The sequence below is a fragment of the Colossoma macropomum genome, unplaced genomic scaffold, assembly GCF_904425465.1.
Source record: "Colossoma macropomum unplaced genomic scaffold, Colossoma_macropomum, whole genome shotgun sequence".
Classification (NCBI taxonomy): domain Eukaryota; kingdom Metazoa; phylum Chordata; class Actinopteri; order Characiformes; family Serrasalmidae; genus Colossoma; species Colossoma macropomum.
Genome location: NW_023494799.1, coordinates 35504176 through 35648354, shown reverse-complemented (window position 1 = coordinate 35648354; position 144179 = coordinate 35504176). Strand labels below are relative to the sequence as shown.

At 39.7% G+C, this 144179-nt stretch overlaps 6 protein-coding genes and 1 long non-coding RNA gene across 16 annotated transcripts in view; 1 reads left to right on the top strand and 6 right to left on the bottom strand.

Moving 5' to 3' along the window:
- The window catches only part of usp47 (ubiquitin specific peptidase 47), a 33770-nt gene extending 1069 nt beyond the window's left edge, over positions 1–32701 (bottom strand). The window contains exons 1-30 of one of the 8 annotated variants that reach the window (XM_036585988.1): positions 32429–32701; positions 22261–22320; positions 20978–21172; positions 16189–16302; positions 15774–15927; positions 14719–14815; positions 14440–14585; positions 14190–14269; positions 12822–12971; positions 12298–12393; positions 12052–12204; positions 11711–11869; positions 9594–9725; positions 9360–9436; positions 8965–9020; positions 8711–8823; positions 8527–8631; positions 8067–8274; positions 7004–7119; positions 6338–6457; positions 5394–6165; positions 4654–4677; positions 4199–4374; positions 4004–4084; positions 3737–3852; positions 1941–2059; positions 1379–1509; positions 1216–1263; positions 845–975; positions 1–79 (exon numbers count right to left, since the gene is read on the bottom strand). The exon at positions 1–79 is cut by the window's left edge and continues 1069 nt beyond it. In XM_036585988.1, the coding sequence (XP_036441881.1) occupies positions 1–79; positions 845–975; positions 1216–1263; positions 1379–1509; positions 1941–2059; positions 3737–3852; positions 4004–4084; positions 4199–4374; positions 4654–4677; positions 5394–6165; positions 6338–6457; positions 7004–7119; positions 8067–8274; positions 8527–8631; positions 8711–8823; positions 8965–9020; positions 9360–9436; positions 9594–9725; positions 11711–11869; positions 12052–12204; positions 12298–12393; positions 12822–12971; positions 14190–14269; positions 14440–14585; positions 14719–14815; positions 15774–15927; positions 16189–16302; positions 20978–21172; positions 22261–22320; positions 32429–32473 (4053 nt within the window). In that variant the 5' untranslated portion in view covers positions 32474–32701. Of the gene's footprint in view, positions 80–844; positions 976–1215; positions 1264–1378; positions 1510–1940; positions 2060–3736; positions 3853–4003; positions 4085–4198; positions 4375–4653; positions 4678–5393; positions 6166–6337; positions 6458–7003; positions 7120–8066; positions 8275–8526; positions 8632–8710; positions 8824–8964; positions 9021–9359; positions 9437–9593; positions 9726–11710; positions 11870–12051; positions 12205–12297; positions 12394–12821; positions 12972–14189; positions 14270–14439; positions 14586–14718; positions 14816–15773; positions 15928–16188; positions 16303–20977; positions 21173–22260; positions 22321–30880; positions 31118–31244; positions 31521–31884; positions 31949–32019; positions 32195–32428 lie in introns of those variants that run through there. The other 7 variants (XM_036585989.1, XM_036585994.1, XM_036585991.1 and 4 more) reach the window with 7 other exon arrangements.
- On the top strand, positions 32429–39209 carry LOC118818686. The gene is made up of 5 exons (XR_005008105.1): positions 32429–32574; positions 34382–34479; positions 34612–34695; positions 37145–37410; positions 37649–39209. It is a non-coding gene; the product is annotated as an uncharacterized LOC118818686 (long non-coding RNA).
- Positions 34026–37276, bottom strand: clec3a (C-type lectin domain family 3, member A). 2 transcript variants are annotated; one of them, XM_036585996.1, is made up of 3 exons: positions 37133–37276; positions 36292–36384; positions 34026–34733 (listed from the first exon to the last, which is right to left on the bottom strand). In XM_036585996.1, the coding sequence occupies exons 1-3, from the start codon at positions 37239–37241 to the stop codon at positions 34336–34338; spliced, it is 600 nt and encodes a 199-aa protein (XP_036441889.1). In that variant the 5' UTR covers positions 37242–37276; the 3' UTR covers positions 34026–34335. The 2 variants fall into 2 exon arrangements, with proteins under 2 accessions (XP_036441889.1, XP_036441890.1); XM_036585997.1 differs by having other exon boundaries at positions 36292–36378.
- Positions 39210–46566: 7357 nt separating the features above from the next.
- On the bottom strand, positions 46567–100905 carry vat1l (vesicle amine transport 1-like). Its single transcript, XM_036587196.1, has 9 exons — positions 100622–100905; positions 99619–99748; positions 97296–97511; positions 95590–95732; positions 86599–86702; positions 85879–85934; positions 85534–85728; positions 52300–52383; positions 46567–48351 (listed from the first exon to the last, which is right to left on the bottom strand). Exons 1-9 carry the CDS (start codon positions 100834–100836, stop codon positions 48253–48255), a joined length of 1242 nt encoding a protein of 413 aa, XP_036443089.1. The 5' UTR covers positions 100837–100905; the 3' UTR covers positions 46567–48252.
- Positions 100906–105936: 5031 nt separating this feature from the next.
- bola3 (bolA family member 3) lies at positions 105937–108430 on the bottom strand. Its single transcript, XM_036587312.1, has 4 exons — positions 108284–108430; positions 107722–107854; positions 107519–107607; positions 105937–106514 (listed from the first exon to the last, which is right to left on the bottom strand). Exons 1-4 carry the CDS (start codon positions 108311–108313, stop codon positions 106449–106451), a joined length of 318 nt encoding a protein of 105 aa, XP_036443205.1. The 5' UTR covers positions 108314–108430; the 3' UTR covers positions 105937–106448.
- A 2652-nt stretch (positions 108431–111082) lies between these two features.
- On the bottom strand, positions 111083–118802 carry bco1 (beta-carotene oxygenase 1). The gene is made up of 11 exons (XM_036587106.1): positions 118621–118802; positions 116981–117109; positions 116126–116255; positions 115889–116036; positions 114655–114802; positions 114318–114538; positions 113247–113504; positions 113053–113155; positions 112872–112963; positions 111668–111779; positions 111083–111570 (listed from the first exon to the last, which is right to left on the bottom strand). The coding sequence occupies exons 1-11, from the start codon at positions 118682–118684 to the stop codon at positions 111416–111418; spliced, it is 1560 nt and encodes a 519-aa protein (XP_036442999.1). The 5' UTR covers positions 118685–118802; the 3' UTR covers positions 111083–111415.
- Positions 118803–126153: 7351 nt separating this feature from the next.
- Positions 126154–142434, bottom strand: bco1l (beta-carotene oxygenase 1, like). Of its 2 annotated transcripts, XM_036585904.1 has the most exons (11): positions 142203–142431; positions 139537–139665; positions 136245–136374; positions 135997–136144; positions 135739–135886; positions 133198–133415; positions 132262–132522; positions 130520–130625; positions 130346–130440; positions 129352–129463; positions 126154–128810 (listed from the first exon to the last, which is right to left on the bottom strand). In XM_036585904.1, exons 1-11 carry the CDS (start codon positions 142285–142287, stop codon positions 128656–128658), a joined length of 1587 nt encoding a protein of 528 aa, XP_036441797.1. In that variant the 5' UTR covers positions 142288–142431; the 3' UTR covers positions 126154–128655. The 2 variants fall into 2 exon arrangements, with proteins under 2 accessions (XP_036441797.1, XP_036441798.1); XM_036585905.1 differs by lacking the exon at positions 136245–136374 and having other exon boundaries at positions 135997–136172; positions 142203–142434.
- Positions 142435–144179: the final 1745 nt, after the last annotated feature.

The following is a 144179-nucleotide window of genomic DNA, read 5'->3' as shown; positions in this document are numbered from 1 at the left end:
CAGCAGTCGGCTGCTCTCTTTCTTCATCAGTTCATTGCGCTCCTCTTCAGAGAGCTCCATGGGCTCCTCAGTGCTGTCCCTGCAGAAAGTGAGACAGAGCCTATGAGGACAGCATATTCACAGACATGCATTAAAACACCACCTATAACGGATGAGCCTTAAAAGGATGGACTCTGCAATGGGTGTGGCAAAGAGTGCACTCAATAATTATTGTTTTGATATTAATAATGAATGTTTGAAGTATTTTCAATAAAGTGATTATGCTGTTCTGTTCATCAGCCTGACATTAGCAGGAAAAGCTTTAACTTAGAAAAAGTGCTACTTTAGGACACTAGGTGGTGATGTGTTTTCTATTTGCTAAAAGAGGGAGAATTTATCATCTATATTCTGTATATAGCAGGCAAATTTTATTTTACACCAAAATAAATGGTTCAAAATATATTATCAGTATTGAACAACATGGAAAACATATGAAGGGTTTAATTTCAAAATGCCTTACAGAGCATTTTCTTTTCCACGATATACATTGTTGGGTGTGGGCTTATACATATACAAAAAAACATTAATGCTAATTTTAGAGAAATAAAAATGTGTTTTCCATTATGTACCAGCTCTTGTTCTTGTTATATCCAAATTTGCTACAAGTTTATTTACAGCACTTGGGACTGAAAATCTTTATATATAATCATGATGCAATTTTTGACCATAACTCAATCCTACTATGCTGTGTTCTGTATGCAAAGATAAATATTCCTCTAGAGGTACCAAGAAACCACCCAAAATAAGGCCTGCATATAATACCAACCAATGATACTACTTCAGTTTTAACTGGAAAGCGCATTACCTGTAGAAGACCACTGCACCATCATCACAGATGTAGAGAGGCCAGACATTGAGCGTGGAAACTTTAGGATTCCAGTCCAAATCCTGATGGATCTCCAACACTGATATGTCACACGGAAATGTTCCTCTTCCCTAAAGGAGAAGACGGGAGATACAGTATTAGCTAACTAACTTAAAATCAGACCGAGGGAGCATTAGAACAGGATTCTCAACACTGTTTCTGTAGGGTCGCAGTGCAGCACAGTTCAGTGCCAGCTCTACTTTGCCAAGACTAATATTCAAGATTATAAGTCGCACAGTCAGTTAGTGCAGGATGCAACTACGCCCTACTGTAGGACTCCCACACAGAGTTAAGCAAACAAGCTGACATACCTTGGCAAACTCCAAGTTTTCAAGAGGAATCCCACTCATTTCACTGAGCTGCAAGGGAAGAAACAATACTTTAACCTTACAATGAAATACATTTTTAGTCAATCACAGTATTCAAACTAAAATGACTGGCAATACTTTTAACAGCCCAAAAGCTTTGCATCACCTTTTCCTTAAGCTCCTCTACACTGCTGCTCTCCAGTACCACCTCCCGAAAAGGCTCCAGCTTCATTTGGGCTGGACACCAGCGCCGCGTGAGCACAGCCAGCTGGGACATGGACTTCATCCTCTCCGGTTCTGCACAACAGACATAGGAGTTACAACTGTGCCGAACACATCACAAAGAGAGGCACATTTTCAGACTAACCCACAGGAAATGAATTAGAAGTCACAAACTGTGCAGTGTTCATCTTACTCTCATCTAAATATTTTAACACTGACTCAGACTTTGACCACCACAAAGCCAACTTTCTGTCTGGGGAGCAGGGGAGGGTCAAAGCAATATACAAATACACAAGATAGGCAAGTTTTAAATTAAGCTTTCAATATATGAAAACAAAATACACAGTTATGTATTACTAAAATAAATATATTTATGGTGGGCCAAATCAAACGTCCTCACAAGCTAACTTTGACCCGCAGGCCACACTTCGGGCATTTCATTTATCATAATGTTCCATGTTTAGAGTCTGCTTTTTATGTAGGGATCAAAGCTGACCATCCTTTACCTTCAAGAACTTCAAGGAAGACCTCCCAGTTACTGGAGATGTTGATGTCCTCTTCATAGACGTGATAGTCAAGAAACACTGTGCCTGGGTTTTTCCAGGTCTTCTTCCTGAGTCGAAACCTGCAAAAGCACACACAGGGATACGATTTGCATTCCGTGTGGGTTCCGCTCCACTTCTACAGTCCAGCAGTGAGTCAGGCTATTGAAAAGGTCAGATGCTGCTATGAGTCACTGGATTGCGGAAAATGAATGTGCACAACCCAGTCACAGGTACATACCCCTGGCAGTCTGTTATAAAATTCACTATACAATAAGGATGCATCGATACTTTTTCCTGTTCCAGACTTAGTATAAATACTCAGTACTCATCGATACAGAGTCTGATACCAAACTGAGTAATCTACTTAGAATGAAGTAGTTGTTATTGTAAAGAAGTGCAATGTACCTTAAGAATTAAATCATTAAAATTTATCTGATTTTAAATGTATATTAGCTAGCGATGCTACATTACTTACTTGGACTGAGTAGCGCTGCAGTGGAGAAGAGTGAGCTTGGTAAGAAAAGTGCTTTTGTACAACTTTAAGTAAAGTACGACACAGTTTTGCTCCTCGCCTGTCTCTTTTAACATCTCTCTCTGTAGCACAGTGACAGCAAGAATGCCTTCCAAAACTAGTGCCGCTGAGGAGCTCACGTGTGGAGTCTTACTGAGGGTCCCATTTCGTAGGGAAGATTTCAACCACTACCCCTGGTAAGTCCGTTCCAAGGGGCAAGTTGACACTCGAAAACAAGGGGTAAAAAATAAGAAATGGGGTCTAAGTCTTCTCAGAGTGTTCTGATTGGCTGGTTGAGCCATAGTCGAACGTCCTCTAAAGCCAGACATTCAATGTGTGATTTTACAATCCTTGTTCTTTGGTGTCTCACATTGTACTTTGGAAGGGACAACTGTGTACAGACAAAGCCTATGACTTGTTCTCACAGTATGAAAACGCTCTGACGTTCAAGTCAAAGTTTATTTATATAGCGCTTTTTACAACACGTGTTGCCACAAAGCAGCTTTACAGAAAAATCTGGGTCCAAGCCCCCATGAGTGTCGCCAATGGCGACAGTGGCATGGAAAAACTCCCTAAGAGCAAGAGGAAGAAACCTTGAGAGGAACCAAGACTCAAAAGGGGAACCCATCCTCCTCTGGTCCACACCGGACAGCAAACAGCATCAGTATAAAATATTTACATTTATACTGGGGCAGCAGTCGTGATTGAGTGTTTATAAACTCACTCGGTGTACTCCTGGTAGAAATCTGCCAAGGTGGAATGTCTAAAGCCACTAATGGCTGTGTCTGACTGTCACACTTGTTTGTGTGAGCAGAGCCTCCTTTACCACATGGCGTGGCAGTGCGCACTCTGTTTACAACACACAGTATCAGCAGCTATTTGAATGTTTGTATCGGTGCATTTTTATGAGTACGAGTATAAACAAATGGGCACGGTATCAGACTGAGACCCAAGATCCCAATATATCGGTATCGATGCATCCCTACTTTACAATTTTCACCCGTGCAGTCATTTACACACTACACATTTTAGCATTTAACCCCCTTAAACTGCAAGGGCCTGTACGCGAGCCCATATTTCAAGTCTTCAAATTATTTAACTTGCATGTTACTTTTACAATAGTGGTCAAAAATTTGAAAGTAGATGCGGAATAATAAATCTCCAGCGTAATGATAATACGGCTAAAGTTTAAGTGATTAAGCAGTACATATTTATGTGTCATATCTACTTGCATTCAGGTGCTCACCTGTCTATGCTGAGGTCCAGCTTGCACTGGTCTCTGAGCTGGGGCAGTAACTCCTCCTTAGACTGCCTCACAGTCATGCCCTTAGCAAACACAGTGTCCAACAGGAACTTACAGGGCTTGGGGAGAAAACAGACAACATCTTTATCAGCTATGAACCAAAATCTCCTCCTTTCATGTGCAACTCTCCAGCCACTATCATCTCAACAGCAAAAATACACTTTACAACTTGTACCAAAATCTGCACAAAGAGACTGATGGTTTGCTCACCTCAGGATCATTGACTAGCAGCTGGTACACCTTCACCCTATACTCCCCTTTCTTCAGTGCTCTTCCTAACCGAATAGTGATCTGTTGCAAACAGCAGAACAGCAAAAGCCTTAGAAAATGACAAAAATCTAAAAAAACAGAAGGGTATGTTTGCTTTATTATCACATGCTACCAAATGAGCAGCAAAAACAAGACCTTGTTGTCATCTGAAAAAGAGGAAAGTGTCTCGTTTAGTCGCACGCTCTCAAACTCCTGGTTGTTGGCGTAGACCCGGAAAACCTTGAACTGGGTAGAAGTGACCCCAACAAACGGCTCCAGGTTCTGTTTGAATGCAGCCAGTGTGATCCTCTTATCAACATGGACAAGTAAACCTGAAAAAGCAACAGCCAAATCATTTATATTTGATAGTGACAAGGCAGGTTAACTGAGGAAGCACAATTAACAGTTTAAAATTCGCTGGCAAAAAGGATTTTCATAGAATTTCCTTCAGGATTACCTTGTTGACAAAGTCAACTAATAAACACCAGCTATGGAATACAGCAGAGATGCACAGTCAGATGCAGACAAAATCAGAATCGGCAGATTTATTATTTATATTTTGGCCAATATAAATTTGACTTAAATAGCAGAAGCCAGGTAAGTGCACTTACTGTATTTGAATGCTGCTGCACCACCTACACCAAAATGTCACAGAATAATTACAGATGACTTGTGCCAACTGCCTCTTACTTTCAATGTATCACTCTATTTGATTCATATTATTTAAACAGGCAATTGATTTTTCATGTATCAATTTAAAACGTAAGTATGGCCCATTTAAGAGGACATAATGTTATTTATATTGAGACTGGCTAGTACAAAGTACAGGAGAGGTGCTTCAGGAGAGGAGTGTTTCATGTGTTCCTTTCAGTCATATGTGAACTTAGGCTAATGAAAAAAATATAATAATAATAATAATAATAATAATAATAAAATAAACAGTCAACAGGCCAATATAGCTGAAAAGAAATCAGAAACAGCCTTAAAACTCATGATTGGTGCATACCTAATTAAAAAATAAAAAAAAAAGTCACTATTGCGTTTACCTAAAAACAAAAACGCTCTATAACATCCATAGGATACGTGGGGTTATTCCAACAGATTCTAATACAGTCACTGAGGTGTTGGACAATATAACTTTTCACTGCACCGTAAAAAAAAATAATCCGGTGTCACAGAATGGACTGCATATGATGGGAGTACTGCGACAAGAGCAAAGTGAGATGAAACTGCAGACGGCATAACAGTTCAATTAGTCATTTTACCAAAAAGCAGTCAATAGAATAATCAAAAATAGAAGTAATTGCTAGTTGTAGTACTAATTTCCTTTTTAAAGTGTATCAACACTTACTTTTCTGGTTATCCCCCATAGCATCGTCCTGTGAGTAGGGCTCCGCTCTGAAGTACAGGTACTGCGCTTCTCCTTTGCTCTTGCCATTCTCGTCATACTCGCTGTCTGTACCTGAATCCTCCTCCGCCGTATCCCATGTCTCCTTCTTGCCCTCGTGGGCTTTGGAGCGACGGCTGCTGGTGATGCTGTGCGAGTCAAGGCCGTTGGCCAGCGGAAGTGGGCCACTGTCAGCATTGCACAGAGTGTCGCTGCTGTGGCTGGAGCTCAGGATGTCCGAGTCCACCGAGCTGGTGCTGCGGTCATTGTTCACGTCCGAGTCAGAACGCTCCTCTGAGGGAAACTGATTTTCTGGGTCAGATGCAGTTCCTCCAGTGCTGCCTCCGCTGGCCACTTGGGCTGAAGGCTCCGCTGCCGGGGATTCGATGTGCTCAAAGTCGCTGTGGTCTGAACTTTTCTGGCTGTCGCTGGTGCTGGAGGCCTGCTGCTGCTGCTGTTGCTGCTGCTGTTGAAGTGATAGATTTTTGAGCTTCTCTGTGCTCTCTTCCAGAATGGCCTCCACAGACTGGCCACTACCTTTAGCCCCCTCAAACGAGTCCTCAGAGTCACCACTCACTTTGGGGCAACTAGTTCTATGGGCCAGAGAGCCTGGTGACTGCTCTGGGAGCGACACAAACAGTCTGATCGTGTTCCCGTGGCGATCCAGAAGCTTCCACAAGAGGGAATCGGTGAAAGTGACTTGGTGATCTGGTGAGTCTGAGCTCTCCACAAAAACCTGAGGGAAGACAAAAACATAAGGGAGTAACAATTACAGGGAGTAAACCTTTGGCCTGCTACTGAAGCAACAGTTGGGAGGTTAAAAAAAAGAAATAAAGAGAGGAAAAAGAAGAACAGAGCATGCAGAAATGCACTAAATCCACTTGGTGCGTTGCATTAGAAAAGTATACCTTGTTACTCCTGAAAAAACCCTCTGCTTTCAGTGTCTTGTTGGGCACGTAGAGAAGCCGAAGGTCATTATAGCAGCGCTCCAGGACAACACGCATGGTTTCTGCAGATAGCCCGGTGGCCTAAACACAAAGAAACAACCATAGGAAGAAAAAAAAAATTAAACAAATACAGTCAAATGCACTAGGACTAGGCTGTAAAAGAGCCGATATAGGACTAGGTCTAAGCGTAGCTATGGTGTGGTCTAGGAGGACTAGGGTCCTCTCACTTGGAAACTAGGTCCCTCCTGATTTCAATGAAAATATTACAAAATTATTTCATACATTTCATTTGTTTAGACAGGATTATCAGTAAAATCAGCCATTCACCCCAGACATCTACACCAAGTATTGGAAAGGGGAGGACTAGGTCACTTGGCCTATCCACTATGGTATTCTTTCAGTTGTTATAATAACTAGGCAGTTAAATATGAGGTCAGCAATGTGTTTAATTTTTTTTTTTGGTTATAGTAGATACAATGAAGCAGGTTGTTGATACCTTCACTACAGTGATGTCTCAGGAACATCCTAATGCTCCCTAAATTAACCTCTGGTGATTAGACTGTGCTGCAAGACGATGTTATCAATGCACTGTGTGTGTTCAGACAGTGAGAAAGAGAGAGAGCGTACCTGTGCAATGAGTTGCTTAAACTCTGTAATAGTCTGGTTTAGGTACGCCCTGACACTGACAGGAGCTGCGATGGTCTCGCTTTTCAAATCCACGACATGGACCTTCACCATCACCTCTGCAAATACATATATACACATACTCCTAAAAATCCATTTGTACATAGCAGGAGAGAGGGAGAGCTAACTATATGCATCAGCACATATGCAGAACATGGCTTTGCTAACTGATTAGAGAAGGAAAGCAAATACTTCGATATTTTGAGGCAAAAGGATTAAATTCATATTAAACATAACATGAAAAATAAGTAAACACTGTGGTAAGAACACCACACTGCCATCAAGTGGACACAAGGAGCTAAATTAAAGGGGAACTCCAACGATTTTTCACAATTTCGGCATAATTAAATTGACTTGCGCAAACAAACGCTCCGTTCTAGAGAAACTTAAAATCAGTCAAAAATGTTCCAGCAATTGCGATGGGAACCAGTTATCTGAACTGTTTAATGCCTTTGAAAGCTCCCTCACAGAAAGCTTTTACATGAAATGGCAGCGGATACGTTCCGTGATATCTGAGACATTGTTTTACGATAGTTTGAGAGAAGATATTGGCATAAAACATATTTTTGTAAATCCATTAATGGCAGCAAGTTCTATGTAGGGTGTGTTGTGAAGCAAAAAAAGTCCCTAAAGATGTTTCTTTTTCCCTACAACTGGCTCCTATTACCAGAACTGTAAAGAAAGTTTCTCTTAAATGGAGCATTTCATAGCAAACCACTCTAAATTACTTCATTTATAGCTCAATTAATTGATTACACAGAAATTCAGAAAAATCAGTGGAATTCCCCTTCAATAAAGTTTATACAGTAATCTCATTAATAAAGTAATCCAAAATGGTGTGGAGGATGATAAAAATACTACTGAAACTTGTGCTGCCAACTGTAACACAATTTTATTTTCACTTGGTCTACAAAAACAACCACATAGACAAATTAGGCCCAAATCCTGTAAAAGAACAGGGTGCAAGTGTTTTAGTGGTTGGTGGTTTTGGCTGTTGTGCAGGTACCTCCAGGTTTGTAGGGCTGGAAAGTTTGGTCAGGTCTGCGGGTCTCCAGCAACAAGTCAAACATGTAGGAAGATTTGACCCCGCCAAGGAGCAGCCCCATGGGCATGTCCTCCTCCCCCTCGTACGAACGCTCCAGATACTCATGGAACTCATCATACTTCACCAGCCGACAGCAGTTTAGAGGAACTGTTCCTTCAAGATCCATCAACTAGCAACCAAGATGGGGGACAGTTATTAAAAAGTGGCAAACAAACACAAACATGACCTATTCAGAGAGATACTGTACAGTGTGTTGAGTATCTCTTGAGAATTTTGATACCATTTGGGGCAAATGTTTCCATCAATCTTCAACCAGTTGCAACCGTCACAATTAATTTAGCCTCACAGACTAAATTAGCCAACGAGGCTGCAATAAGCAGTCTACATATGCCCCCCTATATTAAGCGTTGGTTCGGTTTACCTTGTATGCTATTTCTGTAGCCTCTCTGAGTGTTTTGTCCTTGTGAACCTCCAGCTTGTTTTCCATCATCATCATCTTGAAAGGATGCATGCAGAAAAGCTTGATCTGAGAGAGAAAGAAAGTTAGACCTGGATAATCTCAGAGGAATTGTGGATGAGGTCAGTGAATAAGTTTAGGAGGACACCTTGCACGTGTTGCGCTCAATCTCTCTCTGCCTCTTCTCCTGCTCCTCGGACTCTTTCTCTCTCTGGACGAGGCGTTTTATGTGCTCTGGGAAGTCTTCCACATCGAGGTACTCTGCACAAGAGAAAATAATGAACGAAGATGTAATACAGATATACGTTTGTTTGTTTACAGGAATATAAATTCTAATGTGTTTGTAAATACAAGAAACACAAAAAAAATGGATCTCAAAACAGCAGCAAACTGTTCTCTTACTTGCATTCCTTGAGGAATCTTTCAATCTGTATATTAGCATATATGCATTCGTGGAGCTGTTGAAACACAACACATTATTAGCCACAGATAAATACAGGGGGTATTCCAGACTAAATGTTATTAGTGATGTAAAAATGCTCTTTATTAGACGTCTCTGGCAGCTAAAAGACCACAAGTGCAGAAAAGATGGGTCACCATCAATGGGGCTTTGTTTGCAGTCACATAAAGAGCCTGTTGTCTTCGTCTTAGAGAGACGTCATTTAGTTGGTTATTGAATAAAGTACATGGTGATTATGTTGCCAACTTAATACAAGTCCCTATGCACACACTGCCCTTTGAAGGCAAAAGCCAAAGGCAGACGTGTGAAGGAGCAAGGAGATGAAGGTTCTGCTAACCTGGCAAAGGCACTGGAGTAATAGCCTCTGCTCCCTGAGGACCCGCCGTATGTCTTTCTGATGTCATCCTGTGTGATCTATCGAACGTAACATCATCAAAGGCTTTAGTCTGATTAACGGAGCTACATTTATGTCAGCATTCAAGAACCTTCTGGGCTAAGCTGTTCACTTTCACCATTAAAAGAATTTATTCAGAATGAAAAAAAATATGAAATCGGAGTCTTTCAATCTGACCTTGCTGACATGCTGGTCGTTGAAACTGTACCACTGGCCGTCGCTGAAGGACTTGATGCAGGCATAGTAATGTCCACCTGCAGCGCTCCCAGAATGAACCATTACCGAGAAGAGTTCAAAGGTCAGTGAGCTCTGCGGAAAAGGAAGGCAGCAAAGAGTCTTAAATCAGCCTTGACATTTTAAACTGGAATATTATATACACAACATTTAATATTAATATACAACATTCAATATTCATATATAATGTTAAATATATATATAAAAGGGCTACACAATACGAACATGAATTGTGATGTTTGATAAAGCTGTTAGATATATCAGAATTGATTAATCATTATAATAAATATACAGATTTACAAAAGCACCACTTACTACTGTGAAAAATAAAAACAGAGAAATGCTAATGGCTACTCACATCAAAACTGCAGGCATATTTTTGTGCACAATATTTTAGACACCAAATGATTTATATGTATGATTTGTTCAAATGACAAATTAATGAAAGCACATGTATAACTGATGTCTTGCACACCAAACAAGATTTTTCAGATGGTGAAAATGAGACATTAAATTCTTTTATTTGCCCTCTGATTTCTGCAAATCTTCACCAGCGACATGAACTCTCTAAGCACAGTCGTCTCTGGCGTTGGCATAGTGACAACTAGGTGTTTTCACACCTGCAAGTCTCGACCAAGCTCTGAACCAAGGTTCATGTTTTTGTTACACTGCATACATCGGATTTGGTTAGTTTTGGTTTCACAGGGCGATTTTGAGAGCAAACTTGCTAAAGAACTTGTCAAGACAAACCTACGTCCTGTCATCTCCTACTTGGGCTGCGCTCCCCTATACTTGACATTGACTGGTTTGTAGAAGAGCGTGCATCTGTTCGGTGGAGAGCCTTTTCCATTTGAATGGAGAAAAATAAACGAACAGATTAATTTTGTTGCCACTATACTACCTTTACATACTGCTGCTGCAGTTTCTTTATCTTCAGTTAGCATTGCTTGCCCATCCTGTCAAATCCTCTCTCTCTCATCCTTTTAGAAAATAAGCTATAAGTTTAAGCATTTTTATAAGTTTTTTTCCAAGCTGAGTTTTGATTTTTGTCGCACCAAATTACAGTTAACTATTTCATCTCCTCTCCCTGTGTGCTACCGCAGCTGATTTTTACTTCTCTTCTGGTTATTTTTCTTCTCCTATTGTTTAACAGGTGACGATAGCCTGCCTTAATTCTTATAAGTTCCACAAGTCTCAACCACCCAAAAAAGTATTTTTACACTGCAAACGAAACAAACCATGCTTCATTTTGATCCTGACCAATACCAACTTTTTTTGGTCGGTCCAAATTCTGGTCCTTTGGTCCGGACCATGGTCCGAGGCACCTTTCACACCTGCTATTTTGGTTCAGACAAAACTGAAAAGACGAACGGACGAAACAAAGTGGGTGTGAAAGCACCCTAAGAGCATGTATTGCCAGTATACTAGCAATTAGACGTTTTCCTCAAATGCCAAAATAATTAGCTTCTCCACAAGCAGCTCAAACAAGGCTACAAACATTGAGTTATATGTGGAAGCACTCAATGTTTAAGCTTTGGAATGAAGCAATGAACTACTTTTCCTCCACTTTCACTTTTACAAAATGGAAAGTAGTCTGATCAATGTCACAGTCAGAACTTCAAGACTCTGCCTTCAAGATTCTACCTGTTTGTTTTGTGCTTCGTCACATGTGGCACTGCATCTCCAAAAGCAGCTCAGATGGAGTTACAAAGATTTGAGCAGTGAGCGAAAGAGTTCCTTAAGTTTTAGATCCTGAATGAGGCAGAGAAACTTTGCTTTCTTCTTTTGCATTTCCAAAGTGGAAAGCACTGTGCATAACGCCACAGTATACTGGCTTTGTCATTTTAATTCGCCAAGTATGTTACACCTACAAGGAACGTCTTGTTTTAGTGTGAGAAAATGTATTTATTTTCCCGGAGCACAACTGGAGAGGAATGATTACAGAACGCTTTGAGCGAGGAGTGGAAATGTCAGCCGCTGCACTCACATACTCTTTTCCCATCAAGCTTGGACAAATACATTACAGCTCATGCACGTACTAGAGGTAACTGTGGAAATACCTTTGGCTTCAGGACCCTCTCAGTGGCGCTTGTGCTGTCCAGGCAGATGCCTTCATCCACACCATCATCTGTGGAGAAGTCGTTGCTCATCTGGTCGCTGTGGCAACTGCCCTCGTTCTCCGCCCCACTGTCAGTACAGCTCTCTGTCTGAGGAGACTTCTGCGGTACGCGTGTGGTAAATCAAAAGGCAGATAAAAGAGACGCTCATCAGTCACAAGCATACATTATTGATGTCCTTATTCGAGAGCTAACTGAGATGAGTAATCAAGTGCGCAGTTAAGTAGAACCCTTAAACATCTCTGTCCACAGCAATCAGGGAGATACTAAGGCTTGTTTTCTACCTCATCCTCTAGGTCAATGAAGGGGCTCATGTCAAGCTCCTCAGGGAAGGTCATGCGGTCATTGAGCTTGATGCGGTGCATAGTGGTGTAGTCAAAGTCAAAACGTTTCAGCTGCAGGGTCAACAGATAAGGAAAGTGCAGGAATCTCAGGCCCTGTAGCACAACACAGAAAGAGCAAAATAAGAACAAGAGAAGGGTAAAAAGAAAGACTGACAGAACAGCCTGCAGTGGCCTGCAGTGGCTCACCTTGCGGGCATCACATTTCTTCTTGCAGCGCTCACAGAAGTACTGATTGGGTCCATCCAGTGTCTCAGGCTGGATGAAAGCCTGCAATGCCTCCTCCTGTTGGATATACCAGAAAAAAACAAGAGAGATTATAACAGTCTGCCAATTCATATGGAAACACATATGATTTGCCTAGTAAGAGTGCAAAAATGCACTGTTGCATTGTAAAGGCAGCAACTCTACTGCATTGATTTTGGAATGAAAAACATTCTCAGGCTATTTTAGACCCATAAATCCAAACGGAAGCTTGGTGTAACGTTTATAGGGGTGCGTCTTCCTCCAGTCACACTTCATTAAGTTTCTTTAAAAATAATTCAGAATCATACCAAAGTAATCAAAACAAAATTTTGGTAAATTTGAGATTTCATGATGCATTTAATCATTGTCTAAAGATTCATTATGAGATCAGAGATTTATACCCCTATTGCACAGTGACTGCTTTTGCCAAACAACTGAAAAGCTGAACATAAAAAGGCGAGACGCACCACACTCCCAAAAGCCTGGCTTGCTCCAAATGGCCTGATGACCAGAGGGATGTCCAGGTAAGTGTCGATCCTCCAGCTCTCATAGCCGCACTCCAGACAGCGCACGTAGTCCTTCAGCTTGCCCTGGTACAGCTGGTTTATAAGGTCAGCCTGATGAGACACGACATACAAACATTCAGTACCAAAACAAACAACAGATGCTGAGCTTGGATTAAGAAATCCTGAATGAAATTCACCATTATTTTTTTTTTAGCATGAAGCACTTAAGTTGAGTGTCAAAATTGTTTTTATAAATACGTAGGCAAAAGACTTTGATTACATATTTATAAAAACAACCACAATTCCTCAACATTAAGCCAGAAAACACTTGCTCACTCTAATGTTAGCCTAAACAACAACAATGGTAAACCATTCAAGGCCTCTTCAGTGAGCTCTATCTGCAAATGTAATAACGAGTCAAATGAGTCAAAAGCCTGCACGTCGCTGCTGTCAGAACAAAACCTTGTACTCGTTTTTCAGTTTTTGACACAATTCGAAAATGCCTGTTGCCCTTTTACATTGTGTGTAAATTTCATGATGAATGGACCAACAGAAATGACCCAAAATGACTTAGGGGGTGGGGGGAAACTCTGGTTCCATTGACTTACATTAAAAGTAAAGTATGTTTTTTCCTTCTCCTGTAAATTTACCATTTTGGAGATACAAGGTTTTCTTCCGACAACTGCGAAACGTAGGAAAACAGAGACAACCTAAAAAGCATTCAATTTAAGAAAAACATATTCAAGACACTAAATTGGACACTAAATATCCAAGGTCCATATATTCGAAAAAAAATATGGGCAATATGGCAAATTACCATATCATTATATCTCAAGATATTTTACAACACACAATACGTTCCACAATATTCTGACACAGATACAAGGCACTATAGTTGGGCCACATTGAAAAACAGCCAACAAAAACTATTTTTTTCCTAAGTAATTCACATGCTGCAGGACTATGTATGCTTTCTTTGTAACAAAACATGCAATGGGTCAATGTTCCTTAAGCATGGACATGCTCATTATCATCAATCAAAATAACAATTTATCACTATACACACACAAAATATCATATTGTTCACATCTGCTCAACATCAGACTACACCTTAGGAGTCCTGCAATTGAGGTAGCCTTTCAAAACATCTCTGACCCAGTAAACCCCCACTTGAGGCCAGACCCTGCGTGTGTGTACACACGCACCACTATCAGACACCGCTAACCCTGGGACTTTCCTAGCCACACTGGGCCCTTTGTTCTGGCCTTTGGGGGAGGGTTCCCACCGGTTGTGGATTAGTGTTATATCAGAAGAAGGGGTGGGCTGTACCTGTTCCGTCTGTTTCCACTTCTGCTCCAAGGCGTCGAACATGACCCGGCACAGTTCCTGGACATCATGCTGCTGCCATGCTGCAGAATGAACACACACACACACACACACACACAGTCAAAGTCGAATAATTTTCACAGTAATCCGGAGCAGGAAACAAAAGGCAACATTCTGATGTTGTCAGCAGTAACGTGGCTTGGGTTTCTCTCAGAGACGTGAGCCCAGAACATTAGAGCAGAGAGGAGCTCACCTTCACTGCTGTCCCAGCCAAAGCTGCGCGTCACATCTGTGGTCTCAATGGCACGCTTCTTGCTGGTCTGCAACAGCACAAAGAGTCTCTGCAGCTGGTAAGGAATACTCGTGACTGGGTCTTCCTCTGACTCCTCAAACTCCCAACTGAAGGGAAAAAAGATTTTGTAATTAAGTCTCTCTCTCATTCTCGCCCTCTTCACTTTGTAACCAAGTATCTCCCTCACTCTCTTTGTTCGCCTTATTAAAGGGCAGTAATGAACACACAGTATTCTCTTACTTGTAGAGTGCGTTTCTGAACTCTGGCGTCATGAACAGGGTCTGAAGTAAACTGTTCAGGTAACAGGTCATGGCCTGGTTGACCAAACCCACATATCCTACAGAGTACAGACAAAGAGGAGGGGGAGCACAAGTCAGAAATTCTCTATTCATCCCCCAAAAGTACATTCTTTGTAGCAATCAGTGCAAAATCACATGCTTCACATAACAGTGGCAGAAATCCCATTCAACCAAATTTTACATAGTGAGTTTCCAGTTCAAAACGCATTTAAAAACACAGGATGAACTATGTTCCTCTAGTTAGGCAGGTTGGAAATTACAACAAATTTACCATTACACAAAAAAGAGCTCCTGACCAAGTTTCAGCTCTACAAAACCTAACAAAAGCAGCCCTGGTTAACTTGCTTTAGGACAGTTGTTAACAACCCAGGTTTAGATACTGAAGCCATGACTAATTTCTGATAAACAGCTGATTGTGAAAGAAAGAAGTAGAGCTGCTTATTCTTTGAAGAAGAAAAAGGACTAACACTATGCAAATAGGTAGAAATGTATTAAAGCCCAACAGTAAAAGTAAAATGGTCACCACTGCCATCATGTAGTAATATGTGCTTCACTACTTGATATCCAAGTAGCATGAAGTTTCCATATGAGTGATGCCACAATCGTTAAATAAATAAAAAAGCTGATGCAAAAAACATGATACAAAAAGCATCAGAGGCATCCGAGAGCTCTGAACGTGACCAAAATCCCAAACCTGCTCCTGAACAAATTAGGAGGGCAGCGTAAGTTGCTATGAAGTCTAGTAAGAAGTGCTGTGAAAATCCAGGCTTAAATGAACTTATCTTAAAAAGTCAGCAGGCTAAACAAGAAATTCTGCTTCGTGAGACAGGCTCCTGATTTATATCGACAGTTTAACCTTTCCACACACACACACAAAATATTTTTATTTAAATTAATAATGCACCATAAACTGCCATGTTTGCAACAGCTGCTACGAAAAAAAGGTATGTGTGGTCAGACCATAGATAGGCCAATTAAAAGGCCTGGAGAAGTTACCTGTCTCTGACTTGTTGAGTATGGAGGAGTAGGAGTAGCTAGGGCTGCTGTAATCACTGCTACAGCCCACTGTGCCATCCCGGGGCAAGGGCCCAATGAAGCGGTCTTGAGAGCTGTCATCCAGCCCACTGCTGTCTGCCGTGCCTGACTCATCCTGTATACACATACACATAAACAGCAATTAGTAACAAATACTATGACCACTGACCAGTCTTATCGTGTAATAGCTTTAAACCACTCTCAGGAAACTTGTTGACCATGTAAACAAGCCCTTCTCTTCTCATAAAAAGTCACTCTTTTGCCACTTGGGAAACAGCTGTTAGACCAGGTAACCCAGATGCATGCTTATCCCATACTGGTGACTGTGACCCTCCAAGTACTAAGCAAACCTTTCTCTGATGATCTGCCTACTTACAGAAGCTATCTGAGGCTGCTCTCCGTCCTTGTCTGAGAGTTGCAGGAAGTTCCGCTTCCCTGGCTCAAACCCAGACTCTACCAGAGACATCTCACTGGCCTGGTCCAGAGGAGCCTGTGGAAAAGGAAGGAGGAAGGGAAAGACAAAGTGAGACGGAAGAGAAGGACGTGGGCCAGACATGCTTTACAGACAATACAAAGACGTAAGAACATATGAGTAAGACTCTTCCTTTGAACCCTTCGCAATATATAAACTTTGCCTTTTTTTGTTTCTTTACCATGATTTGTTAATGCATCTCTTTAGAACCCTTTGATCTTTTTTTGGCTTTTGGCAAACAGCAGGACACACAGGTAACAATCTATCTGTTCGAGCAGATGCACACACAGTTTCCAGTATCTGAACTTGACCAAATAAAGAGCGTGATGTATCATTTTATGCACTTCATTCATGCTATACAAGCCCTGACAATTAACTGTTACATAAGTAACTTGCTCAAAATCCATAAATAATAACAATAATAATAATTATAATAATATTAAAGTAATAATACCCATAATAATTATTATTATTATAATAATAATAATAATACACTATATGACCAATAGTATGTGGATAATCACAATCCTCCTAATTCAGCGGTGTTGCACTCAACCAATAAAAGGGCCATATTAAAAAAAATCTCAGCAAATTTGTGGCCCAGCTGTGTTTTTATTTTATTTTCACTTAACATTTTGCCATGATCCGAACGGGACAATGTTTATTCAAATATGCCAAAACTGCAACAGCAAAACAGACATTAAACACTTATTCAAAAATAATTCCAAATAAAAATAAATTGTTTTAGGTAGTTTATTTAAAACTGCCTATTTGCTTAAACTAGACACCAGGCATACTTTCTGTGTGTGAAATCGCTGGCCTATAGATTGTTGTTGATGTAAGGGGGTCCCCATGCAGTGCATTCTGGAGACTGTAGGTCATCTTAGGGTGAAATGGACTAATGAGAATAGAAAATTAAAATAATTTTGCAGGCCAAATAGGACTGTGTCACGGGCCTGACTTGTCCCGTGGGCTTTGTGTTTGACACATGGGTCCTAATTACTGAGTTCAGGTATTTCAGGCACAATTATTGCTACCAGGTGTGCAGAATCACAGTCTCCACAGTTAAACTCCATATTACTTACTGAAATGTATTTCTGGCTGGTTAATGTTTACAATACACTGTTCCCTTTGGTGTCATTTAAAAGAAGGAACCATCAGAAAACAAAACAATCCATGTCAGGTTTGTAAAGCACCCCTGCACCTGCACTCAGGAAACATGGGTTCATTAACTTTATTTGAGCTAATCTGAATATCACATGATACCATAATATTATAATATATTTGAAAGTGTCATGATATTGAATTTTACCTAATTTAACAGAACTAATTTAACGTTCAGACAATTTGGCTGTTCTGAGAGGAAAAGACACCTACATTATTCAAACATTATGTATTACAAGTACCCCTGACCAGTAAGTCAGAATGCAGGTTAAATGAAATGACTGCAAGTGAAATTTGACCCGTCTGTGGGCGTCTGCACCAGGTTTAACACTCAGACCTCAGAACAGATCTATCATTTTGCTCTCTACATCATATGCTAAACAATTACACAAACTCAAAGCCTATGTTTTGTTTTGACTCCGTCATATTCTCACATGCAAACATGTCTGTCGGTTTCATTTGTAAAGAAAGGTTTAATGCCTCACCAAACATAACACATCACATCACAGAGATTAGACTGACACTGTTCACGTTTAATTACATTTGGCTATATATAAACTACTAAAACCAGTCAGTTACCAATCACAAAAAAATATTTTGGCAGCGCCTTCTTTTACTGCCCTGTAAGTTCCAGATGTTATCCAGATAAGTGTGAGGTGTAAACTCCAAAGTACAAAGTAATTATTTTGAGTAACATGAGTTCCAAGACAGCCTTATTAAATTACACTGAAATCCCCAACAGCTTCTAGATATTAATTAGCTAAGAATGTGGTTCAAACTCCACAGTGCTGTGTAATTATTCTGGGCAAAGCAGCGGCTAATTATGTGGCCTTAAAAAATTACTCATGAACAAAGTACAAAGACTTTCACGGAACACGTATCTGTTTATTACCTACAATCAAAACTGAATCTGGGTTGTAAAAGAAAGCAATGATTCATACTTTGGTTTTATTGAGTCCTTACCGTTTACTTTACAGTAAACTATTTATGTATTTGTGCCGTCATTTTAGGTCATATAACTTACTGAAAATTTAGAGATGTTACAACTTCACTTTCCTACTTAAACATGTGAAATTAGTGAACTTTTGCATAAGTATGTTTGTATTTACCACTTTCATCCAAAAAAAGTCATTTATGAACTAAACAACAAGACTCTATTAGTAATTTAAATGTAGCTTAGTTAGCAATTTGGACTGTCTTCATAATTATCATCCTTCTACTTAAAGTAACTACACAGCACTTAAGAGCTCGTACTACAGGCTCACTCTGAATATCAAGAACCTGTTTACTGTATTTAGTTAAATGTCTTGGAACTTATAATCATGATGTCCAAAATAAGAGAAGCAGCAGCAACGTGTTTTTTGCTGCACCCAGACCCAGCTTGTGAATTTGCCTCTTCCAGTGTTTGAATGTAGAAACATCTCCCACAAAGTCTGCACAGCGAACTCTGATACATTACCGCTTGGCTAACTGCTAGCAAATCAGCTAGTATGCATGCAGATACATTAGTCTCATATCTCACTAAGATGTTTGCGATCTAGACTGTTCAGTGCTGTAATTTTTCTTTTTTTTCTTTTTCTAGCACTTACTACTTTCTGGCAATCTGTACGTATTCAGAGAAAATCTAAATTATGCACCTGTTAGCTCAGTTCCAGCAGATCACTAATTTTAATTGAGAATATTCAAGGTTTAATACTCTGATGTCCCATTGTGCATTCATGGATCTCTGTGTGGGGATTAGCCTACTGCATTTCTGCCAGAAAAATTTACACAACAAACCCCGTAAGGTGGGGGGGTGCGGGTAAACTACTCTGGAAAACACACACACATTTATTTACAAAAATACAAATAACTAACATATATATCAGGCATAACATTATGACCACCTCCTTGTTTCTACGCTCATTGTCCATTTTATCAGCTCCACTTACTATATAGGTGCACTTTGTAGTTCTACAGTTACAGACTGTAGTCCATCTGTTTCTCTGCATACTTTGTTAGCCCCCTTTTACCCTGTTCTTCAGTGGTCAGGACCCCCATGGACCACCACAGAGCAGGTACTGTTTGGGTGGTGGATCATTCTCAGCACTGCACTAACACTGACGTGGTGGTGGTGTGTTAATGTGTGTTGCGCTGGTCTGTGTGGATCAGACACAGCAGTGCTGCTGGAGTTTTTAAACACCTCAGTGTCACTGCTGGACTGAGAATAGTCCACCAACCAAAAATATCCAGCCAACAGCGTCCTGTGACCACTGATGAAGGACTAGAGGATGACCAACACAAACTGCGCAGCAGCAGATGAGCTGTCGTCTCTGACTTTACATCTCCAAGGTGGACTGACAGGGTAGGAGTGTCTAATAGAGTGGACAGTGAGTGGACACAGTGTTTAAAAACTCCAGCAGCACTGCTGTGTCTGAACATACCACCACCACCACCACATCAGTGTTATTGCAGTGCTGAGAATGATCCACCACCCAAATAGTACCTGCTCTGTGAGGGTCAAAGTGCACCTATATAGTAAGTGTAGCTGATAAAATGGACAGTGAGCGTAGAAACAAGGAGGTGGTCATAATGTTATGCCTGATCGGTGTACATATATATATATATATACACTGAGACTGATATATATATATATACACATATCTCTCTCTCTCTCTCTCAATCTCCTGTCTGATATACGATGGCTTTGGTTTTATTTTAAGAGGTTCAGAAAGACACATGCATTCATTTGCTGCAACTTATTTAGGAAGGCCACTCTCATTTAAGAGGGCCACTGGTGCAGTGGCATAGCCTGGATCAAACTCTGGGCTTAATCCAGTGACCTACTCAGAGAGCTAACTCCAGCTCCAGCACCTGTGCTCTGGGTCAGCTGCAGGATTAGCACATAGCCAGGGTCACATAACACAGTCTCGCCTCACAGCCCAAAACAAAACTCTATTCACTCTAACAATATCTATAAAAGAAATATAGCACTGTTACTACCGGAGGCATAATATTTTAAAATATATATGCGTGTTCAATACACTCACGAACAATAAGTCATTAGTGTACAATCAATTAAATTAACCAATTAGTTTTAATGCCTAATAAGGTGGACGGTGGAGTGACTCAGGCTGTCCCTTCAGGTGAGCTAATGCTTAAGCTAACACTTGTGAAAAAATATAAACGATGGCATGTGGAGGAGTGCATCAGTATTTATCTTTACATAAACTGTTTTTTAATCACTAATGCAAGCCCTGTACAGTTCTGTTTAATCTGACTAATTCATCAAGCTGTGGGCAGCTAAATTACAAAAATTTAACTAAGCTAGTTAAACTGATCTTATCACTGACATGTTATTACCTGTTATTAGATTCGACACTGTGAATATAGACCTCCATATAGTTTTATCCAAAACTCATCTCTTTATATGGACTAATTTCCTGTCGGCGCCCTTCACGCTGCCGGTTCGATGGAAGAAATATCACTTAGAGATGTGTGTGAATGGATGGGTCAATTATACTCTAAGAGGAAAAGAGGTGGTGCTCACCACATCCGACAGGTTGCCCCATGCCAGTTCAAAGGTGCCATTCACATAGCCAGCCTTGTGAGCGACATCTTCATAGAGCTTGGAGAGGGAGGTGGAAGCCGGGAGGTTGAGGGTCAATCTCTCATTGACTGTCTTGGCGTTGGTGGTGTCCTGGACTATACACAGCACTCTGGGCTCCTCAGCAGCACTCTCTATCTGCAGCACAAAGTACGACACTTTCACTTTAGTTGTCAACGCATAATGATTAAGGAAAAGGTCACGCCACTCCACATGCTGCTAAACAGGCTGCTGACATTAGTCATTTTAAGTTAAGGTGGCAGCAGGGGGGTGGAGTTCAGGCGACAGCCAACCTTCGAGAAATTCCTTGGGTCCAAGCCATAACATGACAGGGAGGCACACACGACACGAGGCAGGGGAAAATGGAGCAGTGATGGTTACGCAACTCAGTATTGATATGACCTACTGTAGCCCTGGTTACATTAAGCTCTTACAAGACACAGCTTACATGTTAAGCCTGGGAGCACGTTAGTATACCAAGAAATATGGCCAGAAGCTCAATTCTTAACCTTGTAAACACTACGAGGTTTCCCATAAAGTTGTAAAAGGCCACACTGATCTCAGGGATAGACACAACAAACCCAGGGGTTGGCCTGAAACATGCACAAGACAGCGTACCATTTAGCAAACTGGTAAAATGTCTCATCATGCCACAACCATTTGGAACTACTGATTATGTAACATGGAAAACACAGCCTAACCATGTAAAAGGTTTGATCACTGACAACGCAATAGAGCATAATGTCTGCTTGGTGATGACAGTGTGGAAATCGTAAGCTCTGTTTACAAAGCCAGAGCCATTTTCTTTTCACACAATGTCTCTGTTCCCTCAGACTGCTCTCCACTGCCAATCTGCTCTTGTTACCACAAGCGCCTCGGCCTCCAAGTATGACGCAAATAAAATATTTCTTGGTCATTTGGGGGACCGGCATCATGTTTATGGACAAGTACGAGAAAACAAGTCGCAGCAGAAATAATTTTGCTGGCATTTTGAGCCTTGTTCTCATGAACCTGCAGTACATTCACAGGCATTGGCTTGTTTTAAAAGGTTGAATACTCTCATCAAGAAGTGGAGAGCACAGGTTCTTGTCCTCACCCCAACCTTTACGCTCACTCATTAGTTTACAGTTAGTAACTACTTGTTTAATTAATGTGCTGGTGCAAATTCAGACACCATGCTGTTAACACACACAGAAACAACTCCAACACTCTCATGCCAGAGCTACCTGCGAGAACTTCTTCTTCATTTCCTCAAAAATACTCTGCCTGCAACTCCAAAATATACCCTGATGACAAAGCACAAAAGATAAAAACACTGAAAACATCTGGTCCAGAAGAGGACTACTGCACGAGGAACAAAATCACTTAAGCCAGTAGACAACTAAAGCTCTAATGGGAATCATATCACCCACACTGACCATTTGCACTTTAATGGTATTCTACATATTGCCAGCACACACTGAGGAAACCACTGTGATATTTTGCTTAGAGAAAAACACTAGAATGAAGCCCTAAAAGACCCACAGATGTCAACACATACAGGAGTATTATCAGATTAAGCGGTATTTTTATCACAGATAATATCTCTAGATGCTGACATGAAGCATGCTATGCTGGGCTCTGCCACCGTTGAACCTGGCACACAGAAAAGTCTCTAGGAAGAGGACGTGTGAAAGCAGAACCCAGTCACTGACACTGTGGCCTTCTATTTTCATATCAAAGTCCAAGAACTTAGAGCGGCAGGGATTAATCAAGCTGTATGCCACCGTCACTCATTTCACAGGTTGGATGTAGGTCGTCAACGCTTGTGCGCACAAGGTCTTGTGAGAGAAATCAAAAGCGAATGGTGGAACACTGGCTACATAAAAAGCAGCACCGAACACTTGGCATGCTGCTGAAGGCTGACAGACTGAGCCATAGGGCCCTCATATCCTGCTTAGCATTTCCAAAGCCTTTGAACATAATCAGAGTAATGAAATCAAAAGGCCCCCTCAACCAACAACTGTGCCCACATAGCATGTGGTGTGGAACAGTACCACACCAAAGACTAGAGCCCAATCCCATTTCACCCCCTGTCCCTACCACTTAGCCCTTACGCCTTCATTCTGCGCACCAAGGGTTGTAGAATATTAACCAACAAAAGCAATTGTTCAGCTAGAGTTATTAGTTTTAAAAAAAAAGTTAATTGAGTTTGACTTTATTTACAATAAACAACAGTTCCTGTTTGGTGTGTTTATCATTAAAGTTGAATATTTTTAAATGCATCCATGACAGTGCAAGAGGCAGATGGTTCTGCTAGACAACCCTACTAAAAATAATGCATGCAGCTTAAAATAGTGGTGTTCTGGACTCCATTCTGAGAGGACACTGGCAAAACTACAAACCACATTGTAAAAAGCGGCGCGTCAGAGTTGAATAAAACTAGTTCGATTGCTTGTTACCACATGAAGTAACTGGATGACTTGAAGTCAGTGGATCTGACGAGAAAAATAAAAAAGCAAGAATCCACATGGGATTGCACATAACTATTTCATCCACATTCTCCAAGAGAAAGTGTGATGCATGGCGGTGTGAGGAAATACTAGAACGCATACAAGGAACACGTTTTTATGTTTCAGTGCATTCATACAGAAATCAGATGATGTATGTGCTCATAAACGTGTACAAATCAAGTATTTTACAATAACATGGCTCCAGCTTTTAGGGCTGTAACTAACCAGAATTAGTCCCAGCACTTTCACAACCTTCAAGAAAGGTGAAAACAAAACAAAAAAAAAAATGCAAGTCTCATGAATACTCATTTACACATAACCCTACATAGTCTGGTTCTGTTGAACTACCAGCTTAGTTGATAGCTAAAAGGCTAATCTGGTCATATTCGAATAGGACTATCAGGTAATTACACACACAATATAATGTGCACATAATGTACACAACAACCAACACAATATAACCATGCAGGAAATGAAATCCAGAACAAAGTATATTTTTTTTAATCCAGTATTGTGGCATCGTAAAACTGTGCTGAAGAGTAAACTAAACACTGTGACATAAGTTTTACTCCAGCACGTGCCTAGTTGGCTTACACTTCCTACCAGATACGATCTAAAATAACAATAGCAGTGCTGTGCTGAAGAGTACTTAAGTAATCCATTAAGATTAAACAATAGGAAATGCCAAAATCAGAGAAAGACGTTGTATTAAGATATTAGAAGCGTGCAGAGCTGGGCACCATGGGGAAAAATGTAATATCACAACAACGCAAGACGTTTTTACGATACACAATATATCATTTTTTCCGACACCTGATAAAACAGAGAATACAAATAATCCCACGTTTAAAAAAATACTATATTGCTTTACATTACATACAATAGTAAAATTTCAAAAATTCAGTGGTATATTTAACATTTCACAGACTGCATTATATCCAACTAAACAGGACTAATTACGTTCTCTTTGTAGTGAGACATGCAGTTAGAAAGTGTTTTTAAATACTGCTAATATCTGCAACATGCTGAGAAAAGCATAGTGTTGTACTGCGACGTAATTTATCACGAAAACAATAAAACAATAAACATGGTCATATTGCTCAGCCTCAGATGCAAAGGTTTCTTTACGGTTCTGAATGCTGGAAAACCCACATTTGACAAACTGTGGCATAAAGGACGGGTAACAGCAAAGCAATGTGGAGCGAGAACACAACAGATGGTGTATGTGAATTGTGGCCTTTAGTAGCGGCAACAGCTCCCAAAATGTAAGATGGGTTGAATGGTGCTCCACAATTTTGAAAGATTCTGGCTTCTTACTTTACTTTCTTTGCGAGTAAAAGTTTGAAAAGGTCAAAATGCTTCCAGATTCATTCTCCCACTGCTTAAAAGTGACATGTTGAATAGGAAATTTCCACGGTGAGCTCTTTCACCAAGCTGCCAAATTTTTCGTTCAATCCAGACATACTGATAATGACCACAATAATAAAACCATTCATGAAACAATCTGCAGGGTCAGTACTGCCGTTCCTAAAATGCAACCCAAACAATAAAGCCTACAGCCTTTCACTCAGACACACATACGCTCAACAATTAAGTTCCAGGGAAGCTTGTGAGCACTTACGCTAATCTGAAATATAAAGTGCTCCCACCCTGCTGACTCATTCTACAGCACAAGCCCTCTGTCAAACTGCTTAAGCACTGGTAGCAAGTGGTCCTTTCAGTCAAGCAGCAGACGGCTATCTCTCTCTCCCTCCGTCACTTACACACCATGTCACAGGGCTCCCACATCCTGCTTCTGGTCTGAAATACACTCCATTTCAAATCACTTTCAGGCTTCAAAATAAACACAGAGATGCACACTAGATGGGTACACACGTTCATCTGTAGGACCTACAAAGGATATGCATTATTTTGCCAAAGCCGGGTTTGACAGGAGGACGGGGACATCAGACTTGCGAGCGGGTGCTGAGTAGAAACAATGAGTTGAAGAGCATCATTAAAAAACACAGTGTGGCAAAAATCTAATGTACAGTTTTCCTCTTATCCTAAACGTAGTCAAACACTCAAGACTCGTCTAGTATGCAAAGCTTTGCACTGGTGCTCCGCGACTAATGTAGCTACAAAGAATTGAAACTTAGTCACTAGTTTCAGCATCATGCAAACTGCATGGGTAAATATTCACACTAGTGCTAGGCGATATGAGCTCAAATCAATATCACGATTAATTGAATGTTTTACCTCGATTCCGATTAATGGATGATTATTTTGTTTTTTTGGGGGGGGGGTTTTGCCCTCATAGTTGACTGACAAGGTCTGTACTATAAATATGCTCTGCTTATCTTAATGTAAATCGTCTCAACAGCCAGATCGGAATTCCCTCGGCTTTTACGTCAATCCAACTCGACATTCGTCATAATTTTGCGCTGCTGAGACCAAATAAAAATTTGTGCTGATATTTCTGTACAAAAATTAGAAGAGACTCATCCCAAACCCTCCGTGTTTGAAGAGATTTTGAAAGAAATGGCCAAACGAGGCTGCAGCGTCAGAACTGTTAAAAGTCTGAAAGCAAAGTTTAAAGAATCCGAGGACACGAACCAAAGAAGTGACCGAGCCCTTTTTACGGCGAGCTGAACACATTCTGGGTGATGAGCCCAGCTGTCAGTCAGTGAAGCTTCATGATGGCTCCTGTGATGCTGGTGAAGATGAAGCTGATCCTCCGGGAGCGACTGGCGCTCGTTCGCGGTCAGGATTGTTTTCCTCTGGATGAGCCGCGTGAAGCAACGTGACACGTTGTTCTTTTGGGCATGCAGGTCAGTTTAGGAGCTGATCTGTTCAGACTGATGTTGCATACAGATCACATTTAAAAGATAATCTGAACAGCCAAACAAAAAAGTCAGACTTGGTGAGAAAATCAGATTTGGGCCACTTTTACCTGCTGTGTGAACACAGCCTAGCTTCCATGTCGCCGAGTGGACGTGGCGGAGTCACGTGACGATATGCGTGGTAGTACGTTTTTAAGGGGACAGTACATGAACACACAGAGTGGAGAAAGGATTAACAGAATTTTTAAAAATCTAAATAACTGACACGGGCAAAATTACGCCAGTTAATCACCCAGCCCTAATTCACAAACACCTCAAAACATATCGAGTTCTTAAGTCAGGGGTGTCCAAAGTCTGACCCCAGGGTCAAATGTGGCCCATGGGCAGATTTTAACTGGCCCACGGCTTCTGTTTGAGTGTGTGTAGAAGTGGCCCATCGGCCAATACGTTACAGTTTTCCTTTCACCTGGTGGTGGCAGCAGCACAGTAAAAACACAATGTGATGCACCGCAATGTGGTGACACATTTAGCTCAAGTTTAAGAGCCTTTCTTCTCTGACTAGATCTGCAGCGTAATTTTCTGAATGACGTTTAGCCAAGACTACAGCCACAAAGCGCAAACTTAACACTGAAACCTGGCGATTTTGGCAAGATGGTAATTTGAATACTTTTTCCATTGAGAGCCAAAGAATTTAATATCAACAGACATGAAACAAAGCATGGACATTATACAATAAATATTTTGGGGGGAGGAGGGCAGAGAAACTAAAGCGACTACAGGCTAACCGGGTCTAACAGCAACAACTTCGTATCAGAGCAAATTCAGTAGTTTAGTAAATATTAACCCTTTAATGCCAAAGAATAATGTGGCTATTTATGCTGCTTAATCTGCTCTTCTCATTAATAACGTGATTTCTAAACAATGTTGCTGCATTTGTTTGACATATAAAGAACATTATCTAACAAAAACTAGATTTTTGTTTAGATTGTCACAAATTATATTTTTGAAAAAGTAAACACTTAAATAGGAATATACTTAATAAATTAGTGACTTTTTGTTATTCTTAAACAGTTAAATAATGTTACAAACCCTTTTGAATCCAAATGGAACTGAATAAGCAAACCAACAAAGCACTGTTGTCAGAAGAAAACCTTGTATCTCCAAAATGGTAACTTTACAGGAGAAGGACTTTTACTGTAAGTCAATGGAACCAGATTTTTTTCCCCAAGTTTTTTTTGCCTGTTTCTTTTGGTCCATTCATCATGAAATTTACAGACAATGTAAAGGGCAACAGGTATTTTCAAATGTCAAAAAATGAAAAAAGGAAATATAAGGTTGTCTTCCGACAGCAGTGAAAAGAAACCTTGTGCATGTTTTATACAGTGATAGGAAACACAGAAAGGTCCAATTCCACACGCTGATGTGTTTTACTCTGACCAGCGTGAAACCATGGCTGTAACTCCTCTGGCAGCACATTTATGCGTGTTTAAGAGGCCTCTGTCATCATCATCAACACACTCAGTTCAATTAACTTTTCTATATGGTTACATTTTCCATATTTTGAAAATGTAATGTTTTGAATCATTAGTGAATTGTATTTCGGCCTGCAGGTATTTTGACACTGTACGATCTGACCCTCTTTGAAAAAGGTTTGGACACTCTTGTCTTAAGTAATCTCAAACAGAACTGTTTATGCACTTTCTGAACGTGTATAACAAGGTTTAAAAACCTTTTTCAAGCCAGAATGCACTTATTAAGGTGGTGTTTGTTGAGACTCACCAAATATTTTATAAAGTTAAATATGACAAACTTGCCAGACCCCTCAAGCTTTTAGTCAAACTCTACTCAATTTTACTATACCACTACACTATAATGTTACTATATCAACAAGAGCAAAAGTACATCCTGATAAAAACTTCAACATGCAAAGGTCTATTATTAGTGCTGCATTTCATTCAGTTCGTACCTTCACAATAAATACTGACCACATTACAACATTAATATTTACTTGGACATTATAAGTCTTATTTATATTTGTTTTAATCCATGTTGACAGCTTGTTTAGGTGACCGCTAGGGCTGTCAAAATGAAATCTGACATTTGAATATTCATTCAATTAAACAAAAAGGCACATTTGAATGCAGAAATTCAATTTCAGATTTGTAGATTGTAACTTACTCACATTATAACAAACAATGAAAACAAACAAAGGAGAATGTGACATTGCTGAACATAAATAAACAAAACAACTAATTACTTTGGCTAAATTGTAGCTGTATAGGGTTTTTACACACTTGCAAACATCTGACATGATTTTAGGGGTGATACATTTACTTTACAGGCAGACTTGAAAATCTGGTGTCTACTGAAGTTATTTATCTTAGTTATTTTCCTAAAATAATTAGATGGTCTTTAAAAAAAAATCCAAATAGACTTAAATATTTGACAAACAAACAAGGGGAAACTTTGAATTTGATTTCTGATCCCATCTGACAGCCCTAGTAAGCACTGTGCTCTGATCACCACTGGTGCTTCACCTGGAAATAACCAGTTAAATAGAGTGGAGTATTTGGTACAAGTTTCTAGCTGTATGTAGTTTGCAGCAAGCAGAAAAAACAGACTTGAGGATTTAATTGTGGGGACCTCACATCCCCTCCATCATTTTTCACTTAACACTAGATAGCTGAACTTTGTTCACCTTGTTTTTGCTGCACGCAGCAAGTAAAATGGCTTTAACTTCTGATATCCATCATTTAGCTGCGCTCTCATTGGAAAAAATGCATGTTATCCAGCTTCCCTACGATCCTTCCTTCCAACACTGCAACCCACAGTTTGAAAACCACAGCTAGGTAACACTTATCTATGGAAATGGACGAAAGCACATCACATAGCTAACCACAGTAGTAGCAGCAATGCTGAAGTCTGAACGTTGTCCGTACTTTTACTCATTTTAATAAACATACAACCAGTACGTCGCATAGCATCAGAAACCACTATATAATCTACATTAGCTTTGTTGTTACAGCACAAAACTACAGCAGTTTACACACCAAAGGAGTAGCAGATCAAATATTTGGCAAGCTAGGTTTACAGCTACCTCTGCCTTGACTGACGGACACCATTTGAGGTACGAAGAAAAACTTTAAATCTATATCCAAGCTGTAGGCTAGTCAGATCAGATCGTCACTGAACAGACTGGATTACTGAGTCTGTCCAGGGCAGATTAAAACTCAAGTATGTGTAGAGAAAACCTATTCCCAGGATCAGAAGCATGCCGTCTGTGTCCCAAGTGTGCACTAATCAACCTAAATATGAAATGCTGTAAGTGCTTTTAGATGTTTTGGTCCAAGCGTCTCCGCTGTAACGAGACAATGTGTCTGAAAGCGCTGCATGCTGACCAAGAATACCAACAGCGCACAGAGTTCTGTTAAACAGAAACAAGCTTTAAAGCCTATTTTCTCTGAACCCACATTTACTCTGCACAGGCCAGCTAGCCTTGCCCTTTCATCTGGGTAAACAGTCTTGAGAAAAAAAGGCCTCCCTAATACAAAAGGATGCTGACACCAGCAGAGGTTACCCAAACACAAAGGATGCAAAGCCACAAAAGAACACAAAAGCTTAATTCATATGCTAATAAGTGAGACCACTGTTTACTGTAAGATCTGTAACAATACTGTATTGAATATATCGCACTACGGAATCGCAAAAGACTACTTACTGTGTTGGCATCTTGAAAAATGAAAAAGTTATAACAAAACTGTGGGACAAAGAGGCGGTACACTTTACTCTATCTAGGCCGATTCGATTCATTTTCAGTTTAAACAGTAAAAGTAAGCATGGAACGCAACCGGAAGAAATAAAACAATTATTGGGATAAAAAAAGGTTCAAAACTGAAATTCACACAGACTTAAAGCAGATTTTTCAAATATCTTCAGTGTTATTCCCTCATTTGTCATCTAGTCCAAAACACTCAACCCATAATGTGCAGAAGTGACTGCATTCATATTCACACAGTTCAGAAAACTTCAGTTTTGGGCACCTTTACTTCAGTGCACACAGCTACAAATCATAAAGATGCAATATCATTAGGTAAATTATAAAGCATACACAACCATCAATTTAATGAAGGAATTTAAAAACACATACAGTGACTGAGAATTTACATTTGAACATTTCCGGTTACTGTTTTCTAGAGCAGGCTTTACCTGTGAACTCACTTTTTTTAAACACCACACAAGAAAGAAGAGAAATAGATAATAGTTTCACCTTTCTTGTGACAGCAGAGCATTATTTAGCTTACTATTGTAAAAATGCTTTAATTCAAAGCCAATAATGGATTATCTTGGCATGTTTACATGAAATAAAACATGCTAACAAAATGTAAGCTTACCATTGTGTTCACCAACTTAAGGAATCTTACATGGTCTTAAAACCTTAAAAACGTGATGTTGAAATCAGCAAAATAAATAAATAAACAAACATTTTCAGGCCAGAATCCACATATTAAGGTGGTGTTTGTTTCAAAACTCACCATAAGATAACCTTGTCAAGCCCTTCAGTCTTCAAGCTTTTAGCCAAACTCTACTCAATTTTACTATACTCTTGATCAACAAGAGCAACAGTACATCCTGATAAAAACTGTCAACATGCAAAGGCCTATTATTATATACACTACTATTATATACTTTGTAAGGTTGTAGAACAGAAAAATAATGGAAACACTTGTTCTGCATTTCATTCAGCTTGTACCTTCACAATAAAATACTAACCACATTACAACATTAACATTTACTTGGACATTATATGTAACGTTAATTCTGCTATTGGCTTGTATAATTCAGAATATCTTGGCACGTTTACATGAAATAAAACATGCTAACAACACGTAAGCTTACCATTGTGTTCACCAACTTAAGGAACCCAACGACATCTTAAAAATCGCGACGTTGTAATCAGCATATTTGCAAAAAGATATGAACAGTCCGGGGGTACAGAAGTTTGCCAAATAAACTACATCATTTTGTTACTTCAGCTCCATAACGTTGGCTACGCATCAGGAGGAAAAACATTCACAGCTAATCCTTCTTAAGCACTCTTAACTCGCCGCATCACAAAGTTTATCACTTCCACGACATTCAATAGAAGCATTCGCTCCCTTCAGCTACCTAACGACAATATGCGGCATTCAAGCATAATAACCATGTTTACTACAGGACTGACGTTTTCGCAGTTGATGTTTTCATGGTATAAACAGTTAAGCTACGCAGCAAATCAAATAATTAGCGAGCTGTGTTTACTGCTAGCCAGCAGCTCGGTAGTGGGTTAGGTTAGCTAAGCTAACTCGCAACTAACGTTAGCGCGGCATTACGAACCAAACTAACAAGCTTCTCTCGGATTCACGTTCAATATGCAGCCAGTATATCACACTGATAACGTCCAGCTATATCATATTTATTTTTCCCTTCGTGTCTTTCCCAGAAATAAAAGTAGCTACAATTTCCTCGACGCGAACGAAGCTGGCTAACGTTAGCTTACCAGATCATTTCTAGTGCAGGGCACTGGGTAGCTAACAAGCTAACAGGAGAGAACTCCCCTCGGTCCGAGCTGAGATGTTGATGGCGAGGCAATTAATTACGAAGTTTTTAAGAAAGTTAAGGAACGTCACTTAACTGCATAACGTATCGTTAAGCTCCCCATAAGTCAAACCCAAGTCTTCACATTGCTTGTTAACCCAGCTAGCCTCAACCTGCCTCGCTGTAATAACAGCGACTTGTTGTTAACTAGGAAGTCAGTTAGCATCCCAGGGCTAACTTAGCCGCTAACGTTGCTGGATCGCGAGCTAGCAGGCTAAGCACTGTGGGTGACGGGAGTCGTTGTCAGCAGGAAACAACATACATATTATTTGTGTTTCCTGCACTGTTTAGCTCGCAGACAGCCGCGCCAACACCACACGCTGGCGTTCGGCGATAAACCAGGCTTCACTAAAGAAGGATGCGGGGACTGTCAGTGTGGAAAACCCAGAGTCTCTCTCGCTCTCTCTCTCACTCCCTCTGTGAGTGATTCTCTCTCTCTCTCTCACCTCTTTGGGTACAAGCTGGTTCTCTTCGCTGGGCACCATTTCCATTTGGGCGACAGTTAAGCGGACATCTACCCGGGCTCCGATGTCAACAGCAGCTCTTTGCGGCGGTGTGGAGGAACATTATTCGCGTGTCAGCCGAAATCCAGGTAGACGTCGAAGCCAAAACCGCGCGGCTAAAAACTTGTTATCAAAGTAATCGCAGATACTTTCTCTCTGTTGTACCGCGGCCACAAACAGCAATCAATGGGGGTAAAAATGGCCGTCTCTCAGTTTCGCGAGATTTCAGCGGAATCTCTGCGTCACTTCCTAAACACTCAGCCTAATTATGTTGTTATGATGATGATGATGATGATGATTTGGTATAATGTGGGGTAATTAAATAAAATGAATCAATAAGACGCCCTAGTGTCTTTCTCCGTGTTTATTGTATCAAAAAAAAGAGACAATATTCACCTCCATACATTGGTTCTCTGTATTTCTTGTGAATGTCGAAAAAACGTCCAGATAATAAAAGTTAAACACGGACTGAACTCACTATTTTAAAGCAGACGTTGAAGGGGACGTCCACTGATTTTTCAAAATGTCTGTATAATTAAATCTTTAAGATGTAAACAAAGTAACCCAAAGGGGTTCGGTGAGAAATTATTAATTGTGGAGAAATTTTCAGACATACTTTTATTTGCAATGGTGGTGATGGTAACCAGACGTCAGAAGCGTTTAATGCCTTTAAAAACTACATCACAGAAAGTTATTACATGGAATGGTTTCAAATACGCTGCCTGATGCCTGAGACAGTATTTATGATTGTTGTTAGAATAACGTTTTGTCCTAAAATGCATTTTTTTAAAAGTCCTTTCATAACAGAGAGGTACATGCAGGTGTTGTGAGGCAAAACAGTCCCCACATAATTTTATTTATTTATATATTTTTAGGATTTAGCACTATTTTACCATCTTCAACATTGCAAATAAGAACAGAAGACATATACACCAGGCATAACATTATGACCACCTCCTTGTTTCTACGCTCATTGTCCATTTTATCAGCTCCACTTACTATATAGGTGCACTTTGTAGTTCTACAGTTACAGACTGTAGTCCATCTGTTTCTCTGCATACTTTGTTAGCCCCCTTTTACCCTGTTCTTCAGTGGTCAGGACCCCCATGGACCCTCACAGAGCAGGTACTATTTGGGTGGTGGATCATTCTCAGCACTGCACTAACACTGACGTGGTGGTGGTGTGTTAGTGTGTGCTGCGCTGGTCTGAGTGGATCAGACACAGCAGTGCTGCTGGAGTTTTTAAACACCTAAGTGTCACTGCTGGACTGAGAATAGTCCACCAACCAAAAATATCCAGCCAACAGCGTCCTGTGGGCAGCGTCCTGTAACCACTGATGAAGGACTAGAGGACGACCAACACAAACTGTGCAGCAGCAGATGAGCTATCGTCTCTGACTTTACATCTACAAGGTGGACTGACAGGGTAGGAGTGTCTAACAGAGTGGACAGTGAGTGGACACAGTGAGAAACAGATGGACTACAGTCTGTAACTGTAGAACTACAACGTGCACCTATATAGTAAGTGGAGCTGATAAAATCATAATGTTATGCCTGATCAGTGTATAGGCCCACTGGTTACCAGGAATAGCTGAAATTGCTATATTTGCATTGTGGACATCTCCACCACTGGAAAGAAATCCAAAGGTAGGTTTCACTCTGCACAATTTCACATTAAACCACTCTGAATGACTTTCTACAAACAGGTTATGCAGAAATATTGAAAAAATATTTTCATTCATGCTCGTTTATCTTATATCAGGACTGGCATAGCAACTTTAGTCACCATTAACAACCATTGTCAGCGTTCAGGTTACCAACAATCATATGTAGTGCATACTTAATGCATACTAAGGAATGAGATATTCACAGATGTATTTGTTTTGTGTGCGGCAGACCTCATCATGCCATTTGCCCTGCGCTGAGAGAGAGAGAACAACGCAGCTTTCTCGTTTGCCTCCTGTTGGTTCCTTCTTGGCACGATCCCAGTTGAAGTAAGTGATGGGCATGCTGTTGACATCGACGTATTGGCCTTCTTTCACTATGTCGGTCACACCTATCCAGAATTCTTTGGATTCTGGGGAGGTGTATTTGGCATATTCTCTTATATCGTTGTTCTCCTTCAGGTTTCGTGGCGTGGCCAAGGTCCCACCCTGGGCGATGCAGTCCTCGTTGGCCTCATGATAGTGCTTGGGCTCTTCCACAGCCAGGTAGCATTTCTTGTGGACTTTGATGCCACGAAGACAAACTGAAAACACACAGTTTGAGTTCCACACAGACACAAAGGCATTTTAATTTCAGTTTCATTTACTTCTTAAGTACTTTAGTGTCAGAGCAATAATAGCTGTATGAGAAACTCATTGACCTTGGTAGGTCAGAGTCCTACTTCCTGAACAATTTGAGCCATGACTGCTCTGTACTGCTCTGTACAGCATTAGGTGAAAAGTTACCCCCTTATGTAGTCGATCAGCCAAGATGCCTGAGGTTTGTTTGTATAGTTTCACGCTGGAGCTATGAGGCTAATGTAGCAAATAACAGTAGTTAGTGGTGGGTGGGGGTTGGGGGAGGTATCCTACACTTTTCTTGTATTTTATTTTTCCACTAAGGTCAACTTATAACATGTGTGGTTTTATGTTATAAGTGGACCCCAGGTTGTACTTTTTACGTGACCATTTTCCAACGTCTCCTCATCGTAGAATTAAGCAGGCTGTTTTTGTTACTGTGTACGGAGCCCTGCTGGTGACATCCCATATAAATAAAAATGATGTGTGGCCACGCTTGGAAACGCGACCCTAACGCGTGGCCACAACTTAGTAAGGCATGGGAACGAGATAATCAAGTTGTGGCGAGGACTTAGTAAGGCATGGGAACAAGATCAATAAGATTAGATAAGATTGCCTTATTAAGCTGTGGTCAAAGGTTTAATTATCTCATTTCCACACCTTGCTAAGCTGTGGCCACACATTAGGATCTCATTCCCACGCCTTACTAAGTCATGGCCACGACTTAATTATCTCGTTCCCACGCCTTACTAGGTTGTGGCCAAGCATTATTTTTATTTATACGGGGTGTCAACAGCAGGACGCTTTAAATGTGCCTTTAATAATGATATGAAATAAATGAGCTGTGTTCTGATTGGCTGCCCTGTAACTTCAGCGTGAACAGGTGGGGATCAACTGCTGTAGGCAGATGTATGTAAATACATAGGTTCTTGTGACATCAAAGAAACAATTGATTCAAAACGGGCTGTTTTTGCAGCTTAGTTATATGTATGAATTTTACATATTACTACAAACTCTTTATTTAAAAAAGTGAGGGACGTTCCTTTTTTCAAGATTTGGGCCCTTTACTTTGCTATTTTAGATCTCTCTACAGATTTACAGGGTTTTACGGCAGGTAAACCCGGTACACATGCCTTTCAGAGTAAATATAGGGCTATTCAGAGAGTAACAGCCTGCACAGAAGCACACTGTATGAGTCTGTGGTCGTCTGGTCTCTATAAGGCCACGGTTTCTCATGGAGCACTGCTTAGGTACATTCATGAGACTGAATCTATACTCAGATAGGCCTGTCAGCCTGTGGAATAAGGGGGTTCTGCTGCCCCCTACTGCATGACAGAAATACTACACCAAGATAACAATAACATGAATCAACAAATTTGGCTCCTGTGTACTCTTTTCCAATAGATTTAAGCTTTTATCTTCATCTCAGTAGAGTTTGTTGTTTCATACGTATGAGAAATGAAAAACATACAACATACAGTTGTGAAATAGTTGAAATACAATAAACTTTTAGCTTCAATCTACCTGTTTGCAATGCTTGCATCTCTTTCAAGGAGTTCACCTCCTGCCATAGTTTGTCAATTTGTGCCCTCACGTCGTCGTCTTCTGTCACTGCGTCTCAACCAAAGAACAGGTTCAGAGAGTCAATGTGATAAATGATAAATGATAAATGAAGGCATCTACTGATCATATTATCATGAGATTCAGTGTCTGAATCTACAAGGGAAAATGCTTCTATTACGTATTCTTTTTTGAGTTAATACAGTTTTTCATAACAAATTCTATTATAAGCATAACAATTGCGTCAATGACGGCGTGCACCTGAGCTGGACAAAACTGTGTAAAAGCCTCTAATGAGTAGATCGAATCCACCTCAGAGTCATCTGAATATGGGCTTTAATAGAGGCAATAAGACTAAAATCTAAACTTAAAATAGTCACCAGTTTGCTTCAATTTGAAAAGTGACCTAGAAATACTGCAGAATCTTAAATATTTCCAAATTTCTAGAACTTCCTGTTGTTCGTTTCCAGTCTAGAAGAAAAAAATCCCAGATTTTCAATGTGGACGTTTAGACCACACTACATGTGGCTGTTCCCTTGAAACTTATAATAGAAGCCACTGGGCAGGTGCTAAAACAATGGCCCATTGGCTTTATTATAAATGTGTTTTGAGTCACTGTGGCTTTTGTTCTTGTGATAAGTACAGGGAAATTACTGGTAACCTACTGTGCCCAGTATATAGAGATTAGGTTGAAACAAACTGGACTATTCCTTTAAGAGAACAAACACAATTAACATTTTTTACTTATTATTCCTACATGTTTCTTTCATGCTATAAAATGGAATCATTTCTCTTGTACTGTTACCTCTCTGCCGAGATGGGACTGCTTTTCTGGAGCGGGACGGACGGCCAAATCCGAGGTGGAGCAGTGTGCAGCCAAGCAGCAAGACAAGAAGGAGGCGAGCAAAAGCCATGACTGAAGCGGAGAGCGCCCAGCACAAACAGGGGCTACCTTTATATCAGTGGCAGAAGCCCCTAAGAGAGCGGACAACTCCCCAAATCCAGCCCAGCACTTTGCTCGCACGCTCTCAGCCCATTGGCTAAGAGTGCAGAGCTCCGAGAACGAGGACTGGAATACCGAGGGTGCGTTCAACAACAACCGTTCCCCTGTTTCCACTCATTCATAAATATTTACCTGGCCCAGCATGCAGCTCCTTTAGTAGTTTTCCCATTCATGAGTCAACAAGCCTGAAACTCATTGACTGGCTCAGTGTCACAGTACATTCTGTACCAGTTTGAACACCTTTTTCTGTCATTTTTTTAAAGATGTATGGCTTTATTACTAATCTGCATTATTAATTCATATTTTGTCATTTTGCAGACACTGTTATGCAGAACCAGTAACGGAATCAAGGGACGAAGTGAAATTTTGCCTCATTTATATTTAGTAAATAAATAGAAGTGAGTATTGAGTATAAAATACTAATAGATATATATCAGTACTTGTTGTGTCCACACTTTGCATTTATTACAGCTTCCATTCTTTTCAGGTCACTTTTAGTTTTTCAAAGAAATCTAGATGGATATTTTTTCCACACCTCCAAAGTTCAGTCTTAGAAGTTGATTGTGTTTCTGCTTCTTACAAGCCAAGCAGAGGGGAACACTCTGGGCCTTCTAGGGCCTTCAGAAAAGGCCTAATGATTTCTGGGAACTAAAAAAATGCATGCCATGCATTATTTAGTTCATTTTTATTAAAAACAATCATGATTGTATTTAAACTCTGCAAGTATTACAGCACTACTTTTTCATTGTTAAGTTTCATTGTTACGTTTTGGATGGAAACAAAAGGATTCAATTCTTGAAATCAGATTCAGTGGAAAATAGAAATTTGCCAATCAGGAATTGTTTTTCTGTGGTATCTAGGTAGATATAGCTAAGTGAGCTCTCCTACTGGTGAAGAGGTCAAGAGCTGAAGAGAAGGCCTCATGTGTCATGTGTATTAACCATCAGCATAACTACAACAATAGCAACAGAGGAATCAACAAATCATGGTTTGATTTCTAATATGTGGGACTAATTCTGTGGGAAAAATCTCACTCTGGGTCTTCTGGAAGTCCCAGATGTGTCACTGACTGTGAATATGAGCCTAAACAATGGGCTGCTAGAAATGGAAAACAGCGACGGCAGCTCTGTACCAGAGCTCACTACTGAGTCACTGTTAACCTGCTACAAGATAAAATATATGATAATATGTCTGTCACAAGCTTCAAGAAGCTTAAAGTGAGTGTGTGTTTGATCTAGAACAGCCAAAAATGTTCAATCACAAATCACTGTTACCTTAGCACTAACAAACTACTTGAATTCCATAGGGACACTAGCAGAGATTAGCACTCGGACTTGCTCTGACTCATGAATGACTCAAACTTGCCTGTAACTGACTTGCAACTCAACTCGGACTGCCCTTTAACTGGCCCGTGACTGGACTTGAACGTGCTGTTAACTGGCTCATGAGTGACCCACACTCACCTTTACATGACTTCCAACTTGACTCTGATTCGCCTTTACCTGACTTGCAACTCAACTAGGATTCGCCTTTACCCGACTCAGAAATGACTCAAACCCGCCTTTACCTCACTCGTAACTCAACTGGATTCAAATTAGCCCAACTTGCCTTTACCTGATTTGCGATTTGACTCGAATTCGCCTTTACCTGACTAATGAATGACTTTAACTCGCCTTTACATGATTTGCAACTAGACTTGCTTTGTTTTGACATTTATGGCCTGAATTGACGGCCGAGCTCTAAGAGTCAGTTCACCACTGGATCCAAATAATCCCAAATGCATTCAGTGATGTCGGGGTCTGGACACTGGGGTGGCCAGTCCTTTGTTTTGAGAAGCAGTGTCTTTGCAAGTGTTGTTCTTTTTTGTCAATTTCCTTTTCTCAGTAACAGCTTCTTGACCTTCTACACATCCTTTCAGACCCACAGCGCTGAGTCGTCTTCTCACAGTGTAAAGATGGACAGAAATACCTGTGGATGTTTTCAGATCTGAGGCAGCTTGATTTTCTCCTCTCTGTCAAAGATAAAAGCCTTAAGTACTGTTTATCGGATGTTGGCTGATGGTTTTGGTGGTCTACCAGGTCCTGCACAGGTATTAGGAGATCCATTTTCTCTACAGCTTTTAATTATTTTTTTAACTCCAGTTTTGGAAGCTCCTGCTTCTTCCTTGTTTTACATTCCCTTATGTAAGTGTACTATCTTTTATCTAATCACCTCAAAAATATTTCTGAAAATAAATAACCTGTACTTAATGGCCATTTTATCTGAAAATTAATAGTCTCTGAGTTTTGCACCATGCTGGATTTACATTACAAAAAGTATAAATAGACACATTGCGATGCTATGAATCACGGTTGACTGAGGTGAGCTGTAAGGCCATGGCAGGAGTTCAGACCATGTAGCTCCATAATAATATCTCCACTCACATTTCACCACTGTTCAGCTGATGAAAGATGACAGCAGGCCATGAGAAAATAAAAGTCTCTTCTATATTTGCCTTAACCAGCAGCTTTAAAGCATGCAGTAGAAAGTAGATGGCAGATTAGCACATCCTTTCACATTTCACATCTTGAAATAAACACTTCTTATTGGGCCCAAACTTTAGACGGTCTACTTTCAACTTTATAAATGACTATAAAAAATAAATATAATTGCAATAATAGCTGAACACCATCTGGGGGACCTTTCTGCTTCCTTTTACTTGTACTAGTGGTGGTCAATATGAAGATATGCTATCATTATTGTGATAATTTACATTACAGCATGTCTATAATAACCACATAAACTGCATAGGAACAAGTAGCTGATTGGATGTTTTCCCATTATGCCATTATCATATTTTATTCTTATCTTTTTTCTTATTTTTTTTATTTTCCTCCTGTTCCTTCTTCACATACTTTATTTTTGTAAACACTGAATTTAAGGGGCCACATTCTACATCTTTTTTAAAACTGTTTATTTTTCTCTGAGGTGCAGTTAGAATGTTTGGTTTAATGCACCAAAAACAGTCATAATTTATTTTTACATGACCATTTTTCTCTTTATCCCTTACATTTAAACAGGCTTATTTTTTGTTACTGTGACCTTAAAGACTAATATATGTAAATGAGCTCTGTTGTCAGTCCACCTTGTAGATGTAAAGTCAGAGACGATAGCTCATCTGCTGCTGCACAGTTTGTGTTGGTCATCCTCTAGTCCTTCATCAGTGCTCACAGGACGCTGCCCACAGGACGCTGTTGGCCGGATGTTTTTGGTTGGTGGACTATTCTCAGTCCAGCAGTGACACTGAGGTGTTTAAAAACTCCAGCAGCACTGCTGTGTCTGATCCACTCAGACCAGTGCAACACACACTAACACACCACCACCACGTCAGTGTTACTGCAGTGCTGAGAATGACCCACCACCCAAATAGTACCTGCTCTGTGAGGGTCCATGGGGGTCCTGACCACTGAAGAACAGGGTAAAAGGGGGCTAACAAAGTATGCAGAGAAACAGATGGACTACAGTCTGTAACTGTAGAACTACAAAGTGCACCTATATAGTAAGTGGAGCTGATAAAATGGACAATGAGCGTAGAAACAAGGAGGTGGTCATAATGTTAGGCCTGATCAGTGTATGTAAATGCACTGTTTTTTGTGACATCACAAATACAACGAATTCAAAATAGGCAGTTTAGTTTCCATATATAGACTGTATGGACTGGGGAATGAATGGTGCATTTTGAAGCTTCATCAATATTTACAATCTACATCAAACTCATTTACAATGTAATCGAGATAAGGCAGACTCAGTTCACTCACTGTATCTTTTTAAATGTGCCACTGCTGCTCTGCTGGTGCATTTTTTCCACTCCAGTTTGTTCGCAGACCTCAGAAAAACTAAATGTCATGTGTCATGAAAATGTCTTAAAGTGTTGTGATGTTCTATTTTTTGCCACATTACTCACTTTTAGCTTGGATGATTCCTTGATTGAAAAGATCCTCTTAAAGGTTTGCTTTTATGCTACCAAGAGGCTTATTAGATCACACAAACAAACTCACGCAGTATCATATGAAGCTCTCGTGAATGTTTTGTGCTGTGTACTAATACAGCTGCGCTACAGGCAGTTGAGAAGTGAACAGTGCATGTTTGTGTTTGCTGGGGCTGGTGATGAGGTGAGGAAGTCCAGTTCAGCGCTGTGTGTTCAGACGGGCCTATTTTTAGCCTGTAATGTTGTGAGACGGATGGAGGGAGGGAGGGGAAGAGTGTAAACAAGAAAAAAAGACAGATGTTTGAGAGAGTTCCCATAGATCATCTCATATGCACCCAATTCAATTTGAAATGCACAAAGCACTGACTGCAAATCATTTAAATCCTCAGAAAGGACAGTAAAAGAAAGACATTTAAAGGAATACTCTACAGCATCTATAGCACATTATCATGCACATGCTCGTCTAATGGACACCAATGGGCAGATGCATCATTAGCATCTATTGTAGGAGTGTTTTAAAGGGGAATTCCACTGATGTTTCAAAATTTCTGCATGATTCAGATTCAGATGTAAGCCAAGACATTTAGAGTGGTTTGATGTGAAATGGTTTACTGTAGAGAAACTTACAGACTCTTTTTTCTACAGTGGTGTTGATATGAACCAAGGTTTGTGACGTCTACAACCTAAATATAGCCATTTTATTTACGGGTTGACCAGTGAACCTACACGTGTCCTCTGAGGTTTTATATGTAATGTCGATGATGGTAAAATAGTGGCGACTATTTTGCCTCACAACACTCTGCATGCACCTCTCCACCATGAATGAATTTTAAAGGCTTTAGGCAGCGCATTTATAACCATTTTATGTAACGGCTTTCTGTGGGGCAGCTGTGAGAGGCATTAAGTTTTCAGACGTCTGGTTCCTATTACCACCACTGTGAACAATTCTGACCCGGTAAGATTCTCTATAAAGGCACATTTCACATAAAAATAATTTTAATAAATGGTGGAATTGCCCTTTAAGTAATTGTATTTCCTCTTCTTTGCTCAGTACAGATGCATTATCGTCTGTGGTAATCTAATGCATGTTATGGATGCAGTAGAGATGAAAAGTGCAGGAGTTTTCCTTTACTATGAAATACAGTGCACTGACGTAAATGGGCATCACTAAGAGAACTGCCACCCAATAATGTCTTCCGGCTTTGTCAGACACTAGAGGGCGTTCCTGAGCATGTCCAAAATGAATGAGTTCTTATGGAGCTTTTGTGCAAAATTGTGATTTGTAAACACTCATTTTAATACAGAAGAATACACTCGTTTTCTCAAATATACAATATTTAAACACTGCTGATATATATTTGAACCTATTTGAAATCCAGTTATAGGGCTAAAAACAGCAAGTTTAAATAGTTTCTAATCACTCGCCCAGAACTTTCCTTTAATTTTAGAAAGTAGAAGGATGTATTTTACTTAAAAAGCAAAGAAAACTCACCTGTATGTTTCCTTTTTTCTACAGCAAACGGGTTTTGGGCAGCAGAACGCTGGCATTACTGCTACCGAGTGCTGATTGGTTGGTGAGCAGAGCAGCTCATTGGCTGTTCGTGCTCGCAGACGTCATGAACGTACATGAGGCGCCGTTTTAAACTCCTATAACTCGAGTTCAAAAGCTCTTTAAAATATAACAGCAGTGTTAAAATGCTTTATGCTGTTCTGTGTTCAGGATATGAATGTATTATTTTACATTAAAAATGTTTAAGCAGTTATAAACTATGATTTTACTCAAATGCTCCACCACCCATTCATTTTGGACTCGCTCGGGAGCGCCCTCTAGCGTTTGAGAAAACCCGGAAGACATTACAGAATAATAATCCTCTCTACAAGTTCTCTTATGCAAATGTCCTACTGCTCAAAAACTGTTGCTGTAGAACAGTGGTCACCACGCCTGGCCCTGGAGATCTACCTGCAGAATCTAGTTCCAACTACAATCTGCCACGCTTGCTCTAGCTAATTAAGTTCTTCAGAAGCCTTTGATCTAAATGCACTAGTGTTAGGCAAAGAGCGGGAAGCATGTTAGATGCAGGTTGGAACCAAACTCTGCAGGACTGTTGACCACTGCTGTAAAAGATATATTGGTACGTTTTTTCAATTTTTTAATGGAATACATTTTTCTATTATCAAAAATTATAGGAAGTTCCAGCATCAGTGTCTAGAAACATGTATAATACAGGGTGTCCCAAAAAATTTGACATCATTTGAGACGTGAATATCTGATTAACTACATATCGTAGGCAAACGAAATTAAATAGGCTTCATGTTGAACAATACAAGATTTATTTATCAAAATTCGAACAGGAAATTCAGAGGGATGTAGATTTTATAACCGATTTCACAGCTTCACAAAATGTAATATCTTCCGATACTGGTGGTCGTCCAGATCCCTTTGCCCGGCACAGACAGCCTTCCTCTTTTAATTTTTTGTGCCATGTCCAAATCTGCTTTCCAGTTGGTCCATTTTTATTAAATTTTCTCAAAAATGCTGCTGCACACTCTCGTTTAACTGTGTTCGAGCACATTCTAACACACAAAATGGCTCTTCATTTCTAGTGAACGCCATTCTTTAACCTGAAAAACTTAAACTTGGTTAGTTTTTACACAGTTTTTTTTAAATTTGAGATCATTTGAGGGAGAATTGGCTGTTATTAGACTACGAAATGATGTCAATTTTTTTGAGAGACCCTGTATGTCTTTTTAAGCTGTTAAATTCCGTTCATTCACTCATGGACTCTGGCATTGTGCAGTCATGTTGATGGTATGATGGTAGAAATAGGAATCGGCCTCCGCATTAATTGGCTCTGTCAAATAGCACTTGCATTTGAAATTGCATTCACATTCAACTAATTTCTAGACCGCTGATAGTGTTGACAGATATTAGCCAGGCACATTACATAAGCATTCGTGTTATGAAAATGAGAAAAAATACAGAAACACATTCAGGCTGTCTGACTTGCCCTGCAGTCCAAAGGAAAAGGTCAAGCATTTTCCATATCCTACTCATATTTTAGTTATCTTTATAGCAAAGGCTGAGAAAAGGCCACTGGCTGTTATTTCTGTAGATTGAAAAGGTTTCTGTTGTTCTAACGGATAGAGTTGTCATCTCCCAGCACAGCCGTGGGGCTTACTGAAGAGGAGAAACAATCTATTTGACTTCTCAATCACGGCTTTAATCAAACATCCTATTTCTCAGCATTGGGAGAGATCAGATAAGAGCTCCACAAAGCACAAAAAGAGAGTCAGCCTGCGCATATAAACCCAACCTGAGAACAAAAATGACAAAACACAAAATGCTCTGCAGGTCTTTTTTTATTGTAATAGAACTGAATTTCTATGCACAACATAGTAAAAGCACTAATCACCAGCTACTACACCTAAACGATACGCAGTTCTCTGCCTGTGACTACACTTAACACACTGACCGAGTATGTGGTGTTTACTTTTTAAGGCAAATCGATGACCTTTCGCACACTTCAGGATCATCTACACACTGAAACAAAGATAAAAAGACACTTTCAAACACAGCTTTTGTGACTTCATATATTTCATATATTCCTCTGCGTCCTAAGTAGCGCGCTGAAAGAAGACTGAATGTGCGTATCACTGAACTGAGGGAGCAAATTCTCTTTCATTTTATTTCTAATAAGAAGTTCTATTTCCTATTAATAAATGTCACCATAAGAACAGCAACAGAGGTCAAAGATGAGAGAAATGTTTGCTGTAAGATTAAGCATGTACTAATAATAGTAGTAAGCAGTAAAGTACATTTCTGTCCTTCAACCACAAGCCATAATCTTGTATTATCAGACAAGGAACAGCGTAGTACATGACTGAGGCACAGGAGAACTCAGCAGGTGTGTTAAAATGATGCGGAGTGGTAATGTATGCAGTTAAGGCCCTGTCTTTGCATGTTACACTCATTGGCCAGTTTATCATACGGTGAATCTCAAAACTCTCACTGATGCGTCCTTGATTCTCTGTCATACTTTATAGATGTTATCAGCTTTTCAAATGTGCTATTGTGGATAGACGAGGCTTCCAGGGCGAAGAAAACATGCTAAGAGAAAGTCCTTCTTTGCTGTAACATGTGACACACACTTATGAGCCAAAACATTATGAACCCTCACAAATCAAGCCATTAATGTTGATTATTTCATAAACAACAGGGCATGTCAAGGTCTGGGACATATTAGTTGGGTAACCGAACAGTTGGTTCTTGGATGTGCTGGATGTGGAAAAATGGGCAGCCATGAAAGCTGAGCCAAAGACCAAATCATTATGGCCAGATGACTGGGTCAGAGCATCTCCGAAACAGCAAGGCCAGTGGGATGTTCTTGGTCAGCAGTGGTGAGTACCAACGACAGGAGTCTGAGGAGGGACAGACCACAAACCGGTGACAGGGTAATGTTCTGCTGGGAAACCCTAGGTCCACATTCATGTGGACGTCAGTTTGACACATGCCACCTACCTAAACATTATTGCGGACCAGTTACCCTCCTTCACAGCAATGGTTTTCCCTGATGGCAGTGGCCTCTTTCAGCGGGATAAAGTGCCCTGCCACTGTTTTAGCTGGGTTGGAGCTGTTTTAGCAGTACATGGAGGACCGACAGCATATTCGGCAGGTGGTTATAATGTTTTGGCTCATCGTTGTATGTCTGTGATCTCCACTCTTTGTTTTTATTTAATGATTACAGTTAATAGAGCGTTACTGTGAAAGGTTCATGTTAATTTAACTGTAACTGTTGATGTGGTTTCAATAAGGCCTGCACATGTAAATAGTCATTTGATAATAGGATATATGTGTCTCATACTGGCAGATCCCTTAGGCCTAGTAACAAGCAATGAAAGTGATGATTAATCTCATTTGGCAAACATGTTTTGGCATCAATTCCTCTGTCCTCACATCTTGTCCTTGCATCTACACCCTTGCAATTAGCCCATCTGTTGCTGCAAAATGTATCAGTCCCCCTCCATCTCATTTATCAATGGAAAAGGATCACCATAAGACAACCGCTGATCAGATATCACTTGGGCAGTGGACTAATCTCAGCACAGCAGAGACGCTGACATTGCTGTGGCATGGTGATGTGCTGCGCTGGTACAAGTGTATCATGCACAGCTGTATTTTGGACTTTACCGTACACTTGATTCACCTTACCTACAGTGCTGTGCAAAAGACAGAGACCACCCTCCATTTATTTAACATCAAATGGTAAAATTTATATACTATCAAACCAGTCGAAACTGGCCATCACGATTTCTGAGATTAGATATAAGATTGCATAAAGAAAGGAAAAGTGAAAGAAAAATTAATTAAAAAAATTCCAGCGGTGTTTTGTCCATCCTTCCACTGTAGAAGACAACTCAATGCTATGGGTCTAAAAGAAGCTGTTCTTAAAACAAGGAAAGCTGCTAGTGGTCTCAAAACAATGGACTGGCCACCGCAGAGTCCAGACCTCAACATCCTGAATGTGCTTGTATCGTAAGAAGAAGAAAATGCAACCAACATGTAAGACTGAACTTGACAGCAAGCCTCCTGAAAAGAATTACAATTACTTTTTGAGGATTCTGTATAATTTTCTGTTACATATATGTTCTGCTATTTTCCCTGATGCTGAAAATGAATGGCGCGTTTGACTAATAATGCACTCAATGAAAAGTGGCCTCTGACTTTCGCAGACTAATGTACCTTGTTGGTCCACCTTTCAGGTGTACAGTTAGAAACTACAGCCTTCTTTTTCCAAACACTATTAGTGTTAGTCATCCTCTAGTCACACCTCTGAGGTGTGCAAACAACTCCAGTAGCACTGCTGTGGCTCATAGTAGTGCGACACCCACAAACATGCCAATAACATGTAGGTATCACTGCTGTGCTGAGAGTGGTCCACCATAGATAATATCTGGTCAGGAGTCGTCCTGTGTTGGTCCGAATGTTTACTGTGGTAGAGCGACAGATGGGCTACAGTTTGTAAGCATACAAAGCATACAAAGTCCACCTGCATGGTGGGAGCACTTGATAAAATGACCATTGAGTATACTTACATGGTAGGTTTACATAATAAACTGGCAACTCTGTGTATTTCTTAAGTCTATAACTCAACACATGCCCTACAAGATAAACACTATACATCACACGTGTGCAGGCAAAATAAGATCAGTCTGACTCTGAAATTCAGCTCCATTGCATTTCCCCCGGGTTTGCCACTCAGAATTGGCTTCAAAGAGTGCTTCAAAACAGCTTGCTGCAATACCTCGCATCAATTATTTATGAGATACAAAACGGAAAAAGAAAGGAATTTGCTGTGTTCTCGCTCCTGCTTGTTGTGTGCCAAAGGCACTATGAAAACTGTCTTAGAAGGGACACAGAGGACATGGCTGTTAATGGACTGCGACAGAAAACTACAGTGAGAGCTCAACAGCAGAGACTGGCTGTTCTAAGACTGAATAATGTGTGGCCACTGGAATAACTTGCCAGCAACTAACCCCCTCAAAAATGAACTCGAATGAGAACTTAAATGCACAACCTACTTCTTGAACACAGACGTATGCATGTTTTTTTTTCCTTTCTTTCCTCACTAATCCAACACCATAGCAACTAACATACAATTGCGCTCTCTGTCTCTTTCTTTCTCCCACCTTCCTGCCATAGAACATCTATAGAAACCTCAAACAATTCTTCTGAAAGGAAAGAACACTGTGACATTTCAATACTGCGCTAGGAATGGCACTTGAGTTGGACAATTGGCAAAAAGGGTTTTAGACTTTCAAACACTGCACAGGTCAGACGGACGACGGACGCACGTTCATACACTTCACGACAGCATGGGGTCACATGGACGGTCCTGGTCCAGTGACAGTCTCTTATTCCATGGGAGCGTCCACGCCTGGACTGAAGTGGAAAGGCCTACTGGATGAAGGGCATTCGCTCCTTGTTGTCGTTGTCCCCCTCGTGCTCCTCCTCTTCCTCACCTGCCTCGCTGGTCTCCGTGCTGTCACTGGCCATCTGGGGCACAGCAGATACACTTGTTACTTTATTTGCTTTGCATAAATTGTGAGAAGGCTTTGTATCCCTTCAACAAGTAATGACAGCCAACGTTATGGCCAAAAGAATGTGGACACCCCTTCTAATTATTCATTTTAGGTGTTTCAGACACACCCATTGCTAACAGGTGTATAAAATCAAGCACATAGCCATGCGATCTCCATAGACAAACAGTAGCAGCAGAATGAGTCGTACTGAAGAGATCGGTGAGAGGTCAGTCTGTGAGATTTCTGACCTACTAGTCAACTGTAAGTGCGATTATTGTGAAATGGAAACATCTACAAGCAACAACAGTTCAAGAGTGATGAATCACGCTTCACTATCTGTCAGTCTGACGGACGAATCTGGGTTTGGCAGATGCCAGGAGAACTCTGTAGTGTTCATAGTGCCAGCAGTAAGGTTTGGTGGAGGAGGGATAATGGTCTGGGACTGTTCTTCAGGGTTTGGGCTTGGCCCCTCAGTTCCAGTTAAGGGTAACGTTAAGCAGTTTGGGGCAGGGCAGCTTCATATTAATGCCCACGATTATGAAATGGGATGTCCAAAAAGCTCAGATGGGTTTGATTTGGTATTTTTGACAATACAGTGTATTGTAATGTGAAGTGCTACACTGTAACAAAAGTACCATCAGTGTACCAAAGTAGTCATTCAGTCAAGACTTGTCTAAAGTTTAGTTCTTTAGGTTCACACTGGAGCTATGAGGCCAGAATAGCTAACAAGCAACGGAAGCATAAACCCTACCAAACAGCACAGGATTTTGGAGTGTGTCTGTGGGAACTTGTGCCCATTCAGTCAGTAGAGCTTTTGTGAGGTCAGGCATTAACGTTGGATGAGAAGGCCTGGCTCACAATGGATGTTCAAATTCATCCCAAAAGTGTTCAGAGGGGTTGAGGTCAGGGTTCTGTGCAGGCCACTGAAGTTCTTTCACACCACACTTGTCAAACCATGTCTGTGTGCTTTAAAGGGCCACTTTGGCCAAAATGAAAAATGCCATTATTGCTACATCTGTTGTAAACATGCCTACTCGCATCCTATAGCTGCAGGAGTCTCTAGACAGAGATTTTCTAGTTTTAAAAAACCCCCTCTGATGATGCATCTTGAAGGTGAGAGGAACCTTTTAAAAATTGCTTTAGGGTGGATTTTTGGCAGGCTTTTCGATTTTTTTTTTTTTGTAAATGTACCAGGAGGGCAGGAGGAAGCCAAATATCTTGCTGCAGCCCTACAACTACAGTAAATGTCTCCAAATCATCATTAAAATAGAGAACATTACTCCAATGATAGACTCGAGCAGGACAAAGCTAAAGTTAGCAAGGTAGTTACCACAGCTGCCTACATGCTTCAGTTTCATGTCTCTGGCTGAAAGGTTAAACACCTGTCTCTGGCATCAATTATGTGCCAAATAAGGACAGAAATACTTTTCTTCACAGTTTTTTTGATGAGGCAGGTAAGAGTTACACTAATGGGTTATTTTCTCACAAACATGACAAATAAGAAAACAAATATTTGTAGTAATTTTTAGTAACATTTTCCAATTTGAGTGACCAAATTTTCATTACTGCAACACAGCAAATGGTCATTAAACAGCAACATTTGAAGCTAAAAGTGTAAATCTTGTATTAAAACTTATTTTTTTTAATTGTTTTTATAGTCTGCATAACGTCTGTGCAGTATGTTGTGAAATATGTTTGAATTATTTAAACATATATTTCACAAAATATGGTATTTTGCAATTTCACATTGACAGACACTGAGGTTTTTCTCCTTTTACATGTGCCACATCACAATTTTAATGTTCAATGTTTTACATTCATGTCACAAACATTAAAATTAAGGAAATCAACAGTTACACAAGCACTGCAAAGCAATAAAGGTTTCTAACTACAATAAACAACAAAAAATGCTAAATTTAGTAGAGACAGATATGTGGACAAATTGCAGCAATAAGAAACAGGATAAACAATTCCAAATACCTTCAAAATAGGAAAAACAAATAATGTAACTTTTTTCTGTACCATAGAGATTCAACTGATCTAATAAACCGTGACACTCAAATATTTACGGACATGCTTTAACGCAGTTTCACGAGAATGACCCTAATGTACATGTCAGACAGTAATCCTGACGGGACAAAACACTGCAGACTTTAGTGTTCCTCCTCATTTAACACACCTGATTCAATTCATCAGCTAATCAGCAAAAATCAACATTGAATTCAGATGGAAATGCTTATTTCTTCAGAGCTGTGGCCTGGAAGGAACCGAGTTTGACACCACTGCACTAATGCTAGATTTGCGTAATTATTAGCCTATAGCTTAGTGGCTAGACTAGCAGTTAGGACTGGTTAACACCACAGGGATTCCCAATGGTTGTATGATGCATTTGTGTCATAAGCTCTGGGTATTGCAGTGACAGAAAACTAAAGAAGGAAAACATGAAAACAATACAAAATTGTTTTCTGCCAAATCAATAAGGCTAAGAGATATAATGCTGCATTACAGATGTTAAACTGAAGTTTAAGACTGAAATGCTCCATCACACATTTGCCTTAAACTGTTTCGAGCTGTTAAAATAGACTTGTTTATGTAATTTCTGGCTCAGTATAGCATACTGTTGTCCATAAATATAGTAATTATGATTTGTAAGGATACTTCGCTCTGAGTTGCTTTTTTTCCTATGTACTTGCAGCTCTTTTCACACTATAAGAACAGGTCATTGGGTTCAGCCTCAACTTTCTGTGTCTGAGACAGTGCACTATGGCAACCCATCTCTTAAAGCGACAGTTCAGTGGAAAATCTAACTTAAACCCTGAATGTAGTCGGTCAGCTGACATACATCTGGTGTTGGAAGATCGCTTCTTTAATTTTAGTTTAGTTTGAAGATATGAGGTGGTGATGAGTAGAGTGTGCACAGATTACTCAAGTATTCAAATTTGAAGCAAAACAAACTTATCTCAGTTTCAGTGGCTTGTCAGCTGATGATAAACAGAGAAAAAAATAGTTTGTGTAATTAACAAAGGAATAGACATCCGTTTCTATCCTATTTATCACAAGTAGACAGAAAATGGACAAAATATGTTCCATTGTTAGTGGCAGAGTAGCAGTCATCCTGAAGTCTCAATTGTTTGTGCACTTTTATCTCTTTTATAGAGAAAAGTAACAGTTCGTCATACAGTTAGACACCATATTAACAAGTCTATTTTAGATCAACTCAACAAGGTTTAAAGGCAAGTGTATGATGATTTTAGGCATGCTATGTGCACAGTGCTAACTGATGATGCAAAGCTCCTATTACTATAGCTATAGCTCAAAATGAACCCGGCAAATTTTAGACACCAAACATGTTCTTGGTGATTTCTATTTAAAGTATGAGGAAATATTTGTACATTTGATTCTTCATTAAATTATTCCTCTGAATGTTTGCTTTAGGTGCTCCTTTACCATACAGAGTTGTTCTAGAGGTGGAGATAACCTGGAAGGATGCTTTCACAAACCATTATTTCTGCATATTCCCTCAGCATCATGCTGTAGGGTCTCCATGGAAACGCTGTCCTGTGATTCTCCAATCACTGTCACCTATCTTTTCCTTTTTTTAATTTTTTTTTGCTTTTTCTTTTTTGCTCTGTAAACAGGTGTGCTAAGTGCTCCCTTGTGGTCTGCACTCAGCCAATTGTTCTTTTTGTTTTTGGACTGTTTTGAATAAGCGAGAATGATGCTGTATATCACGGTTCAATGCTGCTGTGAAAAGAGACAAAATTAAACTGTTAGAAGCGTCAGCACCTGGGACAGCAACGTCAAAATCTATCAGCTATTTTGCCGTTTGTAGTTCGTTGTTTTGTCTTTTTTTATTATTACTATTTTGAATATCACCTGTTTATTGCTTGCAGCTTTAATACAGTCCCTGTGACTTACTCACCAAAGGAGTGGGAGACTTCTCCACATCCAGAATCAGCTTTCCTATGTTCCCTCTGTCATGGATTCTCTGCATGGCCTCCTTCACCTAAAGCAACAGAAGACATACATGTAAAATCCCACTATGCAACTACAAGTATGCTCCTCACTTCTAATGCAGTGAACAGCTTCTCTCTGAAATAACTACTTTCTGCAGCGCTATAAAGTCTACAGAGGGTGGCAGTAGAGTTCAACATAATTAAGACAAATCTACAAATTTCCATTTTCAACGTGTCTGTCAGTCAAAATGTCTCTCAACAACAACATAATTACAAAAAAAAAAACATTTTAGTCACTGCTGCATGAAAAGTAAGAAGGAGGTGAACCTGCAAAACAAATACTGGCGAAGAACACGGAGAACCATTATGCCACGTTTGATGGAAAATAATAACTGCGCTGACAGAGATGTGCTAAATCACTCTCAGAGTCGTGCCATTTAGAGCTGCTCTGAGACAGGGAACCAGGATGGATTTTTCACAGCCACAGACAATACAAATTTGGACTGTCTGCTGCTTTCAGCCCAGACTAGAGGTATGAGGTCAGACTCCAGCCCCAGACACTTGTGCAAAGCCATATCTGAAAACCGGCTGCAGCAGATACAGAATATACTCAACTTCTTTACATTCAAGAAGACACAAGCACAGTTTTCCGGTATACATTTAAAAGTGATTTTCTGCCTTATACCAAATGTAGTCAGTCAGGAACGACGTTGTGTCTACAGCTGCTCCCTTGTTTTGTATTAGAGCTATGAGGCTAATGTCCAGACAAGTAATGGAAGCTTATGACCACCAATTAGCATTGTGCAAACTCAACCACAATGAGTCATCAAGCAATCTCAAGAAGACTTGTTTTTGGGATCTCTTTACACAGACTCCAAACTGTAACTAACAGACACCAAAAATGTTTAAGTGTAACATTGCATTAAACTTACATTTTGCAGTTAAATGCCTAGTCAATGGCTTGTCTTGGAGGGAGGGGGAGCACACAAATTTGACCGGCCACTTGGTTGGCCCCCCTCTAGAGTTGATGATCGATAGGTTATTAGATTGTCAATACAGATTGTCAGTAGTCCATGGATAAGAGTTTGAGAGATAGATGTAATATATAATGTCCGCTGATTCTTTTTAAAGTTAATTCTGTTCTATTAGGGCCAAAATGTTCCAAGTCTCAATGCATGTATTTAGTTTCCTACACAGTGAATCTTTTTTGCAATGCTTTGTTTTCGAGAAACCGTTGCAGCAGTATTTTGTGCATGCTTCTAGTGGCATGATGCCCGCGCCAAGTGGAAAAATTAGACCGAGGTGGTGCGAGCCAGTATAAAAGGCTACACTCATTAGCAGGTTTGATGCTGTTTCTCTGGGGGAGTTTATGAAAAGTAAGGAGTAAAACATACAGAAGTCTCTTTGGATCTTTTAGCATTAGGAGAATGGAACTGGGAGGTGGGGCGGTGGGAGGTGGAGGGGTGGGAGGTGAGGGTAGACCATAGTGTGGCAGGGCCAGATATGATCTCGTTGTGAGAATACACGTCTGGGTCAACTGTTGGACTTCAGTGCCGGTACGTCTCCTCTAAAGGGTGTGCTCTATTAACATTTGGAGTATAATCAATATCACAAGCTAAACAAGCTAGCTAGCAAACTGCTGTTGTCATCTACTGTTCTTTCCTTGCAAAACGGGCTAGTGACAGGTTGTCTGTCGGATCGGACAATGTTGGCGAGTGCATCATCGCACCGCCGCATTCACGAGGCGTTTGATTGGTTAAGAAATTGCACAATCAAATTGTTCTCAACCTAAAAAGTATACCTTCAACCGCAAATTTCTCGTTTGCACCTAGACGTTCACGTTGGCACAACCGTCAAAGCCAGAGGTCACTAAAAGGCGGACCGCAGTCCGAGTCCAGACCCAGATGCTGTCCTATGCGGACCTGGACCTATAACCGATAAACTATGGAGAATTATTTAATTACGACGGGAATGGTCCTATTTTAATCAGCGTAACTTTTCTAGCCTTTACAGTACTGCATTAGTGGCCTGGAAACTCACAGACCAATCACATGCGTTGTAAATATCACATGTGACGCTACTCAGCCAACCAGATCTGTGCATTTCGATGAACACAGAGACTCGAGTGAGTGACGCACACACAGGGGAGGGACGAGGTGAGAAACAGCAGTCGGAGGAGAAAGTGAGTCAGAGGGAAGTTATTTCACATGGCATTCTTTAAAAAGAGAAAACTAACAATAAATATTGTTGAAATATGACTGAATTGTACTTTATTTGATGTGACATTCAGTTGTTGACTACATAAGATGTTGACATACCTACTAGGCTACTTCAGTTTACAGTATATGGCACTGAATCATGATGCAAGTTAGACATTATGATGTTCTGGACCTTTGCTTTGAGGATATTTTCTCTAACTGGACCTTACTGAATTTTAATTAAAGACCCCTGGTCTAAGTGTTGGCCCTATCAACAGGAGATCACAGGTTCGATCCCCTGGTGATGCTACAGCCATCTGTGGCTTGGAGTCCAAGAGAGCACAATTGGACTTGCTTTCTGGGTGGGTAGGATGGACCCCCTTCTCCCCCCATCACTTAGCGCGATGCTAGTCAGCGCAGGCGTCTGTTAGCTGGCGTAACAGATCTGGCGGTTGGTGCTTTCTTCCGAGTGAGTTCGGCTGTCCAATGACGTTGCGTGAGCGGCAGTTCGAAAAGATGCGGTGCGCTTCACAGGTCTTGGAGGAAGCCTGTACTAGCCTTTGCCCTTCTAGTGCTGGTAGTATTGTGTGATTGGGGGAGTCCTTACTAGTGGGTGGAATTGGAGACGACTAAATTGGGAAGAAAACTGGGGACAAAAACCACAAAAAAAAAGTATTTTAATGGTATGGTTTTCATTTGAGATAGGACCAAAACTATTGCTTTAAAGACAGAACTAGCAATGCTAAGCAAACTTCACACTACATGCTTTTCACCATTACTGAACTGTTTTTTTGTCACAAATGTCATTTTTATCCAACATTGTCCTTGAAAACTGCTGCTTTTCCACAAACAAATTTCAGCCATTAACAAACAAATGTCAAGGTTGCTTATCTTATCCTGATGGTGACCTTTTAAAACACAGATGGGCGACCATATGGGCTCAAACATTCACCTGCAATAAGTTTAGTACTGTAAGTGAAAACAGAGAACTCCACTAGCAAATTCACTCTTCTTTCTTTACGTGTCCCGATATCACCAATAAAGTTTTTGTGTTTCAGAGATGTGTACCTTGATAATCAAATCCCTGGATGTCAGCTCTTTGAAGATCAATGTGCAGCAGGTTGCTGGTGCTTTTTCCTTTTGTGCAAAGTAATAAAGGCTGATGTAAGACCTTGGGGACCTGGCAGCCTTTTCAGCCAATGTGACTGGTAGAAGTGAACATGTCTAACACCATAAATGCAGGGTTAGTGAAGGGCTATTGTAACGAAGTCCCTTAACCAGGCAGATACATTCTGTACAGAGTCAGGCGTCTATACCTGAGACATGCTTGTGAAGCATATATAAAGCAAAAGCAATCAGAAGTGCTTTTTTCTAACAACAAAGCACTGCTAATCTAAGCTTCTACAACAGACTGTTATATAGTTCTCCAGAAATGTACAGATGAAATAATTACCGCCAGATGGTAAATGTTAAGAACATAAAGCTGTGCTCTGTATGTCACATTCTGTGTGTCTCTTTATAAGCCTTAGTTCTCCTAATAGGTGCTGCCTTTGTTTCATATCCATTATGTCTGATTAAAGCAGTGTGCTGAGATTTGCCTACTCACTATTTCTGCACTCACGGTTCGTTTTATAACTTGAAGCTGATTTTTTAAAGGGCCCGTATCATGAACAACCAAACTTTCTTTGCTTTTTTGACATAAAACATAATGGTACATAATACCACAAAAAAACATTATAAGTAGATTTCAGGAGGAAAAAAAGATCAATGTAGAAGGTGTCCTACGATAGATATCATTATCAGGATAAATTACATTAAAATATGTCACAATATGCTTTTCTGAGCTTTTCGTAGATATTGTCAGTACTTAAAAACACTTCCCAACTACTTGTTTGATTAAAAAGAGAGCATAGTTAGTCCTGTTTAACTGGATTTAATGCAGCACTGTATATGAAATGTTGAATATGTTTCATTGGATTCATAGTTTTCGATAGCATTTTTAAATGTAGCACTACTTTAGCTGTTCCAAGTGATCAGATTTCAGAAAAAAATTAGTATCATCATGAAAACATCTTGAAGTATCATGATATTACATTTTTGCCATATCGCCCACCTCTATCCTACAGCTATTGTTGTATTCTTTCCTTCTTTGTCTGAATAAAACTGTACATTTCCAAAATATTTTATATACTGTCACAAGAGAACTATTTAATACTACACAGATACTTATTGTTTAAAATTAGTAAATCCATTCATGCAGGAGTGACGCAAAGCATTGTAGGGCCAAACAGTCCCCCAAGAAAACTATGTAACACATAAAAACTCAGTGGTCATTTTGGACATAAGACACTGTGATTCCTGGTTCCTATCATCACCGCAGTGGATTCACTTCTCTTCCGTTTCACCATTTCACTTCAAAAAAACACTGAATTATCCTGTTTACATCTCAATTGTTGAATTATGTGTTTCCTGTGTCCTTAAAAAGCTCAGCTCCTCCCACAAATTAAGTAATTCACCAGCTGCCCAATTAGCCTATCAGGCATTACCACCCCCTGCAGCATCAATAGCTTAATCTGTAGCTTCTTTCTGCAGCCCCCTAGTGGCCAGTTCACCAGCAGAACAGAATCAACCCAATCAAATAACATATTCTTCCTGTAACTCTTTTGTGTTGAGCAATGAGGGGTGAAAACCCCCTTCTGTGAAAACAATTCACACCTCTCCACAAAGACGACTGTGCTGAGATAACATGGACAGCACAACTGCAGCCTCCTACATATTAGATGTGAGCAATACGACGATACTTGCATGATAATACTATATGCTTTTCTGAGTGTATCATGGATATTATCAGTACTTAAAGAACATTGACCAACTGCATGTTTCTTAAAAAGAGAGCCTAATTAGTTGTGTTTAACTGGCTTTAGTGTGGTAAAATATGTCAAATGTTAAATAAAAATCATCATCCCCAGAGATTTTGATGGCAAATTTAAATGTGGCACAACTGGTGTCTTGTGTCTGATTGTGATATGTATCGTTTATCATAAAAAGTAATTACGTATCGTGATATATTTTTGACATATTTTCACCCACCCTACGTCACATCAACAAATCATGCTCAACTGCCACAATAACAAGATACCAACACCAAAATTTCATGATGAACCGACAGAAATGGTCCAAAACTGCTCCATTTTAAAAATCTTGTCATTAAAACTTCCATTACAAGTAAAGAATGTTTTTTTTATACTCCTGTAACATTACAGCTTTGGACATATGAGGCTTTGTTCCAACAGTTATGACATAAATCTATTTTGCTTCTGGTTTTGTAAATCATACATGTCCATTGAGATATATTCCATCAACTTTACTAAAGAAAAAATTGCAGTTCAACTGAGGGACCTCCTAAACAAGTAAAAATCACATTTTTACTGTGAAAAGGGGCTTAAACTACACATTATGTATTTATCATTCATAAAAGTACTTCCTTCATCAAATAAAGAAACTAAATCAATACTAGGGGTGTCATGATACACATTATAATTTTATTTTTGTTCATATGTGGGTCGCAAGATGATATGAATCAAATACAATTCTACAGTTCTGTTTAACACAACCCACAGTCCTAAAATTTGAACCATGAAGGTATAAAAAAACTGCTGTTTGGTTAGTCTAGCTGTGTGAAATGGTGAGCTTTAGCTTTATGTTTTCTAAGAAAATGCCTTGTGCCAGTTCTCCCTTCAACAATCACTGTTGGCTGTTTAGAGGAAAAAAATGTTCAGAATTATTGAACATTAAATAAATAGACAAATAAATGAATATGGAAGTGGTGTTAGCAACCTTTTCTAAATCTGTATCTAAAATATATCATATCGTGATGCAAAAACAGCAAGACATTGAATTTTTCATATTGTTGCAGCCCTAATTAATACTGTACTGAAACCAATTAACCTACAAGCAGCAATGCTATTAAAAGGAGACTGCAGAGATGAGGGAGGGATATGACTGTGTGTACATTTCAACACGACTCTGCCTCAATACAGTGCATTTTCAGTGTTTTACCCATTGTTTTCTTAGAGTGAGCTCCAAATTTGGTTATCACTTTCTAGCTGGCTGCCACAGGAGAAACGGTTGCCCTTGGTACAGGCGTCAGCCTCTCTCCCCTCACCCCCCACTGCTCATCGGCATGCCTTTAGAGTAACATTCGCCTCATAAACCGCCAATGGCCATTTCTCCAGCTCCCCCTGCCTCAAATTCAGTGTCCTCTCAGAGGTACTACAAACATGTGGAGGGTTTGATTGCTTCAGAATGAGTACATTGCGCCAGCCCCAGAGGAACGAGGGACAATAAAACACATCAGAGAGAAAGCTCTTGAGAATAACAGAGCCCCAACACTCTGCATCCACAGTGACACATCGCTGACCCTTCAACAGGTTTCAATGTCATTTCTCATTTCTTCTCATGGGATTTACCAAAGTAATTGATATTCAGACCAACGTAGACAGACGAATAAATAAGCCCTCAAAATCTGACATTTACTCAAATGGCAGTTGTATACACCACTGTGCAAAAGTCAGAAACCACAGTTCATTTATTTCATTTCCAGCCAAAAACAGCTGTTAAGTACAGGTTATCCATGTTTCAGGAGATATTTCTAAAAAAACAAAATGAAAAACTAAATAAATAAATAAACAAATCAATGAAAACATTGAAATTATAATAAGCCTGGTTCACAGAACAACAGACGGTCCACTCAGACCTGGCTGTCCAGACCTCAAAATCAATCAAAATCGAATGTCTTTGGGATTACTTGGATCTTGGGGCGCAGGAAGTGCAACCAACTTCTAAGGCTGAACTTTGGAGGTGTGGAAAAATATCCCTGCAGATTTCCTTGAAAAACTGAAAGCAAGTCTCCAAAAAAGCAAAGGAAGCTGTAATAAATGCAAAGCGTGGACACACTAAATAGTGAAAAATTGATATTGACGTTATCTTTGCACTCACTGTACTGTTACTGTACTTTATGTCTAAGTATTATTGCACGTTTCATATGTGCACAGTCAGTTTCTGTACATGTTCTTAATCTGCATACTTACATTTTTACATATTGCTGCTGTTGGAACAAAACCTTGTATTTCCAAAATGATAACTTTACAGGAGAAGGAAAAAATGAATGTAAGCCAATGGAACATACTTGAAATGGCCATTAATTTTGGTCCAATCATCATAAAAATTGTGCACAATGTAAAGGGCAACAGGCCTTTTCAAATTATGCCAAAAACTGAAAAACGACAAAAATGGAGATACAAGGTTTTGTTCTGACAGCAGCGATATGCTGCTCTCACAGTACATACTACCTACTACCCTATTATACTTATTCTTGCAAATCTAGTATAATAATTGTCCTTAATTGTACGTATTGTTACCACAGCATTGCTTACCACTGTTACTGCACTTTATATGAAAATAATCCTGTATTTCGCACTTCTGGTTAGACCCTAAATGCATTCCATTGGGTCTGTACCTGTACCCTGCACAGTGACAGTAAAGTTGAATCTAATCTAACTTAATATAATATTCAGTTAGCTTCTGTGCCCTGTTAAATATATGTTTTCTGCTTTTTTCATGATATTGAAATATTAATAACTTGTATTTACTTGTATGTCCATAACTTCAGTGCATTGATTTTTATCACATTTTTTGGTTTAATCTTTGGAAGTCGAGAGTTATTTTCCTTTCGCTATACCATTCAAATATAGTTTTTACACGAGACACTGGTTACACTCAATGTACGTTCTGCACCTACAGCTTCAAGTCAGCACCTGGAACTTTCATCTAAAGGCAAAAACGTAATGGATACTTTTCCGTAAAACAAGACTGCACACACAGCAAATAACTTTTCATACATATCATAATAAAATACATATCATAATAAAATATGTCTTCTATTTATACACACTAATGTGATATCGGTTGAAAGTTTAAACTTTCTCACTTGTTTCAATGAGTTATGAGTGAAATTATTAGCCGGCAATGAATGCAATTTCTAAGGGTTAAAAAAAAACAAAACACTGAGTCATATTAGCTTTAGGCATCTGAAAGGCTGATATTCAGAATCATGACTCATCATTTGATTCTGAATCACTCTTCGTGACCAAAGTTTAGTGCGATGAGTCTCTCCACAGCTCATGCACACACTGTAAATCAGGACACGAGGCGTATTTCACGTGTACCCACACTAGCCGGTAATATTGTGGATATACAGGGATGAGCTGAAATGAGGAATGCGATTCCTCCTACAGCAAAGCGAACGCTCACCTCATTTGCAATGGAAAACTTGCTGTTTTGTGTCAGCTCTCTTTCTCATAGAGCTTCTCTCAAAGCTCTTTGAAAATGAGCACTGGAGTCAGATTTAATTCTTTTGTAGTTGCGCTAAAAGACACTGTGGATCACTCAGCAGCTCTTCTGCTTGGAGGATTCATAGCTGTTTCTAAACATTCCTTCCATATGTAAATTTTCAAGAGCAACACATTTACGTATGCTGTAATAGATTTTCATTATGAATGCGGCAATTGACTCTGTAATCAGCATTGAAAAATGCATCCTTTCCAAGTGTCTGTAAACATCCATTCAAAACACCAATGCAGCTGTTGCTGCAACATGATCTCACTGTGAACATCAATAAATTATAAACCTCACATTCGCCAGTGTTTTGAATACAAAACACAGAAGATGTACCTGTAGTGAGTAAATGCCCGAATCACAGAAATTATTTTTTGAAATAACAACTTGAAACAAATGCAAAAAAATGCATTTACATGTATTCATTCAGCTTACAGCCATTAAGCTCCACCCATTCATGCTGAAGTTGAAGAAGTGTTTCATCCTGTACTGTGCTTGCAATCAGGCACAATTAAGGGCAGCCAATCAGAGCAGAGCTTATTTACATATATCAACCTTAAAGGCACAGTAACAAAAACAGCATACTGAATTCCAAAGGATGAAGAGAGGTTGAGAAATGGTCCTACAAAAATGCATTACAACCGTACAGTTGTGTGTAAGTTTGGGCACCCCTGGCATGCACATTTACATATTTTGTTGATTTCTGACGTGAAAAGGAGTAAAAAACCTCTGCATTTAAAAAATAATTGTGCAAATGTTACTTTACAAAATAGAAATTGTGACGTGCATTAGTTTAGCCATCCGACTAAGTCAGTACTTAGTAACAACACTTTGGTAGATAACCGGTCTTTACTTTCTTGTTTTTGGAATTCTCACCCACTCTTCCTTGCTGAACGCTTCCAGTTCTCCAATAATCCTGGGCCGTCTTGCATGCACAACATGCAACAAGATCTACCAGATTTTCAATGATGCCCAAGTCAGGGCACTGTGAGGGCCATTCCAAAAGCTTCAGCTTGCCTTTCTTGAAGTACTTCATGACAAATTTTGTTGTAGATGTTGTAGAAGCCTGACTCATCTCAGTTCTGTTTCTTGATTGATTGGGTCACATTTGCTTCTGCGATTTGCTGAAATTTAGTGGAATCCATTCTTCCATCTACCTGTGCAATGTTTGCCGTGCCGCTGGCTGCCACACAAGCCTGAACCATAATAAATCCACCTTAACACTTAACATTTTGCTGGGTGTTCTTTTCATCAAATACTACTCCTTTTTTCTCCAAACATACTTTTGGTAATTGTTGCAGGTAAAGTTTCCCTCTGAAAACTCTTCCATGCAGATCATGTTTGTGGAACAACACCACACAGTATAATAGTTAACCACCATCCTGTGTCAGCTGAACCTTCCTGCAGGTCTTGTGTTGTCATATGAGGGTTTTTTCTTTTGCCTTTCTGACAGCATAACAGCAGCTCTATCTGTCCTCCAGATGTTGCCTTGCCTTCCACAGTTCCCCTTAACTGCCGATTCTTAATCACAGGTCAGGCAGTGGAAATTGTGAGTTGGAAGTCCTTTGCTATCTTTTTATAACCTTTCCTCTGCTTTGTAGGCAACAACTAGCTTCCTTTTCAGATCCTAAGCCAGACTCAGAAGAGACTTTAAAACTGGATAAAGGTGTCCAAACTTTTGCATGTCACAATTATTATTTCTTTTGACTGTTTAAGTTAATCAAACGTGCAGTAGCTGTGCATTATCATTCGTAGAAACTTGTTATTCCGTATTTGTTATTATTATTACTAATTTATTACTTGTGTTATTTTTAAAATAGTTTGCTACGTTTCATTTAAGAAATCAAAAAAATATGTAATTTGGCCACATAAAAAAGCAGTCTTGCAAAGAAGTAAAACAGAAATGTAAAAAACAAAACCTTTCTATGGTGATTAACCAGTCAGGCAATGTTGTGAAACGCAGAAGTATTCTGTTCACTCATACATTGATATGGGGAAACTGAGTAAGCTGTACCCAAGTGATCTACACTGTCTATAACTGAGGTGACAAATCAAGGGTGATCGAGAGACCTAATTCAGTCCACAGTGGAGCTTTAATTCTTCCAGACTTCAGCCTCTCTCTCCCTCTCCAGCCCAGATCCCCTCAGTTTTTAATCTCTTGTTAAAGTAGATTCAGGCTTTGAGTCTTTTCAAAAGCCGTGGAGAGCAGCAAAGACAACTCATGCATAAAGCATGTTTATAATCCAGATCAAGTCCAAGCAGTACTTACCCATATCCCAAACTACGCCACTCCGTAACTATTAAAAATACATGAAAAGCCTGTTTACTGTCTGCAGTCATAAAGGACCCTCGCCTTGCCCAGACTGTAAAATAGAACTAGTAATTGTGGATGTGCATCCTTACCTGATTAACTCTAAACAAAACTGAATGTAAGCCATTGTGTTTAGCCCTCTATTCACATGCAGTATTTATGAGAGGTGAGGTAATCTGTGTACAAGTAGGGCGAATCCCACTGAATGCGCAGTGACAGGGAAGATGGCATGAGACTCGTACTGGGCTCGCAGCTGAGGGTGCACGGCCATGCTTCACAGCACCCGAGCTGGTGAAAAACACAAGCCTGTACCTAGTATCCCATGTGAAAACATGATGTAAGACAGTGTTTGGGTTCTCCATATATCGCTGTTGTCAGAAGAAAACCTTGTATCTCCAAAATGATCACTTTACAGGAAAAAGAAAAAAACACTTCACTTTTAATGTAAGTCAATGGAACCAGACATTTTTTCCAAGTGATTTTAGACACTTTGGCCCAATCCCATTTCACCCCTTGCCCCTACCACTTAGCCCTTAGCGCGTTCATGTCTAGGGTTAAGGTGTCCCAATTTTTGTTGAGATAGTGGGGCAAGGCGAAGTGTTAGGGCTACATGGCCCTCCAAATGGAGGTTTTTCAGAGGCACTCCAAACAGAGTGTTATGAGAAAAAAAGACCAAAGAAACCCACAAATGTAAGTATTTTCTCTGTTTAAAAAATTACAATAACCACTGTATTATCTTAGTTTAATGTCGTTTCAGTGTATTATGGTCATCTTCTTAATAACAAGCAAAAAAATCGCTAATAGCATGCTAATGTCTCGGTAGCTAGCTAGCTAACTTTCCCGTTCCACCTTAAATAGTCTGGCAGTTCTGACGCCTAAAGCGCCATGATGTAACTGCTGCACCATTTAAGGTGGAGCGGGAAAATTCGAACAAGAAGCTGGTGAATATCTGACTTCAGCTTCGTATCACCAAAGAATTAGGGGTTGGTGATAATATATAATTGTCTTATACCCCCTCTTTGAAAGTATATGATGCCATAAATGTAACTAAAGCCCAGCAGTGAGGAGCTGAACTTTTCCCTTCTCTGCTGTCACTGAAGACGGGCCGGTCGCCTACAGAGCAGCGCTAGTAGCTGTTAATGAAGTAATGTTTTTTAATTTGAGGGTTGTCCCATTTTGTAGGGCAAGATTTCAACCACTACCCCTTGTAACTCAGTTCCAAGAGGTTAGGGTGACACCTGAAAACAAGGGGTAGGGGTAAAAAAAACAAGAAATGGGATTGGGCCTTTCTTTTGGCCCATTCATCATGAAATTTACAAACAATGTAAAGCGCAACAGGCTTTTTCAAATTATGTCAAAAACTGAAAAACAACAAGAATGGAGATACGATGTTTTCTTCCAATATAAATGTATAAATGGGAATTTATATGTAGACATACACTATGGGCTGTTTTCTCATACCCAGATTAAGCCTAAGCCTTCACCAAAAAGAATTTCCTATGGTTACTGACCATTAGAATGGCAGTTGTGTCCAAGACTAGGCTTAAACCACGTTCACACACCTGGCCCTTTATGTTGAAATGTATCCAGATATCCCTACTAATTAGTGAATTCAGCTACTTTAAGGTACGCTCATTGCTGACACCAGCACAGTCAGTTTGTATGATCTCCTTAGAATAGCACTGACCAATAGATTGGGATGCGCTGCAGCAGCTGCACATGAGCCAAGGTCACCATGCTCAATGTCAAGTATCGACCAGAGCAGTATAAAGCCTCTCTAGCACTGAGCTGTGGAGCAGTGGGACTTCATTCTCTGGAGTAACCTATCCCTTTGAGATGAGCTGAAGTGGTGCTAGTGATCCAGAACTGATCATTCACCATCAGTACCTGACCTCACTAATGCTTTTGTGGCTGAATGCAATCAAATCCCCACAGCAATGTTCTAACATCTAGCGTAAGGCCTTCCTAGAAGAGTAAAGGCTGATACTGCAACAAAGGGGGGACAAATTCCCTACTAATACTCTTGACTTCAGAATAAATTTTAAATGGCCAGGTTTCTGCAAACATTTGGACATAGACTGGACAGTGCGTTTTTGCAGTAAACATGTATATACAGTTTTATAGTTTTTGCTTTCAATAAATATTTGTTTTCAACAAAACTGAAATATGTGCATTTATGTATTTGTCCCATTAGGCTTGTGTAGCATAAGCTCAATTCACTAATTGACCACAATATAAAATGGCACATGCACAGTACTACTATCATTTGACATGAGACAGAATATAGTATTTACCCTCAACTTGTATTGTGAACATATTCATGGTAACTAAGTAAGACAGTCAGTAATACAGACAGCTAGTCACATACAATGTACACATACACCGATCAGCTCCACTTACTATATAGGTGCACTTTGTAGTTTGTAGTTTGTCTACAATCACAGACTGTAGTCCATCTGTTTCTCTGCATACTTTGTTAGCCCCCTTTTACCCTGTTCTTCTCTGTCCACTCACTGTCCAGCAGCTCCAGCAGCACTGCTGTGTCTGATCCACTCAGACCAGCGCAACACACACTAACACACCACCACCACGTCAGTGTTACTGCAGTGCTGAGAATGATCCACCACCCAAATATGTGAGGGTCCATGGGGGTCCTAATGGTAACTTTTTAGAAAAAAAAACTTTCTCGATTTTGAATGGAAGTTAAAGAAGCACAATCTTATTATTAAGGTAATTTTGGATCATTTCTATTGGTCCTCTCATCATCAACTTTTAACACACTGTAAAGCCCAGCTGCCATTTTCAAATTCTTAAAAAAAAATAGACAAAAATAAAGACAAAAGGTTTTGTCCTGACAGCGCTGATATATGGCCTATGTGTTAACCTATCTATCTTAATCAAATACAGGTATGTAATATATAAATACAACAGCGAAGATGAGGAAATGGTGGTCAGCTTTTGCTTACTTGGATCAATTATTAACAACAAACCACAGAAGTCAGAAAACATGACAGATTAGCAGTCGGGAGAACAAGCATGAGGGAGCGTGAAAAGACTGAGACAGGAAAATATTGATGCCGTTGAACTTCGGTGCTGGCAAAGAGTTTTGAGAGTATCACATGCATTCTTGACCAAATCAAGCCCCACCTCTCACTCGAAGCCTGAATAACCAATCTCAAGCTCTCTAATTCTGAATATACGAGAAGAACCAATTCATTGGAACACGATTATGCTTAGAACGGTTAAAAATAAATGAGGAAGAGGACAGCCAGTAAAATGATGGATAGGCACAATCAGAAATATCACGAACAAGCCATTAAGAAGCCTAAAGACCCAAATGGAAGAAAGGATATTCAGGAGAAACAGTATCCATGTGGTTGCTAGGAGTCGGAGCCAAACAGACAGCACTAATAATAACATATATATCAGATTTTCATATCAGATTTTTATGCTCATTGGCATCAGTAACCACTGTTGTCTGTCCAAATGTTCACTCATTGCGCTTTCAGCACAATAAATGGAAAAGTATTGATGTTTCATACTGGTTCAAGACCAGCTTTGACTACACTGTACTGTATTATTAATTTCAGCTACAATGCAAACGTAATATTCTAATTATAATCAATGATACGAAAAGAAAAGGCAAAATTGATCTCAATCCAGCTTAAAAAAGGCAGCTAGCTTCTACCACAGAGGCTCAGCATGGTTGAATGGAGGGTCAGCTCTCCCTCACCCTACAAACTCTGAAATCCTCCTCCCACACGCTCACGACAATGGAGTCCAGGCTTCGGGCACTCAACCCAGCCTCTAACAAAATCTCCACGCAGCCTGGGCTCGGAGAATACAGCGTCCAATCAAAGACAAACCTTACTGTCCAAACAGAGGAAAAAAGAATCTACTTTTAAATGAATAGTGTGTTTCAACCTAATGTTCATCTTTTTCCAATCTAATCTCTACCTACCTCATCTGTATTGTACGGTCGATTACCACGGACAACGATTCCCACATGTTTACCTTGTGAACAATTGAGTGAACAATTCAGTGAACGTGTCCTTCAAAATTATGTGTTTTGCATAAATGTTTACTGCAGAATTCAGCAGGTGCCTAATGGCTTCTATTATAACTCGAGTCGCCATGCTTTCTGTGTGGTTCTGTGTGGAATTATTCGTCCATGGTAATCAACCGTATGATACAGATGTAGCAGGTGACAAATGCCGGAGTATTCCCAATCTAGGGAATGTAGGGGCCACATCCTACACTCTGCTTTCATTATTTTTTTTTCCATTTACTACGTTTGGGTGGTTTTGTTAACCAAAACAGTCATAACTCATGTTTACATGACCATTTTCCAACATCTCTTTATCCCTTAGAATTAAATAGGCTGTTTTTTGCTGTGCCTTTAAGACATAAAGCTCTATTCTGATTGGCTCCCCTATTCTGTGCCTCCTTTAAAAAGGAGGGTCCAGGCTAAAACACTCCTAGATAGATATATCCTAGATGGATATATGCAATATGCAATATGCAGGACATCAACTGTCATACACGTACTGCATGGACTTAAGAGTAAACAGTACATTTCAAAATTTTAACAATGTTTATATACTGTATCATAATTTCTTTTAAAAAATGAAGAAAATTAGATTTTTCTATAAAACTGACTCCTTTAAATCTGCAGTAAGCATACTAAATACGTAAAACGTTAAGTTTTCAAAGAATAGGTATATCCCCTCCATGAAACCCATCAAAGAGCCAGCATGACTTCTTCAAAAGCACATTAAGAAAAATGAGCAGGATCGTCGTGGCTAAATGACTGGCCTTTGGATACAACTCAGCACATTTGGTAACCGAAGAAACTGCTTCCAAATATTCTATTTCAGACCTGAAACACTGGGAGACCCTGCATTAACGTGCTCCCTGGTGCGATGTAGCGGCTTGCGCCAGCCTTTCCAACAGCTTGCGAGGATCATTAGCTTCTTGTGAGACACATCACAGGGCCCGATACATCCTCCGACATTTCTTGGCCGCTTGCACTGATGTGAGTTTTCAATGAGCTGCTCAGTCTTTGGGATAACAGTGAAAAGCAAAAGGCTCCATTTCCCTCACATGATTTCATTATGGCCAGTAAATCCTGCAATATGCAAAGCTCTGTGGGAGCTAATATTAAGGCCCTGTAATGACTGGATGGGTTACGTTCAGATCCTTTATGAGAACACGCTGATAACAGAAGTAATACTGAATGAAATCATACTGGGCCTTTTTCACACTGCCTGACTTTGATCCCTCACAGAACGCAGCACTTTTATACTACTTGAATGTAGAGCTGTCACAGTCAATAGTATTGGTAATCGAGTAATCTACTGATTATTTTTATGATTAATTTCTTGAAAGGTCAAACAATCAATATAGGTGTGACTGAACAAGATGCCAAAAGATCCTTAAATACTTTACTATAAAAAGATAATAATTAAGCATTAAAAAAACTACATATAAAAAACATTATGTGGCAAAAAGAATGTATATAAATGGTTGTATTCATTCACTGTACGCCTGAAAATATGATCCAAACCCAAATGCAGCCTGGGAATTTTACACATCACATTTTAAGTCCAAAACCAACCCGAGCCCAACAAAATTGTGCCCGAACCTGAACCACATTACTGTTTTAAGTCTGAAACTGACTCATAACAGAACAGCATCGTGTTGGATAGTTACTGTGTAGTGACAATGATAGCTTTCATCAGAGCACGGATAAATAAAATTCAAAACAATCTAAAAGAATATGCTATAATAAAATAATCGGTTGTATAATTACCTTAACAAATGTATTAATCAAATAATGGTTTTGAATCCCAAACATTTTTTAGTCTGGATTCCATAATGCCCTGTTCTTGCACCGTGCAGGGCTTGTTTTTTCTTGTTTGCTCCCAAATGTAGGTTTCTCACGAGGATGATTTAAGATAATGAAAGAGGTAGAGAGTAAAAACTAAAGCAGTGGAAAATGCAGGAGATAATCTACTAAAAGCTTTAGACGGCCTCTGAGAACCCAAACGTGAAATTTGACCCTGCTCAAGCCCAGCACGTTTGAGAAATGACGTCCGAACCCAACATAAGCAGTCAGGTCCTGTTGAACAGTATTTCAATCAGGGTATTTCAAATCAATGAAGTCATTTTAATGCCAATTATTAATTATTTATTATTATGCATGCTTTTTAAGTATTGTGAGTACCACTTCCCTAATAATCCTAATTTCCACTAGTATCTGTAAAGATATTTCAATGTCATGTTAGTGGTAAATGGTGTACATTCACTCCTCACTATTTAAGTCAGCTCTACTTGGACATTTGAAGCATTTGAAGTTTGTAACAGGTATTTCAGTGGCATATTCTTTAATTTTATGTTGCATATAGAGTCTGTCAGCAAAGCTTTTCTTAATGGAGTAGACTGTTAGCCGTCTGCTGAGCAGTCTAGACCTAGTTGACCAAAACCTTTTACTTCATATACACTTTCGACTTAATTTGTAACAGCAACCATTTTATTTTAATTCTTCTACATGAAATTTATAACTATGAACATGCATATATTAGGCTATGTTCACATTACCAGGATGAAGTGGCACAAATACGATTTTTTGCCCTAATGTGACTCAGAATTGATGTTTTCAGGGCTGTGTGGACACGCAAATCTGATCTTTTCAAATCCAACCTGGGTTACTTTCATATGTGGTCCCAGATCAGATACGTATCCGATTCGTGGCCATGCGACCATAATGAGAAGCTCAGATCAGAATCCATGTGCTTTTTTCCCCACTGCGCCTGTGCCATCATTCAGCGTTACCATGGCAGCAGCACTGAACAGAAGTTAAAGCCTGTAAATGGTGAAAAAGCAGCTCATCTCACCTTTTTCTTCTTTGTCTCGCTCTAATTATGAAGCTGAGAGCTGATCAGTTAATTATCTTCACAGTGAAGCTCGTTCTGCTCGTTAGTTTGTGCTGATGACACGTGATTCATTTACGTGACGTTACTGAGTAGGATGTGCTCATGCGGGTCACTTCAGGACGCCGGTTCGTTCACATTAATGACAGATTTGAATCACTTACCTAAACGAGTGTGAACCACCCTGTCAGAGAGATCGGATCTGAGCAAAAAATCGGATTCAATGAGGCTTGTAATGTGAAGGTAGCCTTAGTGAGATCCTGAGATGCTGGTGTGGGTTTCCTCTCTTTCAGTGACGCTCACAAATGTGACTTGAGTGCTAACAGCTCCCTCTTGTGGAGAATGTTCAAGCTGCTAAACGCTGCTTTATAATGACATGTGGAACGATGTGTATCACTCAAATTGTGAACAATCACTTACCTGATTTGAGAAATCAAATTTTAAAAGAGTTATCATGACAGTCCTACCAAATGTCTCTACCAATATTCATTCAAACTGTTCTCAATGTCCTTTGTGACACTGTAAACTACAAACAAGTCATAGTAAAAAGTCATGTAGTTTGAAGCCTGCTTCACCCTGATAGTTAGGTCCTACAGCAACAATCAAAAAACTAATTTACACAATGTTCCTCTGATCTCCAAAGCAGTCAATCAGCCAAAAGCTGTGTGGTGTCAGAAGTTTGCTTCTTTAGTTTTGCACTGGAGCTAACAAGTAACGGAAGCTTATATGAGTTAGCACTGCAACCTAGCATGTCTACATCATCACCCATTTGCCTTAAACCACAAATGCTAAAAATAGTAGCAGCTGGCATCCTGAATCCTGAAATTGAACTCTACTTCTGCCTATTTTATGGCAAACTTTTGACAGCAAACTACTCAAATACTATTGGAGAAAAAGGGGAAAAACTGTGCAAACTTTTTTTTTACCGAGCTCTTGCTTTAAGAGAGAGGTTGCCATAGTGCACTTTTGTCTTCGAACAGAGAGAACGGAGGCTGAACCCAACGACCTGTTCTTATTATGTGAGATCACCACAGAAGAATCCCAAGTGCATGAAGAAAAGGTTTCTTAGAACTGAACATTACACAGGTCCCCACAACTCAGGACTACAACATACCTTTAATCTATTTATGGTGAGAACTAGTTGTGCTATTTTGAGGCCCAACAAAAGGAGTTTTTCACTGAGCTTGGCAAAGTTACCGCGCTTTTACTCAGGGGACAAAGCCAGTGTCCCTGAAAAATTGAGTGTCAACTGCAGAAAGGTTAAAGAAAGCTGTGGCTAGTAAGATAACTGACTAAGGTAGTAGCTTATTATCAAATGTTGGAGCGTTTGACTTCATGTGCGGCATGTAAACTGCACATTTTGTTCACATACTGAGGACAATGTATATATTGTATATCCTAAGTGGTTTTTGTCCTATTTATGGCATTATTTGTTTAATGTTTGCATTCTGTATTTCAAACATAATGATAAATAATAAACACTGATGGGAAACAACTATTCAGACACTTTTAGTTTTATTAGTTTATATACTTCCAGGGCACATGTCCACCTCAAATGTACACACGTCTTTGGACTGTGTACTTATAAATATCAACACAAAGTATTCATAACCATTAACAAAGATGAAACATCCATCTTCTTTTGATTAAATTCTCCTCTGAAATATACAGATTCATCGCTCCATTCATAGTTCTTTTGATGCTCCAGTACCATTTGTATAGAAGCAGCCACATATCATGATGCTACCACCCCTGTACTTCACTGTGAGTGTGGTGCTCTTTGGAATAATACGCCCAACCCTTCTTTCTCCAAACATGACAAGATGAATTATTGCCAAAGAGTTATATTTTTGTTTAATTTGACAAGAATACACTGATCCAAAAGAGTTCTGCTTTGTCACTACTCATGTACAAATTTTAAACAGGCATCTCTGCTTCCTTTTTAGCAGAGGAGTCTTGTGTGGGGTATATGAGCGGAGATGATCGCGGTGCAGCTCTGTTTAACTGTTATTACTGCTGCTTTTAGGTTATGCTTCAACTCTTTTCAAGTAACTGCTGTCTTCTCTCTTACCTTTCTTATCATTAGTCTGAGAGCACAGTGTGAAATCTTGCATGGTGCTCCTGTCCTGTGAGGATTAGTAGTGGTTCTATAAACTTTCCACATGCATAATATTGAACCAACTGTACTGACAGGGACGTTTAAGGTCTTTGCTATGGCTCTGTACCAACGACCATTCGAGTGCTGTTTAATAGTGTTATTCCTGGGGGACTTTAGGAAGCTCCTTCACCTTCACCATGATTGCTCCTGTTTCCTAATAAGATTGTATTTCACATATAGGTTAGATTTTTGTTACAATTTTGAATGAAAGATCAAAAGCAATAAAGAATGTTTTTAATAAGCAATAAAGAATGTTTTTAACAGCCTATTTTAATCATGTTTGCCAGGGACACCAATATATGTTCAGGGCACTGTATGTACTGGAAGTATATCAAATAACAAAAGCAAAAAATTGTCTGAATACTTGTTTTTCCTCACTGTACGAATGTACCAGTTCCACTAATACAAATTCCCAGTATATGCAAGTGGACACTGACAATAAAACCAGTGATTTTGAGTTATTATTTCCCCTAGGACAACAAACTCAAATCAGATAATTATGTGTTAAACATAATCATAAATGTTACACCATGCACCTTATGAAACAGTTTATCAGGAATTTCGAGTGATTTAGAAACAAGTCCTTAAAGATGAAACAAACATATAATTAGAGGAAAGCTCTAATTGCCTAATACAGGCACACCCAGTCAGGGACCTTGCTCCGCTTTCCTCCCAATCAGAGCACAATTAATTGCACACTTGCCGACTCCCAGCCGTGAACAGCAAATGAAGAGGTAGAATTCAGCTCTGAACTGCAGCACTCTCAGTTAATTAGTATGCAATTATAGAGACATTTAAAGGGCCCATATTCTACATTTTTCATGTATTTAATTGCAAGTCCAATTATAATGTTTGTGTGGTATTATGGATCCAAAACAGACTAAATTTGTTTGTGCAAAACCATTTTCCAAACTTTCTTTAAATCTTAGAATTAAACAGACTATCTGGAGCCTTTGAAAGGCAGCAAGGATGATGTACTCCAATACCTCTGCTAGAGCACCACTTCAGCATGAATGGGTGAGTTAACCTGCTGTAGGCAGAACAGTCAATGTGTTCATGGTTGTAAACAGGCTATGCTTCTTGTAAAAGGTACTAAAGTGTTGAATCCAAAAATGTACAGACAACACTCATATAATTCACAGAATATTTTTTAAGCTCACAAATTAAACAGCTTAACAAATACACCGATGGAATTTTTAAACACCTCAGAGTCACTGCAGGACTGAGATTAGTCCACCAACCAAAAATATCCAGCTAACAGTGTCCTGTGGGCAGCGTCCTGTGACCACTGATGAAGGACTAGAGGATGACCAACACAAACTGTGCAGCAGCAGATGAGCTATCGTCTCTGACTTCACATCTACAAGGTGGACTGACAAGGTAGGAGTGTCTAATAGAGTGGACAGTGAGTGGACATTGTTTAAAAACTCCAGCAGCACTGCTGTGTCTGATCCACTCGTACCAGCACAACACACACTAACACACCACCACCACATCAGTGTTACTGCAGTGCTGAGAATGACCCACCACCCAAATACTACCTGCTCTGTGAGGGTCCATGGGGGTCCTGACCACTGAAGAACAGGGTAAAAGGGGGCTAACAAAGTGTGCAGAGAAACAGATGGACTACAGTCTGTAACTGTAGAACTACAAAGTGCACCTATATAGTAAGTGGAGCTGATAAAATGGACAATGAGCGTAGAAACAAGGAGGTGGTCATAATGTTATGCCTGATCGGTGTATACTATGAATTATACGAGTGCTGTCTGAACTTTTTATACTTTGTGACATCATAACCACATTGAAATTCAAAACAGGTTGTTTTTGAAACTCCATTTATGGACTGTATGGAGTGGGAAGTAAACAATATGTTTTGAAACATTTTAACACTTCTACTCCAAAAATGCAAGAAAAAAGTCTGTTTCCTTGAATATGGGCCCTTTAACACAATTCCAAATAAGAAAACGTGGCGATGGACATGGTTAACAGCTAATGTCACAAGCCTTAAATGTCTAAATCCTAGAAATTGTGCAGTAATATTAAGGAGAATGCAAAAAGAATCCTTTATATATTCCACACAATGTCTATCCAGGAAATGTGCCTCTAGACTTCATAAAATCTCTGCGGTGGTACCTAATCTTCTCAGACTCTGCAGTTCTTGGTCTCTCTTTCTCTACTCACATATAACCTACCATTTTACAATGACATAAAAAACAGCTTAGCAACATCACCATAGTTACACACTGTATTTATTATCAAATTATAACTAGGAACTAGCGATCTGACCTGCGACAGCTTCGGATCCAGTATCAAGAATTGTGGAATGAGATTAGAAGGAAAAGCAATGCTGGCATAATTCAATTTTATGGATCATAGATAATGGTGCTGTTGTCATATGTAATAAAGCTGCAGAGTGAGAAGTCGTCAGTGAAGAAAATCGAAATAAAGACGTCCGCGGCATCAACTGCCACAATGATTGCTGCGATGATGCCTCGGGGACCGCTGCTTATTGAGGATTAAAAAAAAAAGAAGAAAAGAATGGCAAATTACTCCTGCAGCATTGACGTCTTTGTTCAGATGATGCTGCAAGTAACGGTGTCCTTGAAATACAAAAGCAACAAATCAGCCAATGCCAAGCCGTACAAGAACAATGCCACTAATGTAGCCTGCAGCAAAACAGTAGACGGTATAATGTTCGCTAATGCTTCACGCCATGGGGTTATGTTGATGGTGTGCATTTGCCAGGTTTGCCAGGTGGGGAAGAATTAAATGGATAAGCGAAGCCTTGGCCAAGCTGGATGGCATTAATTTAGAGGTGCACAGTTTATTGCACAAGGGCACCGAGGAAGATGAAACAGCGGAACAGTCAATATGTACAAAACGCACATCACATGACTGAGATAACCAGCCAGGGTGTAATTTACAAGAGGGTATAATTACAAGAAACAGTGCCTGGATTGTGATTTACAGTAATTCTAGAAGCAAAATGTATTAACATATGAGGAAAAATGTAAAAACTGCATGAAAGTTACATCAGTTTTTCGAGTAGATCAGACACAGCAGTGCTGCTGGAGTTTTTAAACACCTCAGTGTCACTGCTGGACTGGGAACCAAAAATATCCAGTAGGCAGCGTCCTGTGACCACTGATGAAGGATTCAAGAACGACCAACAAAAACTGTGCAGCAACAGATGAGCTGCTATCTCAGACTTTACATCTACAAGATAGACCAACAAGGTAGGAGTGTCTAATAGAGTGGACAGTGAGTGGACGCAGTGTTTAAAAACTTCAGCAGCACTGCTGTGTCTGATCCACTCACACCAGCACAACACACACTAACGCACCACCACCAAATCAGTGTCACAACCCAAATAGTGACCCAGCACCCAAATAGTACCTGCTCTGTGGTGGTCTTGTGGGGGTCCTGACCATTGAAAAATAGGGTGAAAGGCGGCTAACAAAGTATTCAGAGACAAAGATGGACGACAGTCTGTAACTGTAGAACTACAAAGTGCACCTATAAGGTCAACGGAGCTGATACAATGGACAACGTGTGTAGATACAAGGAGGTGTACCTAATAAAATGCTCAGTGAGTTTTTATAATGTTTATATATATATAAGCGAAAATGCAGGTGTTCCAATATTACAATAAATTACACATCATCTTCCATGCACTTCTTCCTCAAGAACAGCCATTGCATGTGCCTCTGTTGGGCTAATTATCCTTTCTGCAGAGGTGCACACCAATTAGCTAACGCACTACAGCTTGTGTTATAATTTCAGCCCCGTTAACAGATTTGCAATAGCTGCTCACTCTCGCAGTCTCAGAGCCAGAGCTGATCTAAATCTCTGGATGTCTGACTAAGAGCGACTGTCCTCCCAGGTCACTAGACACAGCGTCAGAGCGGCTCTCAGGTTAGCATGGCAACTGCTGCAGCAGCTGCAAACACAGCCACGTAGCTGTCAGTGACGTGGAACTGCACAGCAGGTGCCTGACAGGATAAACTACAGACTAATGAGAAACAGGACCCTCCTTGTGCCAAAGGAATCAGTGCAAACATCTGCTGCATGTATTATACATATACTGTCACTGTCATGTGAAAACCTTATAACTTTTTCTATTTTTTGACCTGACCTAAAATATCATCATGTTAACTTACAACAATTAAATTTAATATTTTTCCTTCTTCTGTACAGTTACCATCCTGTAGATACAAGGTTTTTTTATGATAGCAACAATGGGTACACTCTCAGTAAAAAGGGTTCTATAGAGTACCAAAAAAGGTTCTATGATTTGCAACAATAGCTATGTTGCGCATATTGTTACAGTCATAAAAAGCTGCCCTTTACATTTTGTGAAAATTTCATAACAAATGAACCAAAAGAACATCTAAAAAGCCATTTTTTTTAATTTAATAAATGAATAAGCATGCTTTTTTCCCCTCTCCTACACCATATGTCCAAAAGTTTGTAGACATCTGTCCAACCTCAGTTTCTTTTGTAATCAGGGTATTAATAGGGAGTTTCTCCCTGCTTTGCTGCAGTAACAGTCTCTACTCATCTGGAAAGGCTTTACAGTAGGTGTTGTAACATTGCTGTGAGGTTTGGACTGCATTCAGCCAGAAGAGCATTAGTGAGGTCAGGTACTGATGTTGGATGACTAGTTCTGCATCACTCCAGCTCATCCCAAAGATTGGATGGAGCTCAGTCACTCCACAGAACTCGGTTTCTCTGCTCCACAGTCCAGTGCTTTAGCAACGTTTGGCAATGGGCATGGTGAATGGGCATAGGCTCATGTGGGCTGCTCCAGAGTGTCCTATTCATTTTTCCCTTGAGTTCCACTTATAACATTTGTGTGGTTTAAAGTACCAAAAACAGTTAATTTTTTATATGACCATTTTCCAGTCTCTTTATCCCTTAGAATTAAACAGGCTGTTTTTAGTACAGTGCCTTTAAGACTCAAATATGTAAATAAACTGTTCTAATTGGCTGGCCTGTTATGCACTGTCCCTCATTCAGAGCAGAAACACGCCTTAAAACTTTAATATGAATGGTCTGTAGGCCAAATAGGCGGATATATGTATTTTAGTTGGTTCTTGCGACATCATAGGAATCTCGCCTTTTTAACTTGATCTCTATCTGCTGCATCTGTAACATGTAGCTGATGATTACAGACAAGAATTTTGGCATGTTTCCATGTACTTAAGAAAGTATAGCAAACCTGTTGACTGTTCAATGTTGACCCTTGGCTTCAGCAGCTGCCCACTGGTTTCTACTATAAGTCTACAGGTTTTCTGTTCTTGTCTCATTTCACAGAAACGCATTGAAACTGCCGTCTGAGGTAATCAACTGTATCACATAGATGCAGCAGACAGAGATTCAGTTGAAAATGCTGAGCTGGCCCTGAAAGGAATCACTGTGTCAGTGTGTTCATCACTGTCGCAGAAATACTGAACTACAGCTGAATGTTCAGAAAAGGTTCAGGGCGATGCTAACGTTCCATTTAGCATCCAGATAGACATCTTCATCTCATGCCACGGGGGAAGAGCAAGCGAGAGCAGCTGGACTGCACACAGGTAATGAGATTGCAGCCTCTCCTGCTGAGGACATTACTGTCTGCAGCCCAGCAGCCACCTCAGGCCACTTATTCATCACTGCTCTCTTCTTCTCTTCTTCCCTCAGATTCTCACGATTCTTACTTCTTTCCCTTCCTATTTCTGATAGCATGATAAACAATAAGATTGTGCTCACTGTGGAAAGTGTTCTAACAGTCAGGTGATTCAGCCCACGCATGTCGTGTCTTCTTTTGTGCATGTCGAGCAGATATTTCTAATCAGTTGAAACTGGCTGAAAAGAGAGGCCTAAATAAGCACTATTATAAACCAGAGATGTTCCTAAGTCAATTCATGCGAGTCCAAGTTTCTCTGTGATCCGAGTCTGGCGTAAAACTGCATTACATAAACGTAAATCCCTATTAAAAACCTCTCAGGTTTGACGCGGCTATAAATTACAAACCTTTCATCATAGAAAAACCTTCAGTCTGAAGGACAGAACTGAAGTGCTACATGCAGTAAATGCAGTGTTTAAAGGAAAAGCTATGAAACCATTGGCCTGTAGTTTATATAGCAGATCAGCCACACTACATAGCCAAAAGTATGTGGACACCCCTCTTAACAGTTCAGGTATTTCAGCCACACTCATCACCAACTGGTGAATCAAGCCCAAAGCCACGCAATCTCCACAGAGGAATACTAGCAGCAGAGTGGGTTGTACTGAAGAGCTCATCGACTTTAAACATGTTGACTTTGTCTGTTCATGAAATCTCTGCCCTGCTAGAGCTGCCCCAGCCAACTGTAAGTGCTATTATTGTGAAATGGAAGTGTGTTGGGAGCTTCAATTAATGGGTTTCTATGGCTGAGCAGCTCCACACAAGTCTAAGATCACTATGCGCAATGCCAAGCGTTGACTGGTATGGTGTAAAGCACACCACCACTGGAGTCTGTAGCAGTGGAAATGTGTTCTCTGCAGTGACGAATCACACTTCATTATCCGGCAGTCTGATGGACGGAGTCTGGGTTTGACGGATGCCAGGTAAATATTACCTTCTGAAATGCACTGTGCTAACAGTAAAGTTTGGTGGAGGAGGGATAATGGCCTAGGGCTGTTTTTCAGGGTTGGGGCCTCTTAGGTCCAATGATGGGTAATGCTAATGCTACAGCACACAAAGACATTTTAGACAATTTTATGCTTCCAATTTTATGCAACAGTTTAGAGAAGGCCCTTTCCTGTTCCAGCATGACTGTGCCGCTGTGCACAAAGCAATGTCATGGTCTGACGAGTTGTTGTGAAGGAATTCCAGTGGCCTGCACAGAGCCCTGACCTCAGTCTCTCTGAGATGATGCCAGGCCTTCTTGTCCAACATTAGTGCTTGACATCATAAATCATAAATTTTGATGGAATAATTATTTAATAATTTCAGTTTTAGTATTTTCTTTTGTATTTTTTTGTTTTGTCTGCACTGTTTTTAGTATGTATATAATGCTGCCCCGCTGTAGAGTGATTAGCTGAGACTCACCACAAGCATTTCAATGCATGAATGTCCTGACATTTTGTGCAAATGACAAATAAACTTGAAACTTGAAATTCCCACAGACACACTCCAAAATTTTGTCGAAAGCCTTCCCAGAAGATGGGGGAGACTCCATGTTAATGCCCAGACAAAAAGTTTTTGGTGATGTGACACAGATGCAATCTGCAGGAGAAGAGCACTGCAGTAACGACTGCGTCTGAATGCGGCAAAACTGACTAGCAAAGTTACAGACGCAAAGTTGGAAACAAATGTTTTTATTCATTCACTGAATTAAGGTTGCTGTTCGTAATTTAATCAGTTTTGTTCGTTTTTTTCTCAGGCTAAAATTTTTTTGCATTGCAAGTTTCGAGTCCAAGTTGAGTTGTGAGTCAGTTAACATGCAGCTCAAGATACACTTGAGTCAGAGTCGCTGACTTGAGTCCCCACTTCTGCTATGAACTCTTCCCTCATGAATGTAAATATTGTCACCGTCACAACAAAACCTTAACTCTCTTAAATCTCTAAAATAGTAACTTTAAACCATAAGGAAAATCATTCATACCTTTCAAGGGACATATTTAATCTTTGTTTTTCAAATATATTTAATCTTTGTTTTTCAAATGAACATAGTTCCCTGGCTCTTTAAATGACTATTGTGAGGAGCATAATCAAATAACACCTTAAATCAGTCTTTGTATAACGTGTTTTACAGAGTTATTTACTGCTTTGTAAAGAAAAGGTTTCTGGGTGCTAATTTAGTATGCTAATGAGCTCTCGTCAGCTGTCTTAGTAGAAGACACAGGGTAAAGCAGCTGAGCACAGTGTAGAGATGTTTGCCTGACAGCCAGATACAGTGATTAAATCATGGGCATGTGCCAGCCAAGCATCACACAGCAATATTTATTGCAGATACCTTGTCATTTGCTTTGTAAGAAGTTTTTGTTCTTCTGCCACAAATAAGACAACGATCATTTCCGCTAGCCTGGTAAAGGGGACTTCAATATTATGTTTGCGTAAGCTAACGGTGGTTAACATTTATATTTTATGAAAACTTTACAGATTAACTGCAGACAGCTGAGGCTCACACCAGACATTTTTTAGTGACATTCTTTACTTCGTTAGTTACAGTTTGAATACTGGCTCTTTCAGGTAAAGATTTAAAAGCCTGTCTCTGAATATTATTGGAGCCTTTTACCCTGTTAGCTATATGCCCAACTTACTCTAGTGAGGACAGAATATGGTCCCTATAGCCTTGAAGTTCACAGCAACAGAAAAGAGTCTGCTGAAACAGTCACTATTATATGTAGCGCTTCCCATATGTGAAATTACATCACTGTTTCTCCTGCTCATCAGAACATCTGTATGGGAAACAGCAGCTGTGATGGTGAAAGTATGAAGGCTAGGTGCAGGGGGCGTGGTTATTCAAGTGAGGTGGGAGGTTTACTCGTAGTGGTGCAGCATCAAGCAGCAAATCCTAACAGCCTGTGGAATCATATGCTTTCCGTAAGGGTAATAGGCTAAAACAGCAGCGATTTCACATTTTACAATTTCTCAGAAGGCAGATACAGTAACTAGTAACATACATGTGAACAAGCAAGGAAAATGCATTTGCCTCTTTTAAGCTATGTTAATTGGGCTGCGTTCAATCACCACAAAATATTACACTGTAAAGGGCAGATTATGTTCTCAAATGATGTGAAAAATAGAAAAAGAAGAGTTACAAGGATTAATTAAAGACACTCGAAGCTCATAACAGATATTCAAGTAACATATTGAATGTTACAGTTTGGAGTTTGGCTCCAAATACATTGTCTGTGTGTATCTCAGGCTGAGGGTGTGAAAAACTAACTTGATCTTAAAGGATTTATAAGAATTACAGTGATTAAGAGCAACTAATGTTGGATTTTACCACAGTTTTTGGAGTTCCTATACAGTGTCTTGTCTTACTGTAAAACACTTTATTAGATTAAGAATTAACATGAAAACAAAACCCAAAATCTGAGGGTGACATTTTGCTTACTCTGGTTATACACTAACACATCCAAAAGCTAGTTACCTTATCGTAAGGCAAACACAGTATATCTCCCCCCTCTAAGCTTGAACGATATCCAGTCAGTGTTTCAGGCAGTCTCGGGCATTTACTGACGCAATGTGTAAACAGTGTAAAAGCCTCTGAGTCAATAAAGCCCATAACAGAGTTGTGACAGATTTTGCGCAGCTGTCAAAGTGAAACATGTTGTAATGTGATGTTCATTTGACTGTGCAGACTGAGGATCTCATACGAGGCCTTTTCCAATATGTACCACATCACAAAATATTCAACCCCTAAACTCTTAGATAAACCCTTAAGTAATTAAGTTTATTATCCTGTAAATACTAACAATTATTCAGTAACAAAGGATGGATGGTATTCAGCTTTTTTCACACTCACTTCTCCTCAAGTATTACACCAATATAAGGTATTACTGTTAGAATTTTAATTTAAAATTGTTTGTGACCAAATCAAGCTCTGTAAACCAGAAAAAACAAAAGGAAAATGGTACATTAGTGCAGTTAATTATGCAATGTGAAGAGCATTAATAGCATTATTAACTGTTGATGGACATTCATTCACATAACGTTACTGAGTAGGATGTGCACATGCGGGTCATTTAAGGACACTGGTTTATTCACATTAATGACAGATTTACTTACCTAAACAAGTGTGAACCATCATGTCAGATAGATGTGATCTGAACAAAAAGTCGGATTTGAGAGATTAGGCTTGTAATGTGAACGCAGCCTTTATTTGTGGCCAGCAAAGCTGAATGATTTGTTTTTTTCTGTGTTGAGTTTTTGGGTTTTGTGAATGAAAGACGTCATTGGAGTTTATTTTGTACATGATTCTAGTGGCACACTGCTCCAGAAAAGGGGCAAAATCTGCCCTTTGAGGGTGCCCGGCTGCCAATCAACAGTTTTGGATTCTAATATATGTGCGCTTTAGATTTTTTTTCCCCCAGGTTTTGTCTTCAATTTTGTTGTTGCCAATTTTACCCACTAGCTCTCCACACAGGTTTCAAGCCGTTAGGTTGAGGGCTAGCATCTTTTCCAGTTGCCACACAATAAACTACCTTCTAACACCTTTCACTCAAAGACTGCACATCCCTTTCCAAAGCTACAAAGGAACACTATGATCACTGGCAAGGAACATTCTCCAGCACTGACTACACACATACAGGTAAAAACTCTCTACTTCAGTCATCTCTTGCTGCTCAGACAGAGGCTCTGACAGTATCTTCAGCAGAACACATAGAAAAGAAACATAAAGAAGAAAAGTGAGGCCTGTGTCGGCAGCAGCTGTCTGTCGAAATGCTGCATACAAAAAGAAACCAAATTCAACGGAGTGTTTTTTCAGTAGGCAGCTGACAGCCCGGCACTCACGTCCTCAACACTCTCACACATACATTCACAGTTGATTCAATAAAGCAGAAGGATATCTGCGGTGCGTCCGGCCGGCTGTGAGGAAACAGCGAAGAGCTGCTGAGGGCATGTGTGAACGCCAGACGAAAACACAAAGTGAATCATTACCTAACACATAGCATAAGTTAACTGGACAGGTCAAACAGAAAAAGGTTGGGACTATCTGAAAAGAACTACATCTGACATCATTGCAGTAAAAACAGACTGGGAATACTGAGAAAAACATCTAAAGCATCAAATTCATCATTGAAAAACACCGACCTGGAACTGTGACTGGTCAAGATGCTCAAAGCACACATTGTGTATAACACTGTGCTTGAAGACCACCTTTCATTTATTTAACCTCTGGTCAAGAAGGCCATTAATTACAAGTTATTCATTTTTCAGGGGAATTTCTGAATTTCTAATTTCTGAAGATTAGATAAGATAAGATAATTCCACTTGCATAAAGAAGGGAAAAGACAAGAAAAATAAGTGAACAGACAAACATTTGCAAACTAAACAAAGATGCTGCTGGTCCAGATCTCAACATCACTGAATGTGTTTGGGATTATTTGGATCATGAGAAGCAGAAAATGCAACCAACTTCTAAGACTGAACTTTGTATGGAAAAATACCCCTGCAGATTTTTTTGAAAAACTGAAAGTCTTCTGAAAAAATATTACATTTTGCTGTTATTTTCTGTAACTGAAAACATACTTAATAGTACTTTTGACTGACATTAATGGCAGTCCCTGGCTTTTGCACAGTTCTCTATAACCAGGTGGGCTGCAATTTTATTATTTTCTTAAGCAACATGATGGGATGATCTCTTGCGCCACATTTTGCAGCCAAAACAAAGGTACTTTACTACAACTGTCTGGTTTTATTAGTGACAGTAGATCAAGATCAAGTGTTATCTGTCTCAAGGTACTAGCAAACAAGGGCACAATGCCAGCCAAGCTGGACAAACATTCAGATACAAAACATCCAGATTACATCAAGAATCCAAAAGAATTTTTCAAACCCAAGAATGAGGAATATATAACAAATGGTGAGTCTGGCCACAACCTCAGAGAAAGGCATCTTATTTAGCAGCTTAGCAGACTAATAAAAGCAAAAAGCCACACATAACTGGAAAAGTGCTTATTCTGATCAAATAAATGTAACAGCATATATTTACCTAAATTTTTGAGAACCAGTAGGTCAGAGAATTCATTTGCAAATTTCTGTCTTCTGTGATATCAGTATTGCAAAGGTCAGTATCATGATATTGATTAAAAAATGACATATTATGCAGCGCTTCTGACTAAATTAAACCTCACAACAATCAGTCTGTGCTGACATCAAAGCTATATTGCCCATATACAGCTGACAAATGGCAGAATGCAAAAACAACAAATGACACACAGCCAGTTCTTTAACACATAATTGGTCCTGGACTACTGTTTCGCAGCCTGTGTGGGTCTGTTAGCCTTAAGAGAGAATGATGGAGGGCTGGCTGGCTGGCTAGAGAGTGCGTAGGAGGGAAATAACATAAACAGCATTTATCAAAGAGGTAGAGGGAACAGGGCTGGACAGCCCACCTGTCACTGGACAAGGAGAGCCTCCGGTGACAGATCCTGATTGCACCGAGCAACAGATGAGCCTGAAAGCTCTGCAATGCCACTTCCTCTTAATAAATACCTTCACTGCCCACCTTTCCGCTGACAACAGGTGGGCTTCCGGGCCGCATGTCTCTTAGCTCTGAGTGAAGCTGTCAGCTCGTAAAGCTGGAAAATTGTCATACCATCAAATCATAACTAGTAATTTTTTGGGTTTGGTTTGGTCAAGGCAACTTTGCCACTTTGACAGCCGTTCAAGTGAAACTTCCTTGTGGTAAAGTTGTAAATTTATGAGTTTATGAGTGCTGTTTGAACACACCTGGAGGAAAACCATATCCTGAAAGAACAAAGAACTATTCTTAGCTGCCTGTCCTCTAGCGTCATAAGCCACATTTCAGGCTATCATCTACAGGTTAAAGCATCTAGTGAGTTCCGTCACTCAACATGACCAAGAAGTGCCTACTTTGACAGGAAGTCACTATTTGACTGACATTCAAAACGACCGGCCACAAGCCGTTTTGGTGCATGATGGGTAGGGACAGATTAAAAAACAATAATTAAAACAGAGATACAAGAAAAATAGACACAAATGAAACAAAGCAGCATGCCCAGCTACAAACACATAAGGATGTCTCATTTACTTGCTAACTTCTTTAAGCAAAATCAATTTTAAAGACTTCTGTTTGTTTCCCTTTGGACTGATAGACACCAGTTCATGTACATACAAACTTCCATGCACTGGAAAAGCCAATAATAATATAAAATTTCAGTAGTTTTGGCCATCCTAGCACCCAATTTACCCAATTTCGGGTAGCCTTTGGAACTTGCAAATTCAGAAAATGCCATATCACTAATTCAAATTTGGGCGGTCACTGGCGACTGATTTAACACATGAACAAAAATGTAATTTAACATGTGAACAGTAAGTATGCCCACTGGGATTGACCAATTCCATCGCTTACCGTAACTAACACAGCGTAGAGCACTGTATTCATGTGGCATTAGAGAATAGAGGACATCTGTATGGTGTCATTACTTTTAAATTTAAAATTGTCTGAACATAAGTAATGGCGGTTGTCACCCAGATCTCTTACCTCCTCCAGAGCCCACAGAGAATCCACTATAGGTTTGATCTTCTTCTCACTGTAGAGCGAAAGTAGCTTCTGTACAGCAGTCTTCACTTGGCTGCAGCCCCCCTGTTTGAAGAGGAGGTTGAGCAGCGAGAATCCAGCCATGACTTTGTTTTCTTCATAGAGTTTGATGGGATTAACCTTCTCCACCTGCCACCACTGGAGATGAAGAGACAAACTGACTACAAAGCATCTGAACAGTAGAGACCAACTGAAGTGGTTCCGTTTAAAAAAGGCCACTGAGAACTGACGTATGGTCTTAAGGTAATTGGCCAGCACAATTGAACAATGACAGACTGCACTGCTTACAGATTTGGCCAAGCTGAAGAAACTTTTGGTCTCTCCCGTCACCATGTTTGATGAACCTATAAGCATGTTTGATAACAAAGTTTCAGCTTTTTATACAAAGGCTTTAATGAAAAAGCAAAACACATTACATATCACAAACTGAACTACTGTGTGCAGTCCAGAATTATAACATCGAATCAATACCCAGCCTCTTATTAATGGGCTTAAACATATGTTACAATGATTGATTCATTTTGCAGCCATATGTGGCTGAACTCAAATTATACCTTATCTCAGCCCCAGAGGATTCCTCCTCAATTAAAAATGCTGCCTAGAACTAAAACCAAGGCATTACAAGTTATTAATGCATGAATTGCTCTGCCAGGCTTTAATGTGTATTAACCCCAATTCTGTCCTTAAGTGCTACACGTGACTGATCTCAAATGAGGGCCAAGGGGTCATAAATTCACTCTCAGTAACGTGTGCTATCAGGAGAAAACCCATTTGCATTAAGATCTTCCTTTATTCACCAACTTTGACACCATGTCATTTTGTCATATTCAGACTTGACTAATGGATCATTTTATATTCCTGGAACTAAAAATGTCAGTGTTCTCTTTATAATCTATTAATGCTAAATGTAATTCATCAATACCATTTATGGCTATATAAAAAGAACAGCACTGCCATCATGCAACACTTTCAAAGAGGTACCATCATACATAAAGGAAAATGACCAACCGTAGAGGATGTAGGTGCCCAGGGGCTTCAATAGACCCAGGCCTTTCCCTGTGTTCTCTCCACACAGACAATCCAGAACAATGTCCACTCCTTCTGGAGAGATCCTACAATAGATGAGAGATGCTGTTAGCCATTATTGTGGGTAACAACAGTTACCCAAAACCGTGGACCCGTAGAATCGTAGAAGCTGACCAACTGTAATTTTTGTGACTGATACCAATTTTATGCAACTAAAAATTCTGCTTGTGTGAAATAATTTATTAAACAGCGCTTTACAGGCTCCCTAATGGAATCGCCATCAAAGTGTTGGCTCTTTTATCGGGAGATTGTAAGGTTGATCCCTGATCATGTGATGGGAAAGACCTGGCCGGCAAGTGGAACTGTCTATTACAGTAAGAAAATAAGGCAAAAAACAAAAAACTATGAGATTTACTGACTGAAATGATTGCTGGGTGTCAACTATTAACTGACAAGTAATACAGACAACACCCCTATAGCTTTAATAGATGTTAGCAAGCACTGATGAAGTCTAACGCTTAATCCCATTTCACCCCTCGCCCCTACCACTTAGCCCTTAGCCCTCCGTTCACATTTAGGAGTAGGGTGTCCTGATTTTTGTTGAGACAGAGGAGTAGGGCAAAGTGTTAGGGCTACATGACCTTCCAAACGGAGGTTTTTCAGAGACACACTCCAAATGGAGTGATATGAAAAAAAAAAGAAAACCTGGCTAGACGGCTGCGCGAGCAACCAAACAAACCCACAAATGTGAGAATTTTCTCTGTTAAAAATTATGATAACCATTTTATTATCTTAGTTTACTTTCCTTTCAATGTATTATGGTTCTTTTCTTCATAACAAGCATCAAAAATCGTTAGTAGTATCTGTTTGTCTCAGTAGCTAGTTTTCCTGTTCCACCTTAAATGGTGCAGCAGTTCTGGCGCCTGAGACGCCAGAATGTAACTGCTGCTCCATTTAAGATGGAACAGGAAAACTTGAACAAAAAGCTGGCAGATAGCTGACGTCGACTTCATATCACTGAAGAATTAGGGGTGAGAGATAATAAACAACTGTCGTACCCCCTTCTTTGAAGGCATATGACGCCCTAAATGTAACTAAAGCCCAGCAGTGAGGTTGCTGAACTTTACCCTCCTCTGCTATCACTGCAGACTGTCAGGGTCGCCTACACAGCAGCACTTATAGCTTGTTAATGAATTAATGTTCTTTTTTATTTGAGGGTTGTCCTGTTTCATAAAGGAAAATTTCCACCACTACCCCTTTAACTTTAACTAGTTCCAAGGTGCAAAGTGACACTCGGAAACAAGTCTAGGTTAGCTTCATAATTTCTACTTAAAATTAACATGAAACTGTTAAATCCTCAGAAGTTACCGGGTATCTTTACATCAGAGGTGTTTGTCAGCTGCAATACAAAACAAGTCACTAAATATCAGTTCTTTACTTGAGGTATTTTCCCTGACAGCTCAAAATTAGCCTATATTATTATGAGCCAAGCAACATGTCGGTATTCTCAACACATACACTTCTAACCCAAACTGCTTCCACTTACTTATACAATAATTTTATGTACCGTCTCTGCCAGCTTTGTTTTTCGCCGAGTGAAAATGAGTTCTCACTCATGTGGACCCATTTACGGCTCCAACAAAGCACATAAGAATCAGAAACAGCGCATGATTAATGCTGAGTGTGTTTTCAATGGAGTGCCGCGCAAACAAGAAGAACTGAAAAAGAATGAGAACCATGTCATTAAGATGAAGTGGTCCTAATGCCTTCTTTTCTGTTTGCTGCTCAGACCGCCTGCATAGAGGTCTTGTGATGCCCAGAGTCACTAGTGTAAAAGGACTGACTTGAGAGCAATTTAATTTTGCTTTTCTCCTGATCCTGAGAGGAATGTGGGGCCATGGAGATGAAAGGAGTATTAATCTCCCCTCTCCTACTCATTTTACTTCGATTTATTAGCACTCTAATATGCACCCGGGCTGCATTTGGGCTGTATCAATCAGCACTTTAGACCTACCCAAGCTTAGCACGTATCTCAGGGTTTTAATATTAATTGTAAGAAGCACTATCGCTGGGTGAAATCATACCAGAGCTGTTGTCTACCACTCGGATCAGGAAAAAAAAACGTGACGAAAGGAGAACTGCAGAGATATTTCAACTGTACAACTAGCTAAGTGCCACTGGCAGTGCAGTACGTACTGTTAATAAGAAATGTAGGACTATTCAACTCAAGATACATCAAGACTGCAGTGTTTTCTAATGACCTATCCCACATAATGATTTTCTCCTCCAATGTGAAATCACATTAAGTGATGTCTAGGGGAAGTCCGCTGTGGGCCAGCCGCTCCGCATCTCCAGCCCTCCAGTCTGTGTGTGTGTGTGTGTGTGTGCTCGAGAGAGCCTTCTGGTGCCCCTCCTCACATTAAGCCACTAGTTTCGCAGCCGAGCGGAGTGTTGCCATGGGGACCGTAGCCGCACAGTTTCAGAGAAGGTAACTGGTGACGTCTCTGCCTCCTCAGACCAGCACTGGCCTCCAAGCATGACTCACATTATCATATCCTCATCATCCAATAGCTCCATTCCCGCATGAACTGACCACCTCTTACAGTACCAGCCCAGAGCAAAACCTGCACAGCCCCATCTGAATTCTTACGATGGGAAAAAAAAACAAAGGAACGGAAATGTTCTACTTTGTTTCTGTTGTTACGGCACATGCAGTAACTACAGGAACAGCAACAGAGCCCTGACCAATGTATCTGCCGATACTGAAGCACCATGGATTTATCGGTAATGGCAAAACTTCTTCTGACAAAGCACCAACGTGTTTTCCATACCTTAACGGTTTCATATTCTATGTTAATCTTTACAGACATTGTAAAGCTGCTAACTTCTATTACAGCAATTCACAAGTAAATCTGAACACAAAACACCTGGTTAAAATAACAAAAACATGTAAAATACACCCAAACCTCACCTTTGGCAAGAAGATAACATGTTATAACACAATAACACTGCATGACAATAAGTTAAATAAATGATAATATAATTTAAACGAAAAATAAGAGTTAGTGAAAGTGGCATTCCTGCCTAAAATTAGTGTTTAATATGTTTTTCAGTCATATTGTGCAATATTCTTCAGTACAGCTCAAAATTATATATATGATTGTCATGTTTTTGTTCATCACTGTTCCCTCATTACATTACCCATCCTGCATTACGCAAAAACATCACACAACCTGTAGAATCCCTGTGGTGTCAACTAATCCTGACTGCTAGTCTAGCCACTGAATAGGCTTGTAAATTCAACCAAGCTATCATTACTTTTAGTCTTACCTCAGTTGTTGAACAAAATTGTAAAGAAAACAGCTTTATTCAGCAAAAAAATGGACACCAGAAAGAAGCTTTTTTTACTCTTTCAGCCAGAGAAAAGACACCAAACTGAGGCGAGGTTTCAAGTTAGCAAGGTAGTACTAACTTCACTTACTAAATTTAGTTTTTAGTTGTTTGCCCTCCTTATGTCACGGGTCGTTTCCACCATCTAAATAATCCATTCTCTTCATAGACTGAATCGAACTGCTTGTGAACATAACAGTTTGCTATACTTCAGGGTGGACAACTTGCATCCAGTCAGCATTGAAGTAGCTTAGAGCACAATTTACAATAACTATAAATATAAAAGACAAAGCCAATACTTCACTCTCCTAGGTGAAGTTCTTAAGCATTACCACACAACCAATAAAAGCACCTGAATGTAAACTAGGACATTATGTTGATTGCTATTTTGAGAATTATTACTTTGTGGAGAGTTTAACATAAGATGGCATAAGAAACTAACACTATTCGCATTTATGGCCACAGAATAGAGTATTTTTGCTCATAATTTCACACTTGACAGAGAATTTTGCAAGTGCAGCACAATTTAGTAATTGTTTGGTAACAACAATAACTAGAACCAGGACCAGAGCTGTGCACTCCTGCTTTAGAGTGACCAAAAGACCAAAAAAAAGTCCAGAAAAAACAGTTCCACCTGTCTCCTAAGCAGTTGGGAAATGATCTAGGACTAGAACTAGAACCGAATGTTCAGTTGGCTCATGTTTGGGTCAGTTGTTGTTTTTGAATGTCCAGTGGGAAAACACCTTTATAAAGCAATTGCTTTTTAATTAAACCTTGCAATGAAATGTGTGGCTGTTGCACATTCATGATTATATGACAAAAGAATAACGCTACTATGTAACTGTGGTAAAGTGAGTAGTGGATGACTGCCAGGGTGGTTCTTCCCAAGTGGATGGTTCTCTAGCTATGCCAGCTGCAGACCCTGAAAGTACTGTCACCTCATGACTCAATATTCTCAAGTCACACTGCAATCTTTCTCCCTGGAACATGGTCGTTCCTCGCAGACTGTGACCAGTGACCTTGGCAGTCATGTACTACTCACACGAACACAGTTACGTACACTACTAGCGTTATGTTTCATATCTTCTGACTGCCAGGGAGGTTCTTACCAAGTGGATAACTTGGGTACCCACAACGTCACAAGGAATGCCTCAACTGCAGCCCGTAGCCAGGGACAGAACTGCAAGTACTAGGCCAGTTGATGCAGCAACGTTGACATTGTAAAAGTGGGAGACAGTGCACAGCAACAACCATGTGGCTTCTGCAGATATCCCCCAGAGAGACATCATTCAGGGTAACCCTGAATACTGCTATGCTCCTAACAGAATTTCCACCAACTGGTGCAGGCAAGGATTAGCCAGCAACCTCATATGCCAGCTTGATCACGTCCACTAGCCAGTGGGAGAGCTGCTGCTTAGAAAGCGACAAACATTGTCTCGACTCAGAGAAGCATGCAAATAAGCATTCTGCCCAGCTGTAGCGGTGACAGGTTCTCAGAGCTAAGCACGTATGTGAGCTACAGGCACTTTTGATTAGCCCCGTGTGTCTTCAGTGGGGCTTGGACGATGAGGCGAACAGTTCCATCCGTGCCTCCCCAAACAGCTGCCAAATCAACATTACCACATCCGGACACAATTTCTAGTTGCTGGGGTTCAAAGCATGACAGGGCATCTGCCTGCTCGGCGTGCTGCTCTCACGGAGAGAAAACCAGGGTGAGTCCTTGTCTACAGGTGTAATGCGAGGTTTAGCACTGTAGTGCCACCATAGTGGTTTATGTGATAGACTTCAGGCAGGTTGTCTGAGTGGACAAGAACATGTTTCCCTTGCAGGGCTGGGAGAAAATATTCTAAAACTTCACAGACTGCCCGCAAATCGAGAAAGGCGATATGTTGCCAGGCATCTTGTCTGGACTATCCACCTTGCACCCATCTGTGTAGCCAGACAGCATCTGTCGTCACCGCCTCCGTTCATGAAAGAATCGGCAGTAGACAGGAACACACTCGAGTGCCACGGTCTGAGGGCTGACAGACACTCTGAGGAGATGCACACTCTCACTCATCTTTGATGCCCCAGGTCTAGCCCAAGGTTTTTCAGCCACATCTGGAAAGGACGGATGTGGACTAAGCCCTGAAGCTGCAGTAGCGTCAGATATGACACCAACAAGCCCAGCTTGAGGCAACGAACAGATAACAGGATCACTCAAGCCTGTTCCCAGGGCAACGATGCTATCATAGACCACGAGTCGAGAAGCATACCTGTCAAATGGGTCGACTGCGATGGCAGGACTCAGCTCTTTTCCCAGTTTACAGTGAGGTCCAAAGCTTGAGCATGCTCCAACAGTCAACATGCCCTGAATGCACCTGGAAAAGACCCCGGAGTCGAAGCAAAGGACAAAGGGCAGGGCCTTAATTGGAATACCACTGTTTGCTTTGGAAAGCAAAGCGGAGGAACCATCTGTGTACCGGCACAATATAGATGTTGAAGTAAGCAACCTTCAAATCTAGGGATGTAAACCATTCATCTCTTCCGATACTGCAAATAACTGCTGCCGTGTGCCTCATGCGGAAGGTAAGAACTTTCAAGTATTTGTTTACCAAAGGTCAAGAATTGGACTATGGTCCCCACCCTTCTTTGGAACAACTAAATAAATTGAATAGAACCCATCTGATTAAACGTGTAAGGCAACAACTTCTACAGCGCCTCTGGATAGGAGCAAACCGACTTCCTGGGAGAGTTTAAGATCATGAGCCAGGTCACAAACAACAGTGACCCTTGGCTAAGAATTGAGGGGGCGCTGGTGACAAAACTGTAGCCTGCACCCCTCTGTCATAGGGTGAAAAACCCACTGGTCTGATGCGAAGTCCATCCAATATGCCAAGTGTTGGGTGGACATGAGTTTTGTCACTAACTGGAGCCCCGTCAATGACAGATGCCTTTAGGTTTTCATCACAGGATGCATATCAGACTGTTGGCCGCTGGAGACAAGCAGCTGGCGTTGGGCAGCGAAGTTTGGGAGTTTGGGGAAAGCCAGAGTGCAAGTCTGTCCTCTGGAAGTCAGGCAACTGGGTGGGAATGGTGTGTGGACCAGGAGGGCAAAAACAAAATGTCTTTTTTGCATTCTCCAGTTTGCGTGACTCTGCGGAGGACGACTGTCGATCTAGAGCCTCCTTAACAACATGGCCAGCCACAAGTGGCAGAATCCGAAGTGTGGCCGTGTATGAGTCAGAAAGAGATGTTTGTGCTAGCCAAACCTGCTGCTGACTGTGTATAAGGGTGGCTAGCAACCGTCCTCCGGATTGAGTTGAATGGCCCACTGTCTGAAGGGCTGTATTCAGATGTTGCTTTAAGGCCGTGTCAGTCCCCATGCTCTGCAGCTTGCTCTGTAGGAAGAGCAGCATATGGGACAATTAATTAGTCAGCCTCCCTAACTGCACCGCAAGATCATGAGCTTGTCTGTGTGCCTGCATTGTTGCTAGGGCAGCACAGGTTAGGGTGCAGCACCTCATCACAGGAAACAACCTTAGAGGCAAAATAGGCATCCACCGCCAGCACGGAGGCTAACCCATGGGTCTCCACATCTACACAGAGGAGAGCATTCACCCCGTCATGTTCATTTTGGGCTTATGCAGGCTAGATTGAAAGGTGGCTGTAAACTCAGCAATAAAATCTTCACACACAGACACAGACAATTTCTCCTCGTTGGCTGTGCATTTGAAAAGGCTGGAACTTGGCATCTGTTGAATTCTGATTTGTCCTATACCTGATTTGTCCTTGTTAGCACCAGAAACATTAGCTTAGTGAGCAATTTAAAACAGGTTCAAACCCCACCAGCAATTCCAGTTCTCTGATTCTCCTTTGAGGCAAGTTTAGAGGATAAGGACCCAGAGTCAAGTTGAGTGACTGGCACAAGGACAAAATCAAAAATGTTCTGTGGAGTGTTAAAGTCCACATAAAGCAGTAATAATAGTGTTCTGAGTTTCGTCACACTACAGAAAAATGTGTTATCAACCATCCAACCAAATTTGAATGATGGAAAAAAAGTATATAAAATTAGGTTTCAAAATTGTGAAAAAATAAGCAGTATTCTCTGCTCTGAAATGCTGTGTCCCACTGCATAATTGTTTTTTTTAAATGAATACAGCCATAACAATTTATGTAAAAATACCAGATGTTTAAAATATCACAAGTGGCCAGCGTAGGGTTCTCCTTTAGCAGCTGTAGCCAGTCAGCAGCCTGTCCATGTTGTCCATCCTCACAAACACACAGACACATATACAAACACATACACATACACACACACACACACACACACATACACACACTAACAGAAGGCCATGTAGGAGGAAAACAGAGTAAAGAGAAACAGCATCTCCACACTTTTATTCCCCGTGGGTTGACCCAACACCACATGTGTAATATAAATGTGTGGGGGGTGAGCAGTGTGAAGACCCTGAAAATGTGTTATTTTATATGTTCTTCACAGAAAATGAGCAAAGGCCAAGAATCTGAGGTTAAAATAATAATAAATCACATCAATTTTTTCTTTTGGTACACACTGAAAATGGGTCCCACAGACCTGAACACCACACAAGGGTTAAGGTGGAATGGGAAAATCTGAATAAGAAGCTGGCAAATAGGAAGCCAACTTCAGCATGTCCATTAGCTTGCTAGGTTAGGCAGGTCGGATTAAATTCAGAGCCAGAGAACACTGATCCACCCGAGAATTAACCTCATTCCTCTCAGTCTGCAAAATAATGGTCATTTTTTCTCCCATTTATACAAGTTAGCAAGAGGTATTACTGACTAGCATAACATAGCAAAGTTAGGCTATAAAACAATAAATAACAGAACAAAACACGTCTTGCGGCCAAGCGGGAGAACCACTAATGCTAATGCGCTCCCTCAGAACTACATAGTTCACAGTCTTTTCAAATGTCATTATATCAGCTAATATTATTGGTTATCACAATGTTTAGCTCCTTGAAATTGGTATCAGACACAAAAGTTTCATCTTATCTGGTCCCCAAGTACAACCCCATTTCCAAAAAAGTTGGGACGCTGTGCAAAATGTAAATAAAAAACATGATAAAAAATGCAATGACGTGCAAATTATTTAAACCCCATGTATTGAAAATAGTACAAAACAACATATCAAATGTTGAAACTTGAGAAATTTGATAGTTTTTTGAAAAATATATGCCCATTTTGAATTTGATGCCGGCAAAACATTCTCAGAAAGTTGGGACGGGGGCACGTTTATCACTGTGTTTCATCATCTCTTCTCTACAGACAGAATGTGGTTTTGCATTGTCTTGCTAAAATAAGCAAGACCTCCCCTGAAAAAGACGTCATCTGGATGGCAGCATATGTTGCCAAAACATGTATATTAACTTGCGTCTGTGGACGCAGTAATGAACTGTGTTCACAGACAGTGGTTTTCTTTACATTTTGAACAGCATTTCAACTTTTTTAGAAAAAATCAGGTTGTAGCTACTTCATGCAATGACAGTGCATAACATAAACTTAGTTATCAGGAGACCACAGAAAATGTTCACTTAAGTTCTAGTCCAGTTGAGCCCTTACTTTCTAACTTCTGCTACGTAGTCGACGTTTCTATCAAACAGGTGAGTGACGGAGTGTCGAATGGCTTCGTGTTTGAAGGGAGAGGCTGTGCCAAAAACGGTGACGTTGGGAATGGTGGAACACAGCTGAGCTACAGCTTGACCCTGGAGAACAAAAAAGCAGACATGAAAGCAGACGAGAGCTTTGGCCTAAAACAGAAAGCGGCAGTTCCCTAGGAATGCAGAATGAAATATGTCACTGAGGCCATTTGAAACAATGTCAGAATGTCTTCACTTTGCTGAGTGGAAATCTCTGTGGTGACAGTACAGTGATATACGATTTAAAGGCCACTTACACAGCTAACATACCAGAACCCTGACAGCAATCTGATTTTCTTCACAGTAATATTGAATTAGCATATCAAGTAGCGTGAACTACTGTCTACTGAACAAGAAGACTTTTCCCAAGCAAAACATTTAATTTACTGAAGGAATTTATTTTTCCATGTACCCTGATGTAGATCATCTAAGACATGTTTAGATTCCAAATTTGCCTTTTTTTAGTTTAACCTGGGGCTACAAGGTTAATGTTACCAACAAATACTAGAACTCGTGGACTAGGGCACAGTATAACCATAAAAATGCTATAAAAAAGAAAAAACTTCAATTCGAGTGGCCATTTCTGACAACACCAAAGCTGGTATTCCCAAACAGGACTTATTTTGGATCAGACTCCTCCATATTTATGATGGTCACTTTTACAAATACTGCTTCTAAATCAGCACTCTTACATCTGAGGTGTTCGTGAATAAAAAACTTGTTTATAAAGCGGCCTTTGTTCACTGTTACAGTTCACGGTAAGTCATACTGTGTCCTAAACCATGTCAAGTCTGTGTGACCTTAACAAAGACCTGGAGGTGGTGTGAGCGGGTTGAGAGAAAATTTTGTGATGTATTTTTACCTGAACAATTTTAGCTATTTTATTGACTATTGAGTTTTAGTATTTATTACCAACCTTAGCCTCTCTGCTCCAGTTCTAAACTAAAAAAATCAAAATTTGGACTCCAAGCATGTCATGGCTGATCAATTACATCTGGAGTAAGTGGAAAATTGTAAAAACATCATTTTTCACCTAACTAGCCTTTTTCTTAAAGGCTGTAGGTATTCAGTCAAGCTGTGTATAAGACTGCCTGGTATCTGCACTATGATTGTGAGGCGCAGCGCTCAAAAGCCACAGTGGAATAGTGTAACCAACATAGAAATTTCTACACTAAAACTGGCTGCTACTAGATCCCAAACTTTCAATATATCCTGTATAAATAAATCTGGATAGAAATCAGCCACAAATCTCCACCCATTTTCTGTACAATCCACAAAAACCAAGCATTTAGGCTTGTATACCAGTTTTATACATAACACATGGGCAGAATGTGTCCTATTTGTGCCTGAAAATGCAGTGAAAGGCTCTGCCCCTTAGTGTCTGCTCTTCTAACAGTCAAATAACATTTGGAGCCACAGGGATTTAACAGGCCAATCTACTAAAGTTTTACATTAAATTGCTGTTATTTGCACCAGCTTAGCTGAACTTCACCTCAGTAATATTTACGTTATGAAAGAAATGTTTAAAACAATTCCAAAATACTGAAATGATGGAATCCTAATATCAAGCATTTTTTCCCAGGTGTTACTTCAATGTCCCCAGAGCCACCCTCAGGCCGACAGGCTTACCACTCCACCTCCCGCTGAGTGAACCAATACAGACATCCCCTCCCGGAGATTGGCCACTTCAAACAGCATCATGTAGGCGGCCACGAAGTTCATACAGAAGGCAGCTGCCTCAGGGAAAGTCATCTCATCAGGTATCTTATAAACCCAGTCCAGCGGTGTACAGACCACTTCAGCCCAAGCGTTATAGTTCACGAAGGCCATCACCCGGTCACCGATCTGAAAGCAGGCAAGACAGACTTTAAACTGATCAAATAATGTGACAGAAATAAAAGAAAACTAGTGGGGACCAGTTAATGTGATCTCGCTTGCACAGCCAGCTGGTACCTCATTTATTTTTTGAGCAATGTTAGAGTTTTTAGACTGAGTAGTAGGGCTATTACTGTAACTCAACAAAACCACACAAATACAGATCACAATGATGCACTATATTCCACTTAAGCCAGCCTTCTTTCGAATTCAACATGACGTCCATCAGTCAATATTAACGTAATTATGGACCATTTCTATTGGTCCAGCTGCTGCCATTTCAGATCATGTGAAAAAACCTTTTAAAATGGCAAAAATGGCCATAAAGCTGCTGGACATTGCTTTAACAATGTGAGAAGTGTGCCTCTGACTGGGCATGCAGCAGGAACAGACTTTTCTTCTTTTATTTTCTTGTAAACAGAAATCTAATTTTCCTCTCCTTTACGAAAACAGCAAAATAATAGAAATTTGCAAAAGCACTATTCTCTACTGTTCAAAATAAAATTAATAAAATACTAATAGCTACTTACCACAAGTGCATTTTTGTGCACTGAAAAACAGTCAGTATTCTTTGACTATCTTTTTCTATATAGACTAAAAAATGTTTGGTTAATTCCTTAAAGGTCACACATCCCATGAAGAGGAATTTGTGCCAACCACTACAGTGGAAAAACATGAAATGCAACACACATTACATTCTTTTCCATAGTGAAATGCAGAAAATGTGCCAAAATGAAAATCAAACCCTCTATTTTTTAACCCTCTATGTTTTCACGTCGCTTGACCTCTTTACTGAAAATGGATGGATCTTTTACTTTTCATTTTGGCACATTTTCCTCAAGTTAATATTTAAATGCAGTCTTGTGTGAGCTCTGCCTTTCACTGTTTTGGTTGCATTTCGATAAGGCAAATACATTAGAAGTCAAGCGATGTGAAAACAGTGTAGGAGAGGTTCTGCTTTTCAGTTTGGCACACATTCCACAATGTCACCTATGGAAAAGTACTGCCACATGTGCTTTGTATTTCACTGCTTTTCTGTAAAGAAGTCAAGTGATGTTAAATCAGTGTAACAAGGCTTTGTTTTTCATTTTGGCTTGTGTTCTGCATGTCACTGTCACTGGTTGTCGGTTCTAAGGCTACGTTCCCGCCAATCTAGTTGTGTCACTCTGCCACTGTGCATTTGAGATAATTTGATCTGTTCTGTCATCGCAGCCCCTAACAATGTGCTTATTGTGGATATAAAGTATACAAAAATCTTGCTATATATATACCTTGACCAGACCTGATTTAACGCTGCTGAAGCTTGTTAGGATGTAAGGAAAGAGATGAGTTCACTTTAGGACAGTACAGTTACACCACTGATCTCGTCACTCAAACTTGGTCACAGGAGAACAGACCGTCGGTCGCTCCACTCAAACTGGAAATATATAACTCCACGTTTCAAGCGTTGCTAAAGTATATTTGGCGACTCATTTTACTCATCGCCTCTCCCTCTCTAATCATGTCGAAAAAAGTGAGCCCTCTCCTGGCGACAGCAGAGTAGTGTCGCTTTCCTTGCAGTAGAAAACGCCACCACGGCTGTCGCCAGAACGTGGAAGTGTGAGGATGGTCTCTTAAATCGAAATTTTATCAAATCCCTCTTACAGTTCTATCGAGGAAAGTTATATCGTGATAATTATCATTAGCGTTTTATCGTCCAACCCTACCAGAATCATCATGATGTTATATTTTTACTGTGAACCTGCGTGATTCAGATGCACCACTCAGTTTCACAAAATAAAACATGCAACAATTTATTCTTGCGCAACACAAGTCATGCTTAAAAGACCTCAGCAGAAGGACAGCGACTGTAACACATTTTATTCATGTGCAACCACTTGACACATTTGAATCATGCATATTCAAAGCCCCATGTTTTCAGTGCAGATGTTGATGGGTCGTGGTGATCAGGTTATAACTGGGAGCAAATCTGATTAAATGGGACCGACATAAAGTGGTAAAGTGAAGGGCAGACAGGCTTCTCACATTTAATAAACCCTACATCACAGAGATATGAGTGCACTGTAATGCCACTTACCTCAAAGCCTTTCGTGTTTTCGCCCATAGCCTCCACTATTCCAGAACATTCAAATCCAGGCACGAGAGGTGTTTTAGGAGGATTATCAATATTCCCTTGACGCACCATAAGGTCCAGGAAATTCAACCCGCTGTAAAATTAAATGTCAGGGTCACAATCTCAGAAACAACCCTCTGTGTCAGTTTCACCAACTGTTTTTTTTTAGCAGCCACAATCTGTGCTTTTCTGGCAATAACTTTGAATGGTGGCACCCACACTGTTTTCAGCATGCAATGGCATAACTCTTCTCCAATTCAATGACACATTTATATACTTTCATACCTTATTTCTTTGTATTTTATACTTTCTATCACATTCAAATATTCTTTAGGGCTGTTACTACTGGTTATATTAGCAATCAAATAATCTACAGATTATTTTTAATGACTAATCAGAGGCCAAACAACAAAAAAACACAGCCTTCCAAAGACTCCAAAATAATTCATCATAAAAAGATAATCAATTAAGATTTTAAAAAGACTTAATATAATAATATATGTTAAAAATATATATAGAAACGGGTGTGTCTATCAGGCTATATTAGTAAAATGTTAAATATGCTTTATCACTGTTCGATTATTCTTTCATGTGACTAGTCGAGTAGCCTAATAGTGAAAGTGTATACTGCATATTTCATGCACTTAACTTATATTTGTTAATAATTAGTAGTTTACCACACACCTCAAGGCCATTCCCAACTATACCTCCCTGCCAGATACCTGCTGAACTTACAGCCTCCCTATTCAATAACGGAAAAAACGTGAAAAATTACTCGTCTCGTCGTTAAACACCTAATGGTTATGGCTGCTTTAGCCAATCACGCTGCTGCAACGTGTTGCTACTGAGACACAGCGCTGGTTTGTAACGCCGCTCACACCTCCAGACGGTGCACATGAAAATGAAATACGCGTAAAAAATATAAATATATATAAAAGCCAGCTGAAGCTAAAGCTGAAACATGTACCACGCTTTCACTCGGATCTTCACTTCTCCTTCCTGGGGCTCAGGCATTAGCTTCTTGGTCACTTTGAGTTTGTTTAGACCTCCAAAGCCCGTCAGCAGCACAGCCCGCATCTCTTTCGAATCCGCCGCACACACCGCGCTGTCCGGCTCCTTCGCCCCGTTCTTCTCTATCATGTGTTCGGTCTCCTCTGTCATCTCCGGTCCTTCCTTTGCCATGTCTGTAGGTTCGGTATGCTGACCAGAAGAGAGCAGCAGTTTAACTAACGGTCTTCCCGATGCTTCTCCAGCAAGTCTCTAGTGATGGGCGATTCATGAACGAATCGCTCTTTTTGAACGACTCTTCCAAATGAACCGGGCGAAACGATTCATCAGACAACAAACGAACACTGCGCCTGATTTAGGGCCAAATGTAGCGCTGCATCCGGTCCGGATCCGCAAAAAAAAAAGCCCGGTGTCTTTTTTTTTTGCACAACAGCCCAATAACTTACCTGAACTGATCCGTTTTACGGATCTGCGCCAAAACAGATTAAAAGGCGGCCCATATGAGCAAAGAACAGCGTTACATCTGGCCCTGAATTGGCGCAGGTCTAAATATTATCTTCATATCTGGTCGAAATGTGGTACGGAAACCCAGCTCAGAAGAGGTTCAAGCTCAAGTTGATATAAGCAGCTGTCTCTGGAACGGATCCGGCCCTGACTTGTTGCATCTGCACCGGATCCGTTCCAGAGTCAGCAACAGCTCCATATCCCACATAATTATTCACAAATCATTAATAATGAGTGTTTCTTAAAGGTAAATACAAAAAGGGAAATATAAAACCAAATATAAAAGGTTTACTGAATATCATTATAGTTTTCGACACAGCATTTTTTTTAACTGAATCCAAATAAGAACAAACAGGTCTCGAGCCGAAATACGGCCATATCTCTGCTTTCACATCATCAGGCTACACAAACCACATCGGACGGTCTTAATGGATTAATTACACTTTCTTTGCCAAATTAAAGATGACAAACACAACAAAAAAACCCACTGCGCCATTCTTTTCTTGTTCTTCTTTCTATCCTTTTATTTTTGCCAAAAGGTTCAACTCACGCTATCACAGTTTGCCCGCGTCTGCTTCAGAGTCAGAGACCGTCTCAAAATTACAAGACGAAACAAGTGAAGCTAGTAATATTACTAGTAGTAGCTTTAGTATCTCTGTAAATACCTCTGCTGATGCTTCTGAAATTATCAGCAGATGTTCATACAGAGACAATAATAATAATGCTAATGATGATAGCAGAAACACTTTCTTTTCGTAATATTGAATATTTTCAGACAGACCCCGAGTCCGAGTTGAAGCTTCGTCAAATACAAGATTAAGCAAAGGGAAACGCGTGTTGACTGTTTCTGAGGGTTATTTTCCACACTTTTAACCAAATAAGAGGATTCTTTTACTGGTATATGTTATTTCAGCAGTTTCACGGAAAAAAATAATTCAAAGCAATGTTACCATTTCTTTAGCGGTCGTGTTACTGTAGATTTTACAAATGCTTTTGAGTAAATAACAGACAAATCTGACACTACAATAAAGCAAATAAAAAATAAGACGGTTAAACTAACGATAGTGCTTGCACTCTGCTCATACAGCTCAGCTAGCTGGCTAGATAAGTTAGATGGCTAAGCTACATAGCTACATCTCCACACACCACAATACAGGTTAACTTTAAATTCTAGCTTATGGATGTTTCTTACATTGGTCACTCAAATTCACTTCTGTTTTTGATTAAACTTGTTAATTTTTTTCCCCTAAAACAGGCAGAAATATTAAAAATGCTCTTAGAACATTTTCACATTTTCCAATGAATGCTAACAGTTGCCTCTCATAGTACAACCCAGCTAGGTTAGTTAGCTTAGCTAGCTAACCTAGGTTAGGTTAGTTAGTTACACAGCCAGGCGAGAGAAACAATGTAAGATTAAGAGTATGCCGTTATTAAACATAATTAAAGAGAAATATATAATGTTAATTCAGGTTGGAATTAGACATTTTGACTTAACCTACCTCAGATAACATAGTTAGCGTTAGCTAACTAGTTAGCTAGCATTGATGTCCTCCCCTCTAGCAACTCCACCATTCAGCTTATTTGCTTGTCAAATTGAATAACATTAAAAGTTAAACGATGAAATCCAAGATACCTGATCGTAATTCTAATAAATGTGGAAATATGTAAAATACAAACTACATCTTACCTCAAAATTCAGCAGAAAGTAACGGTTACAGTCAACTGACGACTGCAGATCACTGAAAAAAGGGGAGGGGCCAATTTTAAATGAGGCGCGTCTGTTTGTACAGATGCGGCCCGAATGCGCTCCGAGTCCGCTGACCGGCACAGTATGCAGCGCTGTTAACAGGTACTTGGCCCAAATGTGGCGCAGTGCAGATGCGACTACCAGGAAGATTTTGTGACGGCCAAGGTAATCCGGCCCGAACATGCTTGCTGTCACCCACACACAAACTTTGCTGGCCCTGACAAAACAGGCAGTTTTACAGCTAGAAGAACTGAACAAACGAGACTGTGAGGTTGGCCCAAATGTCCACCGTGGGTGGTGAACCTCGCGTCGTTCGATTCACTTTGACGGAAAGTTCGAAAGAATCGACTCAGTGCATTGAATCGTAATGCCCATCACTGTTGGACCTTTACAGAGTGGAAAGACTCGCTTCTATGAGACTTACGGTAGAGGCACAAAACGGAAGGCTCTTCTAAAAACATGGGGTTTTTCTGTTTAAGCAAGGTCAAATCGTTTCTCAGAGGTGCACTGAATCGTGAAGGAATTGCTATGAGATTTTTCACACATGAAACCCTAAATCAGTATCTTTGAACCTAAATAATTCTTGCATCCTTTCTAGACTATTGGAACTTAATTTTGACAGCCTGCTTTTTATATCTACTCTAAGTGTTACTAATATTATTTGCAATAGTAAAAAGATTTTGGTTTAACAAGCTTCTCAACTAAAATATTTTTATACTGACATTACAGGCACAGTGAATGGAATGAAAGGGATGTTTGATCCTTCAGGTCTGCAGCATCCATCTTCTTTGCGTCCGCAGTTGACTTCACAGCACTTATGGAGATGAATCATTTTTCCTCTGCATGCCAGTGCACTGCAAAGATTTAAGGATTCTTAGAATCTTACTGTTAAAGGTCATTCTTGGCGCAAAGGCTATTCTGTAATGGAGTATTGATTTAAAACACTGTTATTTGTGTTTTTGTGGATTAAAAAAGAAACATTTCAGCACAATAAATGCGTTTTTCAGCCTCATCGGCTTGAGAGAATTCATGTTTTTTTATTTCCAGCAGTATTGTCTCACTACCTTACCCGGCATATACATACATACATACATCATCTAAACCGCTTATCCTTCTGGGTCGTGGTGGGGTGCTGAAGCCTATCCCAGCTGTCATTGGGCAGAAGGCAGGATACACCCTGGACAGGTCGCCAGTCCATCGCAGGGCAGACAGACAGACATACATATTCACACACACACTCACACCTAGGGGCAATTCAGCATGTCCAAGTAGCCTGACTGCATGTCTTTGGACTGTGGAAGGAAACCGGAGTACCCGGAGGAAACCCACGCAGACACGGGGAGAACAGGCAAACTCCACACAGAAATGACCCTGGTCCTAACCCAGGCCATTCCTGCTGTGAGGCGACAGCACTACCCACTGCGCCACCGTGCCGCCCCTACCTTATCCGGCATGCTTTTCACAAATATGTGATACAACCATTGGGAACCACCTCAAAGCATAGCCACTGATGTGGAGGGTAATAAATAGAGACGTAATACTCAACTTTTTCGCCGAAACATTACGGTGGTTCCTCCCACCTTCAAGTTACGTCATCAGAAGAGGGTTTTCAAACTAGAAAAATTTCACTCTAGAGATTACAGTGGCACCGCTGTAAAGTGAGTAAGCAACAGATTTAGCGAAGGTCACATTTTTCTTTTGTTCCAGAGTGTCCCTTTAATCTACGTATAATACCAGGGTGCTATCCCAAAGGTATGATGCACCAAAATATGACTAAGCAATTCATGGTTCAGTGCGAAACAGCAATTCCTTTAACACAATGGAATGAAAAGTGATAGCAAATGCATTAAGACTGTAGTAAGAATCGCATGTTTCAAATAAAACAACTTAAGACACACTGCAAAGCGTATGTTAAGTGTTTTGTAGTGGTTTGCATGGATAGTTTCAAGCATTGGAGTTGCTTTTGATTTTGTTCACTCACAAACATTTTTTCATCCAAACTCTCTTATCCCAATCTGTTACAAAACTCTTTACACAGGGCTGCTGGTTTATTCTGGTACAAGTGGGAAGACCCCAAAAATAATCTGTAGCGCTTCCAGCAGATTGCATGCAAAAACCGCACACATGCATTTTCAAATCGCTTAACTTGCTCAGATTCAAACACTCCCTGAGCCGTATTCAAGTTTGATGATAATTCATACAGTTGTATTACACATCTTGTTGGTTTTCTAAGTGAAAATAAATACACATTATTTGCATAGAACAAACTTCAATACAGTATTTTTTCTGCTAATTTTAGTGCACAATTTGGATCTATTTTATTGAACACAAAACATGAAATATAAGATGTGCCATAACTTTTGCACAGGCCACATTTTACATTTTATTTTTCCCCCCATTACATTAAATTCAGCAAATAAAGAAGGGCCTCTGACAAAACATAATTAGCATATGACTGTATATCTACATAACACAGGTTGTTTCCTTTTTTCCAGCAATTCTGCACACGACAGATCAGCAATTGCTTAGCCTTGTTTTAAGTATGATCATTCTGAGCAACACTCATTCTATCTTCATGAATAAGTGAACTTCACAAGTAGGGAGTCTCTCATGTCGAGAAGCTGCATGGATGCCATTTTTTCAAAATACTGACAGACTTATTGCAGAACGCAACCATTATTTTGACAACCTTTCTCATCCCTTTACGTTTCACACAAATATTTAATACAAGTTTTCAACCCTCAATCTTTATGTGCACATTCAAAAAGGAATAAAACATAAAAATTGTTCATCCTTAACAAAATGAAGCACTGTGCACAGCTATGACAGGTTGATTGTTATTTCATCGTTGTTGAGGAAAACCTGCCACCTAGTGGTTAATCGTGTTACTCAGGTCATTTTAACAGGACTTTTATGCTAAAATCCCTCAAGAAGGTCTGTTTGAATGACCAGCAGCAAGAAAAACATTTCAGATTCAAGCCTATAAACGGAATCAAATAAATGAAGCCCAATAGACTCAGAAATAAACAGAAATAAATTGTATGTGATTTAATGGCTTTTAGCTCCTAATCACAAAAACAGCACAGATGAAAAACAAGTCTCAGACTTGCAACAGAAGATTAGGTCTCATTTAAAGTCATAACAAAACTATAAAGTCTGTCCAAAATCACTGGTCTCACATATAAATCAGTTATACCCTGCATATTCAGTTGCTTGCTAGGTCCTCTCTTACTCAGGATACAACAGTGTGTCATCGTGACTGATGCTACACTGTCATACTGTATCATTTTGTGCGTATTACAGCGTTCAAAAGACGCATGTTGTGCGTACGGTAGCAGAATGCAAACTATTGCGTTTGCTATTAATGTTGTATGTCACCATTTTCTCTAAAAGATTTCCCTGATATTTCATACTTCTTTAAATAGCTTGTAATAATTTACTTGAAGTGCTTCAAAGGAATCATTGGAATATGATACTCTGGTGCAAGAGTTGACTAGCATAGTAGAGATCTGTGTGTAGTGAACAATAGCTGAGTCTACTTCTGCGGAACATCGGTGAATATTCGCAGTCCATGCATTCCTTTAATCTCTTCCTTGAGTGCCTGTCGAATGATAATAAAGACAGAGGATAGAACTTTATTAACCTGTTATGGGACCAAAAACCTTAAACAACATGTCTGACATGCAAAAAAAAACATACCAGTAAACCAAATGCAACAGTGTTGATAACTGTAAACTAATCAAAGAAATGTGTAAATAGAAAAATGTTAATTTTGTCCTTATATGTGCAAACAATACATCTTAGACAAGGCTTATAGTTAAATCTTTTTTCTTACAATGTGCCACATGCATCACATCACCTTTAAAATACCTGACCTCATAGACTCAATGTAATGACACTCTGAAGCTTCTGAAAGTACACTGGGCTGTTAAAAGCACTTCTAATACTTTAACAATCAAAGGCAGCCATTTTTAAAATGTCCATAGCACAGAAAACCAATATTTTCAGAAATAGAATAGTTCAATACGTTATGTAAACATTATTGAAGTTTCAAAACAAACTGTTGCACTCCCCACCCTACCCCCATAGTGCCCATCTAATGAATTTGGGCTAAAAAAAACAGCCCGTTTTAAATTCTTTGATTCTGTAATGTCACAAAACCCAAAGCGTTCACTCATATTCACCTATATAGGCTACTGCAGTTTAGCTCCGCCCATTTACACTGAAGTTATAAGCAGTGTTGGACTGATTCTGAGGCACAATACAGGGCTGGCAGGTGCAGTACCTAAAAACAGTCTTGTTTAATTCTAAGGGATAAAAAGCAGCTGGAGAATAATCATCAAAAAATGAATTTTGACTGTTTTTGGTTTACAAACCCCCAGAGGGGAAATAAATAAGTACAAGAAAAAACACTGGATATGGGCTCTTTAAAAAACGTCTTTAGGTGTTATGCTGTTAAACTTAAAGGGGAAAGATTAAGTTTCTCTAGAATTAAGTATTTCACAACAAACCTCTCTGAATGGCTCTGTCAAATATGCAAAAATTTTGAAAAATGGGTGGAATACCCCTTTAACCTTGTAAAAGGTCTTTCAACTCCGGATGTACCTGATTCACTAACTGGTGTTGCTGCACTGTTCTCTTCCCTCTGAACTCGTCTGACTCGATGTGTATTTCATACATTGCGCCGCAGCCTCCTGGACGAACAGATAAGAGACAGAGCTGAAGACAAACAGCCAAACACGTACTGCGGTCAGACGGTGCACCGAGAGCACCAGAACATTCTGGACATTAATCCTCGAAAAGCTCACCTGATATGTCCACAACCTTCAGCGAAGTCGCGAGCGGAAACTTCTCTTTCAGTACCTTTGCAATCCGGACTTCTCCGTCTGTTTGAGTGGAGAACCTCCTTAACGCGGTTCTGCACGGTAACGACAGCAGAGTCTGCGTGTGCATATAAACACGGGTGAGGGGCTGATTAGTATTGAACACCTCCATTCATAATATATATATATTTTGCTACTTTAACAGCAAGTCGTCGTACGAGGCTGAAGCTGGCTGTCTATTCGCCAGCTTCTTGTTCGAATTACCCCGTTCCACCTTAAATGGTGCAGCAGTTACATGCTGGCGCTTCTGGTTTTAGAGAACACCAGAACGTAACTGCGGCACCATTTAAGGTGGAACGGAAAATTCGAATAAATAGCTACGTTAACGTCTTTATCTGGGTCGAAACTGGAACCATATTCATAACAGACACGAGCTCTTCAGCCGGTCAGCAGTGGCTAACTCTGCTAGCCAGCTAACTAACTGATCGCTAAAACAACACTAGATCTGAATGTCATGCAGTCTAAAAGGCTTCAGATAGAAAGTTACTTTGCATCTCAGTAGACTGGAAAAGGACATCGTGGAACTGAATCGGTTTCAGTGATAAAAATCCTCCAAATTTCGCAGCCCCGTTTTAAAAGTCATGTCCTGCACTCGGAGGCGCAGGGATATTACGTAACCCCTCAACCCAAGTCCTCTTGGCTGTTTTTTGGCGCCCCCTGCCGAAGCTGAAGTTCACCACATAATATTAAACTGTGTTGTTATTATTTAAGGACCAATATAATTAAAAAACCGAAATTAAAGAGTTTGATGCAGTAAGTAAACATTGTTAAAGTTCACTGTCCAGCCTATACAGCTGATAAGGCATAACATTATGACCGCCTCCTTGTTTCTACACTCACTGTCCATTTTATCAGCTACACTTACTATATAGATGCACTTTGTAGTTCTACAATTACAGACTGTAGTCCATCTGTTTCTCTGGATACTTTGTTAGCCCCCTTTTACCCTGTTGTTCAGTGGTCAGGACCCCCATGGACCCTCACAGAGCAGGTTCTATTTGGGTGGTGGATCATTCTCAGCACTGCAGTAACACTGTGGTGGTGTGTTAGTGTGTGTTGCGCTGGTCTGAGTGGATCAGACACAGCAGTGGTACTGGAGTTTATATATATATATATATATATATATATATATATATATATATACACACATGGTTTACGTGGTTAAACATTATAAGTGGACCTCAGGGAAAAGAGGTATCATGTTAACAATATGTAGGATATGGACCCTTTAATACGAAGTGGTTTGAACAAGTAAAAATGTTATTAATCCTAGTAAAATGGAATATAACATGATAACATGTAAAAATTTGAATTGCACTAGTAGGAATTATACCTTATAACCCTATAATCAGAGGAGCAGTTTTGCTAGTATGAATTAAATTGTGGTAAATCAGTGTTTACAAGTAAAAATTACATTTTGTTTCATTGTTACATGTTTATATTAATTTATTACATATAAAAACTGACTTCAATTCTTACATATAGGGACATAAAGTTTTACTTTTACATGTAAGGCATGTACGACAAACTGAACTTCAAGATTTATTTATTTTTCTTACAAAAGATTTTGCATTTTGATTTTAAGGTATTGCTTCTGTTGTCCCGTCACTTTAAACAGTACTAAATCTACTCTCTTTCTCTCTCTCTCTCTCACACACACACACACACTCAAATAACAGTTGCATTCTTTCATTTATCAAACAGTGTATTACATTTAAACGTGTACAGCACATGAAAATTAGTAAATAATCATAATAGGGAATATAGGCTATTATGTAGAAGGAAAGAAGTTGCTTAATTCCATAATACATTTTCTGAGTTCAATCTTATTGGACAGATAAGTTAAAACATGGTCCTGGCCAGCTGACCTGCAGTCCTAAACCCTAAACTGCAAGGGCAGCTGTACCAGAGGTTCACCTTCAGTTAAAATCAGCCTAACAAATTAGCGTCCAGTTCATGGACGGAGACCAGGTTTTAACTTGATAAAATTGCACAGAATAAGATTTATACTGGACATGCATCAGTTTAGAATGTGGCATGGAATGTGAAAGGAATGCTGCAATGCAAAACAGCAAGTGACTGTTTAAAAAAGAAATAACAATCCTTTATAAATGTGAGGAGACTTTTATCAGGTAAGCCATTAAGATGTTTGAATCATAACAAAAGTAGAAACAATGCCAGTGGAGGGTTTGACAAAGCAGGAGGGCCAGAGAAGCCAAAAGTCAAGCTTGTCAGGTCAGTAGAATTTACAGAAGGCCACATGGAAAAGGATTCTGTTCCTAAATGGTTCTTGGCTTCAATGTACCTAAAAAAACCTCAATTGATATAAAACCGTTTAATCAGTTTAATCACTACCAAATATCACATTTACAAAAAGACTCACTTATTCAGTGGTTCATCCATGGCTTTGCTCCAAAGCATACGGTCACATTGATTTCTAAGAGTGTAGATATGAATCAAAGGAAAACTGTACCCTTGGGTGATGGGAAGGATCTCACTTTTGGGGAGAGAGACCACAGTTGCATTCAGGTTCACAGTGAATGTATCTGTAAACTTCACTAAACAAACCTGGACATCTACATTTAAATGACTGCGTTATACATTAAAAATATATGTCAAAACCAAAGAACGAAAAGTGACGGAAATACAGTAAAATAACAAAATGACAGATGATCAGTTTAATTCACTGATATACACTGATCAGGCATAACATTATGACCACCTCCTTGTTTCTACTATTTGGGTGGTGGGTCATTCTCAGCACTGCAGTAACACTGATGTAGTGGTGGTGTGTTAGTGTGTGTTGTGCTGGTACGAGTGGATCAGACACAGCAGTGCTGCTGGAGTTTTTAAACACCTCAGTGTCACTGCTGGACTGAGAATAGTCCACCAATCAAAAATATCCAGACAACAGCATCCTGTGACCACTGATGAAGGACTAGAGGATGACCAATACAAACTGTGCAGCAGCACATGAGCTATCGTCTCTGACTTTACATCTACAAGGTGGACTGACAAGGTGGGAGTGTCTAATAGAGTGGACAGTGAGTGGACACAGTGTTTAAAAACTCCAGCAGCACTGCTGTGTCTGATCCACTCGTACCAGCACAACACACACTAACACACCACCACTACATCAGTGTTACTGCAGTGCTGAGAATGATCCAACACCCAAATAGTACCTGCTCTGTTAGTGTCCATGGGGGTCCTGACCACTGAAGAACAGGGTAAAAGGGGGCTAACAAAGTATGCAGAGAAACAGATGGACTACAGTCTGTAACTGTAGAACTACAAAGTGCACCTATATAGTAAGTGGAGCTGATAAAATGGACAATGAGCGTAGAAACAAGGAGGTGGTCATAATGTTATGCCTGATTGGTGTATGAACTGGTCTGCAGTGTTTCTCTGCCCAGCACACAGCACACCTGCGAATGCTCACAGATAAGGGGTGACCATTTGAGGTCAGCCCTGTGGTTTCATGGTTGTAAACTTTAATAACAGTTTGTAGCTGTTCGTGCAAATCTGACGGACCATTTTGATCCATTTCTCTTTTAATATCTTGTCTCTCTTCAACAGCTCATTGCTCACTCTTCACACGCTCCACCAGCAGGTCCAGCATTTAATCGTTTTGTGGTATGAAGTAGCCGTGCATGTCTATGTGCAGCTCCGCGTTGACGTGTACTCGTGCCACTTCTTTGAAAGACTTTCCTTCGAGCACCAGAAGATAGTCAGACTCATCAGGAATGCAGTTTATGACTGAAGTCAGGATTACGCCTAAACACAAACAGCAGACAAATAAAGGCAAATAAAAACTGCTTTGCCCTGTAAATTAAACACGAATAGGAAACGCTCACGATTCTTAATAGCTCACCATCATCCTCTTCAGTTGCACCTGGCCTGGGAATGAACACAGGCTCGGAGGGAAAGCAGTTTTCTGCCGTCCAGTCAAGCCGCTGCTTCGTCTCAACATCCAGCTTGGTAATCTATGCAAAGATTTTATAGTATTACTACATTTAATATAACCTATCAAAACGGCACTATATCAATTTTTTGTTAACAAAAGATTAAGTAGCATTAGCCTTACTGAGTCAGTAGAGAAAAAAGGATGCCTTGGCTTTGGTTTAGATGGATTTGTTTGGAATTTTTTGGTCTCTCAGAGCCTAACAATGATTTCTGGGAACTAAAAAAGTATTACAGTAATACTCTGCAAATATTACAGTACTGTGCTTTCGTTGTTAAGTTTTGTATGGAAAAAAGTTCTTGAAACACCCAGTGGAAAATGAAAAACGACCAATCAGGAATTGTTTTTCTCCATGGTATCTAGACAGAGAGCTAAGCGAGCTCTCCTATTGGTTGGGACTATATAAACTGAAGAGAAGTCCAAACACATTAGATTAACTATCAGCATAATTACGAAGTGACAGAGAAATCTAGCAACCAAAAAACTAAAAGGTACAATATATGCTAATATGTCTGTCAGCTGCTTCAAGTAAAACATAAGATGTCATTTACAAGCTTATAATGTCTATAAAATATGATCATGCAAATTGACCAAATTTTGACATTTATGGCCCGAATTAAAGACCAACCTCTAACAGTTACAGTTTGCCACAGTATTTACTGACAACACACACTCGACCTCAAAAAATGGTCTGACTAAATGGGCTGAATTCCCAGGTTCCACAGGCCTAGCTAACAGTGCAGATGTGAATGATGTGCAGATGTGAATTAGAAAATCCTAGACTGGAAGCTGGTCTGGATTTGAAGACCATATACTATTACTACCAGAATCCTAGTCCAGGCAGGAATGCCACTGTCATACCAGTAAGAGTCCTTGGGCTAGAGGCCAAACCCCACAGTCATCTACTTTACGTCACTGTTTGAACATGCCAACCCCAGTTTTCCTGAATGATCCACTCATGACGCTATGAAAATGTTCTTCTGCAAGTTGCTTCCAATTATATATTTCCACCAGAGAGCTCTACACATTCAGAAATTTGTTTAGTGCAGCTTTAAAATAAATTGACTAAGGCATGTTGCTTAACATAAATGTTAGTAAAGGCTATTTTCCTCACCATTGTGGATTCAGCCTTCTCTGCAACCGTCAGATAAACATATCTGTGCTTCTGTCCATTGTAGTTGTAATTGATTCTGGGAAGTTCCACACCTGGTAAGGTCCAAACAGAATCAGATTACATTAAAAGAGGTACATAGTACAGAGTAGGATCAATTTGACTTAATTTAATGATAAATTACCTTCAGTGAGCACTTCTGGCTGGCAGAGAATTTTCCCTTCCTTTTCTTTTACAGCGCTTGCTTTTGTGTATTTTAACTTGACCAGGTCTTCTCCTGCCTCACCCTACAGAATGATACAAACATGTTACTGTTCATATTTTATTTTGAGGTTTCACATTACAGTACCAGGAGTACGATGATGAAAACCAAAGTACCTTGTCATTAAGTGGCAGCACAAATCGCTTGCACTTAGGTTTGCTAAAGGTTTTGCTGGGGCCAGATGTGTCTTGCTCTTTTAGCTTGTCGAGGTAGAACATGTCATACAGGCTGTTGTCATCATAGGCGATCACATCAAATATCACATGACCATCCTCTTCAAAAGCATTGACGTGATGGTATACCACCATTGATCCGGTGTAGTATTTCATGCCAACTTCTTTCTTTGTCTTTCGGTCAATGAGGTGAATCAGGGTCTATTGCAGAAATAAAAAAGGAATGAAATCCAACTTAGAAGAAAATCACTTGGCTCACATGCCACATTATATCGCTGTTGTCGGAAGAAAACCTCATATGTCCATTTTTGACGTTTTCCAGTTTTTGACATAATTTGAAAATAGCTGTTGCTCTTTACACTGTGTGTAAATTTCATGATGATTGGACTAAAAGAAATGACCCAAAATGACTTGGAAGTATTATAGTATTATAGTTATAATTCATTTTTACACAACTATTTTCCTCTCTTTATCTTATAGAATCAAACAGGTTGTTGCTATAACTTTAAGACTAATATTATCGCTGTTGCAAACCTTGTCATATGTTACATTTTTGCATAATTTAACAACTCCCATTACCCTTTACATTGTGTCACAATTTCATGATGAAAGGACCAGTAGAAATGCTTCAAAATAGTTTGGAAAGAAACTATTAGCTTCCAAGTTAGGCACAGCATCCTGTAAACCTCCTCCTGTAAAGTTCCCATATTAGACAAATCAGGTTTTGTTCCAAAAGTGACAATATATTTAAATAACCTCTGCTCTGATTGGCTGTCCTGTACTATGCCTCATTCAAAAAGCAGTGCAGACTGAAACGCCAAGCCTCAACTGTTGTAGACTGAAGAGGTGACATCACAAAGAGCAATGATCAACAACAAACATGGGCTCTTTAAATAACTATCCATTGAAAGGTTCTTTAGGGAACCAACGCAGGCTCATCCATGCATTTCTCCAATAAGTGGTGTTTGGCACCTTCATTTTTGAGAGTCGACACACAAATCAGATAATGCTTACTTCATCCTCGGGGTGGAATTTTAAACAGCTGGCCCAGTTGACCCCCCTCAGGTAGGCAGTGGCCATTTTGAGAATGTCCAGCTTTAAGGGCTGCTCAATAAAGATGAAGTAGTTCTCAGTCATGCCGAAGCTGTGGTAATAACTCGGGGTCAGGAGAGAGCGGCAGGGCAACGTGCAGATGGTCTCAACGTTCTTCAAGGCTGGAGACTCCTCAGAGGCACCTACAGAGATGGAGTATGGGTAATTTTCCTGCTTACAAGTTGCAAATAACAAGTTTCAGAATAATCATTTCTGAAAAATCTCAACAAAGTCAGTGAAACCTCCACTATGTACTTACTTTTCCCCACTGCAGGAACCTTGAATATCATGTATTTCGTCTTGCCCTTGTCTGCAATTGATGTCCCCATGTTGTAGGTGGTTCCCTCTTTATCGTAATGTGGGTGTGACGTAACAAGGTTCACTGCAAGGTATTTCTGGTAATCCACCTGGACAAAAAGAACGAACGCTCTTAAAACAATAGTCCGATATTATCCCTCAAAAACAGCTTTTGTTGATGTTTTACATGCATCTTTCTCAAGTAAGGTATGGCACCAAAATTAGACACCCCACAGATGTCAATGGAGCACAGATGGAGCAAAATTACTAATATATTAATATACAACTAAAATAACACAATAACACAATATTCTCCAACAATTGTGCTACTATTTCCAACCTTTTGTACAATGTGAAACACAACTGAAACTAGTACAATGCTAGAATGCCAGCTACCCAGCTAAATAATGTTTTTTAGGCCATAATTGACACATTTATACAATTTACATTAAAATGCTGATTTGTAATTTACAAACATTACAACCTACTGATTTGTAATTCACATTGATTAATAACAAAATTCTTTTTTTTCATTTTTTTGTGGCTAGATATGCTAAATATTTGCATCTGATGGGTTAATTCGCTTCATCCACCTGACCCTATTGCTGGTTACTGAACATAACCTATATAGAATTTGCTTATTTGATGCTTACAAAAGCAGAAATAGAGCACTGTATACAAGCAGAGCAATTCAAACAAAACCCTGATGCAGCATGAACTCTGCTCACGAGCAGGCGTGGCTGTAATTTAGCCGTAACTAACTTATCTATTATTCTAATTTAGGCTGATAGTAAAATCTGCCTTTGTGGATTCATTCATTGCTGGGTGGTAGTTACAGCGCGTCAGAATTAAGACATGAATGGAACTGTCCAACGAGAATGCAGATTTAACCACTGTCCATTACCAACACTTCACTTCCAATAACTTCACTCGTGTTCAGCAGGAATGGCAATGCTATCACAATAAGAGTCCAATATAATTCTACTGTTAAATGTTAGCTTACTTGATTTAACTGAACAATAAAAACTTATAGGCCCCTCCTTGTAGAAGACCACCTGGCTAGTTGCCCCCTGGTAATTTGGTTTGAGACTCCTGCTTTAGAGACATCGATTTCATACAATGTTCACCAACTTCATTTTTTAAAACTCTGGGCTATTCATTCAAAAAGGATGCAGCTTATAAAGAACATCTCTCACCTTGTCTTGTGTCTCCAGGGTCACAGGGTCAATTTTGCGAATGTAGTTGGTTTCAGATGTGGCATAGTAGTCATTTCCATATTTTATTATATTGCCAGCACAGTTGTCTGTAAAGTCTGGAACCGTGTGGTTGAGAAAGGTGATCACTCTGGAATTAAAAAAGATTATGGGTTTATTAGAACTGCCTCAGTCCCGGAGCACTTTGCACTTACAAAATAATTGGACTAGATGACTTACTTGGAAAATATGTTTTTAGATGGATGTGGATAAGCCATGGTCCCCATCTCGGACACAACTATTCTGTTGGCCTGCATGTTGCTGTTGTAAGTGTCACCTCTGAGATATTTGCTTCTATAGGTAACCTCGCCTGCAAGGTATAAAATGTCATTTGAATATGTTCCCTCATAGCAATCCAAAATAATGTAAAGACAATGGCTCTATATGGAATCATAAACACTAACAGAACCCTTTGCATGCTTAAAGGATTCTTTAAATCACACAATGGTTCTTCAGACTGATGGAGAATGTGTTGCATATGATTCTATATAGAACCCTTTTGAAAATGATTCTGTATAGCACTGAAAAGGGTTCTGCTATTGTTATGATGTCAAGCTTGCAACAACAGAAGAACCCTTTTCGGTGCTATATAGAACCCCTCTATCAATCTAAAAACCCATTTCATGATGCAAAGAATCTTTTAAGCATGCAAATGGTTCTATTAGTGTTCATGGTTCCATATAGAAACATTGTCTTTACTAAAGAACCCCTGAAGAGCCATGTTTTTATGGTGTATAGTCTTATTATTCTGTTATGAGGCAGTTATAAATAATTTGTCCGTTATGAATCTTTCATATTCATTAACTACTATGAAACATGTATTCATGTAGGTATGAGAGTGGAAACCTGAAGCATTGGTTTAATAGGTTAACCAGTTAAGCCCCAACCAAACAAGATTCTGTATAGAAATGGAATAAAAGGAAAATAAAACCGACCTAACTTTAAAATAGGGCCCACTTATTGAGTCTTCAGATCAGAAGAATTAACACTAAACCATCTAGTTGACCATGAAAAGACATGTGAAAGGATCATTACCATGCTTGATTGTGAAGCTGTGCATGAGCGCCATTCCATCAAACCAGTGGTTGTAAGAAGTCTCTCCAACCGAGAAGAGACCAGGGCCATTTCGCACAAGAGTCCCCTGAAGCCACTCAGGAAGAGAACCTGCAGAAATATCAGAAAATTCAATATTTTATGAATTTACTTAATTCAAAACTGAAGATCATTTCCACAATAATTAATCCATTAATACACATTAATCAAAATATTTTACCACAACTATTGCACAATTCTTACACTGTAAAAATGTAAAGTCAGGTCAACTTGAAATGTTAAGTCAGTGTTTTGCAAAGCTTTTTTTTTTTCTCAACTTAGTTTACCCAAAAAAAAGTTCTCTTAACAAACCTGCATGTTTAGTTCTGCTTCTTAGGTCAGGTCAACAAAACAGTTCAAACTGAGTGAACTCCAGTGATGCCTCAGCTCCCTCACACAACCACAAATTATTAGTTGTTTACATATTTTTCCCCTTATGTCATACATATGGAGAGATATAAGGCTAATGTCAGTAAATAGTAATGCAAGTCTATGTCACCCAAAATCCTTTACTAATATTAGCCTAATAGCTGAAATGCGAAGCCAACTTTACGCACCAAACATGTCTTGGCCCTTGACTAAATTTGTGGTGAGGAGAAAACTGTAATTCTGTGAAAATTCTTTTAATTCCATACTGAAATTATATATGGCAATATATAGATTTCAAATATGTGACATATGTCAGCATATATGGATTTCCCTCATATCCAACTTATGTCAGTCACATATGGTCATATATGTGACCTATATGGCAACTTATTTGAACTTTTTTGTGGGACATATATTTCAGTCATATATCGCCATATATAAACATATATGTGTAACACACTTGTTTAATATATGATGGAAAGCATTAATCATATATGGATGGCCTATAGGACCCATATATACTAGCTTCATGTTATATAAGGTTTTTTATTGCATAAAGTTTGCTGGTGTATTTCATTTAGATTTTTTGTTTTTAAAAAAGTCTTTGGTGTTTGTATCAGACGTATGTGTATGGTCCATATATTGTGCATATATACATGTATATATCGCTGTTGTTGGAAGAAAAACTTGTATCTTCAAAATGGTAACTTTACAGGCGATGGAAAAAACCTACTTTACTTTTAGTGTACGTCAATGGAACCAGACTTTCTTCAAAGTCATTTTTGGCCGTTTCTTTTAGTCCACTCATCATGAAATTTACACACGATGTAAAGGGCAACAGGCATTTTCATATTAAGTCAAAAACTGAAAAACGACAAAAATGAAGATACATGGTTTTCTGAATGAATATTTGAATATATGAACATTTGAAATGCATGCCTGACCCTGTGATATATGTGCATGTATGGCCATATATCAGATTTCACATATCAGTTTGAGCTGAATTGCCATGTTTGCAACTTCTTTGTAAATAAACTTATTACTATTGTTCTTATCCTTCCTTTTTCATTAATAGTCCACTTTGAGGAAAGCAGACCATATACTAAACAAACCTAGAGGCAGGGACAGCACTCAGTGGATCAATGCCAAAGGTCAACATTCTGGATGTTTTAAACAAGCATTTACAGTACAGACGTGTACGAGTCCTCTCTTACCTTCCACCTCTGCTTGTATAGGCTCGGGGTGCTCGCTCCTGTTTTTCCCATAATCGTAACCCATCTTTCTCTTCGTTGGCTACACGTCCAGTAACTTCGCCGCTAAACTCAGTCCAGTAAGTTCGTCCTCTCCGTTAAATCGCCTACACCGAACGGGCACCGTGTTCTGGTTATATGAGTTCAAATGTGGCTCCGCCCCTCACTACAGTATTTCCCCCTACCCGTATTCCGTCAAGCCCCGCCTCCTGCGTCACGATTGGCTCAAAGTATCGCCTCTCCTGCACAACGATTCGCTAGCAGACTTGATGAGCAAGCTCGCGAGATGTTCGTGAATGTGAACTAAGAGCCGTTCGTAGCGCAGGAGGCGGGGCTTGACGGAATACAGGTGGGAAAAATAACGTGAGTTTCATTACGGGGAGAACTTGTCTTATCTCAGGGCCTTATTGCTGTGGTTTGATCTCATTGGAGCTGACTCACAGATTTTCTTGAACTTTAACGTTTTTCAGTGTTGAGATATTGTACTGTCGATTTTTTGTGACCAATCCAAGGGTTTTTGCCAACTGGGCAGCTTCTCAGAACATCAGGTTGGAATCCAATGCAGAGTCTTGGATCTAATGTAGAGAACTCTGTGCATAAAAATGCCTTATAGCACACAAGCTGGTACTGTTAGGGCTTGAAGGAAGACTGCTGGTTCTTAGTTTTCAATTTTAGTGGTTCAAGTCTGGGATTGCTTTTATAAAACCCCTGCTCTCCTGGTTCTCTTTGAAAGGGGATGCTTATTCAAACCCCGTCATCTGAATCTCAGGTGGGGGTGGTGGAGCTCTGGCACCATTTCGTCAATTGAGAATATGCAAAGAAGGGCAGAGCCAGACCACCACCTCCCCCCACCTGGGATTCAGATAAGGGGAACTGAATGTACAGCAGAATGTACTCTCTCTCTCTGTCTCTCTGTCTCTCTCTCTCTCTCTCTCTGTATGTATATATATCGCTGCTGTCGAAAGAAAACTTTGTATCTCTATTTTTGATGTTTTTCAGTTTTTGACATAATTAGAAAATGCCTGTTGGCCTTTACATTGTGTGTACATTTCATGATGAATGGACTAAAAGAAACGACCCAAAATGACTTTGAAAAAAGTGTGGTTCCATTGACTTACATTTGGTAAAGTTTCGGTAGCGTTATTTTTGTACTGGTAGTGAAAAAATGAAACGTTCCAACATTTATTTTAATAAAATAAACATAATGAAGGTATAGGGTCACTCAAAAGTCCAAGTCAGTAAAAGTCTGAATGCGTTAATTAGACTTTGAACCAATTCAGTAGAATGATTCATATATATATATATATATATATATATATATATATATATATATATATGTACACCGATCAGGCATAACATTATGACCACCTCCTTGTTTCTACACTCATTGTCCATTTTATCAGCTCCACTTACCATATAGGTGCACGAATGATCCACCACCCAAATAGTACCTGCTCTGTGAGGGTTCATGGGGGTCCTGACCACTGAAGAACAGGGTAAAAAGGGGCTAACAAAGTATGTAGAGAACACACACACACACACATATATATATATATATGTGTGTGTGTGTAATAAATCGTTGACTTTTGTTCCACAAATGAGGTAAGTAAATGAAATGTAGTTAACTATAACTGCATCATTTTTCCCCATTCGGGCCATGTCGTTTCTTACACCACACTCAAATTACATTTTCTGTATTATTTGTTTGTTTTGTTTACATTTCATGTTTGTTTACTTGATATATTACCTGTTAAATTCATCTGATCCTGCCAAATTGCCTTTTAACGTTCTCGCATTTCTGCAAATGTTAGATATAGCTACAATAAAGGCTTGTGTGGCCTTTACCATCATAATCCTTAAGAAACTGCGGAAAATATCTCTTAATTATTTACATTTACAGAGACAGTCCTGAGGCATTTGCTGTTTTAAAGGGTTCTTTGAACAGCTCGTGCACAAGGGATATTCCACTGGGACTTTCGGCGTCAGTTAGTCACAGAGAGCGTGCAAAATCTGCCCTCATTTCTTGAACAACAGCAGGGATACAATTCAAGGGGACGTTCCTATCAGAACATTTCGGAACAGATGTGTTTGTTGTTGTGTGTTTTGAAGAAACTTGTGAGAAAATAATAAACTTAAGTGACTTTAGCATCTTTATTACTACAATATAGTTGATTACTGCAAACAAGCTGTGTGCATTTTGATGGTATCCAGTTGCCTAGTTTTCTTTCCTGTACAGTATCACAGGAGTATATCTTAATGAGAGATAAGATAGATTATCTGCTTGGCACTGGAATCCTCTGGATTTAGAGCTATATACAACCTCATTCTATTGCAGACTGGAACAAGATTACTGTTTTATTGGTTTATTGTAATAGTTTATTACTGGAATAGACAGTTATGATGCCTCCATATTTTGATTTGGCAAAAACAACTGTTTTTTTTCTTAATCAACACGTTTATTTATCTGCTTCCATGCCTTTCAGCTCAGCATGAAGCTTCTGTTTCTGCTTTGGAGAGCTTCATTTCTCACAGGCCGCTTTTCGAGCCCAGCACATGCATGTACAGAGTGCATGTGACCAAGTCTTAGTCAATAGAACAAAGTGCAGAGGCTGAGCTTTCAAGACAGATCAACCCACCTTGTCAAGGTCCAGTGAAGGAAGATGATTTATAGATGCGTCTCAGTCTGGACACTCCGGCTGCTGAAATCAGATTTTATAGTGTCTTTTGTGATCTGATCACTTGCAAATAACAGCGCGGACAGTCGTTTCAAAAGATCTGATTTGAGAAACAAACTTGATTTGTCTGCAGTCCGGACGTAGCCGTAAACTCTCTCGGTCAGCATCTCGTCCAACCCTGGATGAATTTGCTAGCAGAGAACTCGGTGATCGTGTTTTCTGCTGTAATAAGTGCACATTTTTTGCATTATATTGAAAAATGCAGCACTTTATGAAACCCTTAAAAAAAGAACTATAATAATATTATAAAATACTATTGTGGCGTCTGCCACAGGCTCCACCTGGCCATGAGGCACTTAGTGAATGTGGCCATGCAAAGTGTCTCTCGGAGCGTAGCATATTTCCAATTAAAAAGGTCAGTTTGTTGTGCCTGCTACTGCTGCTGTCCCGAGGAGGGTGGATTGTAGTATGTTTGAAGTGTCTACCCTCCTCGAAATTAAAAAATCAGGTAAATTTAATAACAATTTAGAAATATATATTGCAGTTTCTCCTTTGTCCGTTAAGAGTGAGGGCACTGTAGTTTTGATCACGATGTGTATTTCACAAGAAATTAAGGGAAGAAAGTCAAATATCTAGTGAATGTCCATATAAAACCAACTTTACCACACTATCCGTAACACAAATGGATGCTATTTTTAGCAGAAGGAATTTCCAATAAAGTAAAGACATTTGAAATAATATTCAGAACTTCTTTCCTTTGTTTTTTGTTTATTTTGAAGAACTGTTTGTAAAAAAAACAACGAAACACTTGAACTGTAAGTTTGTTAATAACATCAGGCTGCCGACTGTACTTGCCTTCGGCATGTACCTGTGACCGAATAACAGCTGTGACTTATTCGCAATGGCACTTGTGTTCTATAGCTTAAATAATAGTCTTGCCTTCCTGTAGTTCTGTCTTAGAGTAATCTGTTATAGTGTGTAGTATCGTCTCGTAAATTACAGTAATTGTCTAAATTTACTATTACTCTCATAGGAATGTAGACATTTCACTATTGATCTTTTTCATAAGGATATAAGGCCTCAGTTAGTCTCTTCCAAGAGCTTTTCAACCTTCAGGGATAAATATTGTAGCTATTTTCTATTCATTTCACAGAATTGCTTTCATTTTGTTTCCTCAACTCAACTTTGTACCAGTCTTTGCTGTAAATGTGCCTTTTGCTATGGAAATCTGCTCTGATCCCTCTTTTTCCACTCTAAACTTTGCAGCATTATTATTATCATGTTTGCTTTTTATCATTATTTATCTATCAAGGCTAAACACAACACATGAAACATGATTGTACACAGTGGTAGTCTTTTATGAGTCATTTTTAAACTTTATGATCGTAAAGGTTTTAAAGGCCATCTAAGTCATAAAAGTTATGCTGTAAAACAGATGCTTTTATCTGTACTCTGAGTTTTATTCCTGCAGAGGAAACAAGAAGAAACTTACATGTAAAAATGCTTTTATTTTCACTCAGAAACAGCCTGAATTTCAATTAAAGCATGACGTACAGTGGAATCACACGGCTCATCCAATTTTAGATTCACAGAGACGCCATAATCAGTTATAAAGAGTGAACATTGCTCTCAGCCTTCATTCAGTGTACTGTTCAAAGGTCTCTTTACATAACAGCCTTAATTCACTGATAGTAAACACTGGACTGATTAGCTTTCTCTAAATATGGCAAGGTGTAAAAGTCTATTATATTCTCAGAAATAAGTTATTAATTCACACCCAGTACAGTGGCATGATAATACCCTTGTACTAATTCCATAAGTAGAACACTGAGCAAGTTATACAACAGTGAACAGATGTATAAATGGAGCTCAGAGAGAGATCAGTGATGGTCAGTGCCCCACTGTCAGAGGTAGCGGGCTGGAGGTGATGGAGATCTGGATGCTTGTCCTCCATTTCGGTGAGTAGAACTGCTGCGGTAAGATCTTGGTCCTTCCATCCTATTTGTCAGGTTTACTCATTTTACTGTACAACAATAATATAAATGCATGAGTGCATTTTCTGACAACTTTGAAGTGGTAAATGTATATATTTGTATGAATTACATACAAACTGGTAAAGCTACTTTGTATGATGGGATGCATATTACTCAGTTTCATATCGTCGCTGTCCAATGAAAAACACGTATCTCCATTTTTTACGATTTTTACTTTTCTGCATCGTTTGAGCTCAGCAGCTGTCCTTTACATTGTGTTTTATGAAGATTGGACCAATAAAAATGCTTCAAAATTGCTTGGAATAAAATCTCTTTCCATTAACTCACATTGAAAGTAAAGAAAGTTTTTGCCCTCTCCTATAAAGTTACTATTTCGGAGATACATGTTTTTCTTTGGACAGCAACAAAATATGATGAACTGTGTTTTTGAGTTTTCTAGGTAAGTTTTCACCTCATCATCAGATATTAAACAATCTATTTTCTGTCATATTTCAAGGAAAAAATTAAAATGATTTTAATGTGATCGCTTGCAGGAGCAGTTCAAGCTTTGTTTTGCCTTCTATGATGTCCCGTAATAGAATCAAAAGTACAATCAACTAATATAATCAACCCTTGGTCATTATATTATTCACATCTCTGAGGATCAGATTGCATTTTGCCTCATGTTTCTTCTCATTAAAGAACATTTCTAATGTAATAAAAGCTTTAAGCTTGTAGTTGTCCCAGCACACCAGATTGCTTCCGATTTTTAAGAATAAATAACCTGCAATGATGAAAACAGATGCTTAACATCAGTGAATATGAAAACATCTGAACACCTGATTCTTGTCAACCTGAAGACCACCCCACATTAATCTCAAGTGGTCAGTTGATGATCCTGTGAATACGGGCCTACACTTCATCCTGCAACATTAGGATGTCAGAATGGGTGTCTGGATATTTTTGGACCCACAGTGTAGATCAGTAAGATCAATGTAACTGTTAGTGTTATTTTCAGCGAGAAAAGAATCATACAGCATCATAAAATTCAGAATCTTAAAAATTAATCAACATTAAAAAGTGTTATTTTACAAATTTACTTCACAAAATTTGTGCTGGCATGAAAATGCATTATCGTCATTCCAGATAATTTAATTACCAAGACTGGACACAATTTAACCCAATATACATAATCACAATAGGTAGTCACACAATCAGAGATTTATAAAATAGTGGCGCAGTCCTGCAATCTGCTACCTTTTTATATACAAGTTTAAGCCATGCATGATTACGACATTGTAAACGAAAAAGGCTGCAAGTGCAGAACATGCAGTGCATAAGGTCCTCAGGTCAAAGTTTGCCCTGAGAATCCTGTTAAATTAAAATTGCACAAATAATGTTAGGGAAGAAATGCTTGTATTTTCCTGTAATATGTGGTTTTAACTATCTTGAATATAACGTAGCTTGACCAAAGCTAACTTTAACATTTTCCCCAATTTTACATGTAGAGGCAGTTTTGTTATTACTTATATTATTAACATTATTAATATTAACACATTAAAACTATAAGCTTCACAGGAAAAGAATATCATGGCATGTGATAAGCTTGTACCAGCATCATTATGCTATACTCCTGACTCAGCCCAGAAGAAGGTCACTGAGTTGAATCAGGAGCGCTAAATTGGAAAAAGCACAAAAATGTCCATAGTGTGGAGTCGCCAGGACTGGCACTGGGATCCCCTGTTCTGGCTGTTCACACTGACCACTTAAGAACTGTTCATTACGTTGCTGGTGTAATGTATTATCCTGCTATCTTTAACAGGTTACTTGGTGCTTGTAGTATGATATGCTGGCATTACAGTTTATATATAATTTACACAGCTGATCTACTCCAGTGTACACAGATGAGCCAAAACATTATGACTGCTCACAGAGGACGCGAATAATGTTGACTGTCTCACCAACAATGGCACATGTCAAGGTCTGGGACATATTGGGCTATGTTCACATTACAAGCCTCAAAGCTCAAATCCGATTTTTTGCTCTCTCTGACAATCTGGTTCACACCCGTTTAGGTAAGTGATTCAAATCTGTCATTAATGTGAATGGACCAGCGTCCTGAAATGACCCGCATGCGCACATCCTACTCAGTAACATCACATGAATGAATCACATGCGTCACGTGCATCATCAGCAAACAAACTAACGAGCAGAACGAGCCTTGGCTCTGAAGATAATTAACTCTGATCAGCTCTCAGCTTCATTATTAGAGCGAGACGAAGGTGAAAAAGGTGAGATGTGTTGCTTTTCCACCGTTTACAGACTTTAACTTCTGTTCGGCACTGCTGCCATGGCAAAGCTGTATGATGGCGCACGTGCATTGGAAAAAAAGCACATAAATTCTGACCTGAGCTTCACATTAAGGTCGCATGGCCACAAATTGGATTTGTATCCGATCTAGGACCACATATGAAAGTAGCTCAGGTGGGGCTTGAACAGATCAGATTTGCGTGTCCACACAGCTCTGAAAACATCAGATCTGAGTCACATTAGGTAAAAAATCGGATTTGTGCCACTTCAACCTGGTAATGTGAATGTAGCCTTAGATGCAATGGTAATGGAACAGTCAGTTCTTGTAGTTAGTAATGTTTGATTAGTTTGATTTGTGGGTCAGAGCATCTCTGAAATGGAAAGGCTTGTGAGGTCCTCCTGGTCAGCAGTGGTGAGTACCTACCGACTGTGATCTGAAGAGAGACGAACCAGAGACAGGGCATTGGGCAGCCAAGGGTTATTGACCCGTGAGGGCAACAAAGCCTATCCCATCTGGTCCGAACTGACAGAAGAGGTACTGTGGCACAAGTCTCAGAAATTTTTAATGACAGTTATGAGAGGAGTTTGTCACAACACACAGACTGGTCACAGTGCCCATGCTAATCACTGTCCGCCATGGAAAATGCCTGCAATGGGCAGTGTCAGCAAGATAATGTGCCCTGCCACAGCACAAACATTGTTCGGAATGGTTTAAGGAAGAGTTCAAGGTGCTGCACTGGTCTTCAAATTCTCCAGATCTCAATCTGTATCACTGGGATGTGGTAGAACAACCAGTCTGAACAACAACGGCTCCACCTCGCAACTTGTAGAGTCCACGCCTTGGTAATTCGGAGCTGCTTTGGTGGCACATAGAGGACCAACAGCATATTAGGCAGGGGGTTACAATGTTTTGGCTCATCAGTCTATACTTTGTTGTGTCATACTCATTCTTATACTGTACTATACTATGTTTTACTGTCTGTCATTTCGTCTGGTATATTTATTGTAGAACAAGACGATATGTCCTATAATAAATAATCATTTATTGTTGGGCTTTAACAGAACGGTTTGGCAAAAAATCTAATTTACACAATTCCAAATTGTGCTTCTTAAGTTTAGTCAATAGTCAAATCTTTTCATAAATACATCCCCAAAATCGCTCAAACCCTTTTAGGACTAGTCCATGTGGTTTAGGACACAGTATGACTTACTGTGATCTATAAAAATGAACAAAACCTCACCATGTAGCTAAACGCAGCAGGCAGCCGTTTTTAGCCAAGATGTGTTGTGCCAAATTTTGACTCCCACCCTTCACATGCATGCATGTCACATGGACAAAAGAATGCTAGAGTACTTTAGGGATTTCTGCTGTTTCTATAAATAACCAGACAAAACCCTGTATCCCAAAAAATTGGCACGCTGTGCAAAATGTGGGGGGAAAAAAACGGAATGCAATGGTGTGCAAATGATTTAAACCCTATATCTAATTCAAAATAGCACAAAGACAACACATCAAATGTTGATACTGAGAAATGTTATAGTTTTCTGACCAGTGCTCATTTTGCCCATTTTGAATTTGTTATCTTTCCAAAACGTTGGGACAGGCACCTGTTCACCACTGTGTTGCATCACCTCTTCTTTTAACAACAATGTCTCCTTTGGCGCTTTTTCCATTTCATATTGTGCAAAATGTTTTCAAGGGGTTGCAGGTCTGGATTGCAAGCAGGCCAGTTTAGCCTACACAGCAGTTTGGCCTACACAGTGGTTTGGCATTGTCTTGCAGAAATATGCAAGGTCTTTCCTGAAAATGACGTTGTCTGGATGGCAGTGTATGTCGCTCCAAAAGTTCAGCATTATTGGTGCCTTCACAGATGTGCAAGTCATCCATGCCATGTGCACTAATCCCCCAAGTACCATCATGGATGCTGGCTTTTGAACTGTGCGCTGATAACAAGCTGGATGTTTTCTGTCCTCTTTAGCCCAGAGGATGCAGCATCCATGATTTCCAAAAAGAATTTAAAATGTTTGATTCATCAGGCCCCAGGACATTTTTCCACTTCACCTCAGTCTATCTTAAATAAGCTTGGGCCCAAAGAAGGTGGCGGCATTTCTAGATCCCTTTTATATGGCATTTATATATGGTCTCTTTTTTGCATGGTAGAGTTTTAACTTGCATCTGTGGACACAGCAACGAACTGTGTCCACAGACAATGATTTTTCAGACGTGTTCCTGAGCCCATGCCGTGATTTCAACTACAGAGTCCTGTCTGTTTTTAACGCAAAAGATCACAGCCAACCAATATTGGTTTTTTTTTGGCCTTTTCTCATGCATATAGAGATTTCTCTGAATTCTCAGAATTTTATATAGATATAATGTACCGTAGATGATGAAATCCAAAGTTCTTTGTTATTTTATGTTGAGAAACGTTATTCTTTGAATTGTTGTACTATCTGCGTGCACAGAATTTCACAGAGTGGTGAACCCCTCCTCATCTTCACTTCTAAAAGTTTTTTTGAATTACACAAATTCACCAGTCTTTTGTTGCCCCTGTCGCAACATTTTGAAACACAATTTCTCAGTTTCAACATGTCTTGGCTGACTGAGTTCATCTGGGGTAAATGAAGATTTATGTAAATTGTTTTTTCCGCCAAACCATTTCTTTAAGACTAGTTTTGCACCGTTTTGTACTTTTGTATTGTATTGTAATACAGTGTATTTCCCTGCAGAGTCTTGTTTAATTGCACTATATGTAGTTCATGTCTCGGTCACTTGTATTGAATGGCCTTGTACTGTACATTGCATTGTGGCCCTGAAGGCCCTGTGTTCCACCTTATACTTGTATATGGTTGGAATAACAAAAAGTTGTCCTTGATTTTGATCTCGATCTTGAAAAGTAGCTTTAGTGTAACTAACTACTTATTTGTGACAGTGTGCCTTTGTGCAGTCACCAATAACACAGGGCCACAAACCAAGTTGCTCTGAGTAAATGAGCACTACACAAGTCTTTTAGAATGCTGGTTGGTTCACGGGGCCGTTCCAGTTAAGACTTCTCGCGGATGAACAGCCCGTGCAGGTCCAGGTGTACGGAGGCATTAATGGAGGCACGAGCGATCTCTTTAAAGGTCTTCGCATCCAGAACCAACATGAATGGGGGTTTCTTGGGACTGAGAGAGACAACAGATGAGAGAATAACACCTAAAAGAGAAAAATGGCAACAATTAAAAATGACAGAATGCTTTGCACTTTCTCTGTACTTTAAATGTTACACCCTATATCTCCAAATGTATCCAGGCACCTGCTGTTCCAACATTTTGCTGAAAGTTTGCAGGAGTTGCTGCAAAAGCAGCCTCTACTCTTCTGGGAACACTGCTGTGAGGATTTGACTGCATTCAATCATCAGTAAGCTCAGCTAGTGATGTGGGAAGATTAGTTTTGAATCACAAACAGCACTCCTGTTCATCCTAAAGGTACTGGATGGTTCTTCATAACTCCAAAGAACACAGTTTCAATCCTCAGTTCCTAAAGCATTTCCTGCTGATGCTTTTCTGTGACTACATTTCTCTGGATTACTGTAGGTGCACAACTGAACACCTGTGCCAATAAAGGGTGTGCCTTAATTAGCCCAATTCTTCAGTTAATAGGGGTACCCCTATACTTTTGGGACATTTACTATACATGGTTAATCTGCATATGCTCCCCCCAATGTGTTTTGAAATTAAAGATTCAAGAAGTTCACCATCATCCTCATCCACAGCATCCGGAGACGCCACAAACACCGGTTCAGATGGGTAGCAATCCTTTTCTGTCCATTCCATGTATGTCCTGGTAACAGTGTCCACTTTAGTGACCTGCAAAAGTTTAAATGTCAAGAATGTCACGTTTTAGTAGGTCGTATAAGCACATAAGGATTTGCCATCCACTTTATGGTGTATCTGACAGCAATTGTGGCTCAGTTAAATAGGCAGCGTAGTTCAATGAGCTCAGTGTGATTTTGTTGTTGTACAAAGACTAAGATTTCAGTTTACTAATATTAGGCAGCCTTCCGTTCAACCAGCCCATAATTAAAGGGGGGTTTTTCCTGCTATTTTTTCCTCACTTATGATGTTTGTGTGGATTTATGATGCAAATGCAGTCACAGTTCATTTTTAAATGACCATTTCCAACCTTTATTTATGCCTTAGAATTAAAAAGGGGGTTTTTTGTGACTGTGCCTTTAAAGGGAAATTCCATCATTTTTCTGCATAATTCAGTGGTTAATATGTACACACAGTCTTTCAGAGCGGTTCAATGTGAAATATGCCGTTCTAGAGAGATGTAGTAAGTCAGAACTTATCTCAGTTGTGGTGAACCAGCCAGTTTACTCTCTAAAATCTACATCACAGACACCAGTTACTTGAAGTGATTCAGAATTTGCCACAGGATACCTGAGACATTGTTTTATGACAGTTTTGAAAAGATTTATTACACGTAAGTGTATTAGTCCAGGGTGAACCACTCATTATAAGTTTAACAGACTAAACGTCTGTTGGCTGAACACAATGATTTATGTAAATGAGTTAATTTTATGGCCTTACAACAACAATAGACTGCTTTATAGCTTAGTTTTGCAGGTCCATATGTGGACCGCATGGTCTGAAGTGTGAATAGTATGTCTGAATATTTACACATCACATCAGTTAGCAAAGTTAGAAAGAGGAACCAGGGAATCGTTCCTGTAGACTGGACGGTACCTTAGTTATCTTTGGTGACCAGTCCATCCTAGAGCCGTAGAAGTATCTGTGCTTTTTCGTGTTGTATTTGTAGTTGATCCCAGGTAACTCCAAACCTGTAAATAAGTATAAGTATATAAGTATGTTTCTGTTATTCTGACGGTGACAACAAACAAAAAAGTTTGTGATTCTAACCCTCAAACAATGAGTCCGGGGTGAGGAACAGGGAGCCATCCTTCTGCAGCACAGCTGTGGCTGATGTGTCCTCCAGCTTCACAAGGTTAGTGCCGACTGGAACTTCCTAAAAATGAAAGATGAAAAAAAAAAGTTCACATCCTCAAATCAGATGCATTAAAAATAACATGAATTGTGCAACCCATCATCGTGTCCATATTTTTGGTCAACCAGTGTGGTTACTGGTTACAGTCAAGAGTTACTGCTCAACTATTTAAATGTAGTTATGTAATTATTATGTAATTACATAATCAGTTATGTAATGAGTTTTGTTCACATTCCATTTACATTCACTATCAACAAGCTAAATTTAAATAAATGTTCTGGAAAAAGGAAAAATGTTTTTTCTTTCTGTAATATGAGTTTGTATGCACAACAAATTTATAATAAAATCAGCTGTTTTTCTATTTACAAATACCAATGTGATATTGAAAGACAGTTTAAAATCTGCACTTTTGACAGACCTCCACTGGTTTCAACAGGCTATGACTAAAAAATAATTAAGGTGCAATTCCACCAAATTTTCCAATATTTCTGCATAATTCAGTTGTTTCAATCTATACAAAATGGAGGTGGGCGAAATGGCAAAAATGTAATATCAAGAAACTTCCACAGTCTTTCATGATACACGATATTTTTTCTGCCATCTGATAAGTCGGAACAAAATAGTGCCACATTTAACAAATGCTATCAAGAACTATGAATCCAATGATTTGAATTCAGCATTTCACAAACTGCACTAAATACAATTAACAGTACCAATTATGCTCCTTTTGTAATGAGGAAATGTTTTATTAAATACTGACGATTTCCAAAATATGCTCAGAAAAGCATATTGTGACATATAGTGATGGAATTTATCATGATAATGACAAATATTATCATGTTGCCCAGCTCTAACACAGAGTAATTCAGAGTGGTTTGATGTGAAATGGTGCACTGTAGAGAAACACCCTAACTTTACAGTGGTGGTGCACATGTCTACAACGCAATTATAGGTTTTTACTTGCTATCCAAAATGACAAGAGAGCAAACATGTGGCTTCTGAGTTTTTATACGTAATGTTGGTAACGATAAAATAGTGGTGAATCGCCACCATTTCTTTTGCCACACAACACCCTGCATGCACCACTCCACCATAAACAGATATTAAAATACATTTAAAATCAAAATCTTAAAATCCAAAAGCATGGAATTTTTTAAATATTTCATGTAACTTCATGTGAGGAAACTTTTAGAGGCAATAATCTCGTCAGACATCTGGTTCCTATCACCTCTGCTGTGAACAGCTGTGACTCAGGCAGTTTTCTCTAGAATTCGGCATTTCACATCAAACCACTTTGAATGACTTTGTTTACATCTTCAAGATTTAATTAAGCACAAATTTTGGAATTGGAAAACAGAAAATGGTGGAATTCCTCATTAATATACAATTACTTGATTTTGTTATTACTAGTATTAACTGAGACTTTTAATGTTTCATTATTTTACACAGCCAATTTGTTCAGATCTTAAAAAAAAGATGAGTTCTAATGACGCATTCTGTGCCAGAGGCATCCTGAGTTCTTGCAGGATAGCAAAAAAGGGCTAAAAAGTGTGGTGTTAACACTTTTAACACAATTACTGGTTTTGAGGGTGCAGTATAACCTCACATGAGCAGTATTACTGACAAAGGAAAACACGTTTACTTCCTCACCACTAACCTTGAGGTCAGCATTTATGGGGATGACAAATCGCTGGCTGACTGGTGAAGGGACAGTCTCGCCTTCTTCCTGAATCTCCTTCTTCATGTTTTCCATGTAGAACATGTCATACAGACTGCCGTCTTTGTATGTGATCAGGTCAAACACTACATGGCCTTTCTCCTCGTAGGCGTTGATATGATGGAAAACCACAAAAGCGTCCCCATAGAACTTGGTGTCCACAGCCTTCCCAGTCTTTCTGTCAATCAGGTGGAACAGCGTCTATGAGGCAGCAGATAAAAATGGGATTGCACTGAGAGGCTGCTAGGGAATGTAAACAGGTGACAAATATGACATGAACAGATACACTGTTGGAAAAAAGTGAACTGTACAGGTACATTTTTATCCCCCCAAGATCAAAACACTGTAAACATAACCTCTGAGGTGCATCATGGATCTTTAGGTCTTTATGTTTACCTTAAATGAGTTTTAAAGGTTTCATAACTTCAAGATAGTCAAGGTAGGCTGCATGGAATGCAGTTCAACTACAATGGACTACTGTACATTTTTGTTCTCTAACTAAAGGTACTGAGGACACACCCTGGAGGATCCCACCCCAGCAACAAGCATGTGCACCTTCATATCGCTGCTGTCGGATCAAAACCTTGTATCTCCAAAATGGTAACTTTACAGGAGAAGGAAAAAAACATACTTTACTTTTAATGTAAGTCAATGGAACCAGACTTTTTTCCAAGTAGTTTTGGGTCATTTCTTTTGGTCCACTCATCATGAAATTTACACACATAGGACTACCAGTACTTTCAAATTATATCAAAAATTGAAAAATGACAAAATTGGAGATACGAGGTTTTGTTCCGACAGCAGCGATATGTACAGTTTAAAACCTTTTTGCTCTGAGAATGTAGGTGGGCTAAAAGCTAAATAAACTTTGCTTACAACATCATCTTTGTCATATTTGAGGCACCTGCCCCAAGTTTCTCCTCTGAAGTAAGCTGTGGCCAGTCGGATTACGTCCAGTTTGAACGCCTGTTCGACAAATATGATGTAGTTTGCAGTCATCCCGAAGCTGTGGAAGTAGCTGGGGTAGAGGTTGGAGCGAACAGGAATGGAGCAAACCTGCTCCAGCTTCTTTAGTACAGGCTTCTTCTCTTTGTCTGCAAGGAGTACATACTTCATCTTTTCCTTGAGGTTGAAGCAGTGCAAAGCAGTCTAGTGTCAGAAAAAAGGTACTGGGCTGGTACAATTTTGTTATATATGTATAAACAATGTAAATGTACCCTGAAAAAGGTACAACAATGATTTTTCCAATGGGGAGAGGTACATATTTATATCTTTCATAACCTAAAAAAACTTTTAAAACATAACCAAAAGTAAGAAGCATAGAGTCAAGACAAGGTGTGTGGAGTCAATGTAGTTTAAAATATAAAACTGCAAAAGAAAACAATTATGTACCACCCCAGAGACAGTTTAGTTCCTATTTTTGAGATGAGAAACATTTAATAAGTGTGCTTTTTGACAGTATTTTAAATGTGGCATTGCTGCTGCATTTCATCTGTTCCAACTTATGAAACCTCAGAAAAACTAAATATTGTGATACATATTGTTTATTATTAAAATGACTTCAAATATCAAAAACCTCTAATTTATCTTTCATTTAACTATTGTTATAACACATTATATTATCATATTATAATATTAAGAGTGAGCTTTCAATTAATCAATGGTTTGGAAGAAAATCTAATTTAACAAATGTTTTATATTTTTATAGTTAACCCTTTAATGTTCTGCTCAACCATTTGGTAGAGCACATTTTGAGTCACTATATATGCCACAAAGTGCCATCTCAACCATTTGGTATACATGAATATTTTTTAAATTGTGGGGTCAAAAAAACGAAAAAAAAAGCACAAATTGTTTTTATTATTGCCCCAAACAAATAAAAAATACAAAATATGAAAGTCCATTGCTTTTTTCTTGGTGAGGACATTAAAGGGTTAAATTAGGGGTGGGCAATATGACGACATTTTATCGTTATCGTGATAATTTATGTCACACCATGCTTTTCTGAGCACATCATGGATATCATCACTGCTGTAAGAACACTAAATCACTACATGATTCATTACAAAGACAGCACAAATAGTTCATTTCAACTGGATCTGCTGCGCCACAGAATGTGACACGATAAAGAAAAATCAACATTTGACAGTATTTTAAAAATCAAGTATCATGATATTAGGTTTTTGCCATATCGCCCACTCCTAGTTAAAAGTATGTTGTAGACAACGGAAGCATATCATAAAAAATAGAATTAAGCATATTTAAGATTACTTAATAGCTTGACAGTTTGAGGGAAGCGTGTGGTGATGTAAGTATACAGTTTGCATGATGCTAATTGGTGGAGTACAGGCTTCCATTGTTGGGTACATTAACCTTATGAGGCCTGCTTCCCTTAGAAAGATTCACCAAAGGGAGTTGCGAGTTTATTAGGTGCAGCTACCTTGTAGTAACACTCCTAAATCATTTTATCAGGTACTCCGTCAACACACAAGCACCTTCTGTATTTGCGTGGTGGACCATTCTCAACACAGTAGTGATACCAACATGGTAGTGTGTGCTGTACTGATACAAGGGTAGTAGTTAGAGCAGTGTTGCTTGGGTTTTTACACGCTGTGTACACTTAAGGTGTACCGTACCAAGCATGCTGAGCACGAACGTGTGGGTGGTGCTAGAAATAGTGCAGACCCTCGATTTGTCAAATGCAATCATCACAGAATCTTAATGGTTTGGCCAAAAATCAGTGAACTGGATCAATAGATGGTAAATCAGTACTTGAAAATCCTCTATTGTTGCTACTGTTATTTGTGTTTACTGTTAACGCTAGATATTCATGACTCATAATTCAGAAGATCCAGTGTCACTCAGGAAAGAAATGTACACAGGAGAAGTTTACTGGATTCAGAGCATTATTATTGGATTTTGGAGCGGACAACATAATGACAACTCAGCTTCAGAGGTCTATGGAAAATGGACATAGATGTTCGAACAGGGTACGACTAGTTCTGGCTTCAGATTTGTAACTATACTGTGCTGTACCATATCACTCGGTGGAAAACACCATTACTGACCACTTTATTACATACACCTACCTTGTTGCACCGTGTAGGTGTACAGGTAGAGACTACAGCTCTCCTTTTCCATTCACAGTTTGTGTTAGTCATCCTCTAGTTCGTCATCAACGGTCACTTTCTGACCACAGGACCACAGTTCGGTGGATATTTTTGGTTAGAATGCACTCAACTCAGCAGTATAGAAACACAGCAACACCTCAGTACCCAATATCCTCTTACCAGAGCAACACACTCTAAACTGTCTCTAGCATGTACACCTACAAAGTGGTAGGTGCTCCTGATTAAACAGCCAGTAAGTGAAGGAACAAGGAAACTGAGAGTTCTTCACTTCAGCTGTCCTTTATACCTGTTGCATTGGCTGGAACCTTGAAGATAACATATTTGGGCCCGGTCATTGCCATGATCGACGTGCCTATGTTATAGGTGTTTCCCTCCTCGTCATAGTGAGGGTGTGCTGTAGCCAAGTTCAGGGCGATGTGATTCCTGTAATTAACCTGAAACAGCAGTTCAAGACACATACAAAACCAGAAAGCTCATCATCAGACATTAAGCACTGCTTTTAAAAATGTCCAAAAATAAAACAGCTATTTCAATTTGAACTCACTCTTGCTACGGTTTCAAGAGTCGATGGATCAATTTGGTTGATGAAGTTTATTTCCGAGGACGCGTAGTAATCTTCTCCATATCGTATAATGTTTACAAGATTATTGTCGGTGAAATTTGGGATGGTATTAAGTAGGTAGGTGAAGGCCCTGAAATGTGTGTTAAAAATGTTTAGTTCTGAAAAACAGAAAATGTAAACACATATCATCTATAAACAATTATAACACAGGTCTAAACAGACGGAATTACTTTGAGAATATGTTCTTGCAGGGATCGGGGTAGGCCATGGTCCCAAATTCTGTAACCACAATCCTGTTGGCAGCAATGTTCTTCTTGTACGTTTCACTCTTTAGGAATTTGCTCCTGTAGTGCACCTCACCTGACGAAAAACAGAGACATTACTCCTTTCCAGAAGTGGCTGTAGTAGCCTAGAACTGCACTCAGTATTGACTAAACATTTCTAATGGGCTGAGTTTTCCATAGAATTACAGTGGAACTGCAGTGGAACTTCCACATCTAGTATATATCAAGCACTATTTTTCGATTTTTGTGGTCCTTTCCATCTTTTATAAAACAATAAACCTTAAAATTGATGTCTGTAGGCAGCGACAAAGCAGTTTAGGTGCACAACCAACAGAACAAAATAAAAAAAATAAAGGTGCCAAAAAGGGTTTTTTTTTTGGAGTGATAGCACTGAAGAACTACTTTTGGCTCCCTAAAGAACCTTTCAATTGATGCTTCCTTAAAGAACCAATTTTGTATCAGAACTTTTTCAACTTTAAAAAACTGCCACATCACATAAAGCTTATATGCCCATTAAATGCTTCTTCTAACACCATATATTAAAAGCATATATTTGAGTATTATTATTTGAAAACACTCCAAAAAGTACTTAAGTAAACAGAACTGAGCAAATGTAATAAACTGCTACACATCTCTGCTTGTTTGCCCCCACAGCCGCCTGCTCTTTCTATTATTTCAGCATGAAACCACCAGGTGGAGCTCAACACAAAGCTGATGTGTCCATGTCCAGTTCTTGAGGGCTTTGCACTTCACAGTTTAGTGCAGGGCTGGTCCAATCTTATCCACAAAGGGCTGGTGTGGCTGTGGGTTTTCATAACAATAAAGCAGGAGCACATCTGATCAGTTGTAGAAGACTGCAGCTAACTGATTAAATAAGTGGAATGAGGTGCTCCTGCTTGTTCAGAGTATAAACCTACAGTCACACTGGCCCTTTTCAGATAAAACTGGACACCGGGGCTTATGCTCTGTCATTAGTTTAGCAGCAGTTTAGTCTTAACAGTGTAACACTGCACGTTAAATTAAACCTGACTGCTCTGTTAAAACGAACACTAGTCTACCTGATCCGCCACTAAACATATGTTAAACTGTATATATTATCAAATTACGACATGATCAGCCCAACTAAAACAAAACACTGCAGGACATATTTTACTGTATAAAAGCTTCCAAATTTATCAATAAATGTACTACAGATTTTTACCATATATATAATCACAACGATTAAAACGTTAAAACTGTCTGCCTTCAGTTGCAGGAACAATACGTAATGTACACCGATCTGGCATAACATTCTGACCACCTCCTTGTTTCTACGTTCATTGTCCATTTTATCAGCTCCACTTACTATATAGGTGCACTTTGTAGTTCTACAGTTACAGACTGTAGTCCATCTGTTTCTCTGCATACTTTGTTAGCCCCCTTTTACCCTGTTCTTCAGTGGTCAGGACCCCCATGGACCCTCACAGAGCAGGTACTATTTGGGTGGTGGATCATTCTCAGCACTGCAGTAACACTGATGTGGTGGTGGTGTGTTAGTGTGTGTTGTGCTGGTCTGAGTGGATCAGACACAGCAGTGCTGCCGGACTGAGAATAGTCCACCAACCAAAAACATCCAGCCAACAGCGTCCTGTGGGCAGCGTCCTGTGACCACTGATGAAGGACTAGAGGATGACCAACACAAACTGTGCAGCAGCAGATGAGTTATTGTCTCTGACTTTACATCTACAAGGTGGACGGACAAGGTAGGAGTGTCTAATAGAGTGGACAGTGTTTAAAACTCCAGCAGCACTGCTGTGTCTGATCCACTCAGGCAAGCACAACACACACCAACACACCACCACCACATTAGTGTTACTGCAGTGCTGAGTAAGTGGAGCTGATAAAATGGACAATGAGCGTAGAAACAAGGAGGTGGTCATAATGTTATGCCTGATTGGTGTATTTACTGTACTAAATCATAAAATGACCATCATATGTCACCAATTATTAAGGAAACTTGTCAAGTAGAAATACGGGCTTCTTCGTCAACAGTGCTACAGCCAGCATGTGCTCCTCTGAAATTTCTGTTCCAGAGTGGAAAGTCTGCATTTTGGACTGTGATCCGCCCACTGCCCATTTTCTAGTACCATTTCGACACCCTGGGTTGCCAGATATGAAACAAGTTGGCAGGCAGACACAGTGTGCTGCACCATGGGAGCCTGCAAACAAACTGGACCCAGCCTAAAAAGCTTTGGCATCTTTTTAAGAGTTCCATGACCAGAGGCCAGTCAATATTAGCTGATCAACTTGCAGTGTATGACTCGTCATCACCTGCCTTTGTCAAAGTTTAATGTTGTGCTCATCTTGCGCTCATTTGTGCAGGTTAAGTGTTCTCAACCTGGCAACCTGTGTGAGCTTCAAGTCTGGGGAGCGGGGTGGAAGCAGACAGATCTCCAATATACTGAATTTGGACTGCAGTACCCATTTTAAACGCTTGCTGTCTGTATTACATATTTGTTCCTTTAATTTACATTTAGAGCAAATTATAACAGACTTTTTTATTTCAGGCCTAACCTAATACAGAAATGTTAATTACGCAAAGTCTGTGCATGTCACTGGACCTAACTGTGCACAATGGTGTTTGTTAAGCTACTCAATTTTAAACACATAAACTAAAACCACTCGCTTGAAAAAGTATCCACAGCGTTTTAAAAGATTAGCCGACATGAAACCGAATGACACTGAGTGAACAGAATGACTTGACTCAAGGAAGGGGCTTGCTTGGTGAGCAATGCTACCCTCTGCACCAGTACCTAATGGTGCCTCTCAAAAGGCCCAATTACTCTGATGAGCTAATATTTCAATGTTAAAATATCTGAGCTGAAAATGTGCTTTAATTACAATATTCTTGTATTTAACCACAGTCAACTCTGGTATACAGCACCATCTACTGGCAAGATGTGCGATTTTTAAAGGACACAGTAATCAGGTTTAGTTTAAAGCACAGGTGCACTTTAAACAGAGTCTTTCAAGGACACAGAAATGGAGATTAAGAACCAACATGACTCATTCAGGTCTAAACTCAGGTTACTCTAAACCACAGCTAAGCTATGGACAGTGCAACTGCCCCCACCCTCAGTTTAGAGTTTTCCTAGATTCAGTGAACCATAAACCTGCCAACTTACTCGACTACGGGAATTAAGCGTGCAGAAACTGAACGCAGCCTCTTTCTGCATGTTTTCCTTATAGTTGTACTCACCATCCTTAAAGGTGAAACTGTGAATGAGGGACATTCCATCAAACCAGTGGTTGTAGGAAGTGTCTCCGACTGAGAAGAGGCCGGGTCCATTGCGCAGAAGTGTGCCCTGAAGCCATGATGGGAGGGTGCCTACAAACAGACACGATTCAGGACACAGAAACAAGAAAAAATGCAAATACACCAGGACATTACATGGCTTTATGTTAGTACATGAAATATTCGTACAGATGCAGCTAAAATTCTGCTTGTGGATTTTATCACACTCTTGGTAAACTTCCCAAAAAAAACGCGTTAAGGACGAGACCAACAAACCACAACAGCTGCCTTTTCCTAATCTCTGGTAAAACGGTTCTTAGCCAGCCATAATTCTTTATTACTCGCTTGTTTTCCTCTGACCAACCTTAAGTGACCTACTGAATGAACACATATTCTGTACAGAGTTCAGTGTTCAGTGCATTCTGCGTTATCTGCATTTCAGTATGTTATCTATATGACCTGTAATACCTAAACCGATATCACAGCCCACATTTACCTCGCATGGCACTGTAGATACATGACTGCAGAGGTTTTGCAGAAGAGTTAACTGCACAGATAAGCAGCTGAGCACTTTTTGTCAATACAGCTTTTCCTCTTAAGTAATGTTACAGTAATTCCAAATATGGTGGGTAAAAAGAATGCATTATTAATAATTAATTAATTAATTAATAAGTCTTGACTAAGAAGTGCTAAACTTGAAACATGACGACTTTCTCTGACAACTGGGCAACTGACCGGCTAACTAAAATCTTTCAGCACTATGTAACGCTATAGCCTCTGTCCGTGTTCCAATTAAAGTGTTCATGAACGGTTTTCGTGTTGTTAGTTTTGACCCTGAGGGGTTCACTGAGCTCCAGATAGCTAAGTCTGCTGGCTAGCTAGCTCACATATATCAGAACATCAAACTGGTCAAATTCTAGTTTAGCAAAGTAGCAATAAGAAATACTGCAGGTTACATTTAGTCAATTTCACACACTGTGGTAATATAAACTGGCCAAGGGTCTAAAAGATCGGTCCGTACATCGCAGTGAAAACAGTTCCCTGATTTGCCAGCGGCTAAAGCACTTCCCTCCCTCTCACCGATCACTAATCCGCGCAGGTAAGTGCCCCGCCCCCAAAGCTGAAACAGAGATGTTAATTAGCTCCGCCTCTGTGTTTGGCTGTTGAATTTTGTTTTTCAGAATATGTAACCTTGGTTACGCTTAATCTCAAAACGTTGCTCACAGTTTTGCTATGGTTTTCGACTTGAACAACATGTATTGTCGGAATGGCGTGAAACAGGCTTTGAGGTACGTTTTCTCTCATTAGATGGGCGTGTCAGAGTCTTACCCAATCAGCAGCGACAGGCAATATAAAACCTGCCGTATTTAAAATGGCAATTAAATTTAATAAAGTCTCTACAAATGTGACCGCTGTAGCTTGCTATATGCAACTACTGAAAACGTAAGAAGACATGTTTGTTGTAAAGGTTTGACTGTAAAGTTTTCTGTCTTTTTTTGATAGAATAAGCTACGACACCGAGATTGGCCCTCTCAGCTGCCATAGTTGCAATGCTTGCGTAACACAACAGAATGTTCAACGCACCAACTTTTCTGTTTATATAAAAATTTTGCTACTAGCGGGTTTATGAGGGTCCTTGACCTCTTTGTATTTCCCTCTATATACCAAAAACAGGACTGCAAAACGCCAGAGGGCGCCTGCGAGTCAATGTATGGGGGTTAACAGAGTTAAGTGGCTAATAACAACAAGTTAATAGTTTCTAATCACTTGGCCAGAACTTTCCTTTAATTTTAGAAAGTAGAAGGGTGTATTTCACTAAACACGCAAAGAAAACTCACCTGTACGTTTATTTTTTTTTCTACAGCAAATGGGCAGCAGAACGCTGGCATTACTGCTACTGAGTCCTGATTGGTTGGCGAGCGGATCGCTCACAGACAATATGGACGTACACGAGGCGCCGTTTTAAGCTCCTATAACTCAAGTTCAAAAGTGGTTAAAAATATAAGAGCGATGTTAAAATTCTTTATTAAATAAATTCTTTTGTTTTAAAAAATATTTAAGCATTTTTTAACTGTGAAATGCCCCATATTAACCCATTAATCTGGGCTCGCTTGTGAGCGCCCTCTAGCGTTTGAGAAACACGGAAGGCGTTACAGAGAGATAATTCTCCTCTCTACAAGTTCCCTGGCATTACTTTGAAAAGGGATGGGTCAAAGGTCACGATTTTTAGAATGAAGTCCATGTCATGCATTAATTCACTAGTATTGTAGTCAGATCACAGCATACACATAGTGCACTGTTCCGTACTGTACTTTACCATACTGTTCTAGCTATAAACGTCCTTTTTGAGTTACAGTAAATTGAAACGTCACAGAAACCAGGTTACTAAAGCTAAAACCGCAAACCTGCCTTGGTTTGAGCGGATCATTTATTGTCTAGTGGTAGTTTGTGGTTATAAATACAAGCAGAGCATGTGTAGAGCTGGAGAGCTGAACATCACTGACCCAGCGTGACCCATTGTGACCCAGCGTGCACTCAGTAAACGCCAGGTTTAGCTACACAAGACAAATCCACAAGTTCCAGCTGCTCCCAGGCTGTCCTCAAACAGCGCACTGGCGCAGCAAGCCTACCTGTCACTTCTGCTCTGATGGGCTCCGGGGTCTCCTTGCCGTTTCGGCAGAACGCTGATTCTATGTTTTGGGTTGGCTCTGTCATGACTGCCTGCGGAGAGATGAGAGCTCTACCTCAATTTATCTCCCCCCGTTAACTGCTTTACCCTGTAGCTGTGCGCAGCCGCACGCTCGTGTTACATAACTGCGGTCCACCATACTGCATAGTTTAATGGTCTACAACAGTGTGAGGAGTAGTGGGAGTGGAGCGGGACTGGAGGCGTGGTGTGGAGCCTAGAATGAGCCTGAGAGAGTGAATAAGCCCATAGGCCTTTATAGTTAAAGGACCACTCGCCCGACTTTTTAAAATTCTCTGCATAATTTAGGCATTACGATCTAAACAAAGCCAGTCAGAGAGGTTCGATGTGGAATTCTCTATTGTGGAGAAACGTACCAAGTCAAAATTGTTCACAATGGTGGTGATAGGAACCAGACGTCTGACGCATCTAATGCCTCTAACAGCTGCCTCACAGAAAGATATTAGTTAACCCAGCTATGACTATGTCCGAGGCATTGTTTTACAGCAGATTTGAGAAAAGGTTTTGGCCTAAACTACGTATTTCAAAAATTCATGGAGGAGAGGTTCATGCAGATGATTGTTGTCTGGAGATACCTTGTTATTTCTGGATGTACTAGTATCTTACCTTAAATAAACTGGCTATATTTACGTTGTAGACCCCTGGTTTCCCCCCCACATCAAACCTCTCTGAATTACTTTATTGACATCTCATTGATTGAATCATGCAGAAATGAAGAAGTCATGGATTTACCCTTTATGTATTGTAGTCTGTAAAGATAAGAAAAGGCAGGTAAATTAGCTTCTGAATGAGTTAATTCCCCTTTCATTAATCTGTTTAATTGCCCTAATAAAAAGGCAACTAATTATAATAGCTATAGAGGAGGATAAAACAAGCAAGCACCAAATATATAACTATATTAATTAATTATTCTATAATCTTTTATTTGGACTGATTGATAACTGAGATAATTGAGTTAATTGTCACACCTATGATGTTGGGCAAAACAACAAAAACCCCACATGAAGACTTTAAAGTACTTAAACGACTTAAGCCGCTTCACAGGCAGGTCATATCATATGCAATACTTCTGACAGTCAGCAATCTGATAGATGAGCTTTCAAAGCAACAATATCAGCCAATAAAGTCCATGGCTGAATTGCAGGTGCATTGGTCACAAAAGCTGCGCAATTATTCATTTCGTCAAGAGCAATAATCTCAAAAATCGATGCAACATATGCCAATGTTTGCCAAACTGCACCGGTAAAGAGGAATTAACAGTTGAAGTTTACTGATAGAGAGAGTGGATTCTGAAGGTAACACCTCTGCAACCCAGTCTCAAAATCTGTAGCTTGTGAGCTTCATCAAAGAATGGGTGGCCATATAGATGTTTGCAATAGTTTAGACACCCCTTTTATGTCTAATTTTTTTCCAATATGTTAAACTCAAATAAATTTTGCATTCAAATGTGCAGAAGTATGTTGTCTATAGAGAATGTAGTAACTTATTTTCAATTAGTCCTTTTTATATGACTACATCATGATAATCACATGGTGGTCATTAGGTCTGATTCAAGTTCATTCTTTCTTCTTTTCCCAGGTCTACTGCTGATCCTGCCCCCCAATTCTGTCCCCAAATCTGCTATGACATGTCCATTATCAAAGAAAGTCCACTTCCAAAGTTCTGTAGTTTTAGATGTTCTGCACCATACATTTCATCTGAGGCTCTATACTGCACTACATTTAATTAAAATAAATGAATTAATAACCAAATAACTTTAGGTACATGTAAAAGGCTTCTCTTGATCAATGTATCATTAGCTCTAAAATTAATAATTATAACATGAAGTAATAATAATTCAGGCTTTAGAAATGTTAAAAGATGAAAATACAGTTAATATATAGGAAGTAAATGTATAGAA

Excerpts from the sequence above, each read along its gene's own strand:
- clec3a (XM_036585996.1), bottom strand. The coding sequence starts at position 37,241 with ATGGCTTTTGCTCGCCTCCTTCTTGTCTTGCTGCTTGGCTGCACACTG. Across the intron at positions 36,385-37,132 it reads AGTCCCATCTCGGCAGAGAG|ACGCAGTGACAGAAGACGAC; the intron begins GTAACAGTACAA and ends TCTTTGGTTGAG. Across the intron at positions 34,734-36,291 it reads GATGCAAGCATTGCAAACAG|TTTGTCTTCGTGGCATCAAA; the intron begins GTAGATTGAAGC and ends GTGTGTTTTCAG.
- vat1l (XM_036587196.1), bottom strand. The coding sequence starts at position 100,836 with ATGGCAAAGGAAGGACCGGAGATGACAGAGGAGACCGAACACATGATA. Across the intron at positions 85,935-86,598 it reads GGGCACCTACATCCTCTACG|GTTCATCAAACATGGTGACG; the intron begins GTTGGTCATTTT and ends ACATGCTTATAG. Across the intron at positions 85,729-85,878 it reads TCTTCAGCTTGGCCAAATCT|TGGTGGCAGGTGGAGAAGGT; the intron begins GTAAGCAGTGCA and ends CTTCATCTCCAG.
- bola3 (XM_036587312.1), bottom strand. The coding sequence starts at position 108,313 with ATGTCCTTTTCCAGTCTACTGAGATGCAAA. Across the intron at positions 107,855-108,283 it reads CCAGTCTACTGAGATGCAAA|ACTCTGCTGTCGTTACCGTG; the intron begins GTAACTTTCTAT and ends ATGCACACGCAG. Across the intron at positions 107,608-107,721 it reads GAAGGTTGTGGACATATCAG|GAGGCTGCGGCGCAATGTAT; the intron begins GTGAGCTTTTCG and ends CTGTTCGTCCAG.
- bco1 (XM_036587106.1), bottom strand. The coding sequence starts at position 118,684 with ATGGGTTACGATTATGGGAAAAACAGGAGCGAGCACCCCGAGCCTATA. Across the intron at positions 117,110-118,620 it reads TATACAAGCAGAGGTGGAAG|GTTCTCTTCCTGAGTGGCTT; the intron begins GTAAGAGAGGAC and ends ATATTTCTGCAG. Across the intron at positions 113,156-113,246 it reads TGCTGCCACTTAATGACAAG|GGTGAGGCAGGAGAAGACCT; the intron begins GTACTTTGGTTT and ends ATCATTCTGTAG.
- bco1l (XM_036585904.1), bottom strand. The coding sequence starts at position 142,287 with ATGACAGAGCCAACCCAAAACATAGAATCAGCGTTCTGCCGAAACGGC. Across the intron at positions 136,375-139,536 it reads CAGTTTCACCTTTAAGGATG|GTGAGGTGCACTACAGGAGC; the intron begins GTGAGTACAACT and ends GTTTTTCGTCAG. Across the intron at positions 128,811-129,351 it reads TGCTGTGGATGAGGATGATG|GTGTTATTCTCTCATCTGTT; the intron begins GTGAACTTCTTG and ends TTTCTCTTTTAG.